The sequence below is a fragment of the Neolamprologus multifasciatus genome, chromosome 13 (genome assembly GCF_963576455.1).
Source record: "Neolamprologus multifasciatus chromosome 13, fNeoMul1.2, whole genome shotgun sequence".
NCBI lineage: Eukaryota > Metazoa > Chordata > Actinopteri > Cichliformes > Cichlidae > Neolamprologus > Neolamprologus multifasciatus.
In genome coordinates, this window is record NC_140451.1 from 4,109,037 (window position 1) to 4,253,215 (window position 144,179).

Sequence of the window (144,179 nt, forward strand, 5' to 3'; positions counted from 1 at the left end):
ATATGTGTGTATGCTTCTTCTATCAAGACTTACAGCTATTTATATGAAGTTGTACAAAAACGCTTTATTTCGTCAAGACAGTGCGTTTCCTACGATTACATGCATTTGAATGGGGAACTCGCCCGAAACAAAGTATAGGTTTTCATTATGTGAATAACTTGAAAATCTTAGCTCAAACAGCTTCAAAACCTGTTTGCCCAGCACGGGGATCTTGAACTGTATAAGATAACGCCTTAAATATGTGTGTATGCTTCTTCTATCAAGACTTACAGCTATTTATATGAAGTTGTACAAAAACGCTTTATTTCGTCAAGACAGTGCGTTTCCTACGATTACATGCATTTGAATGGGGAACTCGCCCGAAACAAAGTATAGGTTTTCATTATGTGAATAACTTGAAAATCTTAGCTCAAACAGCTTCAAAACCTGTTTGCCCAGCACGGGGATCTTGAACTGTATAAGATAACGCCTTAAATATGTGTGTATGCTTCTTCTATCAAGACTTACAGCTATTTATATGAAGTTGTACAAAAACGCTTTATTTCGTCAAGACAGTGCGTTTCCTACGATTACATGCATTTGAATGGGGAACTCGCCCGAAACAAAGTATAGGTTTTCATTATGTGAATAACTTGAAAATCTTAGCTCAAACAGCTTCAAAACCTGTTTGCCCAGCACGGGGATCTTGAACTGTATAAGATAACGCCTTAAATATGTGTGTATGCTTCTTCTATCAAGACTTACAGCTATTTATATGAAGTTGTACAAAAACGCTTTATTTCGTCAAGACAGTGCGTTTCCTACGATTACATGCATTTGAATGGGGAACTCGCCCGAAACAAAGTATAGGTTTTCATTATGTGAATAACTTGAAAATCTTAGCTCAAACAGCTTCAAAACCTGTTTGCCCAGCACGGGGATCTTGAACTGTATAAGATAACGCCTTAAATATGTGTGTATGCTTCTTCTATCAAGACTTACAGCTATTTATATGAAGTTGTACAAAAACGCTTTATTTCGTCAAGACAGTGCGTTTCCTACGATTACATGCATTTGAATGGGGAACTCGCCCGAAACAAAGTATAGGTTTTCATTATGTGAATAACTTGAAAATCTTAGCTCAAACAGCTTCAAAACCTGTTTGCCCAGCACGGGGATCTTGAACTGTATAAGATAACGCCGTAAATATGTGTGTATGCTTCTTCTATCAAGACTTACAGCTATTTATATGAAGTTGTACAAAAACGCTTTATTTCGTCAAGACAGTGCGTTTCCTACGATTACATGCATTTGAATGGGGAACTCGCCCGAAACAAAGTATAGGTTTTCATTATGTGAATAACTTGAAAATCTAAGCTCAAACAGCTTCAAAACCTGTTTGCCCAGCACGGGGATCTTGAACTGTATAAGATAACGCCTTAAATATGTGTGTATGCTTCTTCTATCAAGACTTACAGCTATTTATATGAAGTTGTACAAAAACGCTTTATTTCGTCAAGACAGTGCGTTTCCTACGATAACATGCATTTGAATGGGGAACTCGCCCGAAACAAAGTATAGGTTTTCATTATGTGAATAACTTGAAAATCTTAGCTCAAACAGCTTCAAAACCTGTTTGCCCAGCACGGGGATCTTGAACTGTATAAGATAACGCCTTAAATATGTGTGTATGCTTCTTCTATCAAGACTTACAGCTATTTATATGAAGTTGTACAAAAACGCTTTATTTCGTCAAGACAGTGCGTTTCCTACGATTACATGCATTTGAATGGGGAACTCGCCCGAAACAAAGTATAGGTTTTCATTATGTGAATAACTTGAAAATCTTAGCTCAAACAGCTTCAAAACCTGTTTGCCCAGCACGGGGATCTTGAACTGTATAAGATAACGCCTTAAATATGTGTGTATGCTTCTTCTATCAAGACTTACAGCTATTTATATGAAGTTGTACAAAAACGCTTTATTTCGTCAAGACAGTGCGTTTCCTACGATTACATGCATTTGAATGGGGAACTCGCCCGAAACAAAGTATAGGTTTTCATTATGTGAATAACTTGAAAATCTTAGCTCAAACAGCTTCAAAACCTGTTTGCCCAGCACGGGGATCTTGAACTGTATAAGATAACGCCTTAAATATGTGTGTATGCTTCTTCTATCAAGACTTACAGCTATTTATATGAAGTTGTACAAAAACGCTTTATTTCGTCAAGACAGTGCGTTTCCTACGATTACATGCATTTGAATGGGGAACTCGCCCGAAACAAAGTATAGGTTTTCATTATGTGAATAACTTGAAAATCTTAGCTCAAACAGCTTCAAAACCTGTTTGCCCAGCACGGGGATCTTGAACTGTATAAGATAACGCCTTAAATATGTGTGTATGCTTCTTCTATCAAGACTTACAGCTATTTATATGAAGTTGTACAAAAACGCTTTATTTCGTCAAGACAGTGCGTTTCCTACGATTACATGCATTTGAATGGGGAACTCGCCCGAAACAAAGTATAGGTTTTCATTATGTGAATAACTTGAAAATCTTAGCTCAAACAGCTTCAAAACCTGTTTGCCCAGCACGGGGATCTTGAACTGTATAAGATAACGCCTTAAATATGTGTGTATGCTTCTTCTATCAAGACTTACAGCTATTTATATGAAGTTGTACAAAAACGCTTTATTTCGTCAAGACAGTGCGTTTCCTACGATTACATGCATTTGAATGGGGAACTCGCCCGAAACAAAGTATAGGTTTTCATTATGTGAATAACTTGAAAATCTTAGCTCAAACAGCTTCAAAACCTGTTTGCCCAGCACGGGGATCTTGAACTGTATAAGATAACGCCTTAAATATGTGTGTATGCTTCTTCTATCAAGACTTACAGCTATTTATATGAAGTTGTACAAAAACGCTTTATTTCGTCAAGACAGTGCGTTTCCTACGATTACATGCATTTGAATGGGGAACTCGCCCGAAACAAAGTATAGGTTTTCATTATGTGAATAACTTGAAAATCTTAGCTCAAACAGCTTCAAAACCTGTTTGCCCAGCACGGGGATCTTGAACTGTATAAGATAACGCCTTAAATATGTGTGTATGCTTCTTCTATCAAGACTTACAGCTATTTATATGAAGTTGTACAAAAACGCTTTATTTCGTCAAGACAGTGCGTTTCCTACGATTACATGCATTTGAATGGGGAACTCGCCCGAAACAAAGTATAGGTTTTCATTATGTGAATAACTTGAAAATCTTAGCTCAAACAGCTTCAAAACCTGTTTGCCCAGCACGGGGATCTTGAACTGTATAAGATAACGCCTTAAATATGTGTGTATGCTTCTTCTATCAAGACTTACAGCTATTTATATGAAGTTGTACAAAAACGCTTTATTTCGTCAAGACAGTGCGTTTCCTACGATTACATGCATTTGAATGGGGAACTCGCCCGAAACAAAGTATAGGTTTTCATTATGTGAATAACTTGAAAATCTTAGCTCAAACAGCTTCAAAACCTGTTTGCCCAGCACGGGGATCTTGAACTGTATAAGATAACGCCTTAAATATGTGTGTATGCTTCTTCTATCAAGACTTACAGCTATTTATATGAAGTTGTACAAAAACGCTTTATTTCGTCAAGACAGTGCGTTTCCTACGATTACATGCATTTGAATGGGGAACTCGCCCGAAACAAAGTATAGGTTTTCATTATGTGAATAACTTGAAAATCTTAGCTCAAACAGCTTCAAAACCTGTTTGCCCAGCACGGGGATCTTGAACTGTATAAGATAACGCCTTAAATATGTGTGTATGCTTCTTCTATCAAGACTTACAGCTATTTATATGAAGTTGTACAAAAACGCTTTATTTCGTCAAGACAGTGCGTTTCCTACGATTACATGCATTTGAATGGGGAACTCGCCCGAAACAAAGTATAGGTTTTCATTATGTGAATAACTTGAAAATCTTAGCTCAAACAGCTTCAAAACCTGTTTGCCCAGCACGGGGATCTTGAACTGTATAAGATAACGCCTTAAATATGTGTGTATGCTTCTTCTATCAAGACTTACAGCTATTTATATGAAGTTGTACAAAAACGCTTTATTTCGTCAAGACAGTGCGTTTCCTACGATTACATGCATTTGAATGGGGAACTCGCCCGAAACAAAGTATAGGTTTTCATTATGTGAATAACTTGAAAATCTTAGCTCAAACAGCTTCAAAACCTGTTTGCCCAGCACGGGGATCTTGAACTGTATAAGATAACGCCTTAAATATGTGTGTATGCTTCTTCTATCAAGACTTACAGCTATTTATATGAAGTTGTACAAAAACGCTTTATTTCGTCAAGACAGTGCGTTTCCTACGATTACATGCATTTGAATGGGGAACTCGCCCGAAACAAAGTATAGGTTTTCATTATGTGAATAACTTGAAAATCTTAGCTCAAACAGCTTCAAAACCTGTTTGCCCAGCACGGGATCTTGAACTGTATAAGATAACGCCTTAAATATGTGTGTCTGAGTCGTCTATCAAAAACAGCTATTTATATGAAGTTCCACAAAAACGCTTCATTTCGTCAAGACAGTGCGTTTCCTACGATTACATGCATTTGAATGGGGAACTCGCCCGAAACAAAGTATAGGTTTTCATTATGTGAATAACTTGAAAATCTTAGCTCAAACAGCTTCAAAACCTGTTTGCCCAGCACGGGGATCTTGAACTGTATAAGATAACGCCTTAAATATGATGTGTATGCTTCTTCTATCAAGACTTACAGCTATTTATATGAAGTTGTACAAAAACGCTTTATTTCGTCAAGACAGTGCGTTTCCTACGATTACATGCATTTGAATGGGGAACTCGCCCGAAACAAAGTATAGGTTTTCATTATGTGAATAACTTGAAAATCTTAGCTCAAACAGCTTCAAAACCTGTTTGCCCAGCACGGGGATCTTGAACTGTATAAGATAACGCCTTAAATATGAGTGTATGCTTCTTCTATCAAAACTTACAGCTATTTATATGAAGTTGTACAAAAACACTTTATTTCGTCAAGACAGTGCGTTTCCTACGATTACATGCATTTGAATGGGGAACTCGCCCGAAACAAAGTATAGGTTTTCATTATGTGAATAACTTGAAAATCTTAGCTCAAACAGCTTCAAAACCTGTTTGCCCAGCACGGGGATCTTGAACTGTATAAGATAACGCCTTAAATATGAGTGTATGCTTCTTCTATCAAAACTTACAGCTATTTATATGAAGTTGTACAAAAACGCTTTATTTCGTCAAGACAGTGCGTTTCCTACGATTACATGCATTTGAATGGGGAACTCGCCCGAAACAAAGTATAGGTTTTCATTATGTGAATAACTTGAAAATCTTAGCTCAAACAGCTTCAAAACCTGTTTGCCCAGCACGGGGATCTTGAACTGTATAAGATAACGCCTTAAATATGTATGTATGCTTCTTCTATCAAGACTTACAGCTATTTATATGAAGTTGTACAAAAACGCTTTATTTCGTCAAGACAGTGCGTTTCCTACGATTACATGCATTTGAATGGGGAACTCGCCCGAAACAAAGTATAGGTTTTCATTATGTGAATAACTTGAAAATCTTAGCTCAAACAGCTTCAAAACCTGTTTGCCCAGCACGGGGATCTTGAACTGTATAAGATAACGCCGTAAATATGTGTGTATGCTTCTTCTATCAAGACTTACAGCTATTTATATGAAGTTGTACAAAAACGCTTTATTTCGTCAAGACAGTGCGTTTCCTACGATTACATGCATTTGAATGGGGAACTCGCCCGAAACAAAGTATAGGTTTTCATTATGTGAATAACTTGAAAATCTTAGCTCAAACAGCTTCAAAACCTGTTTGCCCAGCACGGGGATCTTGAACTGTATAAGATAACGCCGTAAATATGTGTGTATGCTTCTTCTATCAAGACTTACAGCTATTTATATGAAGTTGTACAAAAACGCTTTATTTCGTCAAGACAGTGCGTTTCCTACGATTACATGCATTTGAATGGGGAACTCGCCCGAAACAAAGTATAGGTTTTCATTATGTGAATAACTGAAATCTTAGCTCAAACAGCTTCAAAACCTGTTTGCCCAGCACGGGGATCTTGAACTGTATAAGATAACGCCGTAAATATGTGTGTCTGAGTCTTCTATCAAGACTACAGCTATTTATATGAAGTTGTACAAAAACGCTTTATTTCGTCAAGACAGTGCGTTTCCTACGATTACATGCATTTGAATGGGGAACTCGCCCGAAACAAAGTATAGGTTTTCATTATGTGAATAACTTGAAAATCTTAGCTCAAACAGCTTCAAAACCTGTTTGCCCAGCACGGGGATCTTGAACTGTATAAGATAACGCCTTAAATATGATGTGTATGCTTCTTCTATCAAGACTTACAGCTATTTATATGAAGTTGTACAAAAACGCTTTATTTCGTCAAGACAGTGCGTTTCCTACGATTACATGCATTTGAATGGGGAACTCGCCCGAAACAAAGTATAGGTTTTCATTATGTGAATAACTTGAAAATCTTAGCTCAAACAGCTTCAAAACCTGTTTGCCCAGCACGGGGATCTTGAACTGTATAAGATAACGCCTTAAATATGTGTGTATGCTTCTTCTATCAAGACTTACAGCTATTTATATGAAGTTGTACAAAAACGCTTTATTTCGTCAAGACAGTGCGTTTCCTACGATTACATGCATTTGAATGGGGAACTCGCCCGAAACAAAGTATAGGTTTTCATTATGTGAATAACTTGAAAATCTTAGCTCAAACAGCTTCAAAACCTGTTTGCCCAGCACGGGGATCTTGAACTGTATAAGATAACGCCGTAAATATGTGTGTATGCTTCTTCTATCAAGACTACAGCTATTTATATGAAGTTGTACAAAAACGCTTTATTTCGTCAAGACAGTGCGTTTCCTACGATTACATGCATTTGAATGGGGAACTCGCCCGAAACAAAGTATAGGTTTTCATTATGTGAATAACTTGAAAATCTTAGCTCAAACAGCTTCAAAACCTGTTTGCCCAGCACGGGGATCTTGAACTGTATAAGATAACGCCTTAAATATGTGTGTATGCTTCTTCTATCAAGACTTACAGCTATTTATATGAAGTTGTACAAAAACGCTTTATTTCGTCAAGACAGTGCGTTTCCTACGATTACATGCATTTGAATGGGGAACTCGCCCGAAACAAAGTATAGGTTTTCATTATGTGAATAACTTGAAAATCTTAGCTCAAACAGCTTCAAAACCTGTTTGCCCAGCACGGGGATCTTGAACTGTATAAGATAACGCCGTAAATATGTGTGTATGCTTCTTCTATCAAGACTTACAGCTATTTATATGAAGTTGTACAAAAACGCTTTATTTCGTCAAGACAGTGCGTTTCCTACGATTACATGCATTTGAATGGGGAACTCGCCCGAAACAAAGTATAGGTTTTCATTATGTGAATAACTTGAAAATCTTAGCTCAAACAGCTTCAAAACCTGTTTGCCCAGCACGGGGATCTTGAACTGTATAAGATAACGCCTTAAATATGTAGTGTATGCTTCTTCTATCAAGACTTACAGCTATTTATATGAAGTTGTACAAAAACGCTTTATTTCGTCAAGACAGTGCGTTTCCTACGATTACATGCATTTGAATGGGGAACTCGCCCGAAACAAAGTATAGGTTTTCATTATGTGAATAACTTGAAAATCTTAGCTCAAACAGCTTCAAAACCTGTTTGCCCAGCACGGGGATCTTGAACTGTATAAGATAACGCCTTAAATATGTGTGTATGCTTCTTCTATCAAGACTTACAGCTATTTATATGAAGTTGTACAAAAACGCTTTATTTCGTCAAGACAGTGCGTTTCCTACGATTACATGCATTTGAATGGGAACTCGCCCGAAACAAAGTATAGGTTTTCATTATGTGAATAACTTGAAAATCTTAGCTCAAACAGCTTCAAAACCTGTTTGCCCAGCACGGGGATCTTGAACTGTATAAGATAACGCCTTAAATATGTGTGTATGCTTCTTCTATCAAGACTTACAGCTATTTATATGAAGTTGTACAAAAACGCTTTATTTCGTCAAGACAGTGCGTTTCCTACGATTACATGCATTTGAATGGGGAACTCGCCCGAAACAAAGTATAGGTTTTCATTATGTGAATAACTTGAAAATCTTAGCTCAAACAGCTTCAAAACCTGTTTGCCCAGCACGGGGATCTTGAACTGTATAAGATAACGCCGTAAATATGTGTGTATGCTTCTTCTATCAAGACTTACAGCTATTTATATGAAGTTGTACAAAAACGCTTTATTTCGTCAAGACAGTGCGTTTCCTACGATTACATGCATTTGAATGGGGAACTCGCCCGAAACAAAGTATAGGTTTTCATTATGTGAATAACTTGAAAATCTTAGCTCAAACAGCTTCAAAACCTGTTTGCCCAGCACGGGGATCTTGAACTGTATAAGATAACGCCTTAAATATGTGTGTATGCTTCTTCTATCAAGACTTACAGCTATTTATATGAAGTTGTACAAAAACGCTTTATTTCGTCAAGACAGTGCGTTTCCTACGATTACATGCATTTGAATGGGGAACTCGCCCGAAACAAAGTATAGGTTTTCATTATGTGAATAACTTGAAAATCTTAGCTCAAACAGCTTCAAAACCTGTTTGCCCAGCACGGGGATCTTGAACTGTATAAGATAACGCCGTAAATATGTGTGTATGCTTCTTCTATCAAGACTTACAGCTATTTATATGAAGTTGTACAAAAACGCTTTATTTCGTCAAGACAGTGCGTTTCCTACGATTACATGCATTTGAATGGGGAACTCGCCCGAAACAAAGTATAGGTTTTCATTATGTGAATAACTTGAAAATCTTAGCTCAAACAGCTTCAAAACCTGTTTGCCCAGCACGGGGATCTTGAACTGTATAAGATAACGCCTTAAATATGTGTGTATGCTTCTTCTATCAAGACTTACAGCTATTTATATGAAGTTGTACAAAAACGCTTTATTTCGTCAAGACAGTGCGTTTCCTACGATTACATGCATTTGAATGGGGAACTCGCCCGAAACAAAGTATAGGTTTTCATTATGTGAATAACTTGAAAATCTTAGCTCAAACAGCTTCAAAACCTGTTTGCCCAGCACGGGGATCTTGAACTGTATAAGATAACGCCGTAAATATGTGTGTATGCTTCTTCTATCAAGACTTACAGCTATTTATATGAAGTTGTACAAAACGCTTTATTTCGTCAAGACAGTGCGTTTCCTACGATTACATGCATTTGAATGGGGAACTCGCCGAAACAAAGTATAGGTTTTCATTATGTGAATAACTTGAAAATCTTAGCTCAAACAGCTTCAAAACCTGTTTGCCCAGCACGGGGATCTTGAACTGTATAAGATAACGCCGTAAATATGTGTGTCTGAGTCGTCTATCAAAAACAGCTATTTATATGAAGTTGTACAAAAACGCTTTATTTCGTCAAGACAGTGCGTTTCCTACGATTACATGCATTTGAATGGAGGAATTCGCCCGAAACAAAGTATAGGTTTTCATTATGTGAATAACTTGAAAATCTTAGCTCAAACAGCTTCAAAACCTGTTTGCCCAGCACGGGGATCTTGAAGTGTATAAGATAACGCCGTAAATATGTGTGTCTGAGTCGTCTATCAAGACTTACAGCTATTTATATGAAGTTGTACAAAAACGCTTTATTTCGTCAAGACAGTGCGTTTCCTACGATTACATGCATTTGAATGGGGAACTCGCCCGAAACAAAATATAGGTTTTCACTAGAAAAATTTGCATTTCCTGCGAAAATGCAGTGTGGATGCTTTAAAGCTGAAGCTATCTGGTGAAAATAGTTGAAAATAGCTGAAGAAGCTGAAGAAATCAAAGTCAGTGTTTAAAAAGTTGTTGAAATTTTAATAACTTTGCAGAACAACATCAAGTTAACAAAAATGTAATAACTTAGCAGAAATGCAATAACTTAGAAGAAACATAACAATTCAGCAGAAATATTGTAGTTTACCAGAAGCTACAACTTAGTAGAAATGTATTAATTTAGAATAACATAACTTAGCAGAAATTATATAATATAGTAGAAAATTAATAACTTGGCAGAAATATTACAACTTACCAGAACTGCTATAATTTTGCAGAAATGTAATAATTAGGCAAAACTGTCAACAGATAACAGCTGAAAACGCTGAAGTAACCTCAAAGTTACTTGTTTAACTGTGAAAAATTACCAGAAACATTAGAAAAGGAAGAAAACCAATTCAATTCAATTTTATTTATATAGTGCCAAATCACAACAAAAGTCACCTTAAGGCGCTTCATAGATACAGAGAAAAACCCAACAATCATATGACCCCCTATGAGCAAGCACTTTGGCGACAGTGGGAAGGAAAAACTCCCTTTTAACAGGAAGAAACCTCCGGCAGAACCAGGCTCAGGGAGGGGCGGCCATCTGCTGCGACCGGTTGGGGTGAGAGAAGGAACAGCTAACAGCTTCTCACATAGTGCTGTGACCAGGGTGAAATCCATCATAAAGTAACTGTAAACAGTAGAACCATTAGCATGAATGTTATGGTTCTACTCTGATCAAAACTCAAGTCAGCAGTGTGACCTGATATAAAATGATAAAGAGGAACACATGTGACCTTTATGAACTTTTCAAAATGACTTTATATTTCTGACCCATTATCTATATATATTAGAGCAGATGTGGAAAACCACTGTTAGACCTACTCTATACTAACACAAACACAGTCAAAAATTCATTGCTAATGTGACATGTGGTCCTTTTTGCCTTTGACCAATGATATGCTGGTTACTTGGACCAGTTTAGTATTTGCTGTCACAGAGGAATGTTAACCATAAATCCAAAAGACAAAACTGAAAAAATATGTTAATTGCAAACATGTTTTTGCTTAGTAAAAGGATTGAAATAACATGGAAACTGTCACCTTAAAGCCTCATTGTAAATATCATCACAAATAGATGTTTTCCACACAGTTAAGAAAGCTCCACCACATCCAATCACCGCATATAAATCTAAAAGAAAACAACAACAAATAAAATGTAATTAACACAAGGGAAGTCTAATGAGCTTGGAAAGAAAAATGTCTGGACTTCTTTGAGTTGCTTGAAGACGTTTCACCTCTCAGCCGAGAAGCTTCTTCAGTTCTAAGAGTCAATGGTGGAGAGTCCCAGATTTAAACCCAGTGGGAGTTTCCCTCCAAAAAGGGACAAAGGACCCCCTGATGATCCTCTACCTAATCACATGAGCCAAGGTGTGAAAGTGGGTGTGGGTCCCAATCAGCCAGGGTTTCGGGTGAGCTTATTGTGAAACCTGGCCCCACCCTATCATGTGATTTCCTGAGGTCAGATGGCCCAGGATGTGAGTGGGCGTTAAGGTGTCTGGGAAGGGATCTCAAAACTGGATTATAGATGGCAGACAGTTGGTGTCGTAAACCACCGCCTCTGTTCAAAGATGGTTGCTCACAGTGGACGTAAATGGCTTCTTTCACTCCTCTTTCAAACCATCTGTCCTCTCTGTCCAAAATGTGAACATTGGCATCCTCGAAAGAGTGACCTTTGACCTTAAGATGCAGATGGACAGCTGAGTCTTGTCCTGTGGAGGTGGCTCTTCTATGTTGTGCCATGCGCTTGTGAAGTGGCTGTTTGGTCTCTCCGATGTAGAGGTCTGGGCATTCCTCGCTGCACTGTACAGCGTACACCACATTGTTAAGTTTGTGTTTAGGAGTTTTGTCTTTCGGGTGAACCAGTTTCTGTCTGAGTGTGTTACTGGGTCTGAAGTACACTGGGATGTCGTATTTGGAGAGAACTCTCCTGAGTTTCTCTGATACACCGGCTACATAGGGGATGACAATGTTGTTGCATCTGTCTTTCTTATCCTCCCTCGCTGGTGTCTGATGTTCTTTTCTGTGCATCTTTGCTGACTTTATAAACGCCCAATTAGGATAGCCACATGTTTTAAGTGCTTCCTTTACATGTGTGTGTTCCTTCTTTTTCCCTTCAGGCTTAGGGGGAACATGTTCTGCCCGGTGGGGTAGGGTCCTAATTACTCCAAGTTTGTGTTCCAGAGGGTGATGGGAGTCAAACAGGAGGTACTGCTCCGTGTGTGTGGGCTTCCGGTAAACTTCGATGTTGAGGTTGCCGTTCTCTTCAATGTGCACAGCGCAGTCCAGGAAAGGCAAACAGTCGTCCTTTGTGTCTTCCCTGGTGAACTTGATGTTTTTATCCACGGCGTTAATGTGCGCAGTGAAGGATTCCACTTCTTGTGTTTTGATTTTGACTCAGGTGTCGTCTACATATCTGTACCAGTGGCTGGGTACTCTCCCTTTAAAAGAGCCAAGAGCCTTCCTTTCCACTTCCTCCATGCAAAGGTTGGCTACAATAGGTGACACGGGGGAGCCCATGGCGCAGCCATGTTTTTGTCTGTAGAAACCCTCGTTGTATTTGAAATATGTAGTGGTAAGGCAGAGGTCTAACAGTGTGCAAATCTGATCGGGTGTGAAGTTGGTCCTGTCTTCCAAGGAGCTGTCTTCTTGTAGTCATTTTCTGATAGTCTCCACTGCCTCTGTAGTGGGTATGCACGTGAAGAGAGAGACTACATCAAAGGACACCATGAGAACCTTCACAGACATAACACAAGGGAAGACTTTTGATTTAATAACTAAGCTTAAAACAAGTGTTACCTTTGAATATTTGTGGGAAAAATCTGATGCTACCCCAAGAATACAAAGCCACACTGGAAATGATGACAGGCTTGCAGCCCTCTGTCTTCCTGGAGTGAGGTGCCTGATCAGTAAGTTGACAGAAGTCGGTGTCTGTAAGAGTGGCCAAACACTGATACTCTGTCCACTTTTGTAGAGTCTAAGAAGCTGGAATGCAGGCACACTGGACGAACTTGTTCTAAAAAATACAGAAAAAGGAACATTTTATTTGTGTTAAGGCCTAAAAACGACAAATAAGTTATACAATGAACAATATTGAAATACCTTATAGGTGCTGCAGGCCACATAACCAGAATCCAGAGCAATCTCACACTCACATGATGGTGAGGAAAGACATGAACTCTGCAATGAGGTTTGAATGTCTCAGTTGGGACACTGAAGAACTCAGAAGACAGCAATACCTGCACAGAGAGACAGAGTAGAAAAAGCATAGATTTGTAATCCATAATGTCAATTAAAACTCAAAAAGTTTCAACAAGTATAATCATTTGAGTGTGGAATTATTTATGCAATAAACAGGATTTAAATAAATTAATTGAATTAAAAGCACTGACATTTTTTATCAAAAATAAAGAATCATACCTCTCTCTGCTCTGAGGATCACTGAGCATCTCTGACAGGAAATACAGTTTCCTCAGTATCAGTCATAATTGATGGTCTCAGAGGTGTGTAGTGTGGCAGCATGATGATGGTCTCCAGATCAGGCAGGAGGTCAGGTGATGGGTGTGTCATCTTCTCCATTGAAGACACACTGGTATGGCAGTTCATAAAACAACAGTCTCCTTGTGGCATGTAGTTATCTGTGCAGTCCAGCACTGATGGATCAGGTTTGGCTCAGCAGTTCATGAAGATGGTGTTAAGATGTTGTTGTTTCAGCTGAGGATGGTGAAGTTTGAAGGTTTTGCCACAAAGGAGACTGTGCCCTGTCTGAAAAAATACATCTACAAAACAAGTGCTTTTAACACCACCCACGCAGCTCAGCCCCCAAGTGTCTATGTAATGCTGGTATGGGGTGTCGGTTACTAAGTCTAATTAGTGCATCAGAAAGCGTGGGCTACACCTAAAGCCCACACTTTCTGATGTCTTTGTTTATTAGCAGCTTTTTCCAGCTGCTCAGAGAATTCTGACTTGGCCTTTATCCACCCAAACCCAAACCCACCCAGATAAAGGCCAAGTCAAACTCACACACCATACCAGCATTACATAGACACTTGGGGGCTGAGCTGGGTGGGTGGTGTTAAACTGTAGTCGGGAACATTCAGAAAACTATCCATTTACTTCTAAATCAGTTTTTATACATATTCTGTAAGCTGTACAAATGTTTTTCTCTACATAATGTATCATCATAGACATCTCTGGTAGCCTAAAGATAGTTTAAAACTTTTGACATTTTTTACCTGTAAAACATGATGAGCAAAAACTCATTAATCACAAAAACTTTTGATTCTACAAAATCTACTATAATCAAGAAAATATAATTGTCTGTATTTATTCATGTGACTCATAATAAATACCTGCATTTATCTGGGATTTATTTATTTACTATTTCATATTTTGAAGCCCTTGGAGGGGAAGATCTTGTTTGTTGAGATACGTCACAGTAAAAAGATTTAGTCATTTAAAACATGAGAATAAAAAAAAATTATGTTGGTTTAATAAATGTTGCAGCACATTTCAGATCAGAGGTGCATGATAGCAGATGTTCTCTGCTCTGCATGAAGTTCAGCCAATGATTTGGTGAAATGATTAATAACATTGCAATAAGAAAGGGTCTTCTGACAGACAGAGTAGGGAAGACAATTTTTTCAATGAAAAATCTTTTTCAGGCTCTACAATCAGTAAACTCTGTAACAAACATGATCTGTAATTGTTTCAAAACTCACCAGACGACTTCATGATTGGCTCAAGGACAGGACACAAAACACAGGGTTGTGGTAACTGTAATATGTTCTCAGGACACCTGAATGGAGGCTTTTCTGTGGCTGAGAAATGAAAATGAGGTCAAGCAGGGTGTTCTTGTCTGTAGTGGCAGAAGTGATCAGCTGTGAATACCCTCTCGACTGAAACTGCTCCAGAATCTGTTTTCTTCCACTCTGTAACTGGTTCTCATTAAAATCTCCACACACAATTATTGGGTGACAGTCCATTATTTCAAGTGAATCTAAAAGACTTACCAGGTTTTGCATGAACGGTGTCAAACTGTAGTCAGGGGGTCTGTACACAACCGCAATGAGCGCAGGGAATGGAGCCTGAACCTTCAACACTAAAAACTCAAGATCAGTGACATTATGCAGATACTGTTTTACCTGAACCTGAAAATGATTCCTCAAATACACAACAACTCCACCACCACTTCTGCTGGCCATGTGAGGAAAGTTTGTGTAGGACACATGTCTGTTGCGTTTGAACATGGTGTAGCCGTCCAAATGAAGACTATCTGCAACAAAGGAGCCTTGGAGGTGAGACTCTGTGAGACACAAAACATCTGCTAAACACATTTCATGATGACTCTTGATGTCGCTGATGTGAGATGGCAAACCCTCTGTATTGTGATGGATCAGTGTAAGAGTGTCAGGTCTGCTGGCTGTTTCTCTGACCTGAAGAAGAGGCATCATTTCCTCAACACTTGCTTGTCTCATGGTTTGGAGCGCTGCAGTTACCTCAGGATTGGCATAAATCTTGTTCTCATCCAAGTCCTGTAAATACAATCCACTGAGAGACGTCACCCTGCTGAGAGCAACATAAGCCATACCTGGTTCAAAAATGTTCTTCATTGAAACTACAGCTGTCTGTGTTGTAAGACCCTGAGTTTTGTGAATTGTGCAGGCAAATGCTAGCTTTACAGGAAACTGTCTGCGTACCGCTCCTTTAAACTTCAGACTCTCCTCTGCTCTCTCAATGTAAACCAGATCATCAGATGCTGCATTAGCACTGCGGTTGCTTCTTACAGACTGCCGGTTGTCCATTCTGAGCCCCAGTTTAATTATTTGTCCATCATTTTCAGATCTCACCACCTTTACCAGTATACCAAAAGCACCATTGACTAAACCGTTTAGTGTGTCCAAGTTTCTGGTCAGCATCACTCGAGCTCCTTCAGCAACGTTCAGAGTGTCAGGTAAATTATTTCGCCCACCTGTAAATGGTTTGTCTCTTCGTGCCATTCTGCCTGTACATTTATCCTTCTGGAAATCGTCTGCAGTGATGATTATGATGTTTGAATGAAGCTTCTTCAGGGTATCTGTGTTATGGGATTCCACATTCTTGTTGGTGGCATAAATGTGTAAGACCTCAGTTGGACATTCTTCTGGTGCAGTCACAGCCTGTGACAACAAATCTTTGTCGCACTGAGAAAGCTCATCTGTCTTTTCTTTGACTCTAATCCTGTTCAACATCTCTGCAAAGGCCACATCATCTTTCTGACGCATGATCTCGGTTAGAGTGATCATCTGAAAATGTTCCTGCCATAGGTCAATCTGTTCTGGATCGTAAACACACAGAGGTTTAGACTGTCGCACTGGTGGCAGCTGGTAAAAATCTCCAACAGCTAAAACTGACATTCCACCAAAAGGTCTTTGAGTGCCTTTGATTTGTTTCAGTCTTGCATCCACATAGGCAAAAAGGGGTTTTGAAACCATTGAAATCTCATCAATAACAATAATTTCAGCATTTATAAGCTCAGATCTGACTTCATCCAGTTGATTACCAAGTCCTTGAATGGGTGGTTTCAGACTCCTGGGTAGTTTCAGTAGAGAATGTAATGTAGAGCCATTGATAGAAAAAGCTGCTGTACCGGTAAATGAAGTCAGTAAAACAGTTGGATTTGATATGTCAGCTTCTTCTGCATTAGCAGGCAGTCTGCTCAGGATCTTTGATGCTTCAGAGTGAATACACTTAATCAGATGTGACTTTCCAGTTCCTGCACCACCGTTGATATAGAAGAAAAATGGATCTGGGTTCAAACCACAAACTCGCTGAATACACCAGTCTCTTATGGCATAGAACACGCAGGCCTGCTTCTGGTTCAGATTCTGATACATTACACGTACCACAGCTGGATCTACTGCAGATTGTTCTCTGACGGCTCTGATCTCTGTTACAGCATCAGACTGACGACTGTAGTCGGGAACATTCTCCTGTTCGTTCTCATCATCAGAATGTCTCTCAGGAAGATTCTCATCACATTGCAGCCTCACAACTTCAGATTCAGGAGCCAGATTACACCATTCATCGATCACAACATCCCTATTTTGTTCAAACTCTTCCAGTGCACTCTCAATATCCTCAGAGTTCTTCTCATACTTGTCTTTATTTCTCTTTACAATCCTTTTCACAGACTCACTGTGGTCTGAACATGGAAGTCGTACACAACCTGAGCTGTAGAAGGACTGATAGGTTTGGAACCCTTGTGGTTTCAGTTCCTGCTCTGATCTGTGTGGAAGGTAAAGTCTCAACAGTCGACCATAATATTGCTCAGGATCTTTTTCTTGTGAGCAGTGGTAATATCTGATTATAGCTGGTTTATCATTCTTTCGCCTTTGTACAAATCCAAGCTGGTTCAGAAGAGGAAGCACATCTTTTCCTTCATTTGGACCACTCACCAACCTGCACAAGGCAGCAAAATCAGCCAGTGACATTTCCTCATATTCTGGTGTCTCAGGTCTGCATTTGTATTTATCACTCAAACTTGTCATCCAAATATTACAACTGTCATGTGTTGTGCTTTCCAGGTAGCTCATCGGGCGACTCATTTTTACTGGGTTATCATCTGTTGGTACAAATACAACACTGCGGGAACATTTTTTCATTTTTAGGCCACAGACTCGAGTCACACACTCCTGTGCGCTGATTTCTCTCTTTTTTGAGTAAGCCTGCATCACAGCTCTCATTTCGTCACATTCATTGACCGTGTTCTTTGCAGAGTTATCAATAACTGTCTTCAGGTATTCAGAGAGGCCAGATTCTTTCTTCGTTATATATTTACAGAGGTATTCTATACATGAATAGGCATTCAAAATGAATGAGACATCTAAATTAGAGTTCCAGGCTTCAAGCAGGTGTGGGTTGTAATTGTTGATCCAACAGTCCTTTGGGTCACGTTTCAGAATAAGAGCTGTTTTCTTGTTTATGTCTTGGAGGCATTGTTCATACTCATTCATTGTCAAGTTGCATCGTGACAGAATCTGCTCTATGGTGAGCGAAGCAGCTTCAGGTTCCTTCAGCAGGTTCATCAAAGGTCTGAGTTTGGCTTTTGCTGCTTCAGTGTCTGAATCCTCATCTTGTCTCACAATCATTGTTCTTGTGGCTGGTGGTTTTGGAAACCCAAATCTACAACCAGAGTTCACACTCTTAAAGCATGTTTTTGTGTGGTTTTTGCTGTGCTTTTGTAGTTCACTGACTTTTTTGTGCAGTTCAGGTTGTTTTTCTGGATCAGGGAGTTGACCTGAGATGTATCTGTCCACAAAGTCACATACAGTTTGGTCATCATCCACATCTACTTCTACCTTTTCTTGAATCCACAGCAACATGTGTATATGTGGACTACCTCTGTGCTGGAACTCAACTCTGTAAAAGTAATCAATGATTTCACCAAGGGGCTGTGCAGGAGAAAAAAGCAAATCTCTGAACAAAGCCTCAACACGTTTATCAAACATTCGCATGGTGGTTACTGGATTTGATCTTAGGATTTCACACTTTTCTGACCAGTCCAGGGCTTCAAAATCAACCTCTTCACCTTGCTGTCTCTTTATTGCTTGAGTCACTTCAGGCCATCTCATCTCAGCAGCAGAGAAAGTGACAAAGAACTGAGGTGTTCCTATTTGACGAACCATACTGAATAGATCTTTGGTAGTTTTCTGCCAGTAAGCTGGAGTTCCTCTGAGTGGCTGCATAAATCTGATTGCATCTTTATTTCTTACCAGCTTCTCTACTTCTGTCTTACTTTGTAACATTCCTGATGTGATTTTGCGTCCATCTTTCGTCATAGTTTTACCTTTCCTTAACTGTATTGTCATGCTGGAATTAGCCAAGTGTATTTCAGTGACAAACTGTGAGAAAAAAAGGTAATTTGTATCTTTAGCAAATCTTGCATCAATGTTGAAAAGCCTTGACTTGAAGTAAGCACTCGGTGTGAGCTTGAGACGTCTCTTTTCATCCAGTGTATTCTGACCAGTAGGAAACTGCACAGGAAATGCCATGGCTTCCAAATGAGGAGTTCTGAAGAAGCTAACAGGATTGTTTCTTTCTGCAGGTGCCACACAATATGTGTTATCAGTGAAACAGAGAATCTCTTCTGAAATGTCTACAGGCTGCAGACAACTTTCTAGAGCAAAACCTCCATTGTTCAAATCACTTTCTGGTTCCTCTGGATTGATTTCCTCTGGTTGTTCATCACAGGATTGCATATTAATATCTTGTTCACTTTCAGACTCACTTTCGCACAAAAGGGCATCTTTTTCATAGTTGTCAATTTCCATTAAATCTGCTTCATCATAATCATCACTTCCCATGCTGGCTTCATCAGGTAATGTTGGATCACAAAGCAATGCATCATCTCTGATAACAATATCTGTGTACTGTGGGTGAATCTGTTTGAGTTTACGCAGAGCTTCAATGAGTTTAGACCAGGTGACAGTCTGGAACAGCTGATGGCCTTTGTAGCACAGTCGTCTTTTCAATTTGACCCTCATTATCTGTGAATGGCTTCTGAGTCTGGGTAAACATTCAACTGTTTGTTGGACTTCAGATGGTACACACACCACATTACCACGTATGAGTCTCTGTCTGCCCTTTGGAAGTGGAATAATCTTAGCAAATGGTATGCATTTGGCAATCAGATGTCTCTCCAGAATGTTGAGATCACGAAGTTCAGCTGGAATATCCTGCAGTTCTAAACCATTAACAGCAGCAAGCCTGGGCATGCATCCACTTTTGAGGGAACTGTGACACGTGTGACAGATATACTCCTTTTTTCTCTCAACAGGAAAGCTGCAGTGATCATTACATGCTTCATCACACACATGAACAAATTTACCAGTTAGACACTGCTGAGCTACAGTTTGGTGTTTTGAGTAATTTTCTCTTTTGCAGATTTTCACCTGATTAGGAAAAGAAGCTTTTAGACAAACAGTACAAACATGAGATGGTGCTGACTTAATGTTTGATCTGAAACGAGATATGGCCTCATTCATTAAAGTGTTATCTGGATGACACTGTAAACTCTCAGCTGGTCGATGCATCTGGCGATATTTTCGTTTTATGTTCATTGCACATCTGACATTATGCATCTGTCTGAAAGAAAAAACGTTCCAATATTTTACTCTCATTCGTTCTCTCATGTTGTCCTTGTGTTGTTGCTGAAATTGTTTCTCTTCTCCATAACGCTTAGTCATGTAAGATCGTTTTTTCTTTTTAAATTCTTCGCTTTCTTTATATAGGTTATATACATATGACCTCATGTAAGCTTTATGTTTTTCTCTGAATCCAGCACAAGTTCTGTATGTTCTTCTTATACGCTCTTTCTGCTTATCTCTGAATATGGGAGACTCTCTATATGTTCTTGTTATACGTTCCTTCTGCTTTTCTCTGAATATGGAAGACTCTCTATATGTTCTTGTTATACGTTCCTTCTGCTTTTCTCTGAATATGGAAGACTCTTTATATGTTCTTGTTATACGTTCCTTCTGCTTTTCTCTGAATATGGAAGACTCTTTATATGTTCTTGTTATACGTTCCTTCTGCTTTTCTCTGAATATAGGAGACTCTCTATATGTTCTTGTTATACGTTCCTTCTGCTTTTCTCTGAATATGGGAACTCTCTATATGTTCTTGTTATACGTTCCTTCTGCTTTTCTCTGAATAGGGGATTGTCTTTATATTTCCTTATGACACATTCTCTTTTTCTCTCTCTAATTTTAGCACTTTCTCTATACATCTTTCTCAAATGTTCTCTGTGTTTCTCCTTATAGGTAGCATTTAATTTATACAGTTCATTTCTGTACAGACTCCTTTTCTGTCTGTGATCAGGATCATTAGACTTCCTAGTTGAGTTTTTTTTCTTTGTCTTGAAGCTTTCATCAAACCTGTACATCTGCCTTTCTTTCATCTTCTGATTTTCCTTTCGTTGTGGTACTTTTTGTTGGGTCAATAATCTTCTCCTCATTTTTTGCCTTTCCTGTTTATTACGTTTCAGCAGTTTATCTGAGAGTTCCTCTGTTATCTTAGTTGAACAGGAGGCAGTGCTTGAATCATTCTGAGGAACAGAATCTGGTGTTACCGGAGTTTCTCTCACAGAAGATGCAGAGGTTTCCTTTTCAAAATAATCAGAAGGATGATGGTTTTTTCCAGGAGCAGCTGTCTCATTTGAAGAATCAGCTCTGGATGACATTACTTCACTGGTTAAATCTTTGGTCACAGGTTTCCGTGTCTGCTTAGTGTATATTTCGGACTTTAATTCATGAACACGTTCATTTAACGCTGGTGCTGGTGCACTTGTAGCTGTTTGTCTGTATTCGGTTGTTTGATTAGCATCTCTTTTGTCAGCAGCGTTTTCACTGCGAAACTCGATGGGCTGTAGCTCATAGGTGCAGGTTGGTGCGATGCTAAACATTCGGTACAAACGTTTGATCCTGTCAATCATGTCATTAAGACGTGCAAATTTCAACATAACTGCAGTTCCACCACTTACACTTAGCAACAATGGCATTCCTGTAGACTTACGTGGGTGAGGGTCAAAATATGCATATTCACCAGAAGTCAGCCTGCAAACTGCGATGACTGTTCCTCCCATGACTAGCAAAGCGTAACGAATGTCTGAAACCAAACACTGTAGTCCCTGTTCAAGACTCGGAAGATGATCTGTACCATCGAATGTGCCATAACGAGCAAACTGAGACATATCCACTTGATACTCGCGTCTGCGGCTGGTGACCACTGAGGGAAGCTCATCACAGGCTAGAAACACGCTGTTCACAAACCTCTTTCTGGCATCTGAGTACACTGCATGGCCTTTGTCCAACACACGGTTAAGATCTGCTTTGGTAATGAATTCATCCTCGTGTAAGAATGACAGGAAAATCAAACTGTTAGCCATGCATTGCTGATTCCGGTACTTTCCATACTTAGGAGAGGCCTGGCTTCGGGATGCACAGATACTACTCACTTGTGGATGACTTTCAGTGTTTGTAACTTCTACATGAGACGGTCCTGGACCATCATGCTGTGTTTGTACAGTTACCTGGGGTTCAATATGGATTACCTGCATAACTTCAGGCTCTGGGACAGACACTGAGGGAACACCTCTCTTTACCACATCTGCATAAGACACTGTGGCTGTCTCTCCATCATGCTGTGTTTGTTCAATTACCTGGGGTTCAATATGGATTACCTGCATAACTTCAGGCTTTGAGACAGACACTGAGGGAACACCTCTCTTTACCACATCTGCATAAGACACTGTGGCTGTCTGAACACTGCTCTGCACTTCTGTGCTGGGAAAAGTTGAAACACACACATTTACCTGCTCACTGCTCTGAGAAACATTCACCTGTTCTTTCTCCTTCTGACGTCTAAGCTTCTGGGACTGTGACCTTTGACCTTTTCTTGGCATTTTGCTGAAGTACAACCTGGAGCTTATATGTGGTTATACACAAATGTAAACAAAACTCAACCTTGAAACACAGAAAAACGTATAACTCCTCAAGTTACTGTTAAATCTGAGAAATGTACTATTAAACTACTTTAAAATGTTTTTTATGAATATAGAAATAGATGTTAAAAAGCTGATTTGTACTCCAAACTCAAAATAAAGGAAATTCAATGTTCTCTGGAAACAATTTGGTCCGTTTTATTGTAGCTCTTTTAGAAACGGTATAATTTTACTTCTTATATATTTTTAACCAGACTGGTAAATAAATACAACTTCTGTAAAATGATATGCAGAATAAATCTCAACAATCAACAGGCTATAATAAAAGTCTTAGCTCTTAGGGGAGTTTATGTAAATCTTTCAGATATCTAAAATTTAAATCAAATATATGGAGCTTTGGTGGTGTGGTGATAAGATGACTGGCGATGAGGATTCTTCAGCTGGATGTTCTGCAGCAGTCAGGAAACAGGAAGTCTGGGTCCTCAGGCGCTTCTCGATGACAATACTAACTGAATACTTACACTGAGTGACAAAATGGGTTTGTCCTTAAATAATAATACTATAAAATTGCAGTCAAATGTTATAGCCAATGAAACAGACTAGAAAAATGTATTTGGATCTAATTTATTATTTATCTGAATGTATGTATTACAAAATAACCAGATTGTCTTATTACAACTAAACTTTTAAAAAGGTGATATTTTATATAATTGATCAAAGTAAGCCAAACTAGCAGTGTTAATTCCAAAGTCTAATGCAAAATTAAAATGACTAATGTAGGGCTGTGTAAGTAGTTTCTACTATAAGTTCTACTGTAATTCTACTACTGTATATTCAACTTTCTACTTGTAATTTCCAGCAAAATGACTGAATGTGAGAGTTTAATGACAGGAAAGAAGGAGCAGTAAGAGCAGAGATCTCTCAGAATTCTGTAACAGATAGATCAAGTACTGGTAACTTGGATTTCTCAAAACTTGGATTCTCAAAACTTGGATTCTCAAATTAGATAGAGCAGTAGAGATAGAGGGATACAAGATGGAATGGCTGTCAAATTAGATAGAGTCGGGAGAGTGATAGGATAGACAGAATTGCTTATAATGATAGAGAGAGAGGATCTTCTGCAGCAGGTCACCTGTAAGACACAAAAGGCCTGGAATTAGTCGTATTTCCAATATGCTTGTATTTATATTCTTCAGACTATATGGCACACCTAAAATCCTGTCATTTTCTCAAAAATATACAATGTGCTTAGTGTATCGATTCTGGTTGTGCTTACTGACCTCGAACGGGATTTCTGTGGTACACAGCGCTCAAAATTCTGTCAAATATTTTAGTAAGACTTCTGTAAGCTACAAAGCTGCGCCGCTTGATGTATTGTCAGAGCATTATGGCTTCCATAGTCAGGACCCTCGCAGAGTAATTTGTACGGTGCTTCAACATAACATTATGGTGTGTGTACAAGGACCTGGCACGTGCTAAGAGACATGCTTATGAAGCAGATTTCAAACTGATCAACCCATGAAGAGTTTGATGGATTTGTGGATGAGGAATGAACTGAAAAAGTGAGTGTAATGTTCTGTATTTTATGTGTTACAACTGAACAGTGTTGAGAGTTGTTTGTGAATGACTTGAATAAAGTTTGACTTATCTGACTGTTTTGTTTGGCTTAATGTGCCTTAAAAACAGACTTGTTTATTGACATTATGCCTTATAATTTCAAAAATACAGTACATGTAGGGCTTTAAATAGTAAAGAGTTCTACAGTAAATTATTGGACTGAACAGAATGACAATGTTTAACAAATGATGGTGGAACTGTTATAAGGACATTTTTACGTTCTATTAAAACAATAAACTAAGTCTATAAACTCAAACCAAGACGTGCTGCTACAGTAACTTACTGTAAATATTATATGGTCCAAATAAACCCACACACTGAGGTTACAGCAGACAGTTTCAGGCCTCCTGCTTTAAACACTTTATATCCATTAAACTCAAAATTATTTATAGACTGGCCAAAAAGAACACAAAAACTTTCTCACATTTGCCTAAAAACATCTTGATGATCAGCAAGAGCTGTGCGGACTCACAGTACTAAACTGAATCTTCTAAAGTGAGAGAAATATTTCAGAAAAACACCAGCATTAAAGTCAAACATGGTGCCGTTACTGTGATTGTCCAGAGTTCCCTTACTACTTCAGGACCTACATCAACTCATCAGGTCCTGGGCTTAAGTTTAATCACACTTGGGATTTGCAGCAGGAAATTGATCTGAAGCACACAAGCAAGTCCAACTGAATGTCTTGGTGTAGACTAACCAGAGTCTCAACTTTAATGAAATTGAGATCCTTGAAAAGATTTCAAAACACTATTTTGGACCTTAATTAAGACAACTGAAATTAAAGTGGACCAAAATCCCCCAGTGATGTAAATCAGTCATTACTAGTTACTATAAATGCTTGATGGTAGTTGTTGCTATCACGGCTTTCACAGCTGGGTATTAGAGAACAGATAGCTGTGGTTTGGTTTTTTCTGCTTCACACATGAAATCATCACTTTAAAACTTCTTTTTTTGTATTTATCCAGGTCATCCTTGTTAGATGATTTGAAACGTGACAAAAAAGCATGAAAAAAATAATCTGCAAGGAAGAAAGACTTTTCCCAGCACTGTACCTCAGACAAAACCTATACTTACCAGACTTGAGACGATCAGATCAGTCGCCTAGAGAAAGGAAACAAAACATCAGATCACTGTTTAATGATTCAAACCGTTGAGCCTCTTCACACACAATCCAATTTACTGTGACATTAAATAACTAGTCAAATCCTCAATTTCTTCATGCCTTTATGAACTCACTGTAGTCTAAAGAGGGCACAATTTAATTGCAGAGTCTCAGATGGCTTTAACATGTTTAATAAAAACATTCATACTACAGAATTGCAAAGAATAGGCACCAATATTTGTCGGCACAAATGCAGGATATACCAAATATTTCGTACACAGAAGCTTTGTGGCTCCAACATTTTCTATCATAAGTCAGCTCTAATAAAATGTGAAGAACGACAACTTTTAATCTAATTTCAGATTAAAAATGTTGAATACAAATTAATCATTTAAATCAGAAGCAACAGAAAACCACAACAACAACAGTGGCGCACCATTTTTTTTAATGAAAATTTCTTAAAATATTACACTAAAAGGTCATTCCATTGTATTTGTTGCTAGCAATATTTATGTGTTTTGCAGTATATCCCTTTTTGGCAACATTTATATTTTAATTTTAAAACATTGGCTTTAATATACCTACTCACAACTGTACTTCTCTTACATTTTATTATTGCTTAAGTGTTTAAGCTATCATTTATAGGCTACGTTCACACTGCAGGTCTTAATGCTCAATTCCGATTTTTTGATCAAATCAATTTTTTTGTCTGCTTGTTCACACTACAAATAAAATGCGACAGCAAACGCGCTCTAGTGTGAGCGCTCAAAGCGGCCCGCATGCACAAAAGGAGACGTCACACACAACGCGCTCTGTTTAGACCCAGAGCAAACAATATTGTTTGACTGATGGCCGTTAATATAAAGACTTGTTTCGGACTTTACGTTTCCCAATTTTTGCTTTAAGTTATTTTGTTATTTACATAATAATGTAAATAACCTAATAATTATCCTTATTGCTGTTTTAGAGGAGCGGTGTTGCAGATTTCTGTCAGAATCTGCAGATTATACAGAACAAATAAAATGTTCACGTTGTCTTCCCAACAGTTTCACTGACATCTACAATGGATGGCCAGGAAGCGTTCGCAATGTCTTCTCAGGCGCTTCTCTGGTGCTGATAATTGGCGTCTGTCTTCTGTCAGTGACGTAAAAGACGGATATAATGCGACATGACCGTTCAAACAGCAGTCGCTTTCTAAAACATCGGATATGTCTCGGATTCAGTACCACATACGAAAGTGACCCAGACTAACCCCAAATTGCTCTCCGATGCATCCATCGGAGTATGAATGTGTGTGAATGTTATCTAGAAAGCACTTAGAAAGATGTGCTTGTGCGAATGGGTCTGAATGGGTGAATGCACAAGTTGTGTAAAGCGCTTTGAGTGCTCAGATGAGTAGAAAAGCGCTATATAAGAACCAGTCCATTTACCATCATACCATGATACCATCACTGATACCAACATGACAAAAAAAATCTGATTTGATGCGCTTTCGCCTGCAGTGTGAACGTCACTCAGGCAAAAATACTTCTAGTGTTTTGACTTTTTTGGCTAATTTATAAGTGGAATGAGAGAGAAAATAAAAATCGATAGCTGTGGTGCTCTTAAGTGTTTAAGGTACCACCTATACTCACACTTGAATCCACAAACATAAGGAGAAATCGAACAACTGCATAAAGATATCTCTGACATTTAACTATGTTTGGACTTGATAAGCCATCAAAAATTAAAATCAGACATTAATGGGCTATTAAACTTCATTGACATTTTCAGGGGCAGTCAGTGGTCCTGTGTGGGGGCTTTGCTGCTACAGATTCTAAATCCTGACTATTTGTCTTTGCCCATGAATGAATGGCAAGATAACACAAATAGCCAAACTACTGTAAGTAAATTACTAAACATTATCATTACTGTCTACTTACCAGCAAAGGCTAAACCAAAGATCTGTTCACTCTGTGTAACAAAAGACAAAGAACAAAAATACAGGGTCAGACAACTCCAATCAGCATTAGAGTCAATACTGCATCACTCTCTGTAGTCAAAAACATTCTGGAAACATCTTTGTTTACCACAGCTGGAATACAAACAACAACTCTCCTCTGTTTTCTTTTTCCGCACCCTAATAAATATTATCATCTTCATAAAGGTAATATGTAGTTTTATCCATTTGCAATAAGCCACACAAGTTTCTGAGTCATGTAATGCTCCACAATTTAGGTTCAGTTACATAAGAGAGTAGATATTGTAACCAATGATTTGCTACACCTGGCACTGCACACTTTATTAAATGGTGATGTCACAATTTAAAAGTAGGCAACAATCACAAATGATAGCTTGTATGGAATGTTTGTAGGTTTTAACATTTGAGGTGGCCTGCATTCAAATTCTATTAACACAATAAAAACAAACAGAGTCTATAAACTTACACCAAGATGTGCTGCTACAATAACTTACTGTAAATATTATATGGTCCAACAAAACCAATACACTGAGGTTAGAGCAGACAGTTTCAGGCCACCTGCTTTAAACACTTCAGATCCACTCAACTTACATTTATCCCACAAAAAACGTGCCTTAATCCCCAAAATTCTCAAATCCCTGTGTCTGTGTGTACTTGCTTGGGACAACAGTATATCATAATATCTGGGGTTCCGTTAACATAAAACATAAAACAATTTACTCTGTATGAATTTTGGCAAAATGAGAAATTTGGAGACAGCTAGTTTCTACGCAGCAGTTTCTACATATTTCAGTGACATTTGGGGCATGTTTGATACACAGCAATAAGCACTCCCCTAAATCTATGATAAACTTATCATAGCTGATATTAAGGCCTAATTAGCAAAATTTAGTATGATGATAATTTCTTTGTAGATCATTTCATGATAAAAAGAACAGAAATGAGTGCTGTATCTGAGCTGTTGCATGTAAGGTCTTTGCTGGAGATTCCCACATTTCTTAAACAAACAAAGAAACAAACAAACATGACTTTCAGACACAGTTCATCTTTTGTAAATTAGGCCAGGATTATTAAAAAAAAAAAAAAAAACAGTCTTGATAAAAATATCAGGCCACTATAAAATTTCTTATGTTTATGTTTTCATCCCACCTATATTTTGCAAGTCATTATGACAAATTACAAAAAGCAGTTTTCAGGCAGTGATTTAAGGGAAAAAGCTTTTGAAATCCACAATGCCCTACCACCAGTGGTCTCAAACTCTGGTCCTTAAGGCCTGGTGTCCAGAAACATTTCTGTGTCCCTGTTGCAACACACCTGAATAACATTAGTAGGTCATTAGCAAAACTCTACAGAACTTGACTGCATGCTGAGGTGGTAATTCAGCCATTTGATTCATGTTATAGCAGCTCATGAGTGAATGAACATGATGTAATGAAAGTACTTTTAGAAGTACATTTTTCCAAACACTTAAATTACTTAAATTTTAGTAGTCTTAGGGGATGCCACTTCAGCATACAGTCAAATTCTATACTCTTACTAATGACCTACAAATGTTATTCAGGTGTTTTGTAACAGGGACACGTGGAAAAGCTTCAGGATACCGGCCCTTGAAGAGTGGAGTTTGAGACCCCTGCCCTATGTGAATATTTAATTGTCCCTAAACTGCTAGCCGTGAGCTGCTCTAACGTGAAACAAACAGATATAGTTCTGTAAAGGTTTACTAAGAGATTTCTAAGGATTTGGAGACCCCAGAAACAAAAACCCTCACAGATGTTGTAGCTGAACAGGCAAAAACAAGTTGCCTAATAATACCTCGATGATAACCAAGAGCTGTGCTGACTAACTGCACTAACCTGAATCATCTATAGTGAGAGAAAAACACCAGCATTAAAGTCAAACATGGTGCTGTTACTGTGATGTCCCAGAGTTCCTTTACTACTTCAGGACCTTCAGGACCATCAACTCATCTGGTCCTGAGCTTAAGTTTAATCACACTTAGGATTTGCAGCAGGAAATTGATCTGAAGCACACAAGCAAGTCCAATTGAATGAATGAAACAAAACTCTTGGTGTAAACTAATCAGTCTGGACTTTAATGAAATTAAGATACTTGGTATGACTTGAAAACCCTATATTGGGCCTTAATTACGACTTTTTCCTTTTCTTTTTTTGCCTGTCCTGTTTGAATCTAATTAAGACAATTCTGAAATTATAGTGGACCAAAATCCCCCAGTGATTACCAGTTACTGTAAATGCATGATGGTAATTGTTGCTATCAGGGCATCCACAGCTGGGTATTAGAGACCAACATGTTTTTACATTAGACCAGGTTGTTCTGGTTCAAAAATGAAATCATCACTTTAAAACTGCTTTTTGTATTTATCCAGGTCATCCTTGTTAGATGATTTGAAACATGTGAAAAAAGCATAAACAAAATAAATCTGCAAGGAAGAAAGACCTTTCTCAGCACTGTACCGCAGACAAAACCTTTACTTACCAGACTTGAGACGATCAGATCAGTATCCTAGAGAAAGGAAACAACACATCAGATCACTGTTTAATGACTTAGACTGTTGAACCTCTTCACACACAATCCAATTTACTGTGACATGAAATAACTAGTAAAATCCTCAATTTCTTCAAGCCTTTATGAACTCACTGTAGTCTAAAGAGGACAAACTTTAGTTACAGAGTCTCACATGGCGATAACATGTGTAATAAAGGCATGCATACTACAGAAGTGCAAAGAAGAGGCACCAGTATTTGTTGGTACAGATTAGGGCTTTTTAGCTCCATCATTTTCTATCACAAGTCAGTGCTTAATAAAGTGTGAAAAAAACCACAACTGTTAACCTCATTTCAGATTAAAAATGTTGAATACCATTTAAAAAAAAAAAAAATAGAATCAACGGAAAACCTCATCAGGTTTTAGTTCTGATCTGAATATTGAAATCCTAAAATACATGTAAATTTTGACATGTCATAGTAACAACAGTGGCACACCATTTTTGCAATTACAATTTCTTAAAAATTATAATAAAAAGTCCTTCCATTGTACCTGTTGGCAGGAATCTTTTTGTATTTTGCAATATTTCCCTTTTATATATAATTTTCAAACACATTGTATCAAGCAAATTATTAAGAAACTAATTTAAACTTAGTGTATATAAATTACACACAGAACACGAACAACTGTATAAAAACAGTTGTTCGTGTTCAAACATAAAAATCAGACATAAATGGCCTGTTAAACTTCAGGGACAGTCAGAGATCATGTGTGGGGCCTTTGCTGCTACAAGGTATAAATTCTGACCATTTGTTTTTGCCCATGGGTAAATGGTAATGTCACAAAAACCAAACTACGTTAGGTAAGTTGCTAAACATGTTACACAGTGACAATGTCATATTACAGTTACAATTGCTGCTTACTTACCAGCAAAGGCAAAACCAAAGTTCTGTTTCACTCTGTGTAACAAAAGAACAAAAACACAGAATCACCCAACTGAAATCAGCATCAGAGTCAATACTGCATCACAATCTGTAGTGAAAAAAAAATCTGTTAAATTCTTTGTTTACAACAGCTTTACTATAAACACCCCATCTTCTCTTTCTGCACTTTATTAAAGATTTCTGTCTTTACTAAAGTGATGTGTCGTTTTATCCATCTGCAATAAGCCACAAAAATTCCTCATTAACGTAAAGCTCTAATACTTTGGTGCTATTACATAACACAGCAGATACCACAAGCAATGATTTGCTCGCACTGCACACTTGATCAAATGATAACATCACAGTTTCAAAGCATGCAACAATCACAAATGACACTTGATACTATAAATGCTTGATGGTAGTTCTTGCTATCAGGGCTTCCACAGCTGGGTATTAGAGACCAGCATGTTCTCACATTAGAACAGATAGCTCTGGTTTGGTTTTCTCTGCTTCATACGTGAAATCATCACTTTAAAAATGCTTTTTTGTATTTATTCATATCATCCCTGTTAGATGATTTGAAACATGTGACAAAAAAGCATGAACAAAATAAATCTGCAAGGAAGAAAGACTTTTCCCAGCACTGTACCTCAGACAAAATGAACTCACTTTAGTCTAAAGAGGGCAAAATTTAATTGCAGTCTCAAATGGCCTTAACATGTGTAATAAAAACATTACTACATTAAATGCTTTGATAAGCCTTTAAAATTAAAATTAGACATAAATGGCCTATTAAACTTCAGGGACATTTTTAGGGACACTCAGAGGTCTAGTGGGGGGGCTTTACTGCTTATAAATCCTAAATGTGTTTTTGCCCATGAGCAAATGGCAAGATATCACAAAAAGCCAAACTATTGTATGTAAATTGCTAAACATGTTACACAATCCCAATTTCATATTGCTTCAGTTACAATCACTGTTTACTTACCAGCACAAGCAAAACCAAGCTTCTATTTCACTCTGTGTAACAAAAGACAAAAATACTGGATCAGAAAACTCAAATTAGCATCAATACTGCATCACTCTCTTTTGTCAAAAAGATTCACTAAACTTCTTTGTTTACTACAGCTGGAATACAAACAACAACTCTCCTCTGTTTTCTTTGGTCTACATCTCATTTAAGATTGCAATAACACCTTTACATGAAAAACTGCACGATATATTTTTAAGGCTTTAATGTTTGAGGTGGTCTGCATTCAAATTCTACTTCCTAAAATATTATCAACTGCACATAGTATCATTAAATATGCTGTAGTTTTAAAATAAATATCTATGTACCATACTAATAATAATATACTGCCATATTTTATTTATGTGAAGGTGGGCTGTTGTTTATTTCATTAATTTTCCACAAAGTGAGAATTTAAACTGTGCCGCAGATTTAGGTTGGCACAAACAAGCCTTTGTTAAACAGTTCTTAAAAATTAAAATGGTAAATGGCCTGTATTTATATAGCGCTTTACTAGTCCCTAAGGACCCCAAAGCGCTTTACATATCCAGTCATCCACCCATTCACACACTGGTGATGGCAAGCTACATTGTAGCCACAGCCACCCTGGGGCGCACTGACAGAGGCGAGGCTGCCGGACACTGGCGCCACCGGGCCCTCTGACCACCACCAATAGGCAACGGGTGAAGTGTCTTGCCCAAGGACACAACGACCGAGACTGTCCAAGCCGGGGCTCGAACCGGCAACCTTCCGATTACAAGGCGAACTCCCAACTCTTGAGCCACGATCGCCCTAAAGTCTCCTGTTTAGAAGTTCTTAATATTCTTGGGCTATGTTCACATGTACACAGGTACTTCTGAAAACGGAAATTTTTCTATGCGTTTGCACCTTTCGTCCACACTTAAACGGCGTTTTCGGTGACTGAAAATGGAGATTTCTAAAAACGCTTGCCAGGATATTTTCGAAAACTCCATTTTTGCATTTATGTGTGGACAGGAAAACAGAGAAAACGCAGCGCCTTTTTTGACGTCACACCGTGCGCCACGTTATTGTTTCGGTGAAATGCATTTCTACAATACTGTTACTGTTAATTGTACTCTCTGCAGTGTTTAAATGCTTACATATACACACACAGTTACTGTCCCCCCTCACATATGACTCGGTTCTGCTTTTATGCCCCATCTTTGTTTGCTATTTCCCACCGAGGCTTCTAGACTTCTGATTGGCCAACATTTCTACACGGTTAGGAATATATCGCCATCTGTTGCTTTGGCATGTTGCTGGCAGCGTTTTCCTGCATTTATGTGTGGACGGGATTATTCTTTTAAAACCAAAAACGGAAAAATCTCAGTTTTCAAAAATACCCCTGTATGTGGGGACATAGCTTATGTTTAATCGTCAGTTTCTTCCTCCCTCCTTTCTCTTAATTAACCCACAAGACCTGGACAAATGTGACTCTTTTTCTCCTGTGTTCGGTCAGAGGCGTAAAATGGCTCCTTTGATCTTGCCGACAGCTAAAACTGAATCTATGGGGGTCGTTAAAAACGTTACAGCCTAAAGAATGAGGCTGTTTTAACCAACTGATTTGTGAAGAGAGCTAACTGCACCTTATTTAACAGACTGAAAAACACGAACACACCAAATGTAATTAATAAAACAATACAATAACCGTGGTTTACAGTCAAATGAATTATCTTAATTTCACACTGGGCTCATAAGAGCGCTAGGCGTTAGCATTGGGTTGTTAGCGTTAGCTCATCAAACACTGCTTTTACATACAAAAATGACAATTTTTCACTAAAAAGCAACCATTGTGTTACTTTAATATGAGTTATAACTCGGCTGGCTTTATAAATCACTAACAAGAACTGCTTAAATCGCGCAAACAGAGTATAGACATTTAGGAGAGGAGAGGAACAGCACTCACCGAGAGCGGACTCAACAAAGTGTGCAGAGAGGCGGATGTCAGCCAGTCAGGTAAAAAATGAGGCGTTCACGGGTAGTAGGAAATTCCATTATTGCAGAAATACTATAAAAAGCAGAAATACTGTAAAAAGCAGAAATACTATAATTTAGCAGAAATACTATATTAAGCAGAAATACTATAAAAAGCAGAAATACTATAATTTATCAGAAATACTATAAAAAGCAGGAATACTATGATTTTACAAAAATGCTATGATTGAGCAGAAGTACTAAGCTGTAGTAAAAGTACTTTGATTTAACAGAAATACAATTATGGAGGAGTAATACTTTAAAATGGGAGAAATATTGATACACACACACACACATACACAGAGCCTAAAGGGAACAGTATTTGTGCCATGGAGTGTTAACAAGAATGTGAGGTCCATATTAGAAAAGCTGGTAAAATCATAAAACTTTGCAGAATTGTAATAAATGATGAATATGAATTACTGGTCTGTGATAGTGCATTAATTTGTAGGGAGAAAAACATGTAGACCAAGGTGGGATTGAACCCACGACTTTTTGGTTGTAGACCCGTGTCATTACCAACTGCGCCACTGGGAAAGAGAACGAGTACCTGGAAAACAGGGTGATGAGCAGTCAGAATTAGATCGGTGAGAGGCGAAAAACGCCGTTTTTTGGAGTTACAAAACGTCGTGTAACCAAAAACTAGGAGGACTAGAAACATAATTCTTGTACTGGGAGAATCAGCGGACTTTGGTGTACTTTGTCTGCGATTTTTATTGCTCTTTGTACAACTGTCGCTGAGATATGACGAGAGAAGAAACGGCAGACCTCAGATATGATTGGCTGGCTGGGAAGCCGTGCAGGCCCTGATATGTAAATTTCAGGGCTAAGTGTCTCAGTCCTCACAGAGGATTGGCTGCCTGGGGACCTGGCAGTAATATATAAAAATAGTATGATTAAGCAGAAATACTATAATTTAGCAGAAATACTATAAAAAGCAGAAATACTATAATTTAGCAGAAATACTATAAATAGCAGAAATACTATAAAAAGCAGAAATACTATATTAAGCACAAATACTATATTGTCACGGTATGGCATGGCAAACCGTGGGGGGTGTGGGGAAGGAGGACCCAGGCGCGTTGCTCTGTGTATAAACAGTGCGTTTATTTACAGTGTGTGGAAATAACAACAAATTCCTGTGCTTTCCCCAGACTCCCGTGTCGTGTCTTCTCCCAGTGTTTGTGCTCTCCTCTCCCGTGTCTCAGCACTCCCCGTGCTGGCTGCTGTCTGGCACTCCACCCCTCTCCTGGGGACACAATAGAAGCAGCCGTCAGGACACATACAATCGCGGGCATACACACACACTAACCAAGCACAACTGGATGTCTGACGTGGAGTCTCACGCAATGATCCCGCGTCGGTGGGAGCTCCAAGACTCTCTTAAGTAGCTTAAGGCTTAAGTAGCCAGAACCAAAACAAGCAAAAACAACAAACCCTCCCAGGTCACAGTCCCAAAGTCAGACCGCGCATCCCGCAGCGGCGCAAAAAAAGCGCCGCTCTCCTGCTCGCCGCTCTCCCTGCTCGCCGCTCTCCTGCTCGCCGCTCTCCTCCGGCTGCGGCGCGGGCTCCTCCCGCTCGCTGATCCCCCCCGGCTGCGGCGCGGGCTCCTCCCGCTCGCCGAGCTCCCCCGGCTGCAGCGCGGGCTCCTCCCGCTCGCCGAGCTCCGGCGCGGGCTCCACCCGCTCGCCGAGCTCCGGCGCGGGCTCCACCTGCTCGCAGAGCAGCGGCGCTGGCTTCTCCTGCTCGCCGAGCAGCGGCGCGGGCCCCTCCGGCAGCGGCGCTGGCTTCTCCTGCTCGCTGGGCAGCGGCGCTGGCTCCACCGGCTCGCCGAGCTCCTGCTCGGGTAGTGCGAGCTCCACCGGCTCGCCGAGCTCCACCGGCTCGCCGAGCTCCTGCTCGGGCAGTGCGAGCTCCACCGGCTCGCCGAGCTCCTGCTCGGGCAGGGCAGGTCCGGGTGGCGACGTAGCAGCCGGTGAAGAAGATGGCAGAAGGGTGACTGCAGGCGGATGAGATGACGGCGGTGCCACAGCTGCAGATGTTGAAGCAGCGAGTGGTGTGGAGACCTCTGACCGAGGTGATGTTACCTGCGCTGTCGGCTCATCCACTGCAGACACAAACACAGATGGTGAGGGAAATGGAAAATTGTCCGTACTACTCACCACAGCCGACTCTTGAGAAGTTCGTGGATTAGGCTGCGGTGAGGAAAGCCGGCGGCGCGAACGTCGTTTCCGTGTAGACGTCAGGGCCGGCATCTCAGGCTGTGAATCCACCAGCGGTCCGGGCCGGTGAGCAGCCTGAGGAGGAAAGTGGAGGTGGAGGGTGGAAAGCAGGAAGTCCAGAACAACTGGATTGAGGGAGTCCACCAGCCAGGGGAATTTAACAAGCATCTCCACATATGTACAAGCATAGAGCAAAAGGGGAAGCAACACCAAAAATACATAAGATATAACTAGTCCATAACTGCTCAGGGATCCTGGGTTGCTCAGACCCAGAACCTTGACATATATTAAGCACAAATCCTATAAAAAGCAGAAATACTATAATTTAGCAGAAATACTATATTAAGCACAAATACTATATTAAGCAGAAATACTATAAAAAGCAGAAATACAATAAAAAGCAGAAATAATATAATTTAGCAGAAATACTATATTAAGCACAAATACTATAAAAAGCAGAAATACTATAATTTAGCAGAAATACTATAATTTAGCAGAAATACTATATTAAGCACAAATCCTATAAAAAGCAGAAATACTATAATTTAGCAGAAATACTATAAAAAGCAGAAATACTATAATTTAGCAGAAATACTGTAATTTAGCAGAAATATTATGATTTAGCAGAAATACTATATTAAGCACAAATACTATATTAAGCACAAATCCTATAAAAAGCAGAAATACTATAATTTAGCAGAAATACTATATTAAGCACAAATCCTATAAAAAGCAGAAATACTATAATTTAGCAGAAATACTATAAAAAGCAGAAATACTATAATTTAGCAGAAATACTGTAATTTAGCAGAAATATTATGATTTAGCAGAAATACTATATTAAGCACAAATACTATATTAAGCACAAATCCTATAAAAAGCAGAAATACTATAATTTAGCAGAAATACCATATTAAGCAGAAATACCATATTAAGCAGAAATACTATAAAAAGCAGAAATATTATAATTTAGCAGAAATACTATATTAAGCAGAAATACTATAAAAAGCAGAAATATTATAAAAAGCAGAAATACTATAATTTAGCAGAAATACTATATTAAGCACAAATCCTATAAAAAGCAGAAATACTATAATTTAGCAGAAATACTATATTAAGCAGAAATACTATAATTTAGCAGTAATACTATATTAAGCAGAAATACTACAATTTAGCAGAAATACTATAATTAAGCAGAAATACTATATTAAGCAGAAATACTATATTAAGCACAAATCCTATAAAAAGCAGAAATACTATCATTTACCAGAAATACTATATTAAGCACAAATCCTATAAAAAGAAGAAATACTATAAAAAGCAGGAATACTATAATTTAGCAGAAATACCATATTAAGCAGAAATACCATATTAAGCAGAAATACTATAAGAAGCAGAAATACTATAATTTAGCAGAAATACTATATTAAGCAGAAATACTATAAAAAGCAGAAATATTATAAAAAGCAGAAATACTATAATTTAGCAGAAATACTATATTAAGCACAAATCCTATAAAAAGCAGAAATACTATAATTTAGCAGAAATACTATATTAAGCAGAAATACTATAATTTAGCAGTAATACTATATTAAGCAGAAATACTACAATTTAGCAGAAATACTATAATTAAGCAGAAATACTATATTAAGCAGAAATACTATATTAAGCACAAATCCTATAAAAAGCAGAAGGGTTAGGGTAGGGTTAGGGTTAAATGGACTGGTTCTTATATAGCGCTTTTCTACTCTGTCCGAGCACTCAAAGCGCTTTATACAGCTAATTCATTCACCCAATCACACCCATTCACACAAGCACTTCTAATCTTAAGTGCTAAGTATCTATCTCATACACATTCACACGCCGATGGATGCATCGGAGAGCAACATGGGGTTAGTATCTTGCCCAAGGATATTTGGCATGCAGACTGGAGCAGCCTGGGATTGAACCACTGACCTTCTGGTTAGTGGCTGATCCGCTCTGCCACCTGAGCTACAGCCACCCCGATTAGGGGTTAGGGTTAGGGGGGTTAGGGTTAGGGTAGGGTAGGGTTAGGGGAAGGGGACTGAGCCTGCCACCTCTGTGAGGCAGGAAACGCACGGGCCATCCCTCCCGAAGGAAACCCACCCTGCTGGATGTCCCGATTACGGGAAAGCCTCCGCCTTTTCCCATATCGGACAACGGTCCAATCACCTGAGGCCATCCGGTCCTCAGTTTTAAATCAATGTGTGTGCTTTTGTTAAGTGTTTTATACTGTTGTAGTTTCTGTGTTTTGGGTTCGCCTTTGGTATCTAAATAATTATAACTCCAATGTGAGTTTTTATGAGGCGAGAAATCAATATATAAATTGAAAAAGAAAGAAAAAAAATATTTAAAAAAGAAAAAAAATTAAAGAGAAATTAAAAAAGGTGTTTTTATTAATTAATTAGATCAAAAAAATGGTGTGCCGTACGCGCAACGTTTCGACCCTATGAGGGTCTTCCTCAGGCGCTTGGCACACAAAGAGCTAAACAAATGAGGCTGCAATGCACAAGGCTGTGGCTACTGATGTTCACTCCTCAGAGTCCAGAGTCGAAATGAGCTCCAGGCTGACTCCACCTCCCTTTATACCCTTCCCTCTGTGTGTGGTTTTTTTTGTTTTTAACCAAACCTTTTCGGTTGTCTGCTATTGAAGCCTATATTATCATTTGTATATAAACCGTTTTTAAGATTCTAGTGTACATATGAATTTGAATATTGTGGAATCCCTTGTTTTTAATATTTAATGCTTTTAACTGTATTTGTTTTGTGTAAATATTATTTGTGTAAATAAACTGTTTTTTAACATTTTGCCCTATTATAAGCCTTCTTAAATATAATTATGTTAATGTTCTACGCTATGAAATCGTATTATAAAGAAATGCTGTTTTTAATTTGCTGTTTTTAACATTTTACGTGATTCCACGGTTTTTAATGTAGAAATCATTTTTAATTCCAAGAAAAACATTTCACAATCCATTTTTATTATGTGAAGGGTTTCCAAAATGAAGGTTTTGTGTTATGGCCCCCAGGTTAGGGTTAGAATTAAGCTAGGGGAGGGGGTATGGTTAGGGTTAGGGGTTAGGGTTAGGATGGGGAAGGAGTATGGTTAGGGGGTTAGGGTTAGGGGTTAGGGTTAGGGTTAGGGGTTAGGGTTAGGGGGTTAGGGGTTAGGGTTAGGGGTTAGGGTTAGGGGTTAGGGTTAGGGGTTAGGGTTAGGGGTTAGGGTTAGGGTTAGGGGTTAGGGGTTAGGGTTAGGGTTAGGGTTAGGGGTTAGGGTTAGGGTTAGGGGTTAGGGTTAGGGGTTAGGGTTAGGGTTAGGGGGTTAGGGTTAGGGGTTAGGGTTAGGGTTAGGGTTGGGGTTAGGGTTAGGGTTAGGGGTTAGGGTTAGGGTTAGGGGGTTAGGGTTAGGGTTAGGTTAGGGTTAGGGTTAGAGGGGGTTAGGGTTAGGGGTTAGGGTTAGGGTTAGGGGTAAGGGGTTAGGGTTAGGGTTATACACACATATTTGTGGCTTTCTCTTATACAATTCAAGATCCCCGTGCTGGGCAAAAAGGTTTTGAAGCTGTTTGAGCCAAGATTTTCAAGTTATTCACATAATGAAAACCTATACTTTGTTTCGGCCGCATTCCCCCATTCAAATGCATGTAATCGTAGGAAACGCACTGTCTTGACGAAATAAAGCGTTTTTGTACAACTTCATAAAAATAGCTGTAAGTGTTGATAGAAGAAGCAGACACACATATTTATTGCGTTATCTTATACAATTCAAGATCCCCGTGCTGGGCAAACAGGTTTTGAAGCTGTTTGAGCTAAGATTTTCAAGTTATTCACATAATGAAAACCTATACTTTGTTTTGGGCGTATTCCCCCATTCAAATGCATGTAATCGTAGGAAACGCACTGTCTTGACGAAATAAAGCGTTTTTGTCCAACTTCATATAAATAGCTGTAAGTCTTGATAGAAGAAGCATACACACATATTTGTGGCTTTCTCTTATACAATTCAAGATCCCCGTGCTGGGCAAACAGGTTTTGAAGCTGTTTGAGCCAAGATTTTCAAGTTATTCACGTAATGAAAACCTATACTTTGTTTCGGCCGCATTCCCCCATTCAAATGCATGTAATCGTAGGAAACGCACTGTCTTGACGAAATAAAGCGTTTTTGTACAACTTCATAAAAATAGCTGTAAGTGTTGATAGAAGAGTCAGACACACATATTTATTGCGTTATCTTATACAATTCAAGATCCCCGTGCTGGGCAAACAGGTTTTGAAGCTGTTTGAGCCAAGATTTTCAAGTTATTCACATAATGAAAACCTATACTTTGTTTCGGCAAAATTCACCCATTCAAATGCATGTAATCGTAGGAAACGCACTGTCTTGACGAAATAAAGCGTTTTTGTACAACTTCATAAAAATAGCTGTAAGTCTTGACAGAAGAGTCAGACACACATATTTACGGCGTTATCTTATACAATTCAAGATCCCCGTGCTGGGCAAACAGGTTTTGAAGCTGTTTGAGCCAAGATTTTCAAGTTATTCACATAATGAAAACCTATACTTTGTTTTGGCAAAATTCCCCCATTCAAATGCATGTAATCGTAGGAAACGCACTGTCTTGACGAAATAAAGCGTTTTTGTACAACTTCATAAAAATAGCTGTAAGTGTTGATAGAAGAAGCATACACACATATTTACGGCGTTATCTTATACAATTCAAGATCCCCGTGCTGGGCAAACAGGTTTTGAAGCTGTTTGAGCCAAGATTTTCAAGTTATTCACATAATGAAAACCTATACTTTGTTTCGGAAAAATTCCCCCATTCAAATGCATGTAATCGTAGGAAACGCACTGTCTTGACGAAATAAAGCGTTTTTGTACAACTTCATAAAAATAGCTGTAAGTCTTGACAGAAGAGTCAGACACACATATTTACGGCGTTATCTTATACAATTCAAGATCCCCGTGCTGGGCAAACAGGTTTTGAAGCTGTTTGAGCTAAGATTTTCAAGTTATTCACATAATGAAAACCTATACTTTGTTTTGGGCGAATTCCCCCATTCAAATGAATGTAATCGTAGGAAACGCACTGTCTTGACGAAATAAAGCGTTTTTGTACAACGTCATATAAATAGCTGTAAGTCTTGATATAAGAAGCATACACACATATTTGTGGCTTTCTCTTATACAGTTCAAGATCCCCGTGCTGGGCAAAAAGGTTTTGAAGCTGTTTGAGCTAAGATTTTCAAGTTATTCACATAATGAAAACCTATACTTTGTGTCGGGCGAGAACTCCATTCAAATGCATGTAATAGCGAGAAACGCACTAACGTGGTGAAATAAAGCGTTTTTCATCAGCTTCATAGAGATAGCTGTAACATAAATATGGCTTTGCCTTATAGAATTCTGCATCTCCATGCTGGGGAATAGGATTTGCAGCTTTTTGAGCTAAGATGTTCAAGTTATTCACAAATGAAAACCTATACTTTGTGTCGGGCGAGAACTCCATTCAAATGCATGTAACAGTGAGAAACGCACTGATGTGGTGAAATAAAGCGTTTTTCATCAACTTCATAGAGATAGCTGTAATTTTTGATAAGAGACTCAGACACACATATTTATGGCTTTCCCTTATAGAATTCCTCATCTCCATGATGGGAAAAAAGGTTTTGCAGCTTTTTGAGCTAAGATGTTCAAGTTATTCACAAATGAAAACCTATACTTTGTGTCGGGCGAGAACTCCATTCAAATGCATGTAAATTGTAAGAAACGCACTAACGTGGTGAAATAAAGTGTTTTTCAACTTTATGGCTAAGCCTTATAGAATTCGTCATCTCCATGCTGGGAAAAAAGGTTTTGCTGCAGGTGCTAATTGTTTTGAGTTACAAGTAATTAAGGCTGATGTTGCAAAGTTTGATAATAGAATCTGAACCTGGTAATGTTCAGGGCTGCAGTACACGTGTAAAGATGAGTCTGCTTGTATGACATCATATGTGCCTTTGTGTAACTCAGTGGCAAATAAATTGGGTACCATAGCTCCATATGCCATTAGTTACTTTACAAGTGTAAGGAAAAGCAGAAGGACTTGTTTTTGGTTAAGACCAGTTAAAATGATGAATGTCTTTCATTCAGTTTCCTTGCTTGGTTTAGACACTAACTGGGCGAGCGAGGAGGACGACCACGTGGTAGCCAGAGGAGAATATGACTTTACAGCTGCTTCTCAGGAGGAGCTTTCTATGCAAGCTGGAGAGATGCTCAACCTCGCTCCTAAAGGTGATGAGCTTTTTACTGGCTGCGGGACATTTGATTCTGAGTGCTTTGACCCAAAACCTTCTATTTTTGTTTTCCTTATCTTAGAAATAACAGATGAGGGCTCTTCTTTTGTGTGAGCGTGCCCCATGTTTACAACTATCTCCCTCGTGTTTAGAGCTACAGCCCCGTGTGCGTGGCTGGCTCCTGGCCAGCGTGGACAGTGAGACCACCGGCTCGTCCCAGCAAACTACGTTAAGATCCTCAGCAAGAGAAGAGACCACCGGGCCACAGATGTGGAGAGGCTCGCTCAGGCCCAGCAGGCAAACACGCAGGCACCCCAAACAACCTCAGCTGCACAAATCTGTGCCTCTCCTGCAGCCCATAAACGTACAGCATCTACCCGCATCATGTACAGTACATGAATGACCCGTCTCGTCAGATTCATTAGGCTCAGCTGTGTCCCCCTCCTGTGTTTCCTCGTTTCCCTCTGTGTGTATTTATAGTAGTGATGGCCAAACATAGCTTTCTGAAGCTTGTGTTGAAAAACGATTCATTACTGGAAGCTTTTTAACACAGTCCGCTGTGGTGACATCTGGTGGTCAAAAATATGAAGAGCAGCTTGAATCTACAAAAAAACTGAACTGCTTCATTATGATTGCCCAATCTGCAGAGTGGAATTCACAATTCACAATTGGACGTCACTGATCACGTGACTGTGGCCAAATGAATCAAGCATCGACAGAGTGCTTCTGAAGCGGTGTGTTGGTGTTTTCGACACACGCGCCGGAGCGTCAGCTTCAAGCGGGCCATCACGAATTTATAGCATTCGTCCTCTTGTGTGCGTTACTGGTCCGTCTGTGTTCCTCCATGCTGTTTTTCCTGCTTGTCATCCTTCGTGTTTTAACTCCATTCCCTCGTGTCCAGGTTTCTTATTTGGTTCTCAGCTTTCCCAGTTTAGGTTTTCCTAGTTTTGTTTCTCGCCTCCCTCGCCTTTGTTTGTATGTCACTCTCCATAAATAAAGCTCACTCACATCAGCAGTGCCTGCATCTTGGGTCCTCCATTCATATCTCAACACGCAAACCCTGACATTTATTGTGTAGTTACATACTTCTAGGAAGTGCTGACAAAATATGAAATTATGATGCTATTTATGTAGAGGCACAGTACCAACACAGAACAGCGGGGACACGGAACCAAAACCTAAGAACTAACAAAGACACATCAAGAAATCAAAGATTAATAAAACAAAACAGAAAACACTGAGCCAGCGACCCAGGACCGTGACATTCAGTTTCTCAAGGAGTAATCAAAGCAAACATTTTTTTCTTTTTATGAATAAGAGATTTCCTTTATGGGTTACGTGATGGTGTAAGTTCCAGCACAGCTCATTTAGTTTGCAGAAGTGCTCCGAGGCCCCTATGAAACACATGATTGAAAGAATCTAATAAATTAGAGGGGTGCAGTAGCTGTAGTATGACTTTTTGTTCTCCTGCTGCATGACGACTTTACTTTTTTCTTTTTTTTGGGAGGAAGTTGACATCTCAGTCCATTGTGACGTGCAGATCTTTGACTGGCTTATGAACTCCGTCAGGAGGAACTCAGCAGGAGAGGGAAACAAGGACAAACAAACCCGGCTTGGTAAAAAGGAACAAGAACAGAAAAAATCAACATCATTACACATCCCTGAGCTGTCATTTACACCACCTGTGGCGCTTGATTTATTGGTCACTAAACGTGGTGTTTGGTGCGTCACTGGCTGCGTGTTCTGTGTTATTTGTCCGTCGTGGGGTTTGAGCATTGATATTTGACATCACAGCAGAGAGACTGGATGTGATGTCAGAACCCTCTAAATCATGTAATTTACAGATATTTAATTCCAGTGATTTGACTGCATCATTGTGTCTTTGAGTTATGACCCAAACTCTCTTTCAACTTTGTGAATAAATTCACGTCCCCCTGTGACCTCATAATTACACCACAGTTCAGATGGCATGAATGAGTCATGAGGTGACACCAACAGTGACAACATCAGCAGTGACATCACTAAAGTTGCCAGGTGAGTCCATAAATAGAACCTGTGACGTGGAGCAGGTACCGCCGTTTTGGACGATGCCACAACGCAGGTATAGACGCAAACGTGCGAGGTCTTCTCGCCCCGCTCGCAGACGCAGGAGAGCCCACAAGGCCTCGGGTGTCCGCAGACGTGGGAGAAGATACCGTCGCAGACATTAGACAATCTCAAAAAACATGTAGGATGAACATCAAAACTGTGGTCCAATCAAGTTTTTTTTAGATAATATATGTTGTTGTTGTTTTGTGTGTGTTTGTTATCAATGTTGTGAAAAAAGTTAAGCTTAGTAAGCCATCAAGCACTGATTACTCGTAGAAGAGCACCAATAGGAGATAGAACTAATTAGAAGGTGTTATTATTCAGTCTGTACATCAAATAGAAGGCACTAACCACAAGGTGATCTTCAATGCATCTCTGTGTGAATGTGAACAGGGCGAGAAGACCCCCACTGACTGCATGTCTTTAGACTGTGGGAGGAAGCTGGAGAGAACATGCAGACTCCACACAAAGACCCCGGCCTGATGGGGTTAGGGTCCTGAGTTTGATACCCCAAACTGAACAGAGGAAGGGATGGGTGATGTTCATGTGTGCCCAGGTGTATGATGTGGCTCTTTGCGGTGACACAGTAAAAAATGTGGCTGTTTGTCTGTGACTGGTTGGCTGCCCCAGCCCTGGCCCTTCATGTATTTCAGTAATGTCTTTTTCTCCCGTCTCCTCCTCTCGTTTACATGTTTTGCCCTTGTGACCCATTCCTTCTGTCACGTGTGTTTTCCCCCCAGCCATCATGTTCTGTTTGTGCTTAGTTATGTCCATGTCTCATCTCTAGTCCTCTTTTCCCTCTGTATGTATTCACAGTGTACGTGTTCCTCGTCGGTTCGTCATGCTAAGTCTGCGTGTCTTATTCCGTCATGTGTCATGTATCACTCCAAATCTCACTGACTTTAACTGATAATAACTGTTTGCTGAGTTTTATGTCTAAAAGGTATTGCACAATCGCCTCTAGTAGAGGATCAGGTTTGTTTTCCACTGATAATGGATTTTAACATGACTGACCAATGATTGTGGAGCACGTCCATGTAGGATCTTATAAATACAACGAGCAAACTTAAATGTTTTAAAATGTTCAAAACTTAATATATTATATTTCTGACGTATGACGGAAGAAAAAAGTTTCATATTTTAAAAAAATCCAATTTCATATGATCAAATTTATGTCAAAAAGTTCATATTTATTCCTCCTATGTCATGTGTGAGTACTGTACTGTAAATGTCATATATATCAGATGATACTGATAACCTAATGCTAATAACTATGCAGAGGTCTCTAGGCCTCGACTTTTATGGAGCATGTGAAGTTTGGGGCAGAGTGGACAAAGAAAGGTTTCTCAGCAGGTTCAACAGGTTGCTACAACACAGGCCGATGAAGTATTGCACTCACTCATCCAAACTGGCAAACATGTAACATACACCCTAAGACTGATCCTGCTTTTTACTCCTTTGCTATGATTTAATTTGATATTATGTAGCCTTGGAGACAGTTTGCATAGATTAGAATGTTAGATTCCTGTGATGTCATCAATGCCCGATGTTTTCTTTTAATGTCTTGTGATAGTTCTAAGTGCAGACAAAGTCAGAGTTCAAGTGAGTTTAGTCCAATTTTGATCCAGTTTCTGACATGTGGTCAAAATCTTGGCCGACCTTTACCACACCACGTGCTGTGGGTGTGCGTAAATATCTAGGTGAGTAAAGTCCTTTACCTTTTAAATTCATCTTAATTTGGGGCTTTTACTTCAGGTGTTTTGATTCAGTCATAACCAAGTGATCTTTTACAAACTGCAGACCGCCACACTGATCCCTGGTTCCTCGGGATAGAGGACAGGACGTCAGATGGGCGAATCAAGAGCTCCAAACGGAAAGATTGTGCCACAGAAAGACTGGAAAAAGCTTCCCAAAGAAGCAAGGACAGCAAAAGTCCGGTTGGCCTCAGCCATCTTGTCTTGGAGAAGTGAGACATTCAGAGATTTTTTGTTTTATAGTTATTGATCATCTGTAGGCCTGTGTGGAGTTCAGAGGTCTAATTGGTTTTGGTTTTTGCAGCTGCTTTCAGAAAGAAGAGCAGCAAAGGAAAGTCAAGCAGCGATGGAACAAAACAACCACGCAGTAAAAAGAGCAAGACATCAAGCTCACAGGAGGAGGCCAGCTGCTCCGTCTATGAGTCAGATACACACAGCACATACAAAAGTCACACTAAAGGTAAGAAGTACATAGGTAAGTTCACACCACACCTGCAGTGATAGAGCCTCTTTCCCAAGCTCTCAGAGTTTAGCTGGTATCCATCTGCTAATCACTAGGAAGCTTCTAACAAAGACTGTATGAATGTGTACATTGAGGCAAAGTCAGCTTTCCTACATACAACTAATCACAACCCCTGTGTTTGTTTTGTCTCTCTGTAGAGGACTTTGAAGAAAAATACAAAGAGCAGGATAAGCTGGGTGAAGGAGGCTTTGGGACTGTCTTCATTGGAAAACGCAGAGAAGACAATTTCCCAGTATGGCTTCTTATGTGTGCACTTTACAATTCTTCTAGTTCCCCCTGTTCTCTTTTTCTAAAACACATTTTCTCTGTAATGCAGGTGGTGATTAAGCATGTTGCTCAGTTTTTAGTCAGCTACCTACCAGTGGTAAGAAATGTTTGTCTTTTTCTGTTTTTTTCCCCCAGCGTGTACCTCAAACAGCCTAATGTTTGAACACTGACCTTGATGTTCTGTTTCTCAAGCTTCTTAATGGTAAAATTCCCAAGAAGGTGGCATTGCTAATAATAGTGGGGGCAGGACCAGAGGCTATGAGCAGCAATTTGACGCCTGCTTAAAACGACTGGTATGACTTGGAAGACGAACTCATTATGGTCTTTGAAAGGCCAAAAAAACATAGACTTGGAAGCCTACCTGGCAAACAGAAGAACCTTTGTGCACGAGAGGGAGGTTAAGGTCAGCGAGTGGCAAGATAACATATATGGCAAACTTTAATGGATAATGTAAATCTGATTATTTGAACGTATTTTTCATTTGTCTGTCTGGTCATAATGAGACAGCTGGTACATGCAGCCGCTGAAATGCAATCCAAGGGTGTCTACCATCGAGACATTAAGCCAGAAAACATTGTGTTTGACACATCGCCTGATTATCCAGCATTTCTATGTGTCAAATTCATCGATTTTGGTATTGGAGTCCCTTTTAGACCAGAAGCAGTCACACGAAGAAATGGTAGGTCATCAGCCTCACTGTTTAAATGTCCTTGCCTGCCCACAGGCTTAGTGTCCACGCGCTCAGTGTCCACATGAATTCCTTACCATGAATAATTACTCTCTGGATTTCAGGGACCAAATCAGCCGCTGTAAACTGGCAGGACTTTAATGCCACCACAGCAGATTGCGTCACAGTTTTGCAGCTACCTGGCAAGTAATCACTTGCCTTAAAAGTGTCGCCAGTCCCCTAGGCAACATGTGAAAGTGTTCCAGTGTGTACATCTGATCTGGGACCGCTGCAATCTTCGACTGCGCCTCCAGCTGACCCGATGTCCACATCATGGGGGAGGTAAGCATTGGAGGTGGCGTTAGATAGGGAGGGTGATGCGTCAGTGAGTGCTTATCAGTATCAGTATATGTATGTGTGTGCGTGTCCAGAGTTCAGCTGAGACAGTGTCCTTCGCCCCACCAGGCTAAGGAAACAGTCTTCCAGCCAACCCAGGTGGCCTTGAAGGGAATGGGAAGGAACAGACTCAACACAGTCGTTATCAGGGAGTTTTTGTTCGGCTCCAGCCTTGAGCCCACAGCTGGCGCTGAAGGGGTAGCCGCATTATGATGGTTTTCTTTTGCAAACAACTCATGAGAATTTCAAGCTGTTTTTAACACTCCGACACTGGTCTCTCAATCTCCCGTTAATAGCTGCGAGTTTCTCCATGATGTTATTAGCCGTCGATTCCGTGGTCTTGTCACTCTTTTGCTCACATAGCAGATTCTGAGACCTCACGACCGCAACCAACTGATCCGAGATGTAATCCAGCTTCCGCCCAGAGATGTTGTTCTGAGTTGATTCTTTCCTGATGTAATCCAACATACATACGCTCAGAGGTGTTATTCTGAGCATTCACTGCAGTCGTAAGCGCCTCCAAGCTCTTAACCATGCTGCCTTCAGTGAGCCCTTTCTGAGAAGTCGCACCTTTCGTTCCAATCCCAGCGGGCAGCCTTGTGGGGGTTTGAACAGCCGGTTACGCTCTCTTAATTCTCCGATAAGCCAGGGCCAAGCCAGCTCCGATCAGCAAGAACCCTGTTATCAAGGTTCCGAATAGGTAGATATCTTCAGCGTCCTCGATCGACAGTCCCGCCAGGCACACGATCCTCTGCCACCCATCCATCGTGTATCCGGCAGGGAAAGTACCTCCAGGGCACTCAGGTTCTCCTGAGCCCAGACTTCTCGTTAAAGGGTGTCAATAGCATTCAGAGACCAGTTGATCAAATCCATAATTCTCTTTTAGGTTTTAGACACAGACTGTGAGAGAGTGTTCCAGGGAAAGTAATCCAAAAAAGACACGAGACTAGACAAGGACATAAGAACTAGCAGGGAAGACAAGGGAGAGGAGAAAAAGTGCGTCCGCCTCCTCCGAGAGCCAAAGAAATGAAAATGTTTGATGCTGTGGTGATACTCTAAGTCAGTACTGTACTCTGGCTGTTTCAGAGTTTTCACAGTCACTGCTTTCAGGTGTCTCCATCCAGTCACATCTCCCAACACGATGACTTCTTTTCTTTTGGTTCCCTCAACGTGGGAAGTGGTCCCCCAGTGGTCAACAGGTAGGTCTTTCACGAGGTGTAGTACGGTGGCCCCTAGAGACAAAGCATGTACAAACTCCAAAACACTTACAAACTCCAAAACACTTACAAAATTCAAAACACATGCAAACTACAAAACACAACGGAAGTGCTCCAGGACGCTAGGGGCAGTGTTGAGCTTGAATTGCAAAATAAACGGCAAGTTTGTTGCAAACACATGGGCTGTATGGGACGGTCTAGTCTCCGTCGCGCTGCCCAGGTTGCCTAGCAACCATGATACTAACCGCTGGAAACGTGTCATACAATTTTGTTTGACAGAAATGAGAACATATTTTGTTCATTTGTTTGTTTGTTTCTACATGATCTTTGTGTGATTTGATAAGTATCTGAGGCTGAGACGACAGGACTGTAAAACATGATTTTTGGCCTTCATTTCTGTACTGAACGGTCATTTTAAAATTAGCTAGTAAATAACAATTAGCTAATGTTGTTCATGAGACTAAAGTAATATCACTTTGGTAATGTAAATATAATATGGCCAATATTATAGTTATTATATTAATCATTATTAGCTATTACAGCAGTGAACATGAACTCTGTGTCAAATACTGAGCTTCAATACAGATTCAAGTTGGGGTTATTTATGTCTTATCACCTTAAATCGTCACTCAAAGAGAAGTATCTTTGACAGTGTATATATAGGTGTATCATATATAAGAGACAAATGTTGTTCCTTCAGTATGTTTGCATAACTAAATTTGGCTCAATGCTTACATATATGTGTAAAAAGAAAATGTACGAGCTGTGAAAACTGTTTCTGATAAAATGAAGAGTATATTAAATATTCATTTATTGGGTAAGAAAATCATACCATGTCATAACTGCTTTAAGTCATACAGAATAAATATCAGAGCCTTAAACTGGCTGACTTCTACTAAATGGGTCAAACTGGGCAGAAAGTATACAAACACATATCATCCTTATAGAATATGATGTAACACTATAGATCAACTTACCTCAGAATATATAAAGCATATAAACAATTACAGCATTATGATGCAACAAACACAGCAGTACTACTAATCCAAAATACTCAGCTTCATAGAACTGAAACAAACATTTATTTTTAGCTCCATTCTGCTGCTGATACATACTTTAGGTTTCTGAATATTAAACTTTCATAGTGTGTAACTTGAAGGCCCTGAGTACTTTCTCCCACACTGAAAACACTGGAATGATAAAACTATTTGAACATTACCTAATAAGACTGATTCAGGACAGACAAATAGTTATGCTAAACTTTTATAGCAGTCCTTCACAAACAGGGAACAGTCTGTCTATTCTCTCTGTCTGTCAGCTGATGCTGGCTCTTCCTCCTCCTCTTCCTCCTCCTCTTCCTCACACACTGCTGAGTTTGTCCTGGTGGATCATCAGGGGTGCAAAGCCTCACAGATGATGTGCAGCAGTGGGTCCCTCAGTCTGTCCTCACTCTGGACACTTGCAGTTGTCACACATGGAAATCAAATGTGTGATAAGCTGCAGGATTCAAACACAAGTGTAACTTATAAATACATGTTCATACTTTTATTACACAATCAGAGAGAAAGAAACAGAGAGAGAGTGGAGGTCAGACAGACAGGTGACAGTCTCATGTGTTTACACTGCTACAAAACAGCACAAAAGAAGGAGGATTTAGTGTTTGTGTTATTACGAGTGCTAAACAAGAAGAGTTCCCAGCTGGTACAGTGGACACATGTGTGACTCCTGTGATTTAAGCATCTTTCTTTCAGCGTAACGAGTGAACCGTCAGCTCGTTCAAACACACGTTAAAGTCCGTGTGGCTCGACACCACCGAACAGAGGCAGCAATTTAACATAGCTAACATTAACAGTGCAGTGAATCCTGCTTGTGCCATGATATTCAGGACTGCAAACCGAGCAGCATCACTGAATTTCAGCTTGTTGTGTTTGTGGATATATGACTGACTTTAATTATCCATAAAATCATCACATTCTTTGTAAGATTAAGGCCGACTGTTGAATGGCGTATATTTTGAAGTAAAGGCTTTAAAACCAAGTTAGTACAAACATCACTAATGTCACATAGCTTTCCCGACATGTGGCCAACAGTAATGTTTTAATGTTCTTCATTATTAAACATTTGCGCATAAATAAGTGACATAATATTCATTACTTACTTTTGAAAGTTTACTCTTCGGCCGCTCCATTTTTTTCCTAAAAATTACCTACACCACCGCCGCGCTATGAAGTCTGGGATATGTTGGGCCATAAAAGCTACAGCGACCCATCCTTAAAATTCAGGGAAATGAAGGACGCATTTGAGGGCCGCATTTCGAGCAGCCTTTGAATTGGGACAGCCTTCATCGCGTCGCTGTGACGTGGGCTGCAGACCCTGGCTGTGTCCTTCAAAAGAGACTCTACACCAGGGGTGTCAAACTCCAGGCCTCAAGGGCCGGTGTCCTGCAGGTTTTAGATCTCACCCTGGGTCAACACACCTGAATCAAGTGATCAGTTCATTACCAGGCCTCTGGAGAACTTCAAGACATGTTGAGGAGGTAATTTAGCCATTTAAATCAGCTGTGTTGGATCAAGGACACATCTAAAACCTGCAGGACACCGGCCCTCGAGGCCCGGAGTCCGACACCTGTACTCTACGCGTTCTCAAACGAGGCTCAAAAGGCAAGGTTAGGGAAGCCCTGAACTTGGCCTTATCAGTGAGAGATCGGGCCACGTAAGCTTTATGAACTCCATTGGCAGATGATACTCTGGCTTAGTGGGTGGATCCACTATGCATGTGGCAGGTAGGACTACGTTTTTAAGAGCGTGATACATGGGAGAAATGCTGTGGCATGCACTTATTTCAAGCAACAATCAATTATTTCAAGCAACAATCAAGCAATATCCACCAGCCAAGTGACCAATCCAACACCAGCAGTTGGCTCAAACAGACTCCAACGAACGTTCATGAAAAGTGGGAACTTCTGCCAAACCACGTGGCCTAATGGACAAGGCGTCTGACTTCGGATCAGAAGATTGAGGGTTCGAGTCCCTTCGTGGTTGGTTGTGAGTCCTTGAGGAGCAGGCATGCGTTCCCAGTTTTTTCGCAGCAGGCCAGCCTCGGATCCTTTATGTCATCCAAAATTGCTACGCTGTTGTCAATTTCATGTCCTTCAACAGAGACTACGAGTTCTCAAACGAGGCTCGAATGGCCAGGTTGGGGACTGAAGCCATGAACTTGGCCTTATCAGTGCCAGGCTCGAGTCATCTTGGCTTAGAAAGAACCATAGAAAAAGTCAATAACATGCCATGACCTCAAGCGACACGGGTGAAAAAATTTCGACTTGGAAGCATGCTGTTGGTGGAACTCCACCTGGAAAAGATCCAGTGTGCTCTGTTTTACTCCCCGTTGAAGGCATGTGTTGGAGTTTGTTCAAAAAACAGCCATGCCGCTATACTTGAAGCATTTTCATTAGGAAACACAGTGCTTTCGACTGTTTTCATATTTTAGTCTACTAAAGTATTCAATTCAATTCAATTCAATTTTATTTATATAGCGCCAAATCACAACAAAAGTCGCCTCAAGGCGCTTCATAGATATAGAGAAAAGCCCAACAATCATATGACCCCCTATGAGCAAGCACTTTGGCGACAGTGGGAAGGAAAAACTCCCTTTTAACAGGAAGAAACCACCGGCAGAACCAGGCTCAGGGATGGGTGGCCATCTGCTGCGACCGGTTGGGGTGAGAGAAGGAAGACAGGATAAAAGACATGCTGTGGAAGAGAGACAGAGGTTAATAACAGATATGATTCAATGCAGAGAGGTCTGTTAATACATAGTGAGCGAGAAAGGTGACTGGAAAGGAAAAACTCAATGCATCATGGGAATCCCCCGGCAGCCTACATCTATTGCAGCATAACTAAGGGAGGATTCAGGGTCACCTGGTCCAGCCCTAACTATATGCTTTAGCAAAAAGGAAAGTTTTAACCCTAATCTTCAAAGTAGAGATAGTGTCTGTCTCCCGAATCCAAACTGGAAGCTGGTTCCACAGAAGAGGGGCCTGAAAACTGAAGGCTCTCCCTCCCATTCTACTTTTAAATACTCTAGGAACAACAAGTAGGCCTGCAGAGCGGGAGCGAAGTGCTCTAATAGGGTAATATGGTACTACAAGGTCATTAAGATAAGATGGGGCCTGATTATTTAAGACCTTGTATGTGAGGAGCAGGATTTTGAATTCCATTCTGGATTTAACAGGAAGCCAATGAAGGGAAGCCAAAACAGGAGAAATATGCTCTCTCTTTCTAGTCCCTGTCAGTACTCTTGCTGCAGCATTTTGGATTAGCTGAAGGCTTTTCAGTGAGTTTTTTGGACATCCTGATAATAATGAATTACAGTTGTCCAGCCTGGAAGTAATAAATGCATGAACTAGTTTTTCAGCGTCACTCTGAGACAGGATATTTCTAATTTTAGAGATGTTGCGCAAATGGAAGAACGCAGTCTTACATATTTGTTTAATATGTGCATTGAAGGACATATCCTGGTCAAAAATGACTCCAAGGTTCCTCACAGTGTTACTGGAGGCCAAGGTAATGCCATCCAGAGTAAGAATCTGGTTAGATACCATATTTCTAAGCTTTTCAGCGCCGAGTACAATGACCTCAGTTTTATCTGAATTAAGAAGCAGAACGTTAGCGGCCATCCAGGTCTTTATGTCTTTAAGACATTCCTGCAGCTTAACTAATTGGTGTGTGTTATCTGGCTTCATGGACAGATAGAGCTGGGTGTCATCTGCATAGCAGTGAAAATGTATGCTATGTCTTCTAATGATGCTGCCTAGGGGAAGCATGTATAATGTAAACAGAATTGGTCCTAGCACTGAACCCTGTGGAACTCCATAATTAACCTCAGTGTGTGAAGAGGACTCTCCATTTACATGCACAAATTGGAGTCTATTAGATAGATATGATACAAACCACTGCAGTGCAGTACCTGTAATACCTACAGCATGTTCTAATCGCTCTAATAGGATATTATGGTCAACAGTATCGAATGCTGCACTAAGGTCTAGCAGGACAAGCACAGAGATGAGTCCACTGTCAGAGGCCATAAGAAGATCATTTGTAACCTTCACTAAAGCTGTTTCTGTGCTGTGATGAACTCTGAAACCTGACTGAAACTTTTCAAATAAACCATTCCTCTGCAGATGATCTGTTAGCTGTTTGACAACTACTCTTTCAACGATTTTTGATATGAAAGGAAGGTTGGAGATTGGCCTATAATTAGCTAAGACTGCTGGGTCTAGAGATGGCTTTTTGAGTAAAGGTTTAACTGCAGCCACCTTGAAGGCCTGTGGTACATAGCCGATTATTAGAGATAGGTTGATCATATTTAAGATCGAAGAATTAATTAATGGCAGGACTTCTTTGAGCAGTTTTGTAGGAATGGGGTCTAAAAGACACGTTGATGGTTTGGAGGAAGTAATTACTGAAGTTAACTCAGAAAGATCAATTGGAGAAAAAGAGTTAACTTAACATCAATGGTACTAAGAGTAGGTGTAGATAATATTACATCTGTGGGATGATTATTGGTAATTTTTTCTCTAATGATAAAAATTTTATTTGTGAAGAAGTTCATGAAAGCATTACTAGTTAACGTTAAAGGGATGGTTGGCTCAAAAGAGCTCTGACTTTTTGTCAGCCTGGCTACAGTGCTGAAGAGAAACCTGGGGTTGTTCTTATTTTCTTCAATCAGTGACGAGTAGTATGACTTTGTTAGTTTCTCCAGCCACATTGTTCATCAGCTGAACTGCATAGGTGGCTTCTGATCAGTAGGAGCTTCCAAGAGTTGGCTTTTATTGGTACAGCTTGAAGTAATTTCTTGTAAACACACATTTCTCTTGTGTTCTTAACAGTTCTTCCACCCTCTTTTTTGGTATATTAGTCAACAAAAGGATTGGTTACTCACATGTTGTAGGCTGGTTAGCTCAGCTGGTCAGAGCGTGGTGCTAATAACGCCAAGGTCATGGGTTCAATCCTACGGTGGCCCCTAGAGACAAAGCACTTGCAAACTCCAAAACACATGCAAACCCCAAAATACATGCAAATTCCAAAACACAACGGAAGTGCTCCAGGATGCTAGGGGCAGTGTTGAGCTTTTGTTACCTAGTAACTACACAAGCCAGGAAGTACCAATGACCGGATTTGGACTGTATCCCAATTCAGGGTCAGCAGCCTTAAAGGCCGCATTTTAAGGCCTATTACGTCACAGCGACATGACGAAGGCTGTCCCAATTCAAAGGCTGCTCGAAATGCGGCCCTCAAATGCGTCCTTCATTTCCCTGAATTTTAAGGATGGGTCGGTGTAGCCTTCATGGCCCAACATATCCCAGATTTCATAGCGCGGCGGTGGTGTGGAAAAAAAACGGCGGAAGCGGAGCCGCCGAAGAGTAAACTTTCAGAAGTAAGTACTGAATATTATGTCACTTATTTATGCGCGAATGTTTTTATAATGAAGAACATTAAAACATTACTGTTGGCCACATGTCGGGAAAGTTATGTGACATTAGTGATGTTTGTACTACCTTGGTTTTAAAGCCTTTACTTCAAAATATATGCCGTTCAATAGTTGACTTTACTCTTACAGAGAATCTGATGATTTTATGGATAATTAAAGTCAGTCATATATCCACAAACACAACAAACTGAAATTCAGTGATGCTGCACGGTTTGCAGTCCTGAATATCACGGCACAAGCAGGATTCACTGCACTGTTAATGTTAGCTATGTTATTTTGCTGCCTCTTTTCGGTGGTGTCGAGCCACACGGACTTTAACGTGTGTTTGAACGAGCTGACGGTTCACTCGTTAAGCTGAAAGCTTTAATCACAGGAGTCACACATGTGTCCACTGTACCAGCTGGGAACACTCTTTCGTAATAACACAAACACTGAATCCTCCTTCTCTGGTGCTGTTTTGTAGCAGTGTGTACACCTGAGACTGTCACCTGTCTGTCTGTCCTGCACTCTCTCTCTGTTTCTTTCTCTCTGATTGTGTAATAAAAGTATGAACATGTATTTATAAGTTACACTTGTGTTTGAATCCTGCAGCTTATCACACATTTGATTTCCATGTGTGACAACTGCAAGTGTCCAGAGCGAGGACAGACTGAGGGACCCACTGCTGCACATCATCTGTGAGGCTTTGCACCCCTGATGATCCACCAGGACAAACTCAGCAGTGTGTGAGGAAGAGGAGGAAGAGCCAGCAGCAGCTGACAGATGGAGAGAATAGACAGACTGTTCCCTGTTTGTGAAGGACTGTTAGAAAAGTTTAACATAACTAATTGTCTGTCCTGAATCAGTCTTATTAGGTAATGTTCAAATAATATTATCATTCCAGTGTTTTCAGTGTGGGAGAAAGTACTCAGGGCCTTCAAGTTACACACTATGAAAGGCAGAAACAAGTTTAATGTTCAGAAACCTAAAGTATGTATCAGCAGCAGAATGGAGCTAAAAATAAATGTTTGTTTCAGTTCTATGAAGCTTTGAGTATTTTGGATTAGTAGCACTGCTCTGTTTGTTGCATCATATTGCTGTAATTGTTTATATTCTGAGCTAAGTTGATCTATAGTGTTACATCATATTCTATAAGGATGTTTGTATACTTTCTGCCCAGTTTGACCCATTTAGCAGAAGTCAGCCTGTTTAAGGCTCTGATATCTATTCTGTATGACTTAAAGCAGTTATGACATGGTCTGATTTTCTTACCCAATAAAGGAATATTTAATATATCAGTCTACTCTTCATTTTATCAGAAACAGTTATCCAGCTTGTATAAATATATGTAAGCAATGAGCCAAATTTAGTAATGCCAACATACTGAAGGAATGTTGGACTGTCAAAGATACTTGTCTTTGAGTGAAGATTTAAGGTGATAAGACATATAAATAACTGCAACTTGAATCTGTACTGAAGCTCAGTATTTGACACAGAGTTCATGTTCACTGCTGTAATAACTAATAATGATTAATATAATAACTATAATATTGGCCATATTATATTTACATTACCAAAGTGATATGACTTTAGTCTCATGAAACACATTAGCTAATTGTTATTTATTAACTAATCTTAAATAACTTTTCAGTCCAGAAATGAAGCCCAAAAATCATGTGTTACTGTCCTGTGGTCTCAGCCTCAGATACTTATCAAATCACACAAAGCTCATGTAGAAACAAACAAACAAATGAACAAAATATGTTCTCCTTCATTTCTGTCAAACAAAGTTGTATGACACGTTTCCAGCGGTTAGTATCATGGTTGCTAGGCAACCTGGTAAGCGCGACAGAGACTAGACCGTCCCATACAGACAAACTTGCCGTTTATTTTGCAAATCGAGCTCAACACTGCCCCTAGCGTCCTGGAGCACTTCCGTTGGGTTTTGGAATTTGCATGTGTTTTGGAGTTTGCATGTGTTTTGGATTTTGCAAGTGTTTTGGATTTTGCAAGTGTTTTGGAGTTTGCAAGTGTTTTGGATTTTGCAAGTGTTTTGGAGTTTGCATGTGCTTTGGAGTTTGCATGTGCTTTGGAGTTTGCATGTGTTTTGGATTTTGCAAGTGTTTTGGATTTTGCAGGTGTTTTGGAGTTTGCAAGTGTTTTGGATTTTGCAAGTGTTTTGGATTTTGCAAGTGTTTTGGATTTTGCAAGTGTTTTGGAGTTTGCAAGTGTTTTGGATTTTGCAAGTGTTTTGGAGTTTGCAGGTGTTTTGCATTTTGCATGTGCTTTGGAGTTTGCATGTGTTTTGGATTTTGCAAGTGTTTTGGAGTTTGCAAGTGTTTTGGATTTTGCAAGTGTTTTGGAGTTTGCAAGTGTTTTGGAGTTTGCAAGTGTTTTGGAGTTTGTACGTGTTTTGGAGTTTGCAAGTGTTTTGGAGTTTGCAAGTGTTTTGGAGTTTGTACGTGCTTTGTCTCTAGGGGCCACCGTACCGATCAGCCAGAACCCTGTTACCATGGTTCAGAATAGGCAGATATCTTCAGTACTCAGGCTCAACCAAGCCCAGATCAAATCCAGAATTCCTCTTTTAGGTTTTAGAGAGCAGACTGTGAGAGAGTGTTCCAGGGCAAGTAATACAAAAAACACGAGACTAGACAAGGACACAAGAGGCTAAGCAGGGAAGCTAAGGGAGAGGAGGAGGAGGAGAGGAGAAAAGTGCGACCGCCTTCGTCAAGAGCAAGAGCAGGAAGAAGTTCTTGCTAGTAATGGAAACGGCGTTGTAACAATAGAAATAGTAATTAGTTAGATTACTCGTTACTTGAAAAGCAACACCGTTAGTAACGCCATTACTTGTAGTGCCGTAATTCCCATCACTGCATATAAGGCATTCAGCTTGCTGTCATATAGGTCACACAGTTTGTCATCAAGCCACTCTCATCGGCACTTTCTGGTGATTTCAGCTCTGGCCTGACTGACTGGGATTGATATTTGACATCACAGAAGAAAGACGAGTCCTGTATTGATATTTGACATCAAATATCAATACAGGACTCGTCTTTCTTCTGTGATGTCAAATATCAATGCTAGAATGTGTGCCGATGTATGTGCATTAATGTGTGCATGCATGGAGTCCTGAGGCTGGCTGGTAGGGTGGACCTCTACGCATAATCACATGTGTCTGCAAACATTTCCATGTTTGGATTTCTTGGAATTTGGTTTCGTTGGGGGTTTTCTTCAAGTTTTTGTAATGTGACAGGTTAAAGAATTAACATTCAGCTTACCCTCTGAAATGTCAGTGTGCATCTCAGATGTGTTGTTGTCCTCAGGGATGATGTGACGTACCAGCCAATCCATCACCGCACCCAGCTGCAAAACTGTGATGCAATCTGCTGTGGTGGCATTAAAGTCCTGCCAGTTTACAGCCGCTAATTTGGTCCCTAAAATCCAGAGAGTAATTATTCATGGTAAGGAATTCATGTGGACTCTAAGTGTGTGGGCAGGCAAGGACATTTAAACAGTGAGGCTGATGACCTACCATTTCTTTGTGTGACTGCTTCTGGTCTAAAAGGGACTCCAATACCAAAACCGATGAATTTGACACATAGAAATGCTGGATGATCAGGCGATGTGTCACACACAATATTGTCTGGCTTAATGTCTCGATGGAAGACACCCTTGGATTGCATTTCAGCGGCTGCATGTACCAGCTGTCTCATTATGACCTGAAAGAACAAATGAAAAATACGTTCAAATAATCAGATTTACATTATCCATTAAAGTTTGCCATATATGTTATCTTGCCACTCGCTGACCTTAACCTCCCTCTCGTGCACAAAGGTTCTTCTGTTTGCCAGGTAGGCTTCCAAGTCTGTTTTTTTGGCCTTTCAAAGACCATAATGAGTTCGTCTTCCAAGTCATACCAGTCGTTTTAAGCGGGCGTCACATTGCTGCTCGTAGCCTCTGGTCCTGCCCCCACTTTTATTAGCAATGCCACCTTCTTGGGAATCTCGGTCATTTTACCATTAAGAAGCTTGAGAAACAGAACATCAAGGTCAGTGTTCAAACATTAGGCTGTTTGAGGTTCACGTTGGGGGAAAACAACGGAAAAAGACAAACATTTCTTACCACTGGTAGGTAGCTGACTAAAAACTGAGCAACATGCTTAATCACCACCTGCATTACAGAGAAAATGTGTTTTAGAAAAAGAGAACAGGAGGAGCTAGAATAATTGTAAAGTGCACACATAAGAAGCCATACTGGGAAATTGTCTTCTCTGCGTTTTCCAAAGAAGACAGTCCCAAAGCCTCTTTCACCCAGCTTATCCTGCTCTTCGTATTTTTCTTCAAAGTCCTCTACAGAGAGACAAAACAAACACAGGGGTTGTGATTAGTTGTATGTAGGAAAGCTGACTTTGCCTCAATGTACATATTCATACAGTCTTTGTTAGAAGCTTTCTAGTGATTAGCAGATGGATATGGTAAATGGACTGATTCTTATATAGCGCTTTTCTACTCTCTCGGAGTACTCAAAGCGCTCTATACAACATGCCACATTCACCCAATCACACCCATTCTCACAAGCACTTTATCTATACTTAGTGCTATCTAACTACATTCACACACATTCATACTCTGATGGACGCATCGGAGAGCAACTTGGGGTTAGTATCTTGCCCAAGGATACTTGACATGCAGACTGGAGGAGCCAAGGATCGAACCACCAACCTTCCGGTCAGTAGGTGACCTGCTCTACCTCCTGAGCTACAGCCACCCCAGCTGGATACCAGCTAAACTCTGAGAGCCTGGGAAAGAGGCTCTATCGCTGCAGGTGTGGTGTGAACTTACCTATGTACTTCTTACCTTTAGTGTGATTTTTGTATGTGCTTTGTGTATCTGACTCATAGACAGAGCAGCTGGCCTCCTCCTGTGAGCTTGATGTCTTGCTCTTTTTACTGCGTGGTTGTTTTGTTCCATCGCTGCTTGACTTTCCTTTGCTGCTCTTCCTTCTGAAAGCAGCTGCAAAAACCAAAACCAATTAGACCTCTGAACTCCACACAGGCCTACAGATGATCAATAACTATAAAACAAAAAATCTCTGAATGTCTCACTTACACTTCTCCAAGACAAGATGGCTGAGGCCAACCGGACTTTTGCTGTCCTTGCTTCTTTGGGAAGCTTTTTCCAGTCTTTCTGTGGCACAATCTTTCCGTTTGGAGCTCTTGATTCGCCCATCTGACGTCCTGTCCTCTATCCCGAGGAACCAGGGATCAGTGTGGCGGTCTGCAGTTTGTACAAAGATCACTTGGTTACTACTGAATCAAAACACCTGAAGTAAAAGCCCCAAATTAAGATGAATTTAACAGGTTAAGGAGAATTTACTCACCTAGATATTTACGCACACCCACAGCACGTGGTGTGGTAAAGGTCGGCCAAGATTTTGACCACATGTCAGAAACTGGATCAAAATTGGACTAAACTCACTTGAACTCTGACTTTATCTGCACTTAGAACTATCACAAGACATTAAAACAAAACATCGGGCATTGATGACATCACAGGAATCTAACATTCTAATCTATGCAAACTGTCTCCAAGGCTACATAATATCAAATTAAATCATAGCAAAGGAGTAAAAAGCAGGATCAGTCTTAGGGTGTATGTTACATGTTTGCCAGTTTGGATGAGTGAGTGCAATACTTCATCGGCCTGTGTTGTAGCAACCTGTTGAACCTGCTGAGAAACTTTTCTTTGTCCACTCTGCCCCAAACTTCACATGCTCAATAAAAGTCGAGGCCTAGAGACCTCTGCATAGTTATTAGCATTAGGTTATCAGTATTCAATTCAATTCAATTTTATTTATATAGCACCAAATCACAACAAAAGTCGCCTCAAGGCGCTTCATAGATACAAAGAAAAACCCAACAATCATATGACCCCATATGAGCAAGCACTTTGGCGACAGTGGGAAGGAAAAACTCCCTTTTAACAGGAAGAAACCTCCGGCAGAACCAGGCTCAGGGAGGGGCGGCCATCTGCTGCGACCAGTTGGGGTGAGAGAAGGAAGACAGGATAAAAGACATGCTGTGGAAGAGAGACAGAGGTTAATAACAGATATGATTCAATGCAGAGAGGTCTGTTAATACATAGTGAGCGAGAAAGGTGACTGGAAAGGAAAAACTCAATGCACCATGGGAATCCCCCGGCAGCCTACATCTATTGCAGCATAACTAAGGGAGGATTCAGGGTCACCGGGTCCAGCCCTAACTATATGCTTTAGTAAAAAGGAAAGTTTTAAAGTATCATCTGATATATATGACATTTACAGTACAGTACTCACACATGACATAGGAGGAATAAATATGAACTTTTTGACATAAATTTGATCATATGAAATTGGATTTTTTTAAAATATGAAACTTTTTCCTTCCGTCATACTTCAGAAATATAATATATTAAGTTTTGAACATTTTAAAACATTTAATTTTTCTCGTTGTATTTATAAGATCCTACATGGACGTGCTCCACAATCATTGGTGAGTCATGTTAAAATCCATTATCAGTGGAAAACAAACCTGATCCTCTACTAGAGGCGATTGTGCAATACCTTTTAGACATAACACTCAGCAAACAGTTATTATCAGTTAAAGTCAGTGAGATTTGGAGTGATACATGACACATGACGGAATAAGACACGCAGACTTAGCATGACGAACCGACGAGGAACACGTACACTGTGAATACATACAGAGGGAAAAGAGGACTAGAGATGAGACATGGACATAACTAAGCACAAACAGAACATGATGGCTGGAGGGGAAAACACACGTGACATAAGGAATGGGTCACAAGGGCAAAACATGTAAACGAGAGGAGGAGACGGGAGAAAAAGACATTACTGAAATACATGAAGGGCCAGGGCTGGGGCAGCCAACCAGTCACAGACAAACAGCCACATTTTTTACTGTGTCACCGCAGAGAGCCAAATCATACACCTGGGCACACATGAACATCACCCATCCCTTCCTCTGTCCTGCGTTCAGTTTAGGGTATCAAACTCAGGACCCTAACCCCATCAGGCCGGGGTCTTTGTGTGGAGTCTGCATGTTCTCTCCAGCTTCCTCCCACAGTCTAAAGACATGCAGTCAGTGGGGGTCTCCACGCCCTGTTCACATTCACACAGAGATGCATTGAAGATCACCTTGTGGTTAGTGCCTTCTATTTGATGTACAGACTGAATAATAACACCTTCTAATTAGTTCTGTCTCCTATTGGTGCTCTTCTACGAGTAATCAGTGCTTGACGGCTTACTAAGCTTAACTTTTTTCACAACATTGATAACAAACACACACAAAACAACAACAACATATATTATCTAAAAGAAACTTGATTGGACCACAGTTTTGATGTTCATCCTACATGTTTATTGAGATTGTCTAGTGTCTGCGACGGTATCTTCTCCCACGTCTGCGGACACCCGAGGCCTTGTGGGCTGTCCTGCGTCTGCGAGCGGGGCGAGAAGACCTCGCACGTTTGCGTCTATACCTGCGTCGTAGCATCGTCCAAAACGGCGGTACCTGCTCCACGTCACGGGTTCTATTTATGGACTCACCTGGCAACTTTAGTGATGTCACTGCTGATGTTGTCACTGTTGGTGTCACCTCATGACTCATTCATGCCATCTGAACTGTGGTGTAATTATGAGGTCACAGGGGGACGTGAATTTATTCACAAAGTTGAAAGAGAGTTTGGGTCATAACTCAAAGACACAATGATGCAGTCAAATCACTGGAATTAAATATCTGTAAATTACACGATTTAGAGGGTTCTGACATCACATCCAGTCTCTCTGTTGTGATGTCAAATATCAATGCCCAAACCCCACGACCGACAAATAACACAGAACACGCAGCCAGTGACGCACCAAACACACCACGTTTAGTGACCAATAAATCAAGCGGCACAGGTGGTGTAAATGACAGCTCAGGGATGTGTAATGTTGATTTTTTCTGTTCTTGTTCCTTTTTACCAAGCCGTGTTTGTTTGTCCTTGTTTCCCTCTCCTGCTGAGTTCCTCCTGACGGAGTTCATAAGCCAGTCAAAGATCTGCACGTCACAATGGACTGAGATGTCAATTTCCTCCCACCTAAAAAAATAAAAAAGTAAAGTCGTCATGCAGCAGGAGAACAAAAAGTCATACTACAGCTACTGCACCCCTCTAATTTATTAGATTCTTTCAATCATGTGTTTCATAGGGGCCTCGGAGCACTTCTGCAAACTAAATGAGCTGTGCTGGAACTTACACCATCACGTAACCCATAAAGGAAATCTCTCATTCATAAAAAGAAAAGAATGTTTGCTTTGATTACTCCTTGAGAAACTGAATGTCACGGTCTTGGGTCGCTGGCTCAGTGTTTTCTGTTTTGTTTTATTAATCTTTGATTTCTTGATGTGTCTTTGTTAGTTCTTAGGTTTTGGTTCTGTGTCCCCGCTGTTCTGTGTTGGTACTGTGCCTCTACATAAATAGCATCATAATTTCATATTTTGTCAGCACTTCCTAGCAGTATGTAACTACACAATAAATGTCAGGGTTTGCGTGTTGAGAAATGAATGGAGGACCCAAGATGCAGGCACTGCTGATGTGAGTGAGCTTTATTTATGGAGAGTGACATACAAACAAAGGCGAGGGAGGCGAGAAACAAAACTAGGAAAACCTAAACTGGGAAAGCTGAGAACCAAATAAGAAACCTGGACACGAGGGAATGGAGTTAAAACACGAAGGATGACAAGCAGGAAAAACAGCATGGAGGAACACAGACGGACCAGTAATGCACACAAGAGGACGAATGCTATAAATTAGTGATGGCCCGCTTGAAGCTGACGCTCCGGCGCGTGTGTCAAAAACACCAACACACCGCTTGAGAAGCACTCTGTCGATGCTTGATTCGTTTGGCCACAGTCACGTGATCAGTGACGTCCAATTGTGAATTGTGAATTCCACTCTGCAGAGTGGGCAATCATAATGAAGCAGTTCAGTATTTTTGTAGATTCAAGCTGCTCTTCATATTTTTGACCACCAGATGTCACCACAGAGGACTGTGTTAAAAAGCTTCCAGTAATGAATCGTTTTTCAACACAAGCTTCAGAAAGCTTTGTTTGGCCATCACTACTATAAAAAGTGTTGGGGAGTAACGGGAATACATGTACCGCCGTTACGTATTTAAAATACAAAATATGAGTAACTGTATTCCGTTACAGTTACCGTTTAAAAGGGTGGTATTTAGAATACAGTTACTTTGTTGAAATAAATGGATTACACGGCGGTATTTTCCTGTTTCATATTGTGGCGGGTCAGGACTGTTTGGGTTTTGTCTGACAGCTACGTTCTGTTGTTCCAGGCGGCAGCGTTACGGTTGCCATGGTTACAGGGTGACGCTCTCGCTCTGTGTGTTTCCTGGGTGAGAGAGGCCTTTTGTGTTGTTGTTGTGCTAAGCTAATAGGCAGAATGCTACAGGTATAGCTCTAAAGAATGTAGCATCATAGGCAGTGTAGTCCGTGCTGCAGGGAGAATGGACTGCCATACACGTTATGTGTCTGTGAGCGAGGGAGGGAGAGAAAGAAAAAGTACGAGGAAAAGAAAAAAACGGGAGCTGGAAGCATGTAAATATAATAATAACCACTGCAGTCAAGAAGAGTGCCTGACGAGCCCAGCTGTAAGTAAGCTATTAAGACTCGACTGTACACTGTGTTCGTGTTTTCCTCTGAAACAATAAGTTCCGTTGGAGCAGCCTTTCAACGCCTCTCTCTGTTTCTCGCTAGCAAAGTTGACTCAGACAACAAAGTAAAGCTAGTTTTCGGCTACGAGCCCGACGCAGAACCCACCGTATTAGTCAGAGGTCCCTTTACTACGGTTCGGAGCCGCGGACCTTCAGTAAGAGTAATAAATCACAGCAATAGTACATTCATGTAGTTGTAAACAGCATGATAATATATTAAGTAATCCAAAGTATTCAGAATACGTTACTCTCATTGTGTAACGTAACGGAATACGTTACAGAATACATTTTGGGACATGTATTCTGTATTCTGTAATGGAATACATTTTAAAAGTAACCTTCCCAACACTGACTATAAATACACACAGAGGGAAACGAGGAAACTGCACACAGGAGGGGGACACAGCTGAGCCTAATGAATCTGACGAGACGGGTCATTCATGTACTGTACATGATGCGGGTAGATGCTGTACGTTTATGGGCTGCAGGAGAGACACAGATTTGTGCAGCTGAGGTTGTTTGGGGTGCCTGCGTGTTCGCCTGCTGGGCCTGAACGAACCTCTCCACATCTGTGGCCCGGCGGTCTCTTCTCTTGCTGAGGATCTTAACGTAGTTTGCTGGGACGAGCCGGTGGTCTCACCGTCCACGCTGGCCAGGAGCCAGCCACGCACACGGGGCTGGAGCTCTAAACACGAGGGAGATAGTTGTAAACATGGGGCACGCACACACAAAAGAAGAGCCCTCATCTGTTATTTCTAAGATAAGGAAAACAAAAATAGAAGGTTTTGGGTCAAAGCACTCAGAATCAAATGTCCCGCAGCCAGTAAAAAGCTCATCACCTTTAGGAGCGAGGTTGAGCATCTCTCCAGCTTGCATAGAAAGCTCCTCCTGAGAAGCAGCTGTAAAGTCATATTCTCCTCTGGCCACCACGTGGTCGTCCTCCTCGCTCGCCCAGTTAGTACTCTAAACCAAGCAAGGAAACTGAATGAAAGACATTCATCATTTTAACTGGTCTTAACCAAAAACAAGTCCTTCTACTTTTCCTTACACTTGTAAAGTAACTAATGGCATATGGAGCTATGGTACCCAATTTATTTACCACCGAGTTACACAAAGGCACATATGATGTCATACAAGCAGACTCATCTTTACACGTGTACTGCAGCCCTGAACATTACCAGCTTCAGATTCTATTATCAAACTTTGCAACAGCAGCCTTAATTACTTTTAACTCAAAACAATTAGCACCTGCAGCCACTGTCCTGTGTTGAGTACACCTCTCAAAACAACTAAATGTACTCATATGAATATGTGAGTGCTTGCTGTTCCATCTCTTCAGCCTGCTGCACAAAACTGCTGGGGGGACGTCCTCAAGGTGAGGTGTGTGTCTGTATCCTCCCAGGCTGTAGCCGCCACCGTAGCTGTAGCTGTAAGGCCTGTAGCCACCACAGATGGAGCTCCCATAGGGGCTGTAAGAGGGGAGAAGGAGCTGTTGGATGGACAGTAGGACTGCTGGACCTTATGAGGGGGCACCAGGGGCGCCATCCTGGGCCGGACAGAAGGGCTAGCAGGGGTAGAGGAGCCTGTAGCTAATCCTAAATCTGTAGATCTGTTTGGTGACAACATAAAGATAGAATATCAGTAAAATCCACCCATAATTCATTGCAACATTAATTGAGCAAAGCATTAGTTCAGAAACGTCATGGAGTCAAGCTAAACTACAAACTGAATGAACAGCTCATAGATTGGCTCTCTTCCACAGCGTGTCCTTTGTCCTTTCTCCCTCCCCTCAACCCCAACCAGTCCTCAGAGGCTGCCCCTCCCTATACCTGCTTCTACTGGAAGTTTCTTCCAGTTAAAATGGTGTTTTTCCTTCCCACAGTCACCAAGTGCTCGCTCAAAAGGGCTTGTTTTGATCATTTCGTTTTCTCTGTATTACAATAGGGCCTCCACCTTGCAGTATAAAGTGTCTTGAGGTGACTGTTGTTGAGATTAACGCTATATAAATAAACTGAAATTGAATTGAGTCAACTTTTCCTCCTGCCTCATCTCCAGCTCTGCTACTCTTCATCTGTACAGACTGTGGAAACACACAATAAATTCACCATCAACCAGCAGCTAGCGGCAACTTTTAGCATGGGATGTTTTCTCACATGAGCTGACGTTATGAACCAGTCAACACACCTTAAATATCCTTAAATATCATTATCACAGCTCTGATTGTTCAGCTTCTCCAATCTGATGACCATATTCTCTTAACCTTAAAAAGATATGTTGATATGTCCAAAAAAGATAAAGATGTGTCAGATTTAATTCCATTTCCTCACTTAATGTGGAAAAAAGTGTCAGGGTGGGGGGACTGATTGAACTGTGATTGTGGAATTTGCCTCACACAGGTGCGTTCACTGTTGCTTGTTTGAGAATACTGCTGTATATATACAAATGCTGACTGCATAAACAAACTGTTGTACATATATTTTTAGGATTATCTGAATATATTAAGAAAAAGACAATAAAAAACAATGACTTGCAGCATCAAGCGGAGGACTTTAATCTTCTCTTGTTTACGAGTTTGGGGACAGGTGAGCAGAGGACTGACAGATGAAAAACACGAGCTTTCTCTAAGGGTGTTGCCTCTCCCTTAAAGACAGGCTGAGGAGTTCAGTTACTCAAAAGGGCCTCAGAGTAGAGCTGCTATTCCTACACGTTGAAGAGAGGCTGATGAGAAAAGGAGAAAGAGGCCCAGGGCAGACCTAGGACTCTCTGGAGAGGCTATATCTCTCAGCTGGCCTGAGGATGTCTTGGTGTTATCCCAGAAGAAGTGGAGGAGGAGGTGGCTGGGGAGAGGGAGATGTGGGCTTCTCTGCTTAGGCTGCTGCCCGGGTAAACCAGCCCTTGATAAGCAGAAGAAAATGGATGGATAACAATAATAAGCAGAAGAAGCTAAAAGACACAAATTTAAAATAAAACATTATTAGTTATGAATTGAAAGATATAATTATTCAGCTATATAATAACTCAGCTTATAAATATATATGTAGGCATTTTTTTGAAGTAAATTATCAGGCAAAGGAACTGAGTTTGTTGGCAAACAGCAGCTACATTTTCTTCTGAACTGACAGTTTGCAAGTACAGAACAAACAGAAATGCAATGAAAATATTTCTGCGGCTTTTATTAATTTCACTTATTAACCAGAACTGCACAAAACAAACAAAAACGCTCAATTAACAGAAGAGAGAGAAATCTAGCGAGACACACTGACTAGGACACGGCCTCAGAGGAACAAACTAGCAGTCAGCCACTTGTACGGCTGTGCAGATAAATAATTAGTTGCTTTTTTATTCCTGGGACTTCTGATCCTCTCCAAATACACAGGGAAGTACCTGATGCAGCTAGTTTTGGGTACTACCATCACCAAGCATTTAAAAAAATCTATTAGAGGATAATAAAGTGCTTTCACCAACTTGGCCCAGAAGAAAAACATATTTTAGCGTATAAAATAGCAGTCTCTTCCAAACAAGTCCTTTAGCATGCTGATGTTAAAAAATATCATGTAGAGTAAGACAGGCATAGAGAACAGCACTGACTGGGAGAGGCTTTGAACAGATGACATACTCAGATCAATTCAACATATAAGACTTTAACAATGCACAAGCATCTATCAAAAACCTATTTAATCTATCATCTGTGATATTATTATATACAATTATAATGTATTGTTCATCTCCCTTAAATAAACAGGCAGCCTTAAGGTATGAAATATTCATTTGTCTACTGTTTCAGTGGCTGATAGTGCCCCACAGGCCTCAATGTGAGTTTGAAGCCATTATAATCTTCAATTTGTTTAACGATAAACTGATTTTGAATGAAAGCCACGGAATTTCGGTAGCACAAAAAAGTCTACATTCTTTGTGTCCATATGGATCAGTCACATTACCATTATTTCCCCCTAAGGTTGCCAAAAGCACCAAGTTAATACTTGAAAAAACTGCAGCAATACACCAAAATAGAATCAATATTCTGTTTACTTGGTGACAACGCTGCTTTTAGCCTTCAATCAGAAAGCTTGAGTTGGCTAGTTAAGCATCGGGCTAACGTTTAAAGCTTTCACTTTGGGGAAGTAACTCGCATTACTGCTACTGCTGTGTAATCTTGGTTAAATTCACAGCATATTCCAGAAATTACCCTGCAATAACTAACTGTTAGAATAGCGGCACCATATTGCATCACACTGAGTGCATTTCAATCATTTATCTCGCGAGTTTGCTAGCTAGCAAAATAATACGATTTTAAAAATTAGCATGTGTAACGTACACACTGGAGAAAATGATTTACCACGACTTACGCAAACTCCTCCACAGTGAAAACGTACAAATCCTTCTTGCAGACTCCTTCTTGTATTTTTCGTTTTCCAGCAAACACTCATTAAAACGGCCTCCAGGCACGTTAGTGCGCTCACCCCCGACTTTTCGGGGAGGGGGTGGGAGGTCACACATTGAAACAGACTGACGTGCAGAGGTACAAGGCTGGGCTGCCTTGCAGAGAAATGTTGCTTTTAGACTTTGCTATTTTATTTCTCTATCTGATAAGAAAACTATTCAATCAGATAGTTATTTGTGGTGAATGAAATACAGTTTCAAGACGTTTTAAGCACCAAATCCGAAATAGAAGCACTACAATATATCCAAGATTTTTCAAGGATTTCAAGCACCCGTACGAAACCTGCATATGCAGATGATGATTGTTAAAATAAAATAGAACATTTTCATCAATTTCTTGTTTGCTCCGAAATCTACGACATGGCTATATACAGAAAAGCTCGACGTGTTATGCAAAAGAAAAAAAAAATACACGAACAAAAATTCTCGTAATTGTCAGCTTCGTAATTTCAAAATTCTCCAAAACTAACATTTTCTTTGATTGACTCATGTTAAATTACCTACGGTCAAATTTAGTGTGAACAATATTACACAAACAAACATTTGTGTGTGCGCCTGCGCATACATTAGAATCACTTTGATCCCTTGTGACGCGGTAGCTTTGCTTCGGTCCTTCATGACGTGGTAGCTTTGCTTTGATCCTAAAACCCATAATATGAGCGCTCACCCATTATACTTTATGGCATCATGGACGTTGACCTGACACCAACCCAAAACCTTTCCAGATGTTTTCAGAGCATTTTACAAAAGAAACCAAAACAAGTTCAGTTTTGTTTCTAACCAATTCACATAGCAAACAGACAGATCGTGGCTACTAAAGTCAACAAGAGCGACCCTGAAATTCTGCAACAGGCAAAACTGACCAAAGAACAATTTCAATACGAGACAGATTATCAATCCAAGGAAACTGGATATATAAAACCTAAGCGTTTCAATGACCTCGAACAACTACTGAAGGTTAGGCGAGCACCTGAAAAGGGTCAACCATTATTTGTTAGTCTAATCAAACAGATGTTGGCCATGTTTCTGAGGTCGGTTTTCTCCTTTTTTATGTTGTTCTTTCAGTTTTTCTCCTGAGATGAGGTATGAAGTGTCTGTGGTGCAGCTGATCTGGTCTGTCTCGAGACAGTCCAGGCTGCACTCACCTGCAACAGGTGGAGACTCACCAGAACATTCAGACCTCACAAATTGTGTCTTTCTCAACTCTTCTATAAAGGGTTTCTCTCAGGAGGGGAAGGCAGTGAGGCCTGGAGGAGGTCCACCCCATCACGAGGGCTGGCTAGGCTTTCGCAGCCTGTGTGAGTGTATGTGTCTGCACGACCGTGTTTATTGTTTTATATATTTCAAAAAGACGCATGTCCTCACATCTGCAGTTTCTTTGGTGGATCTGGTCTCGTCTGTCTTGAGACAGTCCAGGTTGCATCCACCTGTAACAGGTGGATACTCACCAGTACATTAGGAACTCTGAATGTGTGTGCAGTGTGCGCAAAAGTTTCCATGTTCGGATTTCTTTGGGGGAGTTTATCTCTGGATGTGTGTAAATGTATGTGCATTCATATGTGCCTGCATGGAGATCTGAGGTTGGCTGGTAGGGTGGACCTCTGTGCATAATCACATGTGTGTGAAAACATTTCCATATTTGGATTCTTTGGAATTTGGTTTCTTTGGGGGAGTTTCTCTCTGAATGTGTGCAGATGTATGTGCATTAATGTGTGCATGTGTGGAGTTCTGACGTTGGCTGCTAGGATGGACCTCTGTGCATAATCACATGTGTGTGCAAGCATTTCCGTGTTTGGATTTCTTTGGGGCGGTCCATTAATGTAAATAGCAGTGAAGCGGCCCGCTCCCGGTTTTTCCTGCTTTCTTTCCCGCACCTGGAGGGCGTCGCAACCTCCTCATGAGGGCTGGCTAGTTTTTGGGAGTGTGTGTATGTGTCTGTACAACTGTGCTTATTGTTTTGTGTATTCCAAACTAACAGGATTATGACATCACATATATTTAGAATCTTACCACCAATTTGATCCTTTGATCCTTGAATCCATAAATAAGGGTGAGAAGCGATGACTTTTAGTCCATTAATCACAGCATTTATGTTCGCAGAATTGAAACGTTCACCAGAGAAGTATTTTGAAACATCTGGATCCTTTTCGGAGTAACTGTTTACAGATTCCAACATGTCTCAGAGAAAACAACCTTACAGATTTTTAAGGTAAGTTTTCTTTCTTTTTTCTGTTTTTCTGTTGTTCACTAAAAGAAAAAGGACTCACACAGGCTCACCTCTACACGGCTGCCGTCTCCTCTAACCCTGCATGTTTCTAAGGCAAGTTTTCTCCTTGTTTATGTTGTTCTTTTAGTTTTTGTCCTGAGATGAGGTTTGAAGTGTCTGTGGTGCACCTGGTCTGGTCTGTCTTGAGACAGTCCAGGCAGCACCCACCTGTAACAGGTGGAGACTCACCAGGACATTCAGATCTCACAAGTTTTGTGTTTCTCAACTCTTCTGTTGAGGGTTTCTCTGAGGAGGGGAGTGCAGTGAGGCCTTGTGGAGGTCCACCGATATAAAGGGTGGCCATGTGTGTGTATCTGTTAATGTCTGGATGTGTGCAGACTTATGTGCCTTAGTTTGTGTATGCGTGGAGATCTGAGATTGGCTAAAAATCACAACTGTGTGCAAACACTTCCATGTTCTGATTTGTAGGAATTTGGTTTCTTTGGGGGACAACTGCTTTGTGCGTGTTAGAGTATGACAACTGCTCAGTGCGATTCAGAGTATGACAAGTGCTCAGTGCGTGTGAGAGTATGTCAACTGCTCAGTGCGTGTGAGAGTATGTCAACTGCTCAGTGCGTGTGAGAGTATGTCAACTGCTCAGTGCGTGTGAGAGTATGTCAACTGCTCAGTGCGTGTGAGAGTATGTCAACTGCTCAGTGCGTGTGAGAGTATGACAACTGTTCAGTGCGTTTGAGAGTATGTCAACTGCTCAGTGCGTGTGAGAGTATGTCAACTGCTCAGTGCGTGTGAGAGTATGTCAACTGCTCAGTGCGTGTGAGAGTATGTCAACTGCTCAGTGCGTGTGAGAGTATGTCAACTGCTCAGTGCGTGTGAGAGTATGACAACTGTTCAGTGCGTTTGAGAGTATGTCAACTGCTCAGTGCGTGTGAGAGTATGTCAACTGCTCAGTGCGTGTGAGAGTATGTCAACTGCTCAGTGCGTGTGAGAGTATGACAACTGCTTAGTGCGTGTGAGAGTATGTCAACTGCTCAGTGCGTGTGAGAGTATGTCAACTGCTCAGTGCGTGTGAAAGTATGACAACTGCTTAGTGCGTGTGAGAGTATGTCAACTGTTCAGTGCGTGTGAGAGTATGACAACTGTTCAGTGCGTTTGAGAGTATGACAACTGCTCAGCGTGTGAGAGAGTTTGACAACTGCTCAGCGTGTGAGAGTATGTCAACTGCTCAGTGAGATTCAGAGTATGACAACTGCTCAGTGCGTGTGAGAGTATGACAACTGCTCAGCGTGGGAGAGTATGACAACTGCTCAGTGCGTGTGAGAGTATGACAACTGCTTAGTGCGTGTCAGAGTATGTCAACTGCTCAGTGCGTGTCAGAGTATGTCAACTGCTCAGTGCGTGTGAATGTATGACAACTGCTTAGTGCGTGTGAGAGTATGTCAACTGTTCAGTGCGTGTGAGAGTATGACAACTGTTCAGTGCGTTTGAGAGTATGACAACTGTTCAGTGCGTTTGAGAGTATGTCAACTGCTTAGTGCGTGTGAGAGTATGTCAACTGCTCAGTGCGTGTGAGAGTATGTCAACTGCTCAGTGCGTGTGAGAGTATGTCAACTGCTCAGTGCGTGTGAGAGTATGTCAACTGCTCAGTGCGTGTGAGAGTATGTCAACTGCTTAGTGCGTGTGAGAGTATGTCAACTGTTCAGTGCGTGTGAGAGTATGACAACTGTTCAGTGCGTTTGAGAGTATGTCAACTGCTTAGTGCGTGTCAGAGTATGACAACTGTTCAGTGCGTGTGAGAGTATGACAACTGTTCAGTGCGTTTGAGAGTATGTCAACTGCTCAGCGTGGGAGAGTATGACAACTGCTCAGTGCGTGTGAGAGTATGTCAACTGCTCAGTGCGTGTGAGAGTATGTCAACTGCTTAGTGCGTGTGAGAGTATGACAACTGCTCAGTGCGTGTGAGAGTATGACAACTGCTTAGTGCGTTTGAGAGTATGACAACTGCTTAGTGCGTGTCAGAGTATGTCAACTGCTTAGTGCGTGTGAGAGTATGTCAACTGCTCAGTGCGTGTGAGAGTATGACAACTGCTTAGTGCGTGTGAGAGTATGACAACTGCTTAGTGCGTGTCAGAGTATGTCAACTGCTTAGTGCGTGTGAGAGTATGTCAACTGCTCAGTGCGTGTGAGAGTATGACAACTGCTTAGTGCGTGTCAGAGTATGTCAACTGCTTAGTGCGTGTGAGAGTATGTCAACTGCTCAGTGCGTGTGAGAGTATGTCAACTGCTCAGTGCGTGTGAGAGTATGACAACTGCTTAGTGCGTGTCAGAGTATGACAACTGCTTAGTGCGTGTCAGAGTATGTCAACTGCTCAGTGCGTCAGAGTATGTCAACTGCTTAGTGCGTGTCAGAGTATGTCAACTGCTCAGTGCGTGTGAGAGTATGACAACTGCTTAGTGCGTTTGAGAGTATGACAACTGTTCAGTGCGTTTGAGAGTATGACAACTGTTCAGTGCGTTTGAGAGTATGTCAACTGCTTAGTGCGTTTGAGAGTATGACAACTGCTCAGTGCGTGAGAGTATGACAACTGCTCAGTGCGTGAGAGTATGTCAACTGTTTAGTGCGTGTGAGAGTATGACAACTGTTCAGTGCGTTTGAGAGTATGACAACTGCTTAGTGCGTTTGAGAGTATGACAAGTGCTCAGTGCGTGTTAGAGTATCTCAACTGCTTAGTGCGTTTGAGAGTATGACAACTGCTTATGTCAACTTGTCGCGGGGTCCTCTCCGAAACTTCTCCCGAACAAATGCAGGCGTAGTCAGGAAGCATTCAGGTGGATAGTTTATTCTGCCAGCCTCCCAGGTGCACAAAAGATTATTTACAAAGAAAATAGAAAACTAACTTAAGTCAACACAAAACAAACATCTATATACAAAACACATTCTGCATGTTACCCTCTCTGTAACATCTCACCGAAAAAACCCAAATAGGCCCTGACAGCCTTCTTTTTTACCCCATGGCCCCTCCCACTAGGCCTAATCGTCATCTCTTTATTATTTCTTTTACCAAACACTCTTTTCTCCTCAGCTTATTTCCAGCTTTATTCCTACAATACATATATGTAAATACAGACATTTATGGCCAATTCCAGGCAGCCTACAGTGTTTCACAATAACAAAAAAAACAAACAAAAATAATGCAGTTCACGTGACCTTTCAAGCGCGCCCGAACCCACTATTTGAACCCCGGAACACCATACCATCGGCTTGCATAACCACTCGTATAATCGGCGATCACAGCGAGTCTACGCGACCGGCTTTATTAAAGGTAAGTGGGAAAAATATGTTGGCCACCCTCTGCGCCGCTCAAAATATACCTCTCACCCCTTTTTGTTTATCTGCCCGGTCGACAAAAAGACGCGCAGCCACGGTAATTGTAGAAACTAATGGTGGTGGTGTGTGTATGCGCCCAGATCAGCTGTCTGCGGCCTGGGACGGTGTAACTCAGTCACATCATCCCCTTCCACCCGATGGTTGGCGTTGTGCGGCAACCTGGAGAGATAATCTGGCACTACATTGAGCTCTCCTGGTCTTTGAGGGATGGTGAATCTGAACAGCTGCAGTGAAAGGTACCAGCGTGTCAGTCGGCTGTTATGGTCCATCATGGAATGGATCAAGGTGAGTGCTCGGTGATCAGTTTCCAACTCAAACTCCCTTCCAAGTAAATAATACCCGAGTCTCTCCAGTGCCCACTTAATGGCCAAGGCCTCCTTCTCCACAGTTGAGTAGTTGGTGCCTCGTGGCAGCAGCTTGTGGCTTAGGTATAGGACCGGATGCTCTTCTCCAGGGTCCCCTTGGGCCAGCACTGCTCCCAGGCCACTTTTGGAGGCATCCACCTGGACCAGAAATTTCTTCCTGAAGTCTGGGCTCCTGAGAACTGGGGTCGTACACAGGCAGGTTTTCAGCCTTTTGAAAGCTTGTTCACATTCCGCTGTCCATGTGACAGGATTCCGTTGGTACTTGCTGGTCAAAGCAGTAAGAGGGGCCGCAATAGTTGCAAACTGGGGCACAAATCTTTGGTACAAGCCAACCAGCCCCCAGCAGATGCTCTTCCCAGGTGTTGCTGAAGATCACTACATCATCCAGGTAGGCGGCACTATAGGGGTCACACCCCTGTAGTAATTTGTCCATCAGCCTTTGGAAGGTGGCCGGAGCCCCATGTAGCCCAAATGGCATCACCGTGAACTGGAACAGGCCGGCAGGTGTCCTGAAGGCGGTGTACGGTCGAGAAGACTCCTCCAGTGGCACTTGCCAGTAACCTTTGCACAGATCCAGGGTGGTGATGTACCTGGCTGCTCCAATCTTCTCCAGCAAATCCTCGATTCGAGGCATGGGGTAGGCATCAAACTCTGAAATGGAATTAAGCTTCTGGAAATCAATGCAGGTGCGTAGGGAGCCATCTTTCTTGAAGATGATGACCACCGGGCTACACCACTCTGAGCAGGACGGCTCTATCACCCCAAGCTTCAGCATCTTCTCCACCTCCTGTCGCAATTTATCCACTAAGTGTTGTGGAACCCGGTATGGACGTTGGCGGATGGGATGTCCATCTTTTAGGAATATCACATGTTTGACCAGGGTGGTCCTGCCGGGGTTAACTGAACACAGAGATGGAGTCTACCGAAGGATTTGGAGTAGCTCTGTTACGGTTTGGAGGAGGACTCAAGCGCAGGACTCCGGTTCTGATGCTCACAAGAAGGGTTTATTTACAATTCACCAGGTGTAGATACAAGAATGTGCGGGGGGTGCTATATACAGCTAAGTGGGGGGAGAAGGAGTCTCCAGGGAAGTCCAGGGGAAAGCACACGTTCTTCAGATTATCCACTCACACGATCACAGGCTCACACTCCGACACTGCCACACGGGAATTACACAGGGGAAAATCCAGGAAGCTCTGTAGACAGGGAGACAGGGTTAAGTACGACGCACAAAGGAAAATACTCTTAACTAGACTTGCTGTAGCTTGACTTCACTAACGCGTGGTAGACAACAATCCAGCGACGAACAGCAGTCACCTCCTGGCTTAAATGCTGTTCCCCATAATGAGACCCAGGTGTCTCATCTCCCGAGGGCGTGGGCCAAGGGCGTGAACCCACAGTGAGTTCCGCCCCGGCAAGAGAGAAGATGAAGAGAGAGAGAGAAATAGAGTGCTGATCAGCGTGCAGCTGATCCGCCTGGCCGTGACAGTACCTACCCCCCCCCCCCCATCCCCCCCGACGGGAGCCTCCCGGCGACCCCCAGGCTTGTCAGGGTGAGCCGCATGGAATGCCCGCACCATACCCCGATCCAGGAGGGCCGCCAGCGGGATCCAAGAACGCTCCTCCATCCCATAGCCCTCCCAATCTACGAGATACTGCAGACCGCGCCCCCGGCACTGGACATCCATGATTCTCGAAACGGTGAAAGCCGGGTGGCCATCAATGACCCGGGTGGGCGGAGGGGGTCTGGAAGGAGGGCACAGAGGACTAGAGAGGCACGGCTTCACTTGCGACACGTGGAAGGTGTTATGGATTTTCATATTCCGGGGCAGTTTAAGACGGACAGAGACAGGGTTAATCACAGAGTCGACTTCAAAGGGACCAATGAAAGTGGGAGACAATTTCTTGGATTCAGACCTGAGTGGGACGAATCTGGTAGACAGCCAAACCTTTTGTCCAGGTGTGTAGGTGGGAGCAGGGGTCCGGTGGCGATCCGCCAGGCGCTTATTGCGTTCCACTGTGCGGAGAAGGGAGGCCTGAGTCGCTCTCCAGGCACGCCGACACCTCCGAAGATGCTGTTGAACAGAGGGAACAAAGTGCTCACCTTCGACGGCTGGGAAGAGTGGCGGTTGATAGCCCAAGGATGCCTCGAAAGGGGAGACACCGGTGGCAGAGGAGGTAAGGCTGTTATGAGCATACTCAATCCACGACAGTTGCTCGCTCCAGGTTGACTGGTTGGTGGATACCAGGCACGGGAGAGCCGCTTCGAGCTCCTAGTTGGCACGCTCCGTTTGGCCATTGGTCTGTGGGTGGAAACCAGAGGACTGACCTGAGCTCCGAGGGCACTGCAGAACTCCTTCCAGACACGTGACGTAAACTGCGGTCCTCGGTCTGACACAATGTCCGTGGGGATTCCATGGAGGTGAAAAACGTGGTTAGTTAGTAGCCGGGCGGTCTCTAGAGCAGTGGGGAGCTTAGGGAGGGTGACAAAATGAGCAGCTTTGGAGAAACGGTCCACAATGGTGAGAATGACAGAGTTACCTGACAAGACGGGCAGACCAGTGATGAAGTCAACAGCGATGTGCGACCAAGGGCGACTCGGAGTCGGCAGAGGTTGGAGGAGGCCAGAGGGTGGTTGATGGACGCTCTTGTTTTGAGCACAGGTCGAGCATGCGGAAATATACTCGCGGACGTCTTTGGCAAGGGAAGGCCACCAGGTGAAACGTTGAAGGAAGGTAATAGTGCGGTGGACCCCCGGGTGGCAGGTGAATCTGGCAGTATGAGCCCAATGTAACACTCGTGACCTTACTGAGGAGGGGACGAAGTGCAACCCTGGAGGTCCCGTTCCGGGGTGTGGTTCTGTCCGCTGAGCCTCTTGAATAGCCGACTCGATCTCCCAGGTCAGGGCCCCGATTACACAGGTAGAATGGGAGAGTCCCGAGCAGTCACCTCCTGGCTTAAATGCTGTTCCCCATAATGAGACCCAGGTGTCTCATCTCCCGAGGGCGTGGGCCAAGGGCGTGAACCCACAGTGAGTTCCGCCCCGGCGAGAGAGAAGATGAAGAGAGAGAGAGAGAAACAGAGTGCTGATCAGCGTGCAGCTGATCTGCCTGGCCGTGACAAGCTCAGCAGCCTGCTGTGGGGTAAGATGAGTCAGCACCGGAGACATTGGATCGGCTCCCTGCTCGGGTTCTGTCTTCCCTTCTCTTGGCACTTCTCTTGCCATCAGACCTTTCGCAGGGGCCTGGTGGGCACGCTCTTCCCATTCTTTCAGAAGATTCACATGGTAAGTCTGCTTCGGTTTCCTCTTTTCAGGAAGATGAATCTCATATGTCACTGGCCCCATTCTGCGAAGAACTGTGTATGGCCCTTGCCATTTCGCCAGACGTTTACTGTGGGGAGAAGTAACAACACCTTTTGACCAGGTTGAAATTCACATTGCCGGGCCTGATGGTCATACCAGGTCTTCTGGCTTCGTTGAGCATCTCGCAGGTTGACCTCGGCCTCTTCATGGTATCTCCCCAACCGATCTCTCATTTCCAGCACAAATTGCACCTCTCCTTTATCATTTGGAGCAGAAGCAGGAGACTCCCAACCCTTCCGGAGGAGATCCAACGGCCCCTGCACATCCCAACCATAGAGTAGCTCGAATGGTGAGAAACCAGTGGAAGCCTGGGGAACTTCTCTGTACGCAAACAGCAGGAAGGGTAGCCACTGGTCCCAGTCTTTCCCAGTGTCTGACACAAACTTCTGCAGCATCCTCTTCAGAGTTTGGTTGAACCTCTCCACCAACCCATCTGTCTGTGGATGGTAGGGTGACGTCCTGATGGCAGAGATGCCTAGCTGGTTGTGGAAGAGCTGCATCAACCTAGAGGTAAAGTTAGTCCCTTAGTCGGTCAAAATCTCATCTGGTATCCCCACCCGGGAGAACAGCTGTTTGGGTGCCGTGAGCGCATGCAGAGGGAAAGCTTCTGGGAAAGGAGTTGCATAATCACACACCACCAAAATGTACTGATGACCCCGACTACTTTTTTACCAGACGACCCACAATGTCCATAGCTATCCTACGGAAGGGGGTGGAGATGACCGGAAGTGGCTGTAGCAGGGCCCTTTCAGACTTGCGAGCTGGACAAGTTTTCTGGCAGGTAGGACATGTACGGCAATATTTTTGTATGTCTGTGTACATTGACGGCCAAAAGAAACGTGAGCTAACTCGCATATAGGTTTTTTGGCGACCCAGATGACCTGCCCAGGGGAGGGTATGTGCTAGGTGCATAATGAGGGGTCTACAACTAGAAGGCATCACAAGCCGCTGGTGGTCACCATCAACTGCATACAACACATTTTTGTCAACAATGAACTTCTCTTTCCCTCCCCATTTTCCAGTTCCCCCTTCAGTCACATTAGCAAACAAAACTTTCAACATTTCATCCTCCCTTTGCAACAAAGGGATATTTTCTGGTACATCCCATTTCATGCTCTTAGTGTCCGGCCCCTTTGACCATAGCTGCTTCTCAAAGTGGCGTTGGCGGCGGGATTTTCTTGGCCCATTAGTGCCACCCTCACACAGACTACTGTCAAAGTCTGGCAAGGGTTGGCATCCAGCCTTCGCCTGGGCTCTAGTGACCACTGGGCCAGACACATTTAATTTAGCATTCCCCTTATCCCCCACATTAGTCTCTGACCACTGTTCTTCTTGCAGCAAGTCCATGAGTACAGGCAAGTCCATCCCCAGAATAACCTCTACAGGCAAGTTCTGTACCACCCCAACTGACAACAGGTAGGGCTGTTCATTAATAGTCACTGTTACCTCCACTTTTGGGTATGGATGTTTATCACCATGCACACATAAAACTTCTTCCTGTCTGCTATAGTCCACACTGTTCACTGGTACCAAACTATGCTTAATTAAAGACCAGTGTCCAGCAAAGCAGTAGCCTGCTGACCATTGACCTTTACTTTTTTATAGCGTTGCACATCCACTGGCTGGACCATTGTGGGCTCCATCTCCAGCCGGGGTGCATAGTAGGCACCAGTGACTTTAGCCTTCCGAATAGGGCATACCAAGGCTTTATGACCTGGCTGCTGGCAATAATAACAAAGAAAGTCCTTATCCGCTGCTCGTAAGTTTGATGCCTTGGGGTTTTCTGGTGGCTCTGGGTTGCTCTCCCTCTTCAGAAGACCTGATGATGGGAGTGGTGGTCGCTGTGGCGTCCCAGATGAGCGTGCAGGTGGTGCTCCTTTACGCGCATTGAAGTACTGTGACACCAGCTTAGCAGCGGTCAGTCCATCTGCTGGCTCATGCTCCCTCACCCAGGTCCTCACCTCCCCTGGAAGTACCCGGATTAACTGCTCTAAGATGATAGCTTCTCCCATCTCTTCTTTAATATGCTGCTCTGATCGGATCCAGCGCCGATAGAGGCCCTTCAGGCGATAATAGGTCTCAGTGGGGCTCTCACCAGGTGGAACTGTATTGGACCGGAATTTCTGCCGATACGTCTCAGGGGAAATGTCAAATTTGGTTAGCAACGCAGCTTTTAAATCTTCATAACGATTGGCTCTTTCTTCATCCATTGCAGTGTAGGCCTCCAACGCCTTCCCCGATAGCAGTGGAACCAGACGACAGGCCCATTCACTCTCTGGCCATCTCCAGGTTTTGGCAACTCGCTCGAAACGCAACAAATAGTTCTCAATGTCTTCCTCCATCTGATAGGGTAGAATTTTTGGCCCAGCAGATCGCATCCACTCTGAGACTGACTGGTCGAGGCTGTTGGTCACTGCTTGTGACTGACGAGAGGGAACCTCCTCTGGGGGATCCCGGTATCCTCTTTGGCGTGCAGGTGTAGGCAGTACCATTCTGGGGCTGCTTGCTGTTGCGGTGCTTGGCGTGGCCGTTGCTGCTGTGGTGCTTGCTCCGGCTGGTGCTTGGGCTGGGCTTTCCTGACCAGCAAAATCTGAATGCAGCTGAGCGTTGGGAGGGGAAACAGTCCTCAGCCCCCTGAGTTCTTCCAACAAAACCTCCTCTCTCCTTTGCTGTCCCGCCAGGAAGTCCCTCATCATCGCAATCAGCTCTCCATTTGGGTCACGTGCTGAGGTCGAAGCTGTAGGCAATGCTGGACCAATCCTGCCGGAAACCTCCTCCTCCTCCTCTGCTGAAGAAGACGACGCCAGCACTGTGTCCCATGCCAGCTCCTCTGCTGTCTTCTCCACTGGAAGCTCATGCTGCTGGGACTGCAGCCCTGTGCGCTTAACTGGGAGGTGCGCTTTCCTCTTCCGACTAGCCATCCCACTCCTGACACCATATGTCGCGGGGTCCTCTCCGAAACTTCTTCCGAACAAATGCAGGCGTAGTCAGGTAGCATTCAGTGTGGATAGTTTATTCTGCCGGCCTCCCAGGTGCACAAAAGATTATTTACAAAGAAAATAGAAAACTAACTTAAGTCAACACAAAACAAACATCTATATACAAAACACAGTCTGCATGTTACCCTCTCTGTAACATCTCACCGAAAAAACCCAGGTAGGCCCTGACAGCCTTCTTTTATACCCCATGGTCCCTCCCACTAGGCATAATCGTCATCTCTTTTTTATTTCTTTTACCAGTCACTCTCAGCTTATTTAAAGCTGTATTCCTACAATACATATATATGTAAATACAGATATTTATGGCCAATTCCAGGCAGCCTACAGTGTTTCACAATAACAAAAAAAACAAACAAAAATAATGCAGTTCACGTGACCTTTCAAGGGCGCCCGAACCCACTATTTGAACCCCGGAACACCATACCATCGGCTTGCATAACCACTCATATAAGCGAGTCTACGCGACCGGCTTTATTAAAGGTAAGTGGGAAAAATATGTTGGCCACCCTCAAAATATACCTCTCACCCCTTTTTGTTTATCTGCCCGGTCGACGAAAAGACGCGCAGCCACGGTAATTGTAGAAACTAATGGTGGTGGTGAGTGTATGCGCCCAGATCAGCTGTCTGCGGCCCGGGCAGTGTAACTCCGTCACTTACGCTTAGTGTGCGTGAGAGTATAACAACTGCTTAATGCGTTTGAGAGTATGTTAACTGCTCAGTACGTGTCAGAGTATGACAACTGCTTAGTGCGTGTCAAAGTATGACAACTGCTTAGTGCATGTGAGAGGCAAAGAAGCCCCCCAGCCAGGCTGAGAGGACCCCCAGAGCCCCAGCAGCCATGGTCGATCACAGTGCCGGTGCAGAGAGCGCCCTCCGAGGAAACACTGGAGATATGACACAATAGGATATATACAGGGTAAAAAGATAAAATAAATAAGAACGGGATACAATATAAATATAAATAGAGTAAGAAGATAAAAAATGAATAAGAATAAAATCAATAAATATTAGTTAAAACCTAAATTAATAAATAGAATAACAGGATAGAATAAATAAGCATAAAATAAATAAACGTTAAGTAAAAGCTAAATTAAAAAGGTGGGTCTTGAGCCTGTTCTTAAAAACATGTACGTTCTCTGCGGCCCTGAGCTCCTCCGGCAGGCTCTTCCACAGATGAGGACCATACCACTGAAACGCTGCCTCTCCGTGAGTATGTGTCCTGACTTTGGGAACAGTCGAAAGGCCAGTACCAGAGGACCTCAAGGTCCACGAGGGTTCATATGGTAAAAGCAGATCTGAGAGATAAGAAGGCCCAAGACCATTAAGACGTTTAAAAACCAATAAAAGAACTTTAAAATCGATCCTGAAACACACGGGGAGCCAATGCAGTGATTCTAAAACCGGTGTAATGTGGGCCCGCCCTCTGGTCTTCGTCAGACAGCGAGCTGCAGAGTTTTGTAAAAGTTGTTGTGAAATCAGTATTTTATATTAGGATTATCTTATACCCATAGTCAAGGTAGATGAATTATGTTAAACAGCTGTAGAACATAAATGTATTCCTTAGTCTAGGATGTGTGCAAAGTATGTAACTTAGTTTTCCTTATATTTTTAGGTTAAAGAACATGACCCCCCTTTGCAGTATATTCTTATAGTATGTTAGACCAAATGTCTCAGTATATTTTGGTAGTAGGATAAACAAAAGTTCAAGTATATCTCTGGGGACTAAAAGAATGTGACCATCCTTTGGGTTCTGTTAGACAGGTGGGCGCCACCATTTATCTGCTGTGAATGTTTTACACTGTTTTCTTGTCATGTCAGACTGCTTAAATCATTTCTGAGAATGTTGTGTGCAAAGGACCTTGTGCCGATAATAGCAGAAACAGACCACATTCTGTGCCCCCACCTTTGTAGGGGGTAGAAAGACAGGGAGCCCGAGGTCATAACTTAGGCGCCATGACAGATAAGAGAGTGTGAATGTTTAGGTTTACGACCGGGTGGGGGCCAGTGGAAAGTATAAGAAGCTGTGTAACACACCACCATTTTGAGACTTGCTGTGACCCTCTCTGCATCTCTCCCCATCATGATGGTTTTTATGCTCATTGTGTGAAAATTGTATGGAAATAAAGGATTGTTGATTGAGCATTTATACACCGAGTAAGTGTCCTTCCTTCAGCCCAAAGATTCAAAGAACTGGGAGAATTCAACATTGTAAAGGGGAAATATTCTTTTTGGGGCCCGAGGAGCCCTCCAGCCCGTTTGTTTCCTGTTCTCATGCTGTCCTCCCATAGGTGCCCAGCATGAGTAGAGGTCTCTTTCTTTCCTCTTGTACTTTCCCATTGTTGTGTACTTTTGCAGTGTTTTCTCTGTAACGCTGCCAATCTCCGACTTGTATTCCCATGTGATGTCTTTGTTGTGTGCTGTGTCGGGGGGGGGGGAGGTCCTATTCCTCTGCAGGGCAACCTGCATATGGCTAATAAAGCATTCATTCATTCAAAATGCTTCATGATATACTCCTGCTGTTCACCTGCTTGTCTTACTCTGCTGGACTTTTCAGAAGCCGTCTATTTCACATATAAAGTGCTGTTTCTTATTATTTTAATGTGCTGAATCCAAACCCAACAATTAAAATATCTGATTAGCTGCTGTCTCCAAGACATTTATTTTTACACTATATTCTGGGATAAAATGAACAGTGTGCCAGAAACAAATAAAGATTGCATGAACTTATATAACACTACATAACATGAGGGCCGACTCTTAAGGAGCCAGAAAACTCCCCACCGGACATCAGTAAGATGTCACACTTGGACCCAAACTAAACTTGTTGCACAGCAGCTGATACATGAAGAACAACGTCCGTGACTGGCCTAAAGTAAACTTCATGAGAGGATCTTTCAGGAGGACCATATCACCCTGCTGCAGGTTTGGTCTGGTGGAATGCCACTTGCGGCGGCATTGTAGTGTTGACAAGTATTCTTTACGCCAGCGATGCCAGAAAGAGTTGGCCAGACTCTGAACTCTTTTCCACTGCTGCCTGTAGAGGTCGTTCTCCCCAAAGTCGCCTGAGGTTGTAGGAGGTGCCCCAACTTTTTGCGTGAGGAGTGTGGCGGGAGTAAGGATGCACAGTACATCGGGATCACTAGACACTGGAACCAGCGGCCGTGCGTTGATGATGGTGGCCACCTCTGCCATGAAGGTGGTCAGGATGTCGTGCGTGAGGGGCCTGGAACCAAGTTGAGCGAGCTGGGAGTCTAATATCATATGTGCCACTCCTATCATCCGCTCCCAACTACCCCCCATGTAAGAAGAGTAGGGAGGGTTGAAGACCCAACTACATCCATTATCATTTAGGAAGGACTTAACATGTGGGTCACAAGGAATCCTTTTGTCAAACCCTAGCTCCCTGGAGGCTCCTGTGAAGTTAATTCCACAGTCTGATCTCAATTGCTTTGCAGGTCCTCTGACTGAAAATAACCTGCGGAGAGCGTTAATGAAGCTAGACGTGTCCATCCCCTCTATGATCTCTAGGTGAACTGCCCTTGTGCTCATGCAGGTGAACATCACTGCCCATCGTTTGCTGCTGGCAAGTCCACCCCGAGTACGACGAGAGGCATCCGGCCATGGCCCAAAAACATCTATGCCTACGTAAGAGAATGGAGGCTTAGCACTAAGACGCTCTGCAGGAAGATCTGACATTTCTGGAACTGTGTTACTCCCCTTAGCTTGCGACAAACTACACATGAGTAAATGAGGCTGCTGATCTGGCGTTTACCTCCTAAGACCCAGTAACCTGCAGATTTTAAGGCACCCTCTGTAAGATGACGCCCCTGGTGCCTGACCCTTTCATGGTAGTGGCGGACAAACAGGTTAGTTACATGGTGTTTGTGCGGCACAGTCAAGGGGTGTTTTTCTGCAGACTCAAGGTCAGAATGAAGAAGGCGTCTGCCAAGACTCGGGAGGCCTGATTTGTCAAGGTAGGGAGAAAGCTTTAAGAGGGGGCTTTTCTTTGGGATGTCCTTCCCTGACTCTATTTGTTTGAGCTCCTCTAGGAAGCTTTCTTGTTGGACTGATTTTATAACCGTCTCCTTTGCTTGCTCAAAATCTGAAGTCGTGAGTTCATGACATATATGCCATCCCTGACATTGTCCACCTGATTGCTTTACCTTAAAGGTGCGTGCAATGTGCGCCAAACGTGCAACTGCCCTGGTAAGGGACAGCCAGCTGGAGAAAGATTCTAAGTTTGCAGTCTTTAAACAGGGGCGTGAAGTTTGATTGGTGGCAGTGATCAAGGGACGAACTTCAATGTCTGAGTCGGGGTTTTGAAGTTGGAACGTATCTGATGAGTTGCTCTCTAAGGGCTTTAAGGGAAACTCCAACACTTTCAACCATGTGCTGGACAACAGTTTTACGGCAGGTAGAGATCTGGATCCATGATCAGCCGGGTTGTGCACCGAGGGTACATAGCCCCACTGAGTTGGTTCTGTTGCTCGTCTGATGTGTTGCACCCGGTTGTTCACGAAAACATGAAATCTTCTTGCCTCATTGTAGATATAGCCAAGAACAACTTTGCTGTCGGAGATGAAGAGCATGTTACTAATCTAATGTCCATTTCATCTCTGATCAGCTCCCCAACTTCCACCGCTAACACTGATGCACACAGCTCGAGCCTGGGAATGGCAAGATCAGGCTTGGGGGCAAGTTTGGCTTTCCCGAATACGAACGCAAACTCTGTCTCACCATCTTTGTTCGTTAACTTCAGGTAACCCACAGCTGGGTTGATGCATCACAGAAGACACAGATTTCTCTGTGCTTCGCACCAAGAAAGGAGAATGAGCAGTATGGCCTCGGGATACGGATTTGCTCGAGTTGTTTGAGAGCATTCTTCCATTCTGACCACTCCTTGAACATGCCCTCTGGAAGAGTCTCATCCCACCCACAAGTCTCTTTTGTCAGTTCCCGCAACAGTGCCCTCCCCTTGATGCTCACTGGCACTGCAAACCCCAGCGGGTCAAAAAGGCTGTTGATAGTGGACAGAACACCTCTTTTCGTGTAAGGCTTTTCAGTTCGAGAAACTCTGAATGTGAAAGTGTTGCCTTCAATGTCCCAACATACTCCTAAGGTTCTCTACATTGGAGGAAATTCTGTGTTGAAATCTATGTCCACCGCTGGGGAAGGGCTGTTGCCGAACACGTGCACCTTCATTCTGTACTCGACAACTGGCTCTCTTGGGTCATTGTTGCGGTACCAAAGGAACCGGAGGAAGTTCCTGTGGTCTTCTTGCACTTGAAAGCAGTGGAACATTTGTTGTATGTCCGCTGTGACAGCCACCGTTTCTTCTCTGAAACGGATGAGCACCCCGATCAGACTGTTGTTTGCTGGTTCTGTGTGATCTCTGTCAAACAACCCCTGCATAAAATCCATAAAGTGTCTCTCCATCTCAGGGCGTTTATTTAATGTGCATCGCAGCGACTCTAAGCGACTTAGTGCTTGGTTTCTGTTGTTTGGGAGGCAGGTTCTCGGTGTACGGAAAGGAAGTGGAGCTGTCCAGCTATTTGCATCGTCTTGGTAAAAGTCTCTTTCCATTATTTCCAGAAAGGCTTGGTCCTCAAGGGAAGGGGCTAACTCTTCGTCCTTTTCACTTTGATGGAATATGTGTTTCCCTATTTGACATGAACTGCGAGTGTCCCAGGATTTGTTGTGTGACTGCTCTTTGACATGAAAGCTGTTCTGACAGGGTGTTAGGAGACTTGGACGCCTGTTCTCTAGAACACTCATTCTCTATGTGCCTATGATGGCTGGCTTATGGGCTCCTCCTAAGCATACATCACCTACAATAACCCACCCAAGTGCAAGTCTCTGGGCAAATGGAGCATTGACTGGTCCATTCACTCGTTCATACACTTTGTGCACTTGTATTATGTCTCGGCCTAACAGCAACATAATCTTGGCCTCAGGGTCTAGGGGCTGCATATGATCTGCTAGGTGTTTGAGTAGAGCAATGTCTTGCATTGGGATTTCACTCTTGTTGTCTAGGAGTGAGTCACACTCAAGCAAAGAAGGCAGAGGAGAGCTGAACTGGCCATCAACGGACTGAGGTTCTCAGCTAAGCGGCCATTTGTGACTTCGCTAATGACCTATTGCTCTGGTCTTCTATGATAGCGTAAACCTTGACTTTTTTGTCTGGATGTCCCTTTGGATAAATGTAGGCTTGACATATTTTTGAGCAGGAACGCCCCCCACCTAAGTCCCCACAAACTTAAATGCATGCTGAGCTCGTCTACAAGTCTAGGCTACTCTCCCCACCATGCTCCTCCCTGTCCTGGTCTGGGGCAGTGTTTTGAGCTTTTGTGTTTTGTGTCCATGGAGCTGGACCTGCATGCAGCGCTGCAACGTGTTTGTTGCTTTTGCACTCTAGGCAAGTAATCTCTTCCTTACAGTCTTTAGCTTGGTGAGCTGAGGAATCGCAGCACCTAATACAGATGTTGTGTTCTCTGAGGTATGCCTTACGCTCATCTAGTATCTTTTCCCTGAAACCTCTACACTTCTTTAACGGGTGCGGTTTCTTGTGGATGGGACACAGTTTGTTTGTGAACTCACTCGTGCTGCCTAAGCTTGGTTTGTGAGTTTTGTTTACCTCTGTTTTGTGGACGGCAACAGGCGGTTTTGACTTGACAAATCTGGTATAGTGGTTGTCGTGAGTTATTGGATAGGACCTGATACAGTAGACTTAAAACCGGGGTCATTTCTCATTTTCGCTTCATCTTGTATGAAGCGACAGAAGAATCAGAATGGAGGGAAATATACATAATGTCTCTGTTTGTATTTAGTCCCCTCTGACATCCACCTGTGTTGAAGATTTGTTAGCAACTTATCAACTATCGGGGCAATGCCATGTGATGTGTCCAATTACACTAGCCCAGGAAAAGAGCCGTCTGATTTGGCTGAATCAATTTCAGAAAGTAGGTTGCCAAGTTCTCTGAGATTCTGTGGGTCTTTGTTTGACACTCTAGGAAAGCGTTCAAGTCTGTCAAGGAGCGACTTCTCAATAGCCTCTGGAGTGCCATAACATTCTTGTAGCCGTGTCCAAACTCGACGTAGGCCCTCTGCTGGATTGTTGAGATGGACAGAACGTATACGTTTGGCATGCTTAGACGACTCTTCTCCAAGCCACCGGGTGAGCAAATCTAACTGTTCGCTATATATGTGATGCAATAATACAGATTACTAGTAGGAGAAGAATGAAACATTTCATAGTGCAGTTGTTGGGTGTTAATAGGTATTAACAGGTATTGCACACTGATATATGTAAAGAACCAAGTTTGTGCATATGTGGTGTACATTCACTGCTGTTGTGCAGTGTACAGGCTGACAGCAGCTGGAGGGAAAGGCCTCCAAAATCTCCCCTTTGCACACTGTGGGTGCAGCAGCCTATCACTGGAGGGAAAACAGGTTAGTGTTGTCAGGGTGGCCTGTATGGGGTGGGAGCTGTTATCTGAGAGAGATAACTACCTCCACTGGGTCAAGAGGGCATCCCAGAACAGAGCTAGTTTTCTTGATCAACCTGTTCAGTTTCTTCCTATCCCCAGCAGACCACACCATAAAACATGGACAATACCACCACAGAGTCCTAGAAGGTCTTCAGGAGTTCTTCCTGCTCCGTTCCAAAAGACTTCTCTGTTGTTACTCCAGATCAGTTTATTGGTCAGATCACTTATATGAGTCAGCTATCTTAATGCCCATTCTCTGGATGTTCACTGGTGTAGGTGGAGTCCACTACCTGCTCGTTGGTTTTCGGAGTGTTGATCTGGAAGTGGTTCTGCTGGCACCACAAGTCCTCAGTCAGTTCTCTGTATTCCCTGTTTTCCTGTTGCCAGTAAAGTACACCGTGAGGAGATGCTCTCATTGCCCACTCATTATTTTAAAATAGAGATAGCATATATAGTTCATACATATGAGAGACTATTATGAGCCAATTAGGAGAAAGCATTAAATGAGCTGTGGGCCACTGCTGGCACTGTCATCACATTGGAGGGTCACTTTAGTGTTCAAGTAGTATAAAAACAAACGAGAAAAAACCCACAAATATTTCAGAAAATGTACGGTTTTGTTTGTTTGTCACTGAATAGTGTTGGAATAAAGTGTGAAAATTGTGAAGGATTAACATATTCCAAGAGCTCAAATTACTTCACCAAAACATGTTTCAATCATATTTTATCAACACTAATTGCACAGGTTTATTGAATATGAATAACTTGTGTTAATTCAACTCAGTTGCTTAAGCTCCTGCCAAAGCAAAACATCTGTGTTCAACCAGTGTCCACTATTGAATTAAGTAAACCCAACATGTTTTTTTTCAGTGCATAATCACATTTAGTGTAATAAACTATTAAACCAGAATTACATATTAGGATTTAGCCAAGTGTTAGGATGTAATGCAGAGTAGTATTTCTAGTAGGCTTGTTTTGATATACCTGTTTTCATTTTATTTTCTAAATTTTAAAGAAGGCTTTGGAAAGGTCAAAATAAATCTTCTGTGAGGGAGTATCAGCTATTCTAGTAGAATTAATTTTACCAATGCAAGGGTGCATTAGTACCTTGTAATACAACATATCTATTTCATAAAGGGCGGACACAAATTTTCAAAGAGACTTCCTGGCAGCTGCCATTTTACGTATAACCTCTGGTACGGGCACATTCAGTTTGCAGCAGCTATACAACAGTGGCCTCTAGAGGTGTTTACACACTATGACCAAATCAGACAATGCAACACAACACGCAGGTCGCCCCAATGAATTGATTCAGCTGGTAGCAGTGACTTGTTAACTTCTCATTTGTCAAGCATATCTCCCATGAATGATATGAAATCATTTAGAGACATAACATTGACATCACAACGTAGAAGCTGCAATCAGTTTTTAGGAAAGTGAGTTTAATAGGAGTAGGTAAAATAATGCAGTAATTTCTTAGTTTTATAATCCCTTTATAAATCATGTTGGCTACAACCTATTTAGCAGTGCAACAAGAGCATTGGACAAACAAACAAACAAACAAATAAATAAACAGTCAACAACAACAAAAAAGTTAGTACCATGGGATAAAAATGTTGTGTATGAAAGGGAAACCTAATGGACAGATGTGATGCCTGAACAGTGGTGGCTTTAAGTGATGTATCAACTCAAACATGCATCCATGGTTTATGTTACATAAGTACGGTGATCGGTGGTGACGGTTGGCACCGCTTTGGAAGCAGAAACTGTTGGTTTGAAAGCCTTTAGTGTCTCCTTGTGGTGGGACTCTTATACTGCACTGTAAGATGTTCGTCAGTGTCAGCCGTAGGGATTGAAAAGAAAAATGATGGCACCCTTGTAGTTCACACAAGTGGTGATGATTCAGGGTTTTAATTTGTAAGGTTTGAATTTTGAGCTATCATAAATTTTAAAACAGGAAAGTATACTATTTAACATATGTTAAGTCAAAGCTAATATAGCTGCTCATATATCGCTATTTATAATTAATGGGAACAGCACTCTTTGTGTGGTTTGAGAAAACAGTCAAGTTGTTAAGAACTATGACTGAGAAGAATCCGCCTGTGTACAGCAGCAGGCTGCCTTCCTAGAATTTGGATATCCCCCGTGCGCTCGTCTCTGCATTATGTGCATTACCTCTCTTGGAAAATAAAAACCACAGCAACTTTTTATAGTTTTTTTCATTCACTATCAGCTTACACCAAAAGTCTACTCTGAAGAAGATTATTCAAAGCATGCAACACAGACTAACACAAGTTTAAATTAAAATTAAACAAATCAAAATCTTGTGGACGTATGCCTTTTACATGTTGGTAAAATATTTAGGATGAGATGGAGATATAACACTCATGCACCCTGAAAATTATGAAGGTCTAAATATGTATCAAAGGGGCTCACTGAACATCAGTGGATTTCTATGGGGCAAATGTACTTAAACTAGCCACTGTGACCATTGCGGCAGAGCAGAATGAATGATACTGATGGGGACTAAGAGGGTTTGTAGTTAAATTCCAGCTCTTACAGGATCAGTGAGTGTCTGTTTAAAGATTATTAACATACTTTTACATCACTATGGAACACCATCATTTCTGCAGAGAACAGAACTCCCTGCTTTAATCTACCAAGATGCTTTGTGTTATGTTGTCATGGCAATATGAAGTCAAATAAATACAAATATACAAAAATGCACATTTAAAGGAGGACAAGAAGACAGGCAACTGGAAGAGCTTTTGAAGCAGGGAAACCTTTCTGGATTTCTCTTAATTTAACTGGAAATTTTGCAAATACAAGTCAATGAGGAAACAAGGAGGCAGCTGGTTGGATTATATCTGAGGACAGGACGCATGATTTAAGAAACACAATGACAAAATTTAACAATTAGGCTCCAACACGATACAGACAGACACATGCATAGAAGACACACTACTGCTCAAAAGTTTGTGGTCAGATTCAAACAGTAGTTTTTTAATTAATAATTTAGATTTACTTTAACATAATATTATATAAAATTTATCAGTAATGTTTTCACAGATGAGTGTTTAATGAATTATTTCTGTTAAATCACCCATGATAAATTAGGACATGTCTACACAGTTATACATGGGCCCATTTTTAGTAACAATTACTCCTGTGTGGACCAATCACATGGTTATAAACCAGGTGAAAATTGACTTCAAGCTTTTGAGTTGTAGTGTACGTTGCAATGATAGTGTATAGGTATCTATTACAGAAGAATATATAGATGACTGAGCAGTTGACATACTCTCACACACACTAAGCAGTTGTCATACTCTCACACTCACTGAGCAGTTGTAATACTCTCACACGCACTGAGCAGTTGTCATACTCTCACGTGCACTAAGCAGTTGATATACTCTCACGTGCACTGAGCAGTTGTCATACTTTCACGCACTAAGCAGTTGACATACTCTCACACGCACTAAGCAGTTGACATACTCTCACGCACTAAGCAGTTGTCCCCCAAAGAAACCAAATTCCTAGAAATGTCATACTCTCACACGCGCTAAGCAGTTGTCATACTCTCACACGCGCTAAGCAGTTGTCATACTCTCACGCACTAAGCAGTTGACATACTCTCACGCACTAAGCAGTTGTCCCCCAAAGAAACCAAATTCCTAGAAATGTCATACTCTCACACACACTGAGCAGTTGTCATACTCTCACGCACTAAGCAGTTGTCATACTCTCACGCACTAAGCAGTTGACATACTCTCACGCACTAAGCAGTTCTCCCCCAAAGAAACCAAATTCCTAGAAATGTCATACTCTCACACGCGCTAAGCAGTTGTCATACTCTCACGCACTAAGCAGTTGACATACTTTCAGGCACTAAGCAGTTCTCCCCCAAAGAAACCAAATTCCCCAAAGAAACCAAATTCCTACAAATTCTCACACACACTGAGCAGTTGTCATACTCTTACGCACTAAGCAGTTGTCATACTCTCACGCACTAAGCAGTTGTCCCCCAAAGAAACCAAATTCCTAGAAATGTCATACTCTCACACACACTGAGCAGTTGTCATACTCTCACGCACTAAGCAGTTGTCATACTCTCACGCACTAAGCAGTTGTCCCCCAAAGAAACCAAATTCCTAGAAATCCAAACACAGAAATGCTTGCACACACATGTGATTATGCGTGCAGGTACACCCTACAAGCTAATGTCAGGACTCCACGCATGCACAAATGAATGCACATACATCTGCACACATCCAGAGAGAAACTCCCCCAAAGAAACCACGTTCCAAGAAATCCAAAGACGGAAATGCTTGCACACATATGTGATTATGTGTAGAGGTCCATCCTAGCAGCCAACATCAGAACTCCACGCATGCACACATTAATGCACATACATTTACACACATCCAGAGATAAACTCCCCCAAAGAAATCCGAACATGGAAACTTTTGCGCACACTGCACACACATTCAGAGTTCCTAATGTACTGGTGAGTCTCCACCTGTTACAGGTGGATGCAACCTGGACTGTCTCAAGACAGACGAGACCAGATCCACCAAAGAAACTGCAGATGTGAGGACATTCGTCTTTTTGAAATATATAAAACAATAAACACGGTCGTGCAGACACATACACTCACACAGGCTGTGAAAGCCTAGCCAGCCCTCGTGATGGGGTGGACCTCCTCCAGGCCTCACTGCCTTCCCCTCCTGAGAGAAACCCTTTATAGAAGAGCTGAGAAAGACACAATTTGTGAGGTCTGAATGTTCTGGTGAGTCTCCACCTGTTGCAGGTGAGTGCAGCCTGGACTGTCTCGAGACAGACCAGATCAGCTGCACCACAGACACTTCATACCTCATCTCAGGAGAAAAACTGAAAGAACAACATAAAAAAGGAGAAAACCAACCTCAGAAACATGGCCAACATCTGTTTGATTAGACTAACAAATAATGGTTGACCATTTTCAGGTGCTCACCTAACCTTCAGTAGTTGTTCGAGGTCATTGAAACACTTAGGTTTTATATATCCAGTTTCCTTGGATTGATAATCTGTCTCGTATTGAAATTGTTCTTTGGTCAGTTATGCCTGTTGCAGAATTTCAGGGTCGCTCTTGTTGACTTTAATAGCCACGATCTGTCTGTTTGCTCTGTGAATTGGTTAGAAACAAAACTGAACTTGTTTTGGTTTCTTTTGTAAAATGCTCTGAAAACATCTGGAAAGGGTTTGGGTTGGTGTCAGGTCAATGTCCGTTATGCCATAAAGTATAATGGGTGAGCGCTCGTATTATGGGTTTTGGGATCAAAGCAAAGCTACCACGTCATGAAGGATCGAAGCAAAGCTACCGCGTCACAAGGGATCAAAGTGATTCTAATGTATGCGCAGGTGCACACACAAATGTTTGTTTGTGTAATATTGTTCACACTAAATTTGACCGTAGGTAATTTAACATGAGTCAATCAAAGAAAATGTTAGTTTTGGAGAATTTTGAAATTACGAAGCTGACAATTACGAGAATTTTTGTTCGTGTATTTTTTTTTCTTTTGCATAACACGTCGAGCTTTTCTGTATATAGCCATGTCGTAGATTTCGGAGCAAACAAGAAATTGATGAAAATGTTCTATTTTATTTTAACAATCATCATCTGCATATGCAGGTTTCGTACGGGTGCTTGAAATCCTTGAAAAATCTTGGATATATTGTAGTGCTTCTATTTCGGATTTGGTGCTTAAAACGTCTTCAAACTGTATTTCATTCACCACAAATAACTATCTGATTGAATAGTTTTCTTATCAGATAGAGAAATAAAATAGCAAAGTCTAAAAGCAACATTTCTCTGCAAGGCAGCCCAGCCTTGTACCTCTGCACGTCAGTCTGTTTCAATGTGTGACCCCCCACCCCCTCCCCGAAAAGTCGGGGGTGAGTGCACTAACGTGCCTGGAGGCCGTTTTAATGAGTGTTTGCTGGAAAACGAAAAATACAAGAAGGAGTCTGCAAGAAGGATTTGTACGTTTTCACTGTGGAGGAGTTTGCGTAAGTCGTGGTAAATCATTTTCTCCAGTGTGTACGTTACACATGCTAATTTTTAAAATCGTTTTTATTATTTTGCTAGCTAGCAAACTCGCGGGATAAATGATTGAAATGCACTCAGTGTGATGCAATACGGTGCCGCTATTCTAACAGTTAGTTATTGCAGGGTAATTTCTGGAATATGCTGTGAATTTAACCAAGATTACACAGCAGTAGCAGCAGCCGAGGGAATAGAAAAATATAGCGGTGAAGTATTAAAATATAATTTATTTAACAATAGAAGATTTAAAATCAATAAAAAGTCCAATGGCCTCAGCCACAACATTAAAATCCACTAAAATAAAAATGATTGTTTAGTTATGAAATATATCATGTAGAAATAAGAAAAAAACAGAAGCTGTGTGTTAACTGATGCTATTAAACATGTATATCTTGTCGTAGATATACATGTAGAGATAAGAGACAACACTTTGTCACTGCATTTGGAACTACACACAACACAACACAAACAAGAAAACACAACACAGTATCTCAACTTAATAAAAGAAAGAAGAAATAAAAATAATTAATCTATGAATAAAAGGAATGAGTGTATGTTTTATTGCACATTGTTATTATTATTATTATTGTTGTTGTTGTTGTTGTTGTTATTGTTCCCCCAAAAAGTCCAGGGATGTAGCCAGTCAGGTCAGCTGTTAGCATTGATTAGGGCTATCGCCCTGTTGTAAAAGCTGTCCTTGAGTCTGTTTGTCCAGGACCTCAGCAGCCTGAACTTCTTTCCAGACGGCAGCAGCGTAAACACCCGGTGTCCTGGGTGTGTACAGCCCCGTAGGATGCTGCGTGCCCTCTGGAGACAGTGAGTGCTGTACAGGTCCATCAGGGAGGGAAGAGGATGTGCCTTTTTGTGTGTCATGGTGCAGCTGGAGTACCATACACAGATGCAGTATGTTAGCACACTCTCAATGGAGCAGCTGTAGAAACGATCAGCGGCTCCTTCTTCAGGTCCATTTTTTGGAGAATTCTCAGAAAATGGAGATGCTGTTGGGCCTTCTTTAAAACCGCTGAGGTGTTTGAGCTCCAGTGGAGGTCTGTGTCTATGTGCACACCCAGGAACTTGAAGCTGGGCACCTTTTCCAGGCCCTCCCTGTTGATGCTGACAGTCTGCAGCTCTGACTTCCTCCTTTTAAAGTCGACTACCTGCTCTTTTGTCTTGGTGGTATTGAGGTCCAGGTTGTTGTCTGCACACCAATCAATCTGACAGCCTCTGAAACGCAGCTCTGTATGCCGTCTCGTCTCCCCACCACGGTGGTATCATCTGCAAACTTAGTGACTGTGTTGTCTGGGTGGGTACTGATACAGTCATGTGTGTACAGAGTGTACAGTAGGGGACTCAGTACACAGCCTTGTGGAGAGCTGGTGTTAAGGCTGAGTGCTGAGGAAAGATGAGGCCCCATTGTATGTATGTATATACTTACCTACTTTTCAAGAAAAACATTCAACATTCACACTTTCCCTCATTCACAGTAGTGCTGTGCTACACAGTTTGGTATCAGTCCAATACCAAGTAAACACAGGGCCAGTATTGCCCATATCAGTGCCAATAATTTGAAGTTATTCAGGCAGCTAATTGGGGGAGAGTAGTGTGAAATAACTTTAGAGATGAATTCTCAATTGTTTTAAAATGTTGAATTCTGAACACATTTTAATCACCACTTTATCACAGTGATTATTACTTTCTACAATAGTTAGTTATCACAAGTAAACACACCTTTCAGCTTTTCCTGTGTTTTGAAACTGGGTTTTTGGAGACCTGGAATGTAATTTATTCTGTCTCTAAGGCACAAAAAGGTTTGGACATTTTTCATAGTTTATGTTTGAGGTTTACTTTTTTAGAAAGAAATAATTAACACAGTTCAGCGGGCTACATACTGAACATGAAGGATAAAAGCAAAGTATCAATCCAATGGTGCTAGTATCGATCCGATACCAATACTAGTGTTGGTATTGATACTATCGCTATTTGGATCGATCTGCACACCTCTAGTTTTTATTGTAGTGACTTCAAACAAAGTCCTTGCCATTGTGGGGAGGCTGAGAGCCACGACCACTCCTCCGTGCCTTGAAGACCTCTAGGGTATCCTGGGGGTCGCTGCCTTCCACCATTTGGTACAGAGTAACTCCTGGGGCCGAGGGGAGCAGTGGAGGTGCCGGAGAGGAACCTGACTAAGGCATCTAACACTGCAGTCTTTCAGTGTGTTGCTGCTGCTGTTTCTGCTCTCTGACTCTCTGACTCTCAGCCTCTCGGTGTGCTGCTCTAACAGGGGAGACGTGATTAAACAGCTGTCGCCCAGCTCCCCCTGGCACCCCCCATTTTGACTTCAGACATGAAGCAAGTGACAAAAACTTCAAGCCACTGTTCCTGATAACATCTTCTTAAACCAACATAACCAGTTGCTGCTTCTGCTCACCTGGAACTAAGGAAAGCATTTTAACATGTTCATCTGTAGCTTACTAACAATGCAAAAGGAAGACCACAGTGGACCCATCTTCTGATGGTTCCAGCAGGATGACAAGATATTTTATTTATATATTTTTAAAAAATCAAACAGATTGAAATATGTGCATAATACAAAACCTGCATCTCTCTATGTATTTATGATGAAATATTATGATGACCTGTCATGTTATTGTCCCAGCTGTGCTACCACATATGAAACATCCTGCAAACACCCCTGAATCCTCAGTCTTCATCATATTAGCAAAGAACTAGGAAACCTGGAGATTATATATTATATAGTTTAATTATTCATAATATCCACCAGTCTTCTTCTGCTTATGGTAAAAATGAAGATTTTATTTAATAGTTCAAATTACAAAACATTTTGAATGAAGCACCAAAATAAATTCTTAGTGAAGGAAGATTTTTCAATTTAAACTTAATTCACATTCAAATGTATAAAATAAGAAATCTTCACAAAAAGTATAGTTGTGATCATTTTGATATTTGTTAGGTGGAGGAAATCTGGTATTTTCAGTGATTGTTTTGCATGATATACAGCACATTTACATGAACATTTAGGGACATTTCTAGTTTGAAACTGAATGAGAGGCTCAGTGATCAGGAGAGGCACCACATACCATAAACATCTCACCAAATATAAGTGTAGAATAACGTTTTATAAAATCCTTGCACACTGACATTTCCAACAGAATCTATGCTCAGGTAGATTATTTGGTCTAAAGAGGTTTTTTCACCATTGTATGTTTTACTTTGCACTGAATTCATCGATTAGATGTTTCTCATTTTCCAAAAGGATTTTATAGAAGATATCGTTGCATCTTTCAGTATTTAGGTGACTGTAGAGTGTCCTCATCTTGTCCTGTGAGGTAGGCAGAGCCATAATGCTATTATAACTTTCCTGGCTGATAACATCACTGCCAAGAAGGTCATCTAAAATAGGTGCGACGTTGCTGACCCTCTGGATCAGCTGGACTCTGTGTTTATCCACAAAGTGTTTGCCTGGAAAAAAAGGAAATAAATTACAATGAAAGAATAATTCATGAGATTAATGATTCATTCGTTTTATTCACTTCCTCCATTTCATGATGTACAGGCCTGGATAACATTTTTCAACATTTGAAAACTACATTTTGCAGACATGATCTGAAGTGTGTAACTGTGACTAATATGCAAAAACATAAGAAGGAAGTAGTGTCATGGTTCTCAAGATCTGGAGAGGTCGTGGTGTGTGTATTTTTTGTCTTAGCCTCTCCCACCAGGGCGGAACTGGACCTTGATTCCCCGCCTCTGAACCCGCCCTGAACACGCACCTGTGGCTCATTCACACTGATCCTGGCAAACTACTTAAGATGGCAAGAGAGGCTGCTTCCTCACTGGATCATCACACTACCTAGCGTCAGTGTAGCCTAGCCCATGAAAGTGTTCCCTTTGATCTCCTGAGTTTCCTCCTGACATTGTTTTTTTCTCTGTGTGCAGGCCTTCTAGACTCCCTGCCCGTCTTCCCTGCCGTCTGGATTTCTGTGGATGTGTGTGAGTGAGCGTGAGCTTTTTGGTGTGGACATTTGGAGTGAGTTACGGATCAAGTTGAAGAAGAGCGTGTGTGTGCCCCCGTCTTGGACCTTCCCTTCGGACCCCGCCCTACTCCCTGGAGCCCCGTGTTATCTGTTCCACTGTATATATGTATATATTCTCACTTGGTGTCACATTGCAAATAAACCCTCACCTTCTCTCTAAACTTCAGAGTCCTGCGAGTGAGTCCTCTGCCTACTAATCTGTGACAAGTAGTGTAAGTATGTTTTACACTCCTTAAGAAATTATAAAGGTAGTGCCACTTATACAATGATCTTCCGTCTGTTAAAGCATGAAATAAATAGGTCCTCACAAAACTGAAAGCACTAGTAGTACCTGCACAATTCACAATTAGTTTGTTATTGTGGAGCGTTCAGGTGTGAACACAACACAGTCTTAACATGACTCGCATGACTGGGCCCTTAAGAGATCTGTGCATAAACGAATGCCTACAGTGACTGCTTTACTGACTGGCCTGTCAAGTCCTGTTCATGCTTTTGTCTGGACTTCTGAGTGTCACCGTTTTCTTTCATACTGGCTGCTCCTTCAGTGCAGCAACATTGTAAAGAAGAGAGGATCAGAGTTCTTCCACAATGATGTGGTAGACCGGTAAAGTCAAGAAAACTATTATTTCAAATCATTGTTATTAAAGGTGGCTGTATGAGCTACTGAATTATGGGATGTACTTTGTTAAACCAGAGGCTGATACCAGTGCTCATGGTGCACACGCTGTACAGCTGCAAGAAGACAACCTGTGTGCACGTGTTAAGAAATTCAATGAACACCAAATTAATTATATCACTATTAAAAATGAATCTCTAGCATTGTTTCTGGAACGGCAGCATTTTGAGGTGTATGTCAGGTCCAGCTCTCCCACCGTTTATGGCATACACAGACCTGCTTGTTTTCCTATCCTACATGCATATTAGATAAATGCGCTTCATGCTGGTTAACACCTGCTTTGCATTATACTGAGCTGTAGGTTCCAGCTGAGACACTAAGACCTCCTTTAAATTAAAACTAAATTAAAACTCAAGAAGCGTGTTCTTATGCTGCGACGCTTTGGCCAAGATCTGGTCTTCCTCAGGCGAGAAGCACACGAAAATAGTGAGAGAAAAAAAGTGAAGTTGTGGCTGTTGAAGGACTCTCAATAGAGATGTGCACTGTCCGAAGGTTAGGAATAGGGGAATGAAACTCCTCCTGCACGAGGAGGGCAGGAGTAGTCCACGGGCCATACCATGACCCTCCCCAAGACCCGTCACGTTGTCGCCACCCCGTACTTCCCATACAGCACCCCCGAGGTCCAAATGAAGGTAAGTACCGTCCTTTTCTGTTTCAGGTTCAGGTAAGTACCAAATTATGTTTAATTTGCAGAATTTGTGTTTTATTTGTCCTGGTTTTTTTAGGTTTCTAACAGTTTTTTAATAAAATATGTCTTTACTCATTGAATTTAGTCTCTGTGTCGTTTTTAATTCCAATTTTTAGGCTTTTAAACTGTTTTTATCCATAAATTATCCAATTTTTAGGTTTTAGATTTATGATAGTCCAATTTTTAGGTTTGAATTTTTAGGCCAGTAAATCAATATGTAAATGAACATCAAAGGAAATCCCCCCTGAAAATAACAAACAAAAATAACAAACAAAAACACTTTAGTGCTGACGCATGGCTGTAGCTACGTTTCGGCTGGATTGTGCCTTCTTCAGGCTGTGCACATGCGTCGCTGGCCAAATTAAAATAAAATGTGTGCATGTCCGAAGGTTAGTGTTAGGATTACGGTTAAGTTTAGGGCTAGAACACATGGCTGGAACGTCGGTTACCACCAGGACCTTCAAGTGTTCCTGAGGGATGTCTCAGGCCGTGACAAGTCGTCAGTATGTTATGCGCTCAGGAAGAGAACAGTCTCAAAATTCAGTGAGAAGACAGCACAGTTAATATTGATGAACCTACCATCCAACTGAGAGCTGACAGCAGCTGCTCCCACTGAGGATCCTGCAGCTGTTAATAAATAACAAGGAAAGTTTTTAATTTCTTAACAAATGTATTGTTCTAACTTTTTAACTTTCATTATGCTAGCAAACTGAAACATTTTTCAGTCTTTCAATAAATTTATTGGGAAAACCAGGCTCCCAGTATACAAATTGGTGTCCATCACCACGAATGGTTTGCCACCTAAATGGATTCACTGCCAGGTGCAGGGAGGACAATGTTATTCCGGATTTCCTCAATTACCACTGCATAATACACCAACAAGCGTTATGCGCAAAATTGCTCCACATGAAAGAGAAATTGGATGCCAGTCGATACATTCACATGCTACCCTTTTTGGGAAGATGCAGAGGTTGATTCACTCGCATCAAAATTTGAAACACTGTGTAGCTGTTGGCATGATGATATTGTTTCAATTCAATCTGACTCAAATCAAATCAAATCTGACTGTTTCTAATATGAACTGAAGCAGAAACACTTTTATGATTTTAACATGTTTTGTCTTTATCTTACTTTGAGCTTCTGAGCTGCTGTCTGTCAGTCTCTGAGCCAGATCAGTCCTCTTCATCTCCTTTAAGACCACCACGATCTTCTCCACTGACTGTTGGCCAAAAGTCCTCACCACCAAAAACACCACGTCCTGCACGTCGTGCAGGTGTCACATGAACAACAGACTCCTTGGGACCAGTGAGCCACCTTCTCTTTCCAGGATCTCGATGAAGTTCTTGAGCTCGCTGCCTCTCAGATCAGCCAGTGTCTCCAAAAGCAGCTCAATATGAGACTCCATCGTTTTCACCTGGTAAAAACAGAGGTCACATGACAGCGATGCACCATTCAAATGTCTGTTTGATTTTTAATCAACAGAAACATTTTAGTGTGCTAAAAATAAATTCATGTTTGAATCCAATTCTTTCTAAAAACCTGAAAAGATGACCTTTGACCTTCAGACATAACGCTGCGTCTTTTTAAGGTCATGACCGGTCGACCAGATGTAGAGCAGAAAATAACCTCCATGAACATCTGGTGCTCGGAGGGTACCTGCTTGGATTCGTTTTTTATTTCTTGGCTCATTTTTTCCTCTTTTTGAAGGATTTAATTTTCATGAACAGGTTTGTGACTCTGTTTCACTGCCTGACTGTAACTCTGTCAAAGACTGAGCTACAAAAACTGCAGTGAGTCTCCTGATTTTACAAACAGAGGGGAGCTTTAACTGCTCACATCTTTACTGATAAAACAGAAAGACTTAAATTTAATCTGCTTTTAAAATGTAAATAAGGTTTAATATTTCTATACCAATCATGTACAAAACTCATGTGTACATGACATAGCTGCAGCTTGAATTTCATGTGTATGATTTCTGTTTAAGATGAAGATCATTTTCAGTCTTCATCTACTGAATCAAAGCTGAACTGTGTGAAGTCGACTGATGTGACGTTACTCACTCTCTGGCTCAGTGGAGGAAACTGTTTGTCTGAGGAGAAAAGAAAGAGAAAAGGTCAGATTAGAAACTGTTTGAATATCAGGCTTTATGAGGATTTAGAACACAAAAGATTTCACATCAAAGTGACACTTAAACCTCGTTAACTCGTTAATAATGATTTTAGAGAGAGGCCTAACTTTGTGAATGAGAGCACACACAGGATACTCTGATCGCTGATCACTTTTATGTGTGTGTATATACACACACACACACACACATATATATAAATATACACTACATGTCTTTGAACGTGATGGGAGTCGACTCCAGACCGGGGCGTTTCTGTCCAATGAGGGTCCCAGGCTGCCTCTCCCATGCTAACCAACCGTAACTTGGAGTGAGAGAGATAAATATGAAGCCATACCAGCTGGGACGTCACCCAGGTGGCATAGTGGCTCCAGCAGTGTTCGACTACTCCGCCTAGGCTGCACTGTCGAGCGCAGATCCACTGAGCGCTCAACACAGACAGCATCGTCAGAAGGAAAGTTGATAAAATAAATTAAAAATGTTGTATTGCTCGATACATATGCGTACTGAACCGAAAGCAGGTTCAATATCGATATGAATATTGTTGCACCCCTACTATATTATTTTTATATATATATATATATATGTGTGAGATTCTGGTGAAATGCACAGTGAACAAACAAGCTGATGAGTAAGACAACCTGCTGAGAATGACCTGCCGTAGCACTCCTTCCTACGCGGTGAGTGTAAAAGTGCTCCTACATTCTCATGCAGGGGGTGGGTGTCAAGGAGCGGCTGTGTGCTGGCAGGAGAGGACCCAGATGCAGACTCACAGAAACAAGACGTAACTCAAAAAATGGCTTTGTTTACAGACAGGGGAAATAAACAATACAAAACTAAACTGGGAAAAACACAACCATGAGTGACGACGCGACACAGATCTAAGGGAGACTCTGACATAAATGCACAGAAAGCTAACGAGGGACATAGGAGCACACAGGGAACACAGCTGACACTAATAGTAACAATGAGACAGGGAAAGAGCAAACACAACATGACGTACACTGACGAGAGACTGTCAAAGTAAAACAGGAAGTACAACGACGACACAGACTAGACACTGAACAGAGGGAACACTGAGTACAGGGACAAGAGCAACATGAGACACTACTGACTGGGAAACGAGAAGGCAAACACGAGGACAGAAGTAAACCTACACAGAACATGGGGGTACAGGGAGCCAAACCTAAGCAGTAGAACTCTCAAACCAAGGAGAACAGAAGAGCTAGAAGTACAAACTGAAACCCAAAACACAATCAATCCTAAGAAAACAAAAGTACAAACTACTCAAAACACTGGCTCACCGACTCAGGACCGTGACAGTGGGAGCTGCTGTCCATGATGAATGTTAGGTTAGACAAACATCCTCTCCTCAAAACATCCTCGATGGACTTCAGCGGACCAGTCCTGGACAGAGGCTGGCCCTTTGGACCAGAGATTAGAGAGATTTGACCTGCAAGGCTACTCAGGTTTCTTTCATATCAGGGAAAGTAGGGCAGACCCTTGCATGTCAGGCAGTGAGGCTGGACCAGTCCCCTCACCTACATCAGCTTCAGAACCCTGCATTATCTACTGGATAAGACTCAGAGGAATCAGCCAGACATGTCTAGATCTGTCCAGCAGCCTCCTCCTGGTAGGACATTCCCAGATAGACTTTAAAGGAAACTCATTTCTGTTTGTATCCATAATCTCATTCTTTCAGTCAACTCCTCAGAGCTTGTGACCATATGCATGGGCAGGAACATAGCTCCACCTACAATCTAAAACATCAGGGCCCGCTCTCTCCTCACCAGGGCAGATCAGCAGGAGCATCCACATCACTGCAAACACAGCACTAATCTATCTGTCAATCTCCTGCTCCACTCTCCCCTCCCCTGTGACGACACCCTTAGATACTTAAACTCCTCCAAATGGGGGAACTCGTCCGTGACCTGGAGTGAGCACTCCACCCTTTACCAGCTGAGAACCATGGCCTAAAACTTGGAGGTGCTACTTTCACCCACTTGTTGCACATTCAGATTCAAACTGCCCCAGTGAGAGCTGGAGGTCATGACTCCATGAAGCGCTTTGTCTCTCCAAAGCGTGCTGCACATGCGTGTCTGTACATGCTTCCTTGATAGGGGTTGCGTGACCAGAGAACTCCAGCTCTCTCAGGTACAGTAGATTGCTAGCTACGTCTCCAACATTCTGATAACTTCTAGTCTGGAAAGTTCCCCATCCAGACGATGAAGGCAGGTGATGGCATCTGAGTCTTTCTTCTTTTATAAACACTGACAGATACTAGATACTGTGTGTTACTTTAATTTAGGACCAGCTGCAACTGAATAATAAGAATACAGTTAATAAGTCCCATTTATTAAAACTGTAAAGGTGGAATTGTTTGACTGGAGTCCTCTGAGACCTAAAAAACATTTTGTATTTTTAAAGAAGCACCCATCAAAGCAGAAATAGAAAATTGTGTGAAACATTAGCAACAAACTGACAAATTCATTAAAAATTAAAATGATAGAAAAAACACATCTGTGAGGTATGACAAAAATCTACCACAGACTTCAGTCAGTGTGATGAGGGTTAATAGTGACATAATTATAACCTGTAGAGCTGCTTGAAGACTTTCCAACCATGTTGAATGATGTTGGATGTTTTTGTTCTGATCAAAATTCTGTAACTGAGCTTGTGTAACAGTGTTTATGTTGTATGTGATTCCATAATAACCACAATGGATTTGTGATGTTTACTGGCTCAATGGCGCCCTCTCTCAGAGGCAGTGATCCACTGCACTGTGTGGGATCATTAGGTATCACCATGGTGTGCGACCGCTATACAGAGCAGGTGACTCTGTAACTGTCTAACTGTTAATAAGAAGAGTTTCGGGTGTTTGTTGTAATTGTGAAGTCCTGAAAACAGTCAACATAATATCACTGACACACCGGCTAGAAGCTGCTATTATTTTGTAGTGTGCTGTGTTTGAGCCTCTGTAATGAGCCAACCTGCCTGACCTGCACATATTCTGATTCTAATCCACGTTATAAAAAGCAGCATCTAAAATATAAACGTCTTTGTTCATCATTCACTTACACAACACAGAGTCAAGAGATTTTTCTATCAGTCAGCACCTGGTTTCTTAGGACATGTGATAAACTATATGCAGTATTCTCACATATTAAGTCTTTGTTCTCTTATTTGCATTTCATGAGGTGATACCTGATAAATCTGCTGCACCAGATCAGATTCCTGTTCCATCTTCATTAAAGCCTTTCTGGTCTCCTCCACACTCTCTCCTCTGTACGTCTCCTCCATCAGCTCCACTACATCCTGTGTGTTTGCTGTTTTCAGTCGGCCCCTTGGCTTGGATGATAGATCTTTCTCCAGTTCAATAAGTGACCTGAACTCAGCAAAGTCCTCTGGACTCAACTGGTTCAGTGTTTCAATGAGCAGCTTCTTAGTCGTCATAGTTACCACCTGGAAAATGAAGAAATCATATTATACATGAAGGACAGCATGTCTGCTGTTTGTTCATTTGATGGATGGAAACTCACTGCTTTGTATTTCACTAATGACAACATTACTGACATGGACGTTTGTTACTTTTCATGAAAAACTGTGATTGGACGTGAACGTCAAACATCAGCTTGAAACTTGAATAAAATTGTGTAATAAAAACATGCAACCCACAGCAGCGTGTGAGTGTGTGAGTGTGAGTTTAGCTTGTTGGAAAGGCCCTCCACAACAGTCTCTTTTTCTTTTTTTCCTTTTATGTTTTCTTTTGTCCCGTTTGGATCTTTAGCATCAGAATTGTTGTCTTAAGGCCAAGAAAGATGCCAAGCGGATTTATTTTACCAAGTGGATCATCATGGCCTTGCCATATTGGTCCATTTGATTGACCTTTATTATAATTATGTATTTATTTTATTTTCGGTTGCTACAAACAGGACAGACATGACTGGGGGATAGGACAGGGAGAAAGAATGAAAGAAAGAGAGGGAGAGAAAGAAAACCAGAGAAGAGACGGTGAGAAAGGGGGGAAGAAAGAAAGAAAAACAAACAAAACACCTGGATCACCTGTATGGAGAAAAAAAAACAGAAGAAAAAGCAAACAAAAAAAGAGCAACATAATAAAAACAGCACCATCACAATAAACTAGCGAGCAGTAGATAACAGTAGATACTAAATATTAAACGCTATTGTGCAGCACGCAAGATAGACAGCGCACAATGTGCTTTGAGGCAGCAGCCAAGAAAGGTGTAGTCCGCGTCTGTGAACACCCGTGTGCACACCTGTGTGGATCAGCATGCTTGTATTCCAAAGGTTTCTCCATGTAACGATCTGCTTGGGAGTGTGGGGAGCCATAGCCCCGTCCCCCAGGGCATGAAGCAGGTATGGAGGAGATCCAATCCCCAGACATCGAGAGGCCCCAGAGTACAAGGACCCGAGGAGGACCACCAAAAGGGGGGAACCGTGCCACCCTCCTGGGAAGAGCTGAGTAGAGCCCCAAACGAGAGGTCACCCAGCAGCCAGAGGCCAGAGGGGGTTGCAGTGGCGTGCCCGCGGGCTCTGCCGGCAGCCAGCTGTGCCAGAGAGGACCGAGCTTCAGGCCCAGAGGCCAGAGGCCTGAGGGCACCCCACCCCCCGGAAGGGGCCCAGCCTGGCCACAGATCGATCTTACGTGCTGCACAATAATGTTTAACATTTAGTATTTACTGTTATATTCCCATAGATCATCATGATGTTGTTTATTCTATTGCTCTCGTCTTCTTCTGCTTGTTTTCTTTTGTCTTTCTCAACAGGTGATCCAGGTAAAAAATAAATAAATAAAAATTCTTTCTCTCCCTCTCTTTCTTTCATTCTTTCTCCCTGTCCTATCCCCCAGTCATGTCTGCCCCGTCTGTAACAACCAAAAATAAAATAAATACATAATTATAATAAAGGTCAATCAAATGGACAAATATGGCAAGGCCACAATGATCCAATTGGTAAAGTAAAGCATCTTTCTTGGCCTTCAGGCAACAATTCTGATGGGTAAAGATCCAAACGGGACAGGCAAAAAAAGAAAAAAGTCCTGGAGAAATTTGAGGTTGCAGATGTCACCCATCACTATACTGTACCCCAAAGTGTCCCGAAAACTCAAAAGCTCCGCAATTTAACATGGCCCAGGTGTGTAGTTGACACTGACCAAATATGAAGGTTATAGCAAGTTACTTCCCCAAAGTGAAAGCTTTAAACGTTAGCCCGATGCTTAACTAGCCAACTCAAGCTTTCTGATTGAAGGCTAAAAGCAGCGTTGTCACCAAGTAAACAGAATATTGATTATATTTTGGTGTATTGCTGCAGTTATTTCAAGTATTAACTTGGTGCTTTTGGCAACCTTAGGGGAAAATAATGGTAATATGACTGATCCGTATGGACACAAAGAATATAGACTTTTTTGTGCTACCGAAGTTCCGTGGCTTTCATTCAAAATCTGTTTATCGTTAAACAACTTGAAGATTATAATGGCTTCAAACTCACATTGAGGCCTGTGGGGCACTATCAGCCACTGAAACAGTAGACAAATGAATATTTCATACCTTAAGGCTGCCTGTTTATTTAAGGGAGATGAACAATACATTATAATTGTATATAATAATATCACAGATGATAGATTAAATAGGTTTTTGATAGATGCTTGTGCATTGTTAAAGTCTTATATGTTGAATTGATCTGAGTATGTCATCTGTTCAAAGCCTCTCCCAGTCAGTGCTGTTCTCTATGCCTGTCTTACTCTACATGATATTTTTTAACATCAGCATGCTAAAGGACTTGTTTGGAAGAGACTGCTATTTTATACGCTAAAATATGTTTTTCTTCTGGTTGGTGAAAACACTTTATTATCCTCTAATAGATTTTTTTAAATGCTTGGTGATGGTAGTACCCAAAACTAGCTGCATCAGGTACTTCCCTGTGTATTTGGAGAGGATCAGAAGTCCCAGGAATAAAAAAGCAACTAATTATTTATCTGCACAGCCGTACAAGTGGCTGACTGCTAGTTTGTTCCTCTGAGGCCGTGTCCTAGTCAGTGTGTCTCGCTAGATTTCTCTCTCTTCTGTTAATTGAGCGTTTTTGTTTGTTTTGTGCAGTTCTGGTTAATAAGTGAAATTAATAAAAGCCGCAGAAATATTTTCATTGCATTTCTGTTTGTTCTGTACTTGCAAACTGTCAGTTCAGAAGAAAATGTAGCTGCTGTTTGCCAACAAACTCAGTTCCTTTGCCCGATAATTTACTTCAAAAAAATGCCTACATATATATTTATAAGCTGAGTTATTATATAGCTGAATAATTATATCTTTCAATTCATAACTAACAATGTTTTATTTTACATTTGTGTCTTTTAGCTTCTTCTGCTTATTATTGTTATCCATCCATTTTCTTCTGCTTATCAAGGACTGGTTTACCCGGGCAGCAGCCTAAGCAGAGAAGCCCACATCTCCCTCTCCCCAGCCACCTCCTCCTCCACTTCTTCTGGGATAACACCAAGACATCCTCAGGCCAGCTGAGAGATATAGCCTCTCCAGAGTGTCCTAGGTCTGCCCTGGGCCTCTTTCTCCTTTTCTCATCAGCCTCTCTTCAACGTGTAGGAATAGCAGCTCTACTCTGAGGCCCTTTTGAGTAACTGAACTCCTCAGCCTGTCTTTAAGGGAGAGGCAACACCCTTAGAGAAAGCTCGTGTTTTTCATCTGTCAGTCCTCTGCTCACCTGTCCCCAAACTCGTAAACAAGAGAAGATTAAAGTCCTCCGCTTGATACTGCAAGTCATTGTTTTTTATTGTCTTTTTCTTAATATATTCAGATAATCCTAAAAATATATGTACAACAGTTTGTTTATGCAGTCAGCATTTGTATATATACAGCAGTATTCTCAAACAAGCAACAGTGAACGCACCTGTGTGAGGCAAATTCCACAATGACACTTTTTTCCACTTTAAGTGAGGAAATGGAATTAAATCTGACACATCTTTATCTTTTTTGGACATATCAACATATCTTTTTAAGGTTAAGAGAATATGGTCATCAGATTGGAGAAGCTGAACAATCAGAGCTGTGATAATGATATTTAAGGATATTTAAGGTGTGTTGACTGGTTCATAACGTCAGCTCATGTGAGAAAAACATCCCATGCTAAAAGTTGCCGCTAGCTGCTGGTTGATGGGTGAATTTATTGTGTGTTTCCACAGTCTGTACAGATGAGAGTAGCAGGAGCTGGAGATGAGCAGGAGGAAAAAGTTGACTCAATTCAATTTCAGTTTATTTTAATAGCCGTTATCTCAACAACAGTCACCTCAAGACACTTTATACTGGCAAGGTGGAGGCCCTATTGTAATACAGAGAAAACGAAATATCAAAAACAAGCCCTTTTGAGGCGAGCACTTGTGACTGTGGGAAGGAAGAAACACCATTTTAACTGGAAGAAACTTCCAGTAGAAGCAGGTATAGGGGAGGGGCAGCCTCTGAGGACTGGTTGGGGTTGAGGGGGGAGGGGAGAAAAGGACAAAGGACACGCTGTGGAAGAGAGCCACTCTATGAGCTGTTCATTCAGTTTGTGGTTTAGCTTGACTCCATGACGTTTCTGAACTAATGCTTTGCTCATTAATGTTGCAATGAATTATGGGTGGATTTTACTGATATTCTATCTTTATGTTGTCACCAAACAGATCTACAGATTTAGGATTAGCTACAGGCTCCTCTACCCCTGCTAGCCCTTCTGTCCTGCCCAGGATGGCGCCCCTGGTGCCCCCTCATAAGGTCCAGCAGTCCTACTGTCCCATCCAACAGCTCCTTCTCCCCTCTTACAGCCCTATGGAGCTCCATCTGTGGTGGCTACAGGCCTTACAGCTACAGCTACGGTGGCGGCTACAGCCTGGGAGGATACAGACACACACCTCACCTTGAGGACGTCCCCCCAGCAGGTTTGTGCAGCAGGCTGAAGAGATGGAACAGCAAGCACTCACATATTCATATGAGTACATTTAGTTGTTTTGAGAGGTGTACTCAACACAGGACAGTGGCTGCAGGTGCTAATTGTTTTGAGTTCAAAGTAATTAAGGCTGCTGTTGCAAAGTTTGATAATAGAATCTGAAGCTGGTAATGTTCAGGGCTGCAGTACACGTGTAAAGATGAGTCTGCTTGTATGACATCATATGTGCCTTTGTGTAACTCAGTGGCAAATAAATTGGGTACCATAGCTCCATATGCCATTAGTTACTTTACAAGTGTAACGATAAGCAGAAGGACTTTTTTTTTGGTTAAGACCAGTTAAAATGATGAATGTCTTTCATTCAGTTTCCTTGCTTGGTTTAGACACTAACTGGGCGAGCGAGGAGGACGACCACGTGGTGGCCAGAGGAGAATATGACTTTACAGCTGCTTCTCAGGAGGAGCTTTCTATGCAAGCTGGAGAGATGCTCAACCTCGCTCCTAAAGGTGATGAGCTTTTTACTGGCTGCGGGACATTTGATTCTGAGTGCTTTGACCCAAAACCTTCTATTTTTTTTTTCCTTATCTTAGAAATAACAGATGAGGGCTCTTCTTTTGTGTGTGCGTGCCCCATGTTTACAACTATCTCCCTCGTGTTTAGAGCTCCAGCCCCGTGTGCGTAGCTGGCTCCTGGCCAGCGTGGACGGTGAGACCACCGGCTCGTCCCAGCAAACTACGTTAAGATCCTCAGCAAGAGAAGAGACCACCGGGCCACAGATGTGGAGAGGCTCGTTCAGGCCCAGCAGGCGAACACGCAGGCACCCCAAACAACCTCAGCTGCACAAATCTGTGTCTCTCCTGCAGCCCATAAACGTACAGCATCTACCCACATCATGTACAGTACATGAATGACCCGTCTCGTCAGATTCATTAGGCTCAGCTGTGTCCCCCTCCTGTGTGCAGTTTCCTCGTTTCCCTCTGTGTGTATTTATAGTAGTGATGGCCAAACAAAGCTTTCTGAAGCTTGTGTTGAAAAACGATTCATTACTGGAAGCTTTTTAACACAGTCCTCTGTGGTGACATCTGCTGGTCAAAAATATGAAGAGCAGCTTGAATCTACAAAAAAACTGAACTGCTTCATTATGATTGCCCACTCTGCAGAGTGGAATTCACAATGTTGTGAATTCCACTCTGCAGATGATGTTCATGTGTGCCCAAGTGTATGATGTGGCTCTTTGCGGTGACACAGTAAAAAATGTGGCTGTTTGTCTGTGACTGGTTGGCTGCCCCAGTCCTGGCCCTTCATGTATTTCAGTAATGTCTTTTTCTCCCGTCTCCTCCTCTCGTTTACATGTTTTGCCCTTGTGACCCATTCCTTCTGTCACGTGTGTTTTCCCCCCAGCCATCATGTTCTGTTTGTGCTAAGTTATGTCCATGTCTCATCTCTAGTCCTCTTTTCCCTCTGTATGTATTTACAGTGTACGTGTTCCTCATCGGTTCGTCATGCTAAGTCTGCGTGTCTTATTCCGTCATGTGTCATGTATTACTCCAAATCTCACTGACTTTAACTGATAATAACTGTTTGCTGAGTGTTATGTCTAAAAAGTATTGTACAATCGCCTCTAGTAGAGGATCAGGTTTGTTTTCCACTGATAATGGATTTTAACATGACTGAACAATGATTGTGGAGCACGTCCATGTAGGATCTTATAAATACAACGAGCAAACGTAAATGTTTTAAAATGTTCAAAACTAAATATATTATATTTCTGAAGTATGACGGAAGGAAAAAGTTTCATATATTAAAAAAATCCAATTTCATATGATCAAATTTATGTCAAAAAGTTCATATTTATTCCTCCTATGTCATGTGTGAGTACTGTACTGTAAATGTCATATATATCAGATGATACTGATAACCTAATGCTAATAACTATGCAGAGGTCTCTAGGCCTCGACTTTTATGGAGCATGTGAAGTTTGGGGCAGAGTGGACAAAGAAAAGTTTCTCAGCAGGTTCAACAGGTTGCTACAACACAGGCCGATGAAGTATTGCACTCACTCATCCAAACTGGCAAACATGTAACATACACCCTAAGACTGATCCTGCTTTTTACTCCTTTGCTATGATTTAATTTGATATTATGTAGCCATGGAGACAGTTTGCATAGATTAGAATGTTAGATTCCTGTGATGTCATCAATGCCCGATGTTTTGTTTTAATGTCTTGTGATAGTTCTAAGTGCAGACAAAGTCAGAGTTCAAGTGAGTTTAGTCCAATTTTGATCCAGTTTCTGACATGTGGTCAAAATCTTGGCCGACCTTTACCACACCACGTGCTGTGGGTGTGCGTAAATATCTAGGTGAGTAAAGTCTCCTTTCCCTTTTAAATTCATCTTAATTTGGGGCTTTTAGGTGTTTTGATTCAGTAGTAACCAAGTGATCTTTGTACAAACTGCAGACCGCCACACTGATCCCTGGTTCCTCAGGATAGAGGACAGGACGTCAGATGGGGGAATCAAGAGCTCCAAATGGAAAGATTGTGCCATCTATGTATGTATGTACTCAACTTGAAGTCCTGGAACGAGACAGCTTGATATCGTATATGCATTCAGATTGATGTCATATAGGCATACAGTATGATGTCATCCTGTGTCCTCTGACGACCTGTTTGCTGCTGCCACTGAAAGGCAGTGTTAGAGGGGACACTTGGGCATTTACACACAAGTAATCACAAGTTATCAGTAGTTCTTTCCACCTTTTTACCCACAGCTACATCCACTTCTGTCCGGCCTAGGCTGCTCACTACGGCTGGGTATCATCACTGATTTCTGTAATCCATTTGATTCCAATTCACGAGGTCCTGATTCCATTCAATTTGATTTTGCCTCAGACAGTCAGAAATATTATAATTCTGATGATTTATCAGTACTGATACATGTGAGACTTCATCAGAGATGTGAGCATCACAGCAGATGCCTTTGTGTCAAAGTAACTGAGGATAAAACAGCAGATAACCTTAAAAATATTCTGCAATTTTGCATAATTTTAAGAAGTTTAAATTTCTTCAGTATTGAACAGCAGAAATTAGGCTTTCTTGTCCGAGGTCATTTAAGTGAAAAAAGAAAAAAGACAGCGCTGTAAACAACGGTAGACTGGTGGGTAATAAGCAAATGAATAATGCAGAAAAAAGAGATTTGAGACGGGAAACTGTTCCTGAAGTACACAGAGAGAGAGAGCTGTGCAGGAAGTGTGATTTTTATCGTGCAAAAGTCAGAGGGAATTCATGACGACATTGATCAAATGTTTAGCGTAGTTTGCCGCTTCTTTTGCTGCTGGCTCGGTGAATTTTGGTTGGAGAGAGACAAAACCTGCAGCTCAGAATCAGCGCAAAAAAGACGTAAACACAGAGCGGACCTGACGCATCAGAATCACTAAGCTCCGACAGTGTATCCGTGTACGGGCCGTCGGGTGAGAAAGCCGAGAAAAACAAAGCTGATTCTGTATTTTGCGGCAAAATTATCCACACCCACCACCGCACTATGAATTGTGGGATATATGGGACCACGAAGCGTGCACGCTTGATATTTGGGGAAATCGACGGCGCATTTGGAGTACGCATTTGAAGTACACTTCGAATTGGGACAGCCATCGTCGCGTGGCGGTGACGTAATCGCACTTAAAATGCGTACTTCAAGCGTGCAGACCCTGAATTGGGACACAGCAACTCAGTGATTCCCTCCTGGCTCACAGCTTCTTCTTCTTCTTGGTTGGCAACCAATGTTAAGGCGCATTACCGCCCCCTGGCTCACAGCTCAGTGGACATTTAGATGAGAAAATATATATTTGACACATTTAAGGAAAATACTAATAAAATAAAAATAAACAAAATAAATGTTTGTAACATGGTAGACTAATGTGCCTGTGTTAATTCAGCTCCATATTATTGTGTGAAGTTGCACTGGGTTGGGAGTGGTTTTGTGTGTGTCACATTTTTGGTGAGCCAATGGCTGGAATGGGGTTGGACTAATTAGAGGCAGGTGTACTTGATTGCACTGATACACTGGTCTACTTATAGCCCACACTGCAAACACTGCTGTATCGTTTTGTCTCTCTGTGCAGGTATGTAATGTGATGAAATCTGATATGTTTGGGATGGATGGGTTTTGCGCTATGAATTTTATACTGAAGGTGTAGTTTTTGTCTCTCTGTGCATGTATGTAATGTGATGAAATCTGATATGTTTGGGATGGATGGGTTTTGCGCTATGAATTTTATACTGAAGGTGTAGTTTTTGTCTCTCTGTGCAGGCCAGGGCCTATTATATGCCACAGCCTAAAGGCAGCAGAGTTGCAGAGGCTGGAGTGACCACTGGCTATATGCTTTCAGGGTGGTGGGTCTCCAAGGACAACTTCTAACCCTGTTAAAGGCAACACGGGAGTGCAACTGGCCGTGTGGCATAGCTGGCTCTGGCCTTGGGACTGTGTGTTTTTATTTGATTCATAAATGGGACACTGGACTGTTTTATCTTTTCTCTTGATATTTTTTGTCAATAAATTATCTTTTAGAATTTTATTGACTGTCATCTTTTTGCCCATGACTGAGACAGTTGGTCAGACCTAAAATCTTTCTTTGGGTGTGTTACATGTTTATTAAGCAATTTTGATAGGAAATTGCTTAATTTTAGAAAGGTTTTTGCTCTATAAAATAGTTGTTTTCTTTTAGAATCATTCATCTTAGCAGTGGGATTTACAAGAAAAGAGAAACAAATAAAGTTTGAGTGCAAAATGTACATTTTGCACTCTCTGGTCAACTGACTCAGTGAATCAAATGACTCAAAAAACCTGATTCACTTTGGTGAGTGACTCATTAAAACTCGATTCAGTAAAAAGAATCAAATTTACCATCACTATCATGTTGGACATCCTTGTTGAACATTCTTTGGATCCTTGTTTTAAACTGGTTAGCAGGGGAAAGTTTATTTAATTAACTGATGGATTAGACTTGACTAAGAGAAAAGTTGGAGTTGGAAATTCATGAATAAAAAAAATTCCCACAAATCTAAAGCTCGTGTAGATTCTGATGTTTTTAACGAACACCTTTTATTGCTTGTAATGCACAGACACACCAACAGAGGGCAGTAATATCCCTTCAACAACTCCTTCTTGTGCAGCTTGGCTCAAAGCAATATACTCAGCCTCTGCAGTTGAAAGTGCAACTGTTGCTTGTTTCTTGCTAAGCCAACTGACTGCACCTCCTGCAAGTAGAATGATGTTTCCAGTTGTAGAACGTCAATCGTCCTGATCACCTGCCCAATCAGCATCTGAATACCCAACCAAGGTTCCTGTTTCTGTCCTTTGATATTTGAGCCCCAGGTTTAGAGTTCCTTTCAAATATCTCTGGATTCTTTTCACAGCTGTCAGGTGTGTAGTGTTTGCATTGAACCTTGACACCACACTCACTGCTTGTGCAATATCTGGTCGTGTGGCCATGGCAGCATACAATAAACTTCCAACCATTGACTGATACATGCATGGGTTTACAGGTTGACTGACATCATCACTCTTTCTTAATTTGACATTTGTGTCAGCTGGAGTTGCTACTGGATTGGCACTGTCCATTCCATACTTTTGTAGTATGTTTTCAATATACTGTCTCTGATGAAGCACAACATGGTTTTTGTCCCTGTCTTGGATCACTGAGATGCCCAGAATGTAGGTTAGCTCACCCATGTCCTTCATTTTGTAGTGTTTCTTCAGAGTGTCCTTTAAGTTCTTCATGCTCTCTGCTGATTCTGTAATCAAAATCAGATCATCAACATACACAGCCAATATTTCCAACTCCTGACCTGTTCTAACAAACACACACTGATCTGAAGTACTCTGTGTACAACCAATACTTTTCATGAACTCTGTAAAAGCTTTGCTCCAGCAACGTGGAGACTGCTTCAGTCCATATATTGACTCGTTTAGTTTGCACACTAGATGTTCCTGTCCAGGTTTGATGTAACCCTCTGGCTGCTCCATGTAGATTTCCTCTTCCAGGTGTCCATTCAAGAATGCAGTCACAACATCCATTTGATGCACATTTAGATTGTTTTGCACAGCAAATGATAACAATGTACGAATTGAACCAAATCGTACAACTGGAGAGAATGTTTCATCATAGTCTGCACCATAAATCTGTGAATAGCCTTTGGCAACAAGTCTGCACTTGTATCTTTCCACTTGTCCATCACTGTGATGCTTAACTTTAAAGACCCATTTTGATCCAACTGCTTTGCGATCCTTTGGTAGATCCACTAAATCCCATGTGCCATTTTCGAGCACTGACTCATATTCCAAATCAGCTGCTTCTTTCCACTCCTTTGTATTTGGACTTGACATAGCCTCTTCCAGTGTATTTGGTTCTGTGACACAACAGATGTTTGCATAATGATCAACTGTAGCTGCATCAGCAAACTCCTCAAATCCATATCTCTTTGGAGGTCTTCTGATCCGCTACTCTCCTTTTGCAGCCTCACTGGCGACAGTCTCCTCAGTACTTGTTTGTCTTTCACCCGTGTGTAGTGTCACCTCATTCCCCAAACCGAGATCTTTTTCACTTTGTTTGCATTTAAACTCTGTTTCAATGAAGACCACATCTCGTCGAATCAGTATTTTTCCTTTTTCCTCATCCCACAGTCGGTAGCCTTTGCATTGGTTGCATATCCCAGGAAACTAACTTTCACTGCCTTTTTGTCCAGCTTCTTTCTCTCTGTGTCTGGAACATGAGCATAAGCAACACAACCAAATACTTTCATATGGCTAATGTCTGTTTTTTTTTTTCATACCATCTCTGATAGGGTGTTTCGTTCTTTAAAGCAGATGTTGGGAGCCTATTCTGTATGTAAGCTGTAGTAGCAACAGCTTCTGCCCAGAATGTGTTTGGCAACTTTGCATGTGACAGCATGCTTCTAGCTGATTCCACTAGAGTTCTGTTTTTCTCTCTGCAACACCATTTTGCTGTGGTGTGTGTGGTACAGTCATTTCATGATGGATGCCTTGAGCTTTCAAATATTCTTGAAACTCTTTAGATGTGTATTCCCCACCATTGTCAGTTCTGAGTCTTATTACTCCCTGTCCACATTCATTTGAGAAGATTCTTTCAAACTCTCTGAACTTGCTCAGGACTTCCGTTTTTTTCTCTTATGAAATACACTTTACAACATCTGGAGTAGTCATCAATGAATGTTACAAGGTACTTTTTTCCTCCTAGTGACTCAGTTTGAAAAGGACCACAAACGTCACTATGCACTAATTGCAACTTGCGTTTTGTTCGTATTTCTCCCACTGATTTGTAAGGTTTTCTTGATAATTTGCCCTCAACACAAGCTTCACAAAAAATGTCCTCCTTTTACCAAGTTTTTGACTTTTTTCAGATTTGTAGTGTGACCTAGGTGCTGATGCCACATACTTGCTGGAACTGAAGCAGTTGACGCTCCATGACAAGTTGTGCAGTTTCCCTCAATATCCAGCTGATACAATCCGTCACATCTTTGTGTTCCCATTCCATGGAGAGCTCCATTCTTTTCTCTTATGTAGCAGTGAGTCCTTTTGAACTTCACTGTGTTTCCCTTCTTTTCAGCAGCTCCCACTGAGAAAAGGTTCATTCATAATTTGGGAACATACAGCACATCATACATTGTGACATCTTTTCCATCCCTAACTCTGAATGACATTTTCATTGTTCATTCATTTTCACTACTCTGCCATCGCCGAGTTTCACTGTTTGTGGTTCTGAAAACTCTTGGTAGTTCTGTAGAGCTTCTTTATTCCATGTCATGTGTTTTGACGCTCCTGAATCAATTAACCATTCTTCTTGTTGTGCATCACTTTTACATGACTCATTTACAACAAAAGCTCCCTCAAATGTGTCCTTTTTGACCTTATACACCACACTTTTAGCCTTGTGGGCCTTGTATTTCTTTTTAATGCTTGGACAACCACGCTTGATATGTCCTTCCTTCCCACATTTGTAACATCTCCATGAGTCGGAGCTGTTTGCGCCCACTGTTTTTGATCCACTCTGTTCATTTCTATGCATCTGAGATGACATCACTGATCAGGGCCGTGCAGAGAGGTTTAAAGGGGCGGGTGCTCAAAGTTAAAAAGGGGCACATTGAACCAGGCTGAATAACAACAACACACATTCATCAAGAATCTAATATGGGCAACAAGGCAAAGCAAACATAGCCGATGTTTTACCTGATGGGTACAATGTTGCTGTTGAGGGGTTGCTGCTGCTCCTGCTGCTGATAGTGCTGGAGGGCAGGGCTGTGCTGATCTGAGACTGTAGACAGTAAAAAAGTCCATAGGAGAGATGGTAGCTGATTAAACAAGTGTCATGAGATAATAACAAAATGTAAAGATTGGTGACAGCGCTTGGAACCATAAGGCACAAAAGGCACTTGGAACAAAAAACTGTGAGAAATAAACTCGGCTCTGCCTGTGAATCACTCTTTGCTTCTCTTCTTCCTTCCATCCCATCATTTCATACATATCTCTCCACTTGCTGTCTATCTGAGAACAAGGCACAACTTGCTATTGCAATAAACTATAATCTAATTATCCACACCTAACAACTCTTGCACTTAATCTATAATAAAATGATGACAGGAAAATGTTATAGCACTGCCTTTAGTAGCCTCACACAGCTCCTACTGTTTCCTCCTCATGTCCTTACCAGGCATGTCTGCACAATGTTATATCATGAGTAATAATTAAAAAAAAAAAACATCTAAATAAAACAAACACATGCACGCACACACAGTGACATTTTAGACCTTCTTCAGAATACTGTATATACTATGGTGCTGATCCAGAATCCTTACATTATTATTTATTACTAGAGCTACAATAATAAAGCAATGAGGAGGGGGAAGTAATAAATATGAAATAATGTATTTATGATGATTCCATTTGTTTCACTATCCACTCTGTGCAGGGGCAAAGCTTATTACATTTTTAAACTGTAGAGATACAATCATTTTACTGCAGTAAAATCCAAATTTTGTCTTATTTAAAATATAAATCTAATATAATCTGCTTCTTAATGTATGTTCTTTAAAATACAGCGTGTGTTTTTTAATATATTATAATTATAATAATGCATAATTATGTGGACATGCATATTAGATCGTTTTTTAGTGAAATATAATCCCTCCAGAAAGGCAGAAAAAGCCCGGAAACTTACTTTAAAACTAAATATGTTCCCTAAAATGGTGACAGAGCTACAGACTCATGACAGCCAGGTAGCCAGCAGCTATGACCAGCACTACTTGTGCAGTTAATAAAAGGACAGGTACTGTTCGTCGCGCTGTTGCATACACAGCACGCTCGTTTGTTTCAACTTACCAACGTGTACGTAATAAGCTAATACTGTGTGCTATACACTACAGTGTACGCTGTACACCTACTTACTGGTTTTGTCGCATCAGTCTGTGTCTCTGAGTTAACTTGTGTTTCTCCTACAGCTCCGGACCGCAAAAAATGCGCGTGCTCTTTGTGAGCTCGTTCCCGGCTCGTAACCAGCGCGTTCTGCCGTCAAGGGCGATCATTGGTTAAATGTGATCATGTGACTGATGCAAGCCAGATCCTTTTGTTTAGCAAAACTGTGATTAATAGTTAAATATTATTGTTGAGGGGCACAGACAGGACTCCGCACACACACACACATTAAAAAATAATAATAATAATAGTTTTTTTAAAAAGTTGCCTCAACAAAAGGGCACTTTGGGCACCCATCAGGAAAGGGGCGGGTGCTCAAGCCCCTCTAGCCCCCCCCTCTGCACGTGCCTGTCACTGATACACTACTGGACACAGTGGTGTTGTCAGTAAGCACTCGCTTTTGTTCCTCATTTATCAAGGCTTGTTGAACAAACTGTAATGTCAGACTGTCCATCTTTGTCTCCAAAGCAGTAACAACAGTTGCATAGCTGGGTGGCAAAACTACCTAGAAAGGTGACAATTTGATCTTCCTCTTCAATTACAGAACCTATTGCCCCTACCTGAACAGTAAGTTCCTTCATCCTTTTAAATGATCATTGAGATGTTCTCCTTCCTTCATTTCACACCGGAAGTACTTCTTCAGAAATAGCTTGTTAGCAACAGTATCTCTTTCAAACTGTGCTTTTAGCATCTCCCATGCTTCTTTGGGGCTCTTACAGTTTGTTATCAAGTACAATTGGGTGTACTTACATTCAGTACCAGCACTGAAAAAGCCTTTTCCTTCTTCCGTTCAAATTCAGCTCGTGCTTGGGCATTAGCATCCGCAGCTAACTGCTCCGTCTCCTGTACCATACCCCACAGTCCTTTTGCCTTCAACAGGTGCTCCAGTTGAAATTTCCATGTTGCCCAATTCTCTGGTCCGCTCAGCGTGTCAATAAACAGTCTATCTTCCATTGTGAATCCCAAAATTCTGTTTATGACTCCCAAAAGAAAACGTGTTAGCAGCTTCCCTTGGCGACCTCTGGGCCCATAACCTGATGTTTTTAACGAACACCTTTTATTGCTTGTAATGCACAGATACACCAACAGAGGGCAGTAATATTCCTTCAACATACATTGTAAAATTACTATTACAACAGATCCATCCTGCAGCCCAGGTTCATAATACTGACATGAGACTGAATCTATACATTCAGTACATTACATAAATACGTCCCTTACATTTACTGGAGGGGCACGGGCAGTGATTGCATCCATTCAGTGGATGGTGTGTGATTGGCTGTTCAGAACCATATTATAACCAAATAAGCTGTCAATCAAATGCAGTAAAATATGACAAAAATAGATGTGTGTCTGTTTTGATTGCAACTAAAGGATCCCTGTCTCATGCTCTGTAAGAAGACTGTCTGGTTGGATAACTGTGGTATGTGGACACAAAGTGAACTTCTGTCTATATACTGCGCAGGTTTTGCTTCATGCTGCAACCAGTTTTGGCTAGGGAGATGACATAAATAGACATTCTTGTTTTCTTTTATGGACATTCTGTTGGCAATACTTAAAAAACAATGCTGATTGATATTATATGGTGAGAACGAAAAGGTCACCTGATCAATAACATTATTAATTACACTCAAATAAATTTCAGACTCTATGTGACTCGAACTGAGACATTAAGGACATTTTTATTTCTACTGAAAATCTGTTTAGCCTTATTCACGACTACCATTTCCTGTTTTCCTTAGTGGGAAAATAACAACAGACTGCTACCGAGGGCTCACCATGTAAGAGTGAAGGCTTTAGGGAACTGAACTGATGATGTCTGCTTTGTGACTCAGTTGTTTACAAGCTTTTTCCACAGTAAGAGAAGAGTGATGTATTGGGAGCTGTCAGCTGGCCTATAAAACTGTACATCAGAGAGAAAAGACAAAAAGAAGAAAAGCTTTTAACAAGTTCAGTGAAACACATTTAAGTTTTAATTTATGAATAAAAGAAATCCACTGATTTTTCAAATAATATAAGAACTGTATCATTTATCATGACCACTGCAGTCAAATTATTTAAGTCTATGAATGACCTTTGAAATTTCTGGCTTTACAAAAATTAAACCTTGGAAGGCAGTTTTCAACTGCCATGAAACTAAGTACCTGACATCACACAGTTGTCAAACTGTTGCAATTTATTTCTGTCTCAAGTTTAACATAGCCTTCACCCTGCCTTCAAAAAGGAAGCAAAAAGCATTTTCTCTTACCAGTCACTAGAAACCAACACATCCACCTGAATTTGATGTAATTTTAAATCAAAACTGATGTGTAGCCATGACAATCCTTGCTTTCCTAGTGTTTTACGAAAGGCAAAGCAACTTAATAAAAAGTTTATTTGACCTTCAGCATCTAGTCTATAAAAAACAACAACAAAAAACTGGCTACTCTTCACCACATAGAGCTTTACAAGGCTTCAGAACACTCCAATCCATTCTTCCAACAGTTCTACTTAAGCTAAGCAGGGCAAATTAATGTGGAGCCACAGTCACCAGACTGTGACAGTAGAAATGGAAAGTTCCACTGGTGATGGTGGCCAGTAGCATATCTGGCCTAATGTGTCCTTTGATGCATGGGCCATGAGGTAGTATTGTTACCCTCAATATAACAGTCATCTGTTAATGGAGTTGTACTACATCTCACATTTAATTGAAATTGCTTTAAAATGACTTTTCCCTCCATGCCTATTGCCATGACACCTTTATCCTAATGTCTCAGTAAGAGGATAGTATGACTTTCAGTGTGAAAGCCATCCTCTGTTTAGCATTCCATCTCAACTGAGCTGTTTGCACATTATCTGTGGAGCTGTTGTCTTTTAAGAGAAGAGGTATGTTATCAAAGTAAACAACATAATTTCATGACAATAGCAAGTAATGGCTTTGTTTGTTATTGTGGAAAAGGCCTTTTTAATTCATCTCCGTCCTTGTGTATGTGGTGTGTGGCAGTGATGGATTGTAACAATATGACAACTCAATCAAAGCAGGGCTGTGATAAAACCCACACAAATGGACAAAACTATCTCAAAGACCAACTCATAATCTAGAGTCATCCAAAGTTTTTTTTAAGGAAGAGATCTCTAACAGAACCAGGGATAAAGGGTTACGTCAGGTGAAAGAAAAAAAAAAAGGAAAAAGAAGAGCAATCACCAGATTTCAGCTCATGTAGAGGAAGAAAAGGTGGAGCCATCTTACAACGTTCGAGGAGTGAAGATACGGGCATGTCTTTTTTTTAAATTATACAAAAAGATGAAGACGACATTAAAAACAGGAATCCAGGCACCAGACAGCTGTTAACACACAGCACTCACAAAAACAGCATTCTAACACAACGTTACAGTGATATTCAAGCTGAGTGTGTCGTTACCTAATCTTAAATGTGTAACAAAAGCAGTGATGAGCAGTCATTGTGGCTTCCACTTCTACATGTATTTTTACATGTAGAAGGCTGGTGATGTATATGGATCTGTGTGCAATTAAAGAAATATGAGATTGTTATTTTGTGCACTTTGTTCATATGATTTAAATATTTGTTGTTTGCAACAGATCAACCCTGGACACAGTTGTTATGCACTCATACACTGTACAGTATTGGCCAGCAAGTTAGAGTGATTTTTTATTCCATCTCCTGTGACTTAAGACTATGAATAAAACATTCAAGATAGAAGGAAACACAGAGGGCACAGCCTCTGATCCTCCCACAGGCCAGAGCAATGTAAAGGTTTTGACTTTTTAAAAGCATTTATTATTTTACTTGAGTGATTCTTTGTTTCTCTTTTCTTTTTCTCAGTGAGTGATTAAAGAAAATTGACCATGCATGTCTCACATGCATGGTCAACTTAGACTCACCAGTTTACCAAACATGCCTGTGTTTGGATTGTGGAAGAAGGTGGAGCACTTGGAAGACTGCAGGTAGGTACTTAACAGTACTATCATCAGACTGCATCATGGCTCCCAACGAAGAAATCAAACTGCATAAAATACAATAACAAAGGAAAATCATCATCTCTACTCATCTTGGTTTGTGTCAGTAATCAAATCACTTAACAATACACTAAGCTAAAGTTATAGCTAAAGAAATATAGTGATTATATATGAAGTTATGGTGTAGAGTTAAGAGGGGTAAGTCACGGTGTAGATTTCCAGCTGAATCATAATTCAGGCATTAAGCACAGTCCCAGATAACCTGTATTAAACTTGCACCCTGTATTGGCTTTATGGGTTAAAGTTAGGCCAGCCTGGTGTGTTTCACCTCTGGCAATTTGGACCTCTCATGATCATATTGTTGCTTTTTTCAGTATTTTTAGTATTTTTTTCAGTTGTCAGACACTTAATACATGTGAAGATACAGGATGATATTTGTGTTTCAGCTGGAAGAATGCTAACAGAATGCTAACAAGCCTGTTAGCTTTACCTGATAACTTAGCACTTCACCCTCCCTTCAGTCTTTTGTCAAAGTGTTGCAGTGGACTAAGATTTTTGATCCAGCATTTTGTCTGACGTCATGATTAGTTTAATGTTTGTCTCTTTTTGGTTCAGTTTTGGCACTACAACTGGTTACTTTTAGGATACGGTCATGTTTTGTGTGATCACTTGCATTGAAAATCTCAGCACCTCACCCTTTTAGGAAGCCCCCGGTTTCATCACATCATGCAACTAAATATCCACAACAATGGAGGAGAAACTTGTTGCCTTCTGTGGTGCCAGCATGTCATTTCAATACATTATGCAGTGTTAAGATCATACATATCTCTTTTGATCAGACTGCTTCCTGCATCCTTTTAAAACCTTCTATTACCATGTTATTTTGGCACTCTCCACTACACCCCCACACACGGTTCAGTTTTTAATGTGCTAACTCACCCCAGGTATCATCTATTCTTCCTCTTGCCCTCAGGGAAGAGATTTAAATCAAGTCCAAAACCAACAATTAAAAAACTGCTTTTTCCTGCTTCCCCAGGAAAAGCGTAACCCCTCCACCTCTCCCTAAAAGTAGAGCTGGATGTTGGATTTAAACATGTTGCTCTCATCTATTGTTCTATATTCTTATTTAGTGCTTATCTTTAGTTCTGTTTATTTATACTTTAGTCTTTTGGTTTTTCATTTCTCGCTGTTTAACAGTTTCCATGGTTTTTCACTGTTTTGTGACCACTGACAATAAATATCTATATGTCTTCTTATCTTTATAAGTTACCCGCTTTTACACAATGAAATTGTGGACTTTGTTTGTGCTCTTGGTTAAATGCAGGCAGCTTTTGCAGAGAAATGATGAATGGATTTTTGACTGTTATGAAAATTGCATTGGCTATAAATCGGTTTTAGTAACCCTCTGGGACTCTCAAATTTGTCCTCACAGAGAAAAACCAGTCAGCATCCATCTTCCACAATAATCTATTTGCTCTACACTTTTTGTCCCTGTAATCTATGGGATTAACAAGATAACTAGCAGCTGCTCAGCTTTTGCTGCAAACAGCTCTGCAATAAAGCAGGCCATCAGTAGAGAAAGAACTTAAATTGAGTCTAATAATAAAAAGTATTAATTTGCTCACTGATTGATTTTTTTTTTGTTTGTTTGTTTTTAGAAAAAAAAAAGCAAAGCTAAGTTAGACAAAACACACAAGAAAAAAATTCACCAATCAGACATTTTGCAACTATATTGAATGCTGTTCCTGCCCTTTGTCTTTAATACATACCCAGAAACATTTGCACTGTATCCCTAAACCCGTCCTACATTGTCCAAAGGTCATATGTGAATTTCCACAGTTTACTCTGTGCAGAAAAGTAATTCATACATGATTTGAGACTTTTATTGCTTTTTAAAATTGTATTATTCTGTTGTAATTTAGAATCTCAAAAGTAGTGAAGATTCATTAAAGGGTTGTGGGGAAATTATGATGTATTTCTAGTATTTCCTACTGAAGATGCAAAAGTAGGACTAGCTGTTGTATTTTTACCTTTTAATTTCATCCCACTCATTTAATGATGACTTGGGGTTACAGCTTTATCCCATAAAACTGGAGCTGTTAGTCAAGATGAAAATATATAAAATGCTAAGTGTGTCTAATTCTCTGTTACACTGCACAAGACTTTTAGAAAGCTTTTAGAAGGCATGATATAAGCACATTCTCATATCATGCCTGATCCTTCTGCCTTCACTATGGCACAAGACACTTTAACACCCCACTCACACAATGTTCATTCTCAGATTTCGAACTGTAATTTTTCAAATTGTTTTATTTTATTTTATTTATATAATGTATATAACTCACTCACTTACTGCGCATAATGTCCTCTTTGTATATATTCACTCACTTTATACAATGTTCTTTCTCTTTTTTCACAGTCGAGTAGCGTATCAGGTCACATTTCACTACACGTTGTACTTGTATAACTATGCACGTGACAAATAAAGAATCTTGAATACAGAAGAATAGACCATGTGGTTTTTATCATAGTAGCCTGTGAGAATAATTTCTGAGTTTGCACATAATATTATGCACATAATTGTGAAGCCAAACCAACTCTGCCCCTTCTGAGCATGGACACCGGACATATGGGATGTCCTGTGGAGTCTGAAACCAGGACACTGGCAGCAGATCCTGTCGGTGCTTTGGGTTACAGAATGGAGCTACAGTGAATCAGGCTTGTTCAGGTGAATCTTGTGGATGCTTAGTTTGATTGGCATATGCGAGGGTGAGAGGTCTTGATTTTTTTTGTTGTATTCCTCAAGCCATTTCTGACCAGCTGATGGAGTGTCTGAATTGGTCTGGATGGGTGGTGCATGTCAATCTAAATCTAACCTAATTCAGAGTCAGTCATAAACCAAATTTTAAAGACCAGACAACTATCTCTACTCTATCCTTTTTAAATGTATGCACCCATTTGTGCTCATTTGTAAATCCACATAAATTTTAGGACCTTGGTTAGAAACTTTAGGTTATGTTTAACTCACAATAAAATAAAGTAATTTAGTGTTTTCCATGAAGTCATGGAAATACAATATGTGTGTAATTGTATTACTTATGCTGTGGGGATATACATTTGTAAGGGGCAGAAGACCAGAGGCAGGTTACCATTACATAAATAGTTATATTTTAGTCTGAAAGCTGAAAAGGTAAAGGTGAAGATTCATTATTTTTCTAAGAAATGAATTTAAGCAAGTGTAATGCCTTCTTACTGATGGACACACAGCTTTTTCTGTGTCTGTATCTTGTGATATCTGGTGATTCTAGACAGAAGTTCTTCTGTCACAGGAGCTTTTCTATCTGTAATGTTGTCTCAAGAGTCACATGCCTCTGTTGACTACATGTCTTTTCAACACCTCGCTGTTATGGCCTGAGGTGAAGGAGACACAGTGAGAGAGAAAACTGAGACAATAAGGCCTATCCCCAAAACAAAGAAGCAAAACAGAAGGGGCCATTCTACTGTTGACTCTCTTGCATCTACCTCAGTGGGGAATCTAGTCAGAGGTTGCTAATGCCGTGTTCACACATGCGCCTGCATTCTGTTGTCTCCTGCTGTTTTTGTTGCATACACAGGAAGCTGGGGACAAATCCCACAGTCAGGAAACAGTGGGACAGGGTATGAGTTGCTGAGTAACAGTGAGTGGTTTTCTGCTTGAATCTTACAATTCAATAACATGATGCACACATTACTAAAACTTCCACGAACACAGGCTACTCAACAGAGCATCCCTAGTAGGAAGAGAGAGTGTTGCCATGGTAATGCACAGGGAAGCGGTCAGCCAAAGCCCTAAAGGTGGACCTCCCTGAAAAGATGCATATATGCATTCCCACAGAGACTCAGCTTCTTGTGGCAAAAACACAGACAATAAATCTTCTCCTGTCCTTTACAGGACAACATCATGAAAACATCAATTAGTTATATTGCTGCTCTACATTGCATGTTATAACGGTGTACCACAGCATAAATCAATTCTTATCAAGAAATATAAAAGTGTAACCATTACATTAGAATACAGTAGAACATACGCATATAAAAACATCTGAACATGGGTTAGTTGGTATCTAAATAAAAGGCTGCATAATGCAAGTTTCTCTTTGTATTATTTTCTTCAGTCAGAAAGACTTACACCAGAATTTGTTAATCCTGTGACTTAAATGTGTTTATTTATTGGGACAGCCTGAGCCTGTGGGTTTTCATTTGGGATCTATTGGTGTCACGGACCCGGCTCTGGGGACTCGGGGTCCGTGGGCAGTGGGGACTATGACTGTTGTTGTTGTTGTTGTTGTTGTTGTTGTTGTTGTTGTTGTTGTTGTTGTTGTTGTTGTTGTTATTATTATTATTATTATTATTATTATTATTATTATTATTATTATTTGGTGTGTTGTCTGCACTGCCCCTGTGCACATCTGTATGTAGGCAGGTGTGTGTGTTGCCAAGTTACAGGCGCCTTCAGCCCTGGGGGCGTGGCCTGACTTGAGGGCTGGCCACACCCGAAGTCCTTGCCGCACACCTGCTCCTCATCCGGGCTCGTCGGGGGAGCTATTTAGATGAGCGATGGAGCTTCCACTGACGCTGGATTATTGCGTTTGACTGCACGTCAGTCTTCAAGCACAGTCGAGTGTGAGTGTATGCCTGCTGGGATAAGTGTGTAACGGCTGCCTCTATTGTTTTCCCCTCAGGAGGAGTGTGGGACGAGAAGGAGCAGTGAGCACGGGGAGTGCAGGGACACTGGGGCAGAGAACACTACACGGCGACTTTTGGGAAGAAGACACTACACGGGAGTCTGGGAAACTGGGGATTTATTGTTATTTACTTCACCACCTTGTAAATAAACACTGTTGCACTGAAGAGTCCGGCGTTTGGGTCCTATTTCCCCATCTCCCCACGGTCTGCCAGCCAGACCGTGACAATTGGTCTTCAATTGTAACTTACATCTGGACTGAGTTTAGCGTTTGCTTTGCAAATCAGTGACTCTAAAATGTAACTATATTCTGACATTGGTAATACAGAATACAAATAAAAAAAATAAATATGAATACAAATAAATAAAAATGTCACATTAAACTTGGAGGTGCTTATTAAGTATCTAGCCTGTAACCTCACAGCACCATGAATTGCAACTTCAAGAACGCATGCTGAAGACTTTAACAATTTCCACAGTAGCTGCAGAAACAAAAACTCATTCTCTTTTAAATTCCCATTTTGCAAAACACAAGCTTTTCTTGGTGTCTCCCCATCCACTGATCTCTGGCTCACATTCATTGCCAACACCCCTCACCACTTCTTTATGCTAAGGTGTGAATGAAACATGTCTGCCAGGGTGAAACTAACACCACTCATTTCCAAAACAAAGGAAAGTTTGAAAAGTTGCATTTGTCATGTGAATCCTCATCAACGAGAGGCCACAAAGACCCAGCACAGAGGGCCAAATGGGAAATTGCATTACATTAGATAAGCTATACAAACTTCCGTGGTGAGATTTAGTATGCAGTCGTGTTACACTGGTTTCATTTGCAGACTGATAATGCAGAGTTTAGAATTCAGCAAATGGCTTTCCAGCTCAGAAAGGGTCATCCCATACACCTTAAACTATCCACAACCAAATGTGCAGCGTGTCAATGATGTTTTTGTTAATAGCTAAAAAATATTTTCTAAAAAGCTCATCACTGCAAAAGACTGAAAGTTCACACTTACACTTAAAGGTTGATGCTAAATTTAGTACTTTCTACACTGTGATGAAACACATCAGTGCTAGTGTTAATGTTGATATTTCTACCAAAATCTATCGACCTATGTCATGGAATGACCTTTTAATGAAAGACTAGCATCCCTCTAGCTGCTCTTAAACTAAAATCTACCTCAGTGTTTTAAACGAGCACAGACAGAGTCTGCCTCAGTTCCCAGATATTTACTGTTATGAAAAGAAACTAGTTGCTGTACCTATTCTTGTCTGACACAGAGCAGTCCAGGCTCTTCTATGTTGAATTGTTGTTGTTATGTGACGTGCCAAGTGTTTTGCAGCTGGCTCACTCTGGGAAAATATCTGTTATCACACAGTGTTATGTCCTGTTTTACCTAATACATACAAAAATAACATCAACAGTGATTTCAATATATTTTATTGAAAACTAAAATGAGAAGAAAATTGTGAAAGTGTTAAGATTTATTATATAACCATTATTGCCAAAAAACTTTAAACATCAAATTTGTATCATTACAAAAATGATCATCATTACAATTTTGACATAGCAATAATAATTCAACATTTAATCACACTTAGCTTATTGCAAACTAGACTGGGAAACTGCCCATTAACCACAGTCGCTGTAATGGCAGCTGAGGTGTCTTTAATGACCTCCTCAACCCCTCTTTTTATTTTTGTGTATTTTGGTCACTTCGGAAAAGTCACCAAATTTCAGGCTAAAAGAATGACATTTAGAGCATTTTTATTGCTCTCAAATTTTATAACTGAGAAAGTAAAACTTAACTTGAACAGCATGTAAGGGTCACCTGAATGCCAAAAGGTCAGAGACATATTTTTTTATATACTGTGGCTGATGAGATGCTCAAAGTCTTTGTGATTTTATTTTGAAGTTACCAAGAAGCCTATATTTTATCTGTGGCCTAGCGTTGAATTTCTTTCTGTATTTGGTAACATGGCAGCTCCAGCTACTCAGATTTAATTCACTAAAGAGCAGGTAGCTTTGAGTATATTATAGCTTGCACTAACTTTGTATTCAAATAGTGCGTGGTGTTTTGTACCACATTTAGCAACTTATTTTAACCTAGTAACAGTGAGAACATGTTGCTCTCCTGTTTTGTTTGCTTCATTTATAAGTATGTCAGAAATATCAGTAGTTTGACTCACACATTATTTTTAATTTCTTTCATGTGACCAAATATTAAATGACTTTTGAAATGTAACCCCTCTATATTTCTATGCATTTTTAAACACTGTTTATATCCTGGCCTTCAGGAGTGGGCCCTTCACTCCAAAAGACCTGAGTCTTAGGCTGTACCTGCTGCGGAGACTAAGACTTTTGGAGTGGAGGGCCCACTCCTGAAGACCTTCTATGACTCTGTGGTGGCCTCAACCATCTTTTACGGTGTGGTCTGCTGGGGTGGCAACATCTCTGTCGGGGACGGAAGAGACCTGAACAGGCTGATCCGAAGGGCCGGCTCTGTTCTAGGATGCCCTCTGGACCCAGTGGAGGTGGTGAGTGACAGGAGAATGGCGGCTAAGCTGTCATCGCTGTTGGACAACATCTCCCACCCCATGCAGGAGACTCGGACAGCACTGAGCAGCTCCTCAGTGGCTGCAGCACCCGCTATGTGGGACGGAGAGATTTCGCAGGTCTTTCCTCCCCACTGCTGTCAGACTCCACAACAAAGACTTTTGCAGCTGATCAAACACACACAAACCCACACCATGTGCAATAAGACAAAGTGCAATACTCTTTTTCTGACAAAGTTGAACTTTCACTCAGTTGTATATAGCGTTTGTATTCTATTTTATCTGATTGTATATATTATTTTATTTTATTCTATTGTATATAGTATTTTATTTTATTCTGTTCTATTCTATACAGTTGTGTATCGTATCTTATTCTTATTGTATTCCAGTGTTCTCTAATTTTTGCTATATAACTTTGCACTGTCCACTTTCTGCTGTGACAAAACAATTTCCCACGTGTGGGACTAATAAAGGTTATCTCATCTTCTTTTAAAGGGTCCTGAAAGCCACAACTACAACACTCTATTACTAAAGAACCTAACCAGTAGCAGTCACACTGTATGTGTGTGTATGGCACTGGTTTTAGTGAATGTGTTTTGAACAAAATAGGAGATCCAGTCCAGCTGTGAATTACAGGTGATTTCTCCATCAATACAGCAGCCAATTTTGAAGTAAATCAGACAAACAGTAATAGCTTGCACAGGCTCCTCATTCATGGGTTTTTATGATATATTTTTCTAACTTTTTCTGAGCATTTTTTTTATTCTGGTGCAGCGGTTGTCCAGTTGTAAAACCTCACATGGATGTTTTTTTTTCCCTTTTGGACTTTGATAAGGTTTATGACCAAAGCCGATGCCATGAATTTATTTGTCACGAAGGCGTCACAGTCAGTCCTTTGCTACACTAACGTTCATTTCAGGGGACCATGGAGGCTTTTGCAACCTTGTGTTTCTTACCTCTTAAAACCTCAACTTGGGGTGAAGTTACATTTTAGTTAGAAATTCAAATGCAAATTTTTAAAAAGTGTTCTGCTCTGAAGCAAATAAGTGAAGTATATAAAATTAACTAAACTGAGTGAGTTACTCAGAAACCCAGTGCTATTTAATTAAATGACTTAGGCATTGGGAATCGTAAATGTAAGCTTGTCCATGAATTTGGATTGACTTGTAAAGGTTATCTTAATGTTGAATAGAACTCATGTAAAGCAGTTCTGCACACACTGATAGTCTTCCCATGGTGCTGCTTGCATTACCGCTGTGACTACTGGAGTATAATGCAGTACTTTACAGAAAAAACAAACAAAAGCAATGCAAAATGAATTAAGAAAATTGAACATCTTTACATCCACAACATCCCCAGTGACCTGTTCATTATTAGGGCTAGGATCATGCTACAGCTTTATATGATAATTTCACCTATTTGGCAAATGAACGGTGACTTAAGAGGTTACAAGATGTGTCCTTTGTGTGCTTGTGTGTGGTCTAGGTATTAAACATGTTGTGGGGACCTAAATATCTTTATACAGTCCCATAATGGAGATAATGTAAATTAAGACATTTTAAGGGGGAAACATATTAGAATAGCTTTGATAAAGGTTTGGTTAGTACTTTCGCATTTTCGGTCTCTTTCTCTCTTTTGTGTGTGTGATTAATATTATGCATTTGACACTATGTATCTAAACTAATTCAGCACTACAGTGCTAATTAGAGAAATGTTTATCTACTTCAAATGAACTGCCTGATTGTCCCGCACTGCCCTCCATTTGGGCATCTTTGTGGGGATGTGAGTCATACTGTGTTTCTTTATCTTTATCCTAAAGCAATTATATTACAGACTGGGTGGACGAGAGGCTCTGTGTGGTGAGAAAACAATAACTATGTGGAAAATTAAGTTTTTGTTTGTTTGTTTTAACTGTGTATAGCTTAATGCTACGCTAAGAATGCAAAAAAGTAACCATGTCTTCAGTTAAATGTATAATAATAAACATGATATAACGTTCTAATAAATAATAGTTTATAACACGTGGATTTTATTCACTCCAAACACTTTTACTTTGTTTTTTTAAAAAGCTGTTTCTAATAGTTTTTACACACTTTTAGTGAGACAGATTTTTTTTTTTATCACAGCACTCTTACTTGCAACTGAAAAATATCCCATTGTGGATTTAGGAGTGTAGCACATGAGGAACTAAATGAATATTTTGTCATTATTTCTGGGTCAAGGTTTCCTTCTTCTCTTTAGGAGAACTGCCTGGCAATTTATAAGACCAGTGCTCAGCAGAAAATCGGCAATGGCACTAATATTTCCACTCATAGCCCATTAAGTTTTTTCCAAATAGCAACATGAATCATGAATTTGAGCGGTTTTAGTTATTATAATTTTTCAGCAAAGGACAGATGCTAAAGATACAGGCATATTTTAAAATCTCAATCACATTAATCTGAGTCATCCACATAGCATCAGACAGATGGGTCTTTAAAGAAGATTATTAGGGAAATAAGTCTATTCACTTTCAGCATTGTGGAGTAAATTTGCAACATGATACAGTGTGGGCAAACAGCATTGATCCACCAAAGTGACATATCCCATTTCCAGGTACAAAGTGGATGGAGGATATATGAATTGTGTGGAGTTGGAACACATCCCCACAAGTCTTTAGTCAGACTGTTTAAACAGCAGGAAGAGTGAGCCCATCCATCACCAAGGGAATCTCATTTCGACCATGTGTCCGATGCAAATGAACATCGCTTGCAATCAGAGAGCTACAGTTTTGCCAATAGTAGCACAGGAGTGGAAGGAATGTTAGCTCATCCATCTTGGCTTGGTTAATAAAGCACTGTTTAGATGAGAGATCTCCAATCATATTTGCATTCTGGGAACATATTCACAGTTTGCTCTTTGTTATTGTGTGTTAATTTAGACTTTATCTAAATTCTACTTTACTATTTCAAAGTTACACATCTCCATATTATGACAGTTGCTCTTTTGCGCACTTTCCAAATTGCATTATATTTCTTCACATCAATATACAAGTAGGGGTGATGTGGGACGCAGCGAGTTTGAGACCCCTGGTCTAAAACAAGTAATTGCTGATTTCTTTTAAAAATCTTCTTGTTAACAGAACCTTTTCCTTCATTACGTTACACTCATTATGAACAGTGCTGTTCTGTAATATAGTCACAATTATTTATGGGATCTATAAAAATTATGTAAACACATTTTCTTATTGTCAGAGACTCGATGACCATGATTGAAAGTAAAACGAGGAAATGACATACTCTGAGGCTACCTTCCTAGCACTGCACAGGTTTCATACGTTTGTTGAAAGGGGCTTATGAGTGAGAGCAGAGAGGGGACAAGCACACCAGTGGCCTTTGGTTGAGATTTCAAGAAAGTTCCATCCTTGGCTTTAAACTGTCATCTAATTCTAGACACAACATTATCCTTCAAGAGTCACATAAATAAAGTGTCCCAGATACTTAAATTTAATAATCGAAATTTTAATCATATATGTAATAATTTAAATATGAATGTTGCAAAAACTTATTTTTACTCAATGATCATCTCTCATATGGACTATTGTTTGACGTCTTGGTCACTTGCTTGTCCAACAACACTTAAAACTATTGAAAACATTTATAAAAGAAGTTTAAAACTACTTGACAAAAACCGACTTCCCACCACCACTGTCATGTGTTAAAAAAACATAAATTACTGAACTTCAATAACTTAGTGAAACTTAAAAGAGTGTGTTTAATATATAAAGTCTTACACTCCCTTGCTCCACCACCACTAAAGCAGTCATTAGGCATAAAGAAAGCTAGACAGGACCACTCGAGCTACAATCCGAGGAGATTGTTTATACCCCACAGACGGACAGCATTTGGGAAGAACATCCTTTCTGTCCAGGGTGGCCATCTGTGGAACAGTCTTCCTCAACCCATTAGAGAATGCTCTACATTCAATTTGTTTAAGGTAAAGGTTAAAAACTGGTTATGGACAAATCAAGTGTGTGATCATGTATGAGTTGTATAGTTTTAATGTTTTATTTGGGAACAGAAGGGTGTGTATGTGTAAGTTTGGTTTACACACACACACACACACACACACACACACACACACACACACACAACACACACACACACACACCTACACATGTACACACATACACAACAAAAGAGAGGGAGAGATTCATAACTTCACAGTTTTTAAGCGTGCTGCTGAGGGATTCAAACAAGAGAATTACAAAGCAGCTAAGCTGACAGTCTCTTTACAATCATAAGACTAACCTACATTCAAAAGACTATTCAAGAAAATATAGCTTTAACTTATGCATTTGCTTACAGTTTTTTCTGAATGCTTAAACCCTAACTGTGATTCTTATAGCACAATTTCTAAAACTATTAATACTCATAGCAAAACCACTCACTGAGTTTGCAAAACTAAAAGCACAAACACTGATTTGCACTCAGTTTGCCATTTTGTAACACACACTTTGCAAACCTGTAGCTACAATCCACTGCACAGCACTTGTTTTGCAGAACTGTAAACACAACTCACTGCTTTGCACTCAGTTTCCAAATGATCAACGCACTCCTAGCAAAACTATACACATTTAAGGCTATTATTTACACTATTTTGCCAACTGTCTGGCACACTGTCACATGTGAAAACTTTTTTAGATAATTAGTTCACTTTGCAATCAGCCCAAGCACTGTAATACAGGTAAGCTCTGTGTGTGGAGTACAATGGAAGAATGAGAAGTAGAGGAGGCCGAGGAAGAGGATGTGGAGGTGAAGAAGTAGGATGAAGAGGACGACAAGGACAAGGAGGAGCAAGAGGAGGACGAGGAGGGGGGAGAGGAGGACGAGGAGGGGGGAGAGGAGGACAAGGAGGGGGGAGAGGAAGGGTAAGAAGAGTAAGAAATAGAATTGCTGATGACATCAGAGCTACATTAGTGGACCATGTAATCCACCGTGGAATGACCCTGAGGGAAGCTGGCCAACGGGTCCAGCCTAACTCGAGCCGCTACACTGTAGCGAGCATCATAAGGACATTTTGAAATGAGAATCGGTTAGTACTGTCACTTTGCACTAAGATTTGTATTGCCATATGCCAATGAGAAACACAACAATACCATAGATGTAAAAATACTGAAATTGTTACTTTACAGAATTGCTAGACGACCAGATGCAGAGGAAGCATGTTCACTGCAGACCAAGAAACCCATATAGTCAATATGGCGATTGCAAATAATCCTATACTTGGAAATAAACACTTCTGTTTGTTTTGATGTGTGTGAATAAACACCAGTACTTGAAGTTTGGATCCCTCTATGCTTACGGATCTATGACAATAGTATGACCTCAAACTGACATAGCCTACCTTGTGCACAGAGAAAGCAAAAGCCAGATGTGTTTTTTATTCATACCATCAGTGTGTAGTTGGTGCATTGTGTGCTTATTAATATGATGGCTTGTGTTAACTGTTGGATACACAAATACCATTTTTACAAAGGTGTGGAGAGTTAAGCAAGGGTTATTCGCTTTTACAAGAAAACTACAATGTTTTGCTGATTGGGTGAAGAGTTAAATAAGAGTTTTCTTATTTGTGTGTAGAGTTTTGCAAAAATAGCCAATAGTTACAAAAATGTGCTCAAGCCATCAGAAAAAACTGTAAGTTGTTTTTCTTTGTTTTTTGTTTTGTCCATGGTGTTGACAAAATTGTGTATAGCACAGTTTTGGGGGTTGTTTTGGGGGGGGGTTTTGAAAGAAGAGTTTTCACAAAGAATATAAGGCCAAAATACCATTCCCACAGATAAGAATCTGTGTGTGTGTGTGTGTGTGTGTGTGTGTGTGTGCGTGCGTGTCTGTGCGTGAGTATGCAAATTAGTTTAAGAGACAAAGAGAAAGAACAGACTTGAAGGTGAAACTGTAGGTGTGAAACTCAGCAGGCACTAGTATATTGAAATTGAGGTGAAGACTGTGAGACTCTAAAATAAATATTCGTCTGCAGCTGCATCAAAAAACGCTGAAACGGGTATGTCAAAAGAGAGAGAATGGCATTATAGTTTGAAAACACTCAGCAAGAAAAAAAGACAATCAAAGATTGCATTAAAACACAGTTTGGTTCATAATAACTCCTATCAGGTATACAGCACTATCAGTGAACAATATATCAGCTTTCATGGTACGATAACTACAAAAATCATAAAAATCCTATTACAGTTTATGTTATATAATTTATTACGTAAATCTGAAATTTACAGATCTGAAAAATGACCACTAACACTCATGACTTAATCATAACATAATTATTCTAACTTTCACTGACTTAAACTAAAGTAAGTGCTAATTTTTCAGGTTAAGGTCCTTTTCTCAGTAGTCATGAAAATATCATTATAGAGTTAAGTCATTATTTTTTAACCCAAGTTAAATGCCATAAGTGAGGAATTTAACTGATGAATGACATATGGGAAACCATAGTTTGCTATCACAGACAAATATGACTTATATATGTTCTGTATTAAGGACATTTTAAAAACTTTAGGCTGAAAGTTCTTATTTCTAATTTTTTTCATGCCATTTCTAAATATCACTTTAGCCCTAGTTCTATCAAGTAAATCTAACTCCCGAATGTCTGATGACCTGAGTTAAGGTGTGACAATGGTTCTTTGTTAATCATGGTTTGGTCTTTGGCCAGCCATTATCTAGACCATTGAAATTTGGTGTAAAAGAAGGCGGAGTTGGGTGGAAGAGGCAGCACCCAGCAGTTAAGAGTACCCTATAAGTATTTCACCACATCCACTGCAAAAGGGAAACCACGTGGCAGATGCTACAAACCATGGTCAACTTCATCGGTAAGTAAGCACGTTCTTTACATATCTGTTATTGATCCATTGGTTTTATGTTCTATGATTGTTATTACCACATTGTCTTATTTAGTTCTGTTTATAATTATCCTTTGATGGAAGTAATCCAAAGTATACTTATCATAAGAACAGTAACTTTGGTTTTTTTTTGTGTTTTAATGAAGAAAGTACTTCTGTTAAGGTACTTGATCATGTTAGGTGTCTATTTAAAGTTCTATCAGGGTCACATGATGATATAAACTTCTGAATTGGTCACCAAGATCACAGCAACATCAGCACTTAAGTGAATTCTGAAAGCATCAAGTGCTAATTGTTGTTGTAATGCTGTTGTCCACAACAAACCATGAACTGACTGAAAACAGTAGGATTAGGTTGATTTCTGAAAGAGTAAGTGTGTATGTAAATGATTTGCTACACTATATTCCTAGCCCATAATGTTGAATTGTGACTCGAGATACAATTAAGCTTTATTTATTTATTTATTTATTTAAAGGTTTTTAAAGGTTGGATTTGTTTTCCACAAAAAAATCACAGATCACACTTCTTTAATTAAAGTGCTTTGCTAAATTAAGTCACCAACATCACAACAACATAAGCACTTATTTGAATTCTGAATACAGTAAGTGCTCATTGTTGTTGTATTGTTGATGTCTTCTACAGCCAACAATCACCATAAAATTACCTTTGCATTATGAATTGTAGCTGACTTTGTCCAACAGAAATCTTTGTTGCAAATCTTTCCTCTCTGCCAAGGTTGCAGGACTTGATATAAAGATGCATGTTAACTTAAGCTGACATTAGATTTTCAGGACGTATCACATTAAGATCACCTCGAACGGAGACACTGATGGTTCATGTTTTCCTAAGTGCTTCCTTTTGAAGTAATCTTGATTGTATTACATCAGGATCATAGAGCTTCATTATTTCAGGACTTGTTCACCATCATTTAAAACAACTGTCACCAACTGGAATTTAAACTGCAGTAAGTGCAAGTTTTGTGCTGTATATGTCATCAACAAAGAGTGTTTTGCAGGCATCTTCTGTCTCAAGTGGATGCATGGCTTTTTATGTTTTTCATCAGGGTCAAATGAAATCATCATTTCACAAAATAGTCACCAACATCACGGCAACATAAGCACTTATTTGAATTCTGAATATAGTAAGTGCTGATTGTTGTTGTGTTGCTGATGTCTTCTACAGCCAACAATCACTGTAAAATTACCGTTGCATTATGCATTGTAGCTCATTTTGACCATCGGAAATCTTTGTTGCAAATCTTTCCTCTTTGCAAAGGTTGCAGGACTTGATATAAAGATGCATGTTAACTTAAGCTGACTTTAGATTTTCAGGACGTATCACACAAAGATCACCTCGAACGGAGACACTGATGGTTCTTGTTTTCCTAAGTGCTTCCTTTTGAAGTAATCTTGATTGTATTACATCAGGATCACGCAGCTACCTTTTAAGAATTATTCACCCATCATAAGTAAAACACCATTACCAACTGTAATTCAAACTAGAGTAAGTGCCAAATGTCATCAACAAAAAGTGTTTTGAAGACATCTTCTGTCTCAGTGGATGCGTTGCTTTTTATTAGGTTATTAGGTTCAAAAGAATTCATGATTTCAGGAATTAGTCACCAACATCACGGCAACATAAGCACTTATTTGAATTCTGAATATAGTAAGTGCTGATTGTTGTTGTGTTGTGATGTCTTCTACAGCCAACAATCACTGTAAAATTACCGTTGCATTATGCATTGTAGCTCATTTTGACCATCGGAAATCTTTGTTGCAAATCTTTCCTCTTTGCCAAGGTTGCAAGACTTGATATAAAGATGCATGTTAACTTAAGCAGACTTTACATTTTCAGGACGTATCACACAAAGATCACCTCGAACGGAGACACTGATGGTTCTTGTTTTCCTAAGTGCTTCCTTTCGAAGAAATCTTGATTGTATTACATCAAGATCTCACAGCCAGATTATTTCAGGACTTGTTCACCATCATGTAAAACAACTGTCACAAACTAAAAATTTAAACTGCAGTAAGTGCTAATTGTTGTACTCCTGATGTCATCAACAAAGAATGCTTTGAAGGAATCTTCTGTCTCAGTGGATGCATGGCTTTTTATGTTTTTTATCAAAGTCAAATGAAATCATCATTTCACAAATTAGTCACCAACATCACGGCAACATAAGCACTTATTTGAATTGTGAACATAGTAAGTGCTGATTGTTGTTGTGTTGTTGATGTCTTCTACAGCCAAAAATCACTGTAAAATTACCATTGCATTATGAATTGTTGCTGACTTTGTCCAACAGAAATCATTCTTGCAAATCTTTCCTCTCTGCCAAGGTTGCAGCACTTGATTAAACAATGCATGTTAACTTTAGTTAATCAGACTTTACATTTTCAGGACGTATCACAGAAAGATCACCTCGAACGGAGACACTGATGGTTCATGTTTTCCTAAGTGCTTCCTTTCGAAGAAATCTTGATTGTATTACATCAGGATCACACAGCCAGATTATTTCAGGACTTGTTCACCATCATTTAAAACAACTGTCATCAACTGGAATTCAAACTGCAGTAAGTGCAAGTTTTCGTGCTGTATATGTCACCAACAAAGAGTGTTTTGCAGGCATCTTCTGTCTCAGTGGATGCATGGCTTTTTATGTTTTTCATCAGAGTCAAATGAAATCATCATTTCACAAATTAGTCACCAACGTCACGGCAACATAAGCACTTATTTGAATTCTTAACATAGTAAGTGCACATTGTTGTTGTGTTGTTGATGTCTTCTACATCCAAAAATCACTGTAAAATTACAGTGATACATTGCATTATGCATTGTAGCTCATTTTGACCATCAGAAATCTTTGTTGCAAATATTTCCTCTTTTCCAAGGGTTGCAGCACTTGATATGAAGATGCATGTTAACTATAGTTAAGCAGACTTTACATTTTTCAGGACGTATCACATTAAGATCACCTCGAACGGAGACACTAATGGTTCATGTTTTCCTAAGTGCTTCCTTTTGAAGTAATCTTGATTGTATTACATCAGAGCTTCATTATTTCAGGACTTATTCACCATCATTTAAAACAACTGTCACCAACTGGAATTTAAACTGCAGTAAGTGCAAGTTTTCGTGCTGTATATGTCATCAACAAAGAGTGTTTTGCAGGCATCTTCTGTCTCAAGTGGATGCATGGCTTTTTATGTTTTTCATCAGGGTCAAATGAAATCATCATTTCACAAAATAGTCACCAACATCACGACAACATAAGCACTTATTTGAATTCTGAATATAGTAAGTGCACATTGTTGTTGTGTTGTTGATGTCTTCTACAGCCAACAATCACTGTAAAATTACCGTTGAATTATGCATTGTAGCTCATTTTGACCATCAGAAATCTTTGTTGCAAATCTTTCCTCTTTGCCAAGGTTGCAAGACTTGATATAAAGATGCATGTTAACTTAAGCAGACTTTATATTTTCAGGATGTATCACACAAAGATCACCTCGAACGGAGACACTGATGGTTCTTGTTTTCCTAAGTGCTTCCTTTCGAAGTAATCTTGATTGTATTACATCAGGATCACACAGCCAGATTATTTCAGGACTTGTTCAACATCATTTAAAACAACTGTCACCAACTGAAATTCAAACTAGAGTAAGTGCAAGTTTTCGTGCTGTCATCAACAAAGAGTGTTTTGCAGGCATCTTCTGTCTTAGTGGATGCATTTGTTCTTATGTTTTTCATCAGGGTCACATAAAGTCATCATTTCAGGAATTAGCCACCATCATTGCCAACATTACGACAATATAGGTAGTTATTTGAATTCTGAATACAGTAAGTGCTTATTGTTGTTGTGTTGTCTTCTATACCTAATCATAACTGTAAAATTAATCTTGGATTTTTATTTATATTGTTCCGAAATCTTTATGTCCTGTTAAAATAAAATTCCTTATTACAACTTAAGCGTAAAACTTTCCTCTTTGCTCAAGCATATAGTTAGGGCTGGATCTGGTGACCCTGAGTCCTCCCTTAGTTATGCTGCAATAGGTGTAGGCTGTTGGGGGATTCCCATGATGCACTGAGTATTTCCGTCAAGTCACCTATCTCACTCAACATGTGTTAATAGATCTCTCTGCATTTAATCACACTCGTTATTAATCTCTGGCTCTCTTCCACAGCAGGGAGTTTTTCCTTCCCACTATCACCAAAGTTTTTTCTCAAAGGGGATCATATGATTGTTGGGTTTTTCTCTGAATTTTTTATTGTAAGGTCTACATACAATATAAAGCACCTTGAGACGTCTGTTGTTGTGATTTGGTGGTGTATAAATACAGTTGAATTGAACTGAATTGTCAAGATTTCATGGAATGAAAATGGAATGATTCTTTTTTTCCCAGTGAGATAATCTTGGATTGGGTTCACATCAGGATGAAACAATGACATAATTTAAGGAATTATTCACCATCATAACAAAAGAGACTATTACCAACTGGAATTTTAGGTTCTGTAAGTGTTAGCAATTATACTCTTGATCTCAGCAACAAAGTATTACATTCAAGACATCAGCTTTTTCACTGATACCCTTATTATATATGTATTCAATAAGCATAAGATTGGTCATGAACATTACAGAGACTAAAGCACTTACTTGGATTCTGAGTACATTACGTGCTAATTATTGTTGTACTCATTAGGTCTAATATAGTAATCATGGATTAGAGCTATACAGCAAACTTCAAATAGAGCACCAAATAGAAGAAAATTCTATGTGGCTTTTCTGTATATGTTTCGCTTAAAGAATATATCAAGACAATATATCAATATATAGAGACCCCTCAAATGGAAACACTTGTGGTTTTCCTTTTGCCTTAGTGCTCGTATTTGGGGAAGTCTTTATTATGAATAGTTCAAGGAATCATTAATTTATGTGTTAATAAGATGCCTCTGATTGAAACCGCACAAATTCTTCAACAGCTACTGGAGACAAAAGATGACAACAAAATAATGGGCCGCTACTACAGTCGTTAGCCAACCATTGGTTTCATGACTTAATGTCATTGACTTAAATGTGGGTGGGACCACAAGAGGAGTCTTGAGTTCATATAAAAGGAGACTCATGTCCAGGTATCCCTCATGGATTTGGAAACACAGACAACACAGGATATTCCAAAAGATCTTCCGGACTCACTGGTAAGGAAGAGCGTTCATTACAAGTCTGTATTGTTGGTCTGATTCATGCAAGAACTTCTCTCTTGAATTCAGTAAGTGCATCTGCTTGGACCAGTTGTACACAACAACTGCTACAAATTCTACCCAACCTTCCATGTTATGTCTATCAAATTGAGTTCTATGTTTCATATCAAGATCACTTTGAATGGAGACACTGATGGTGATTGTATTCCTAAGTGCACCCACTCAAAGTGACCTTGCATACGAGTTTACAGCAATTAGACACTTTGAAGCAAACTT

General features: G+C 41.0%; 3 protein-coding genes, 4 long non-coding RNA genes and 1 other non-coding gene across 9 annotated transcripts in view; 4 read left to right on the forward strand and 4 right to left on the reverse strand.

Moving 5' to 3' along the window:
* Nucleotides 1–9,964: 9,964 nt before the first annotated feature.
* On the reverse strand, nt 9,965–35,129 carry LOC146504870 (uncharacterized). Its single transcript, XM_085182778.1, has 7 exons — nt 31,567–35,129; nt 30,583–30,614; nt 29,647–29,673; nt 13,408–23,600; nt 13,090–13,226; nt 12,787–13,003; nt 9,965–12,668 (listed from the first exon to the last, which is right to left on the reverse strand). Exon 4 carries the CDS (start codon nt 20,277–20,279, stop codon nt 14,718–14,720), a length of 5,562 nt encoding a protein of 1,853 aa, XP_085038904.1. The 5' UTR covers nt 20,280–23,600; nt 29,647–29,673; nt 30,583–30,614; nt 31,567–35,129; the 3' UTR covers nt 9,965–12,668; nt 12,787–13,003; nt 13,090–13,226; nt 13,408–14,717.
* On the forward strand, nt 23,596–28,056 carry LOC146504871 (uncharacterized). The gene is made up of 2 exons (XR_014877584.1): nt 23,596–24,701; nt 27,925–28,056. It is a non-coding gene; the product is annotated as an uncharacterized LOC146504871 (long non-coding RNA).
* Nucleotides 35,130–38,986: 3,857 nt separating the features above from the next.
* Nucleotides 38,987–44,343, forward strand: LOC146504872 (uncharacterized). Its single transcript, XR_014877762.1, has 2 exons — nt 38,987–39,087; nt 39,614–44,343. It is a non-coding gene; the product is annotated as an uncharacterized LOC146504872 (long non-coding RNA).
* Nucleotides 44,344–51,978: 7,635 nt separating this feature from the next.
* trnar-ucg (transfer RNA arginine (anticodon UCG)) lies at nt 51,979–52,051 on the forward strand. The gene has a single exon. It is a non-coding gene; the product is annotated as a tRNA-Arg (tRNA).
* A 7,682-nt stretch (nt 52,052–59,733) lies between these two features.
* On the reverse strand, nt 59,734–69,729 carry LOC146504874 (uncharacterized). The gene is made up of 5 exons (XR_014877759.1): nt 69,596–69,729; nt 66,089–66,858; nt 65,809–65,934; nt 60,338–63,619; nt 59,734–59,830 (listed from the first exon to the last, which is right to left on the reverse strand). It is a non-coding gene; the product is annotated as an uncharacterized LOC146504874 (long non-coding RNA).
* Nucleotides 69,730–78,640: 8,911 nt separating this feature from the next.
* Nucleotides 78,641–144,179, reverse strand: part of LOC146504875 (uncharacterized) — a 197,652-nt gene continuing 132,113 nt past the window's right edge. Inside the window, exon 2 of the mRNA XM_085183627.1 lies at nt 78,641–83,248. Within this exon, the coding sequence (XP_085039753.1) occupies nt 80,575–81,951 (1,377 nt within the window). The 5' untranslated portion in view covers nt 81,952–83,248 and the 3' untranslated portion in view covers nt 78,641–80,574. The remainder of the gene's footprint in view (nt 83,249–144,179) is intronic.
* LOC146504876 (apoptosis-associated speck-like protein containing a CARD) lies at nt 98,386–105,242 on the reverse strand. Of its 2 annotated transcripts, none has more exons than XM_085183631.1 (5): nt 104,450–105,242; nt 103,081–103,109; nt 102,152–102,434; nt 101,600–101,647; nt 98,386–99,081 (listed from the first exon to the last, which is right to left on the reverse strand). In XM_085183631.1, exons 3-5 carry the CDS (start codon nt 102,204–102,206, stop codon nt 98,828–98,830), a joined length of 357 nt encoding a protein of 118 aa, XP_085039757.1. In that variant the 5' UTR covers nt 102,207–102,434; nt 103,081–103,109; nt 104,450–105,242; the 3' UTR covers nt 98,386–98,827. The 2 variants fall into 2 exon arrangements, with proteins under 2 accessions (XP_085039757.1, XP_085039756.1); XM_085183630.1 differs by having other exon boundaries at nt 103,357–105,242.
* LOC146504877 (uncharacterized) lies at nt 110,985–111,601 on the forward strand. Its single transcript, XR_014877761.1, has 2 exons — nt 110,985–111,087; nt 111,479–111,601. It is a non-coding gene; the product is annotated as an uncharacterized LOC146504877 (long non-coding RNA).

Excerpts from the sequence above, each read along its gene's own strand:
- LOC146504870 (XM_085182778.1), bottom strand. The coding sequence starts at position 20,279 with ATGAGGTCATATGTATATAACCTATATAAAGAAAGCGAAGAATTTAAA.
- LOC146504876 (XM_085183631.1), bottom strand. The coding sequence starts at position 102,206 with ATGAAGAGGACTGATCTGGCTCAGAGACTGACAGACAGCAGCTCAGAA. Across the intron at positions 101,648-102,151 it reads CAGCAGCTCAGAAGCTCAAA|CTGCAGGATCCTCAGTGGGA; the intron begins GTAAGATAAAGA and ends ATTTATTAACAG. Across the intron at positions 99,082-101,599 it reads TGTCAGCTCTCAGTTGGATG|GCAAACACTTTGTGGATAAA; the intron begins GTAGGTTCATCA and ends CTTTTTTTCCAG.